The 144179-nt window shown below is 42.9% G+C and overlaps 2 protein-coding genes across 11 annotated transcripts in view; one reads left to right on the plus strand and one right to left on the minus strand.

Annotated features, from left to right (window-relative positions):
* CKB (creatine kinase B) overlaps positions 1-16403 on the plus strand; it is a 19044-nt gene extending 2641 nt beyond the window's left edge. For 2 of the 3 annotated variants that reach the window (XM_081193730.1, XM_081193731.1), the window contains exons 3-8: positions 1902-2056; positions 5388-5520; positions 6685-6856; positions 9290-9413; positions 10675-10864; positions 16002-16403. In XM_081193730.1, the coding sequence (XP_081049856.1) occupies positions 1902-2056; positions 5388-5520; positions 6685-6856; positions 9290-9413; positions 10675-10864; positions 16002-16180 (953 nt within the window). In that variant the 3' untranslated portion in view covers positions 16181-16403. Of the gene's footprint in view, positions 1-17; positions 206-1901; positions 2057-5387; positions 5521-6684; positions 6857-9289; positions 9414-10674; positions 10865-16001 lie in introns of all 3 variants that reach the window. The other variant, XM_081193732.1, reaches the window with a different exon arrangement.
* Positions 16404-37966: 21563 nt separating this feature from the next.
* On the minus strand, positions 37967-107570 carry MARK3 (microtubule affinity regulating kinase 3). Of its 8 annotated transcripts, XM_081192045.1 has the most exons (19): positions 106512-107569; positions 93812-93850; positions 89290-89481; positions 83426-83479; positions 80781-80829; positions 75132-75197; positions 69771-69841; positions 68194-68250; positions 66245-66481; positions 66001-66120; positions 63380-63479; positions 63047-63159; positions 61149-61302; positions 57766-57980; positions 55310-55413; positions 48754-49011; positions 45363-45389; positions 40397-40441; positions 37967-38570 (listed from the first exon to the last, which is right to left on the minus strand). In XM_081192045.1, exons 1-19 carry the CDS (start codon positions 106572-106574, stop codon positions 38225-38227), a joined length of 2310 nt encoding a protein of 769 aa, XP_081048171.1. In that variant the 5' UTR covers positions 106575-107569; the 3' UTR covers positions 37967-38224. The 8 variants fall into 8 exon arrangements, with proteins under 8 accessions (XP_081048171.1, XP_081048174.1, XP_081048173.1 ...); XM_081192048.1 differs by lacking the exon at positions 40397-40441 and having other exon boundaries at positions 106512-107570; XM_081192047.1 differs by lacking the exon at positions 93812-93850.
* Between the last annotated feature and the right edge of the window lie 36609 nt (positions 107571-144179).

Here is a 144179-nt window from a genome sequence, read left to right on the forward strand (position 1 = left end):
ACACATTCTCTCTCTAGCAAGGATAAAATGGCCCTCTTTAATAACCAGAAGCTGCCTGCCGATGAGGAATACCCAGACCTGAGCGTCCACAACAATCATATGGCCAAGGTCCTAACCCCGGAATTGTACCAGAAACTGAGAGAAAAAGTAACCTCTAGCGGCTGCACCGTGGATGATGTCATTCAGACTGGGGTTGATAATCCTGGTAAAAAGCCTTGATTGAGATTCTTCTCTGGACCGGTGGCTTTTTGCTTAGGCTGGCATTGACCCCTGTGTATGTGTTTGTGTCTGAAGCCGTAGCTGTGATTGTGGAAATGTTCCAGCAATTTTACGAGAAGTGTGGTTCCGATGAAGCAAGTTACGCAACTGAGCCGAACTCATAATTTGCGATGGAGTTTCTTAAGGCTTGCTTCCCCCCCACCCCCCACTTCCTAATTTGGAAAAAGGTGCCCTGTGCCATTAACCTTAATGGCTTTAAAAGGAGATTAGGAAAAGGCAGGAACATGGTTACTAGTCACGATATCTATATGTACAGGATCGGAGCTGGAGCTCCTCTGAATATTGGTTGCTGGGGAATGGCAGCAGGAGAGCAATGTTGCTTTTGGGTTTCCCCTAAAAACTCGCCCTCCCCCCCAAGGTACCAGACATTTGCCCGAGGGCTGTGTTAACAACTGGACAGGCTCCTGAACTGTGTGCACCTTTGTATAATGGTGATTGCATCATCTAAGCAGTGTGACATTTCCAAACAAGGTTTTTTTGGCCTTCATGGTCCTATATTGGTTCCAGGCAATGCACATCTTGGTTAGCTTCATTGGAAACTAGTTCCTTAAAGGACTGCACACCCCCAGACAGCATAAACACACACAGCATGAAGCTAGAATGTATGCCATGATTATGTGAATCACAGGATTTAGCACTGGGTGCAGAACTTGGTTTCCTGGGAAACTTGGCTGGCTGATGGAGAGAAAATGTTTGCAGTCCTTACTGCAGTTTCTGCCGAAACTTCAGAAGCCAAAGGATTCTCTTGATAAAATTCCAGAGGTTTGAATGTGAAGTTTCTTCCCTTCATAACTCCTTGTTCATGCAATATTAAATGGTGCAAAAAGGAAAGAAAAAATAACTAGAGTTATGCGGGAAGACAGTTCTCCCTCCCCCTCAAATTGCATCATGCGTACTAGCTTCAGAATCTTGATTAACTGGGTCAGAATTTTAATGTTGATGCTGAAAATACAAAGCCCTGTAGATGAGAAATGGTGGCCAGACTCTTTGAAGAGGCTAGTATGGGGCTTGCCAAGCTGTAACCTTCCACTGGGAGATTATATTCATACGGGGAATAGATGCAATTGAAATTAGTCCTTCAGTTTCAATGGGTCTACTCAGAATATGAATGACGATGGATAATTGCCCATTGTCAGTAATCTGCCAGGCTCTTTCTCAATACTAGGCAGTGCCCCAAAGCTAGAAACCCTTTGTAATATCAGTGAACAAAAACCAGTTAATTGTGACCGTCCAAGTCTAGTTTCGGGATTTCATAAGAGTCGTCCGCGACTGGACCTAACTGTCAGGGGTCCCTTTACCCTTTACCTTTAATGTTGAATGGGGACAGCTATCCAGGCACCTTTGCTAAAACTAGCTTTCTAAAAATATTGCATTTTTGTTGTTGTAAACTGGTGTTCCGGATGGTCATATGCATTTGTCTGCAAACTGCAAAATTGATTGAATTGGGCTTCGGCCTTTACACCACAGCGAAACATGCTTTACTTATACCTTATAAAGTGAATGGCATGCAAAATCTGTTTTTGTTCTTCCTGATGACTTGAGTGCATGAAGCTGTTGGTATCTTGGAACTAGACTCGAGCACCATCCAAACGTTGGCTTTTCTGGCTTCTTGACCTCTGTAGGGCATCCCTACATTATGACAGTAGGATGTGTAGCCGGTGATGAGGAATGCTACGACGTGTATAAGGAACTATTTGACCCCATTATTGAAGACCGACATGGAGGCTACAAGCCTACAGACCAGCACAAGACGGACCTGAATGCCGATAACTTGCAGGTAGGAAAAACCTCTTTAGGTTTGTTGGAATTGCATTTTAAATTGATCTTACAGGGCTGACAGGACTTCAGTACATCTGGAGGGGGGAGGCAAAAGCTCCCTTGCCCTGGAACAATATCATAGGTACTTGCCAAATGTTACACCCTGCCTAGCGGAACAGGCTTCCTTGAAGGCATCCTTAGTTTGACCTTGATATTTGCATGGGTTGACTAGGAGGACTGCTCCTGCTGGAAGAATAGTAGACTCAGACTTGTAGAGTTGGGGAAGGGACACCGGGGGCCAATCTCCTGCAATGGAGGGATTTTAACGAAAGCATCCACGACAGATGTCCATCCAACCTCTGCTTACAAACCTCCAAGGAAAGAGAGTCCATCACCTTCCAAGGGAGACTGTTCCAATGTCAAAGAGCTCTTGCCACCAGAAAATTCTTCCTGATGCTTAGTTGGAATCTCCTTGAAACTTGAAGCCACTGGTTCGAATCCTACCTTCTTAGAGCAGGAGGAAACAAGCTTGCTCCCTCTTCCACATGACAACCCTTGAGATATTTGAAGATGGCAATCATATCCCCTCTTTTCTAGGCTCAACATACTCAACTCCCTCAACCCTTCCTCATATGGCTGGTGGGAGAAAGTAATAAACTCCCCCAAAGAGCTGGTTAGCACAGCCACTGAGATGGATCCAAACCCATATTTCTTAAAAGAGGTGATTCTTTCCATTAAAAAGCCCCAATAATGGCTGTCTAGGCATATATGCAGACCTAGATAATGTGAATTTATTAGGCTTGGTTGCGTGTAGGGGGGCAAACGCCATCTGTAGATGGGTGCTTACTGTGATTGCCTGGTGGCTATTGCTTCTTGGAGCAATTCTGGTGGGACATGTTCCTCTTAAAGCAGGCATATGGTGCCTCTGAATGAGATTGGTGCAGGATTACTCTCTCCCCTTTGCTTCTCTGCTGCTTCTGCAAAGTTAACCCCTCCTCCCTCTGTGCCCCACTCACCCCAGTGGGAAGCTTTGAAGGAAGAACAATTCCTAAGAAAGGAATAGAGTAGCCAGCAATATTTTGATCGTCTGCATAAAACTGATAGTGCTATATGTGGCTGAGAAAACAGATCTTTCTAGACCTGTTGTTCTCAGACTTTTTTCTCTGGGCCATTCTTTCCGAAGAAAAATTTGTTCATGCCACACAATTATTTTTTTATTGGAAAACGAAAAAGAACAACTCTTAGCAGTGCTTGATTTACGGCACGGAACACAACTATTTTATAACATGGTTACAGGACATCCAGGAAGTATAAAACAATGCGGCTACGTATGATCAGGAATCATTCCCAAAATATAGTAGATTGTCCTTGGATCTTCCTCCCTGACACATGCTGAGAACCACTGATCTATCCATTCACACAGCCAGGGATACTGGGATTGAATGAGCCCTAGATCACGTTGATGGCTGTTGGTTTTAGTGGTGCCATTAGGTAATCTTGGACGGTTGGGTTGTAATGAGCTTATGGGGCCCCCCTCTGGTAAGGTGTGTTACTTCCGAATGCGGTAGGCTTGACTTGCTGTGCTGGGGGGTCTCATTCTGCTGTGTGGGGCCCGGGATCTCAGCCCCCAAGTCCTAACCTGAGTGAGCTACTGGCTGGAGTTGACCAGCAAGCAGTCTTTCTGTGTGTTTGGAAGGTAACTTCCTTCCTGTTTAATGTTCTGTGTGTGCACATAAACACCTGCACAATAAATCTATGGTCCCATCCACACCATATACTGTGGTACCTCGGGTTAAGTACTTAATTCGTTCCGGAGGTCTGTACTTAACCTGAAACTGTTCTTAACCTGAAGCACCACTTTAGCTAATGGGGCCTCCTGCTGCTGCCACGCCGCCGGAGCACAATTTCTGTTCTCATCCTGAAGCAAAGTTCTTAACCTGAAGCAATATTTCTGGGTTAACGGAATCTGTAACTTGAAGCATATGTAACCTGAGGTACCACTGTATATAAAAATAGAAATGTACCACTTCATATATAAATGTACCACTTCATATATATAAAAATACATTTATACCACTTCAACAGTCAGGGCTTTCCCCAACAAATCCAGGGAACTGGAGTTTGTTCAAGGTGCTGGGAATTGTTACTCTGTGAGTAATAAATGGCAATTCCAAGGGTTCTTGAGGTTGCAGCGGGGGAACTGTGGCTGTTGAAGTGGGATGAATTTGCTTGGAAGGGATGGTGTCGATGTGGCCAGAGCTTATTTAATTTAAATTGTAGCCGCTTCCCAGGATTGCTAGGTGGCCTGGTCTCATGGACAAACTGAATCTTGCCGCTTTCCCTCCTTGACCGCATCCAGCGATGGGGAGGGCTGTGGAGCAGGGGCAGGACACCTGCCTGGTATGCAGAAGGCCCCAGGTGGAATCCCCAGCTCCTCTAGGCAGGGCTGGGAGAGATCTGAAAACCTGGAATTTCTGTCAGTTGGTGTGTCAACAATACCAACGATGGAACTGAAACTTGTATTTTATCATGTGAACCAACCTGAGATCTTGTGTATAATCATAATAGTAATAATAATAATAATAATGGCAGCAAACTGCCTTATTAATATAGCAATCCCAAGAGCATTCTCTTTAGCAAGTCTGCCATTTACGGCCAAAGTCCTGTCTCTTAATATGGACACGAGTCATGTAACTATGACTTCTCCCCTTCAGGGATTACTTTGCACTTCTCTGCGTGTGGATGGCAAAATGCTGCTTTCTGCAGAACTCCAGGACCAGCGCTTTTAATTTGGATCAGGGTTTCCCAAACTTGGGTTTCTAGCTGTTGTGGGACTACAACTCCCATCATCCCTAGCTAGCAGGACCCAGTGGTCGGGGATGATGGGAATTGCAGTCCCCAAACAGCTGGAGACCCAAGTTTGGGAAACCCTGATCTAGATGCTGGCTGCGCTTGAAATGTTCTGGCTGCACCATCGTCTGGATAGCTCAGTTGGCTAGAGCATGGTGCTGATAACGCCAAGGTTGCAGGTTCGATCCCCACATGGGACAACTGCATCTTTATTCCTGCATTGCAGGGGGTTAGACTAGAATGATCATCAAGGTCCCTTCCAACTATATATATATAATCGTGGCAGCTGAGAACTTGTGATCTGCTTGCTGGGAAATGCACCTGCACCATCTATAATGCATGGCTGTGAGGCAGGCCATTAAAGTTTCAGCGCAGAAGCTTCTCCGAATGACTTGTGTTTTAATTCCCGGGTTGTTGCACTCATTAAATGCTGGGCAGGACAGCCTCGTCTGCGGTTGCGCCGGGGTTGGTTCTAAGATGTTCCTTCCTGTATCTTGCAGGGTGGCGACGACCTGGATCCCAACTACGTCCTGAGCTCACGTGTCCGAACTGGTAGGAGCATCCGTGGCTTCTGCCTGCCGCCTCATTGCAGCCGAGGAGAGAGGCGTGCTATCGAGAAGCTGTCCGTGGAAGGTAAAAGGTTCTGGCATTTGCATGCTGCAAAAAAAAGCAGCCAGCAGAGACTCTAGCCCCATAGCCCTGAACGTAACCTGATCACGTGGGCTGAGGAAGAATGCAAAATGCATGAATCATTCAAGCCTTGTATACGATGACATACGAGTTGCAGTTAAACAAGGCGCTTGGGACTGAATCCTCTCTGGGTGCGCCCCCAGTTTAGGTTCTTGGCAGCATTTAGGAAGCTGGCACCTCTGTTCCATAGCACCTCTTTAAAAGACAAAAAGGACAGCATTGTTGTCTCCAAAAGGTGAAATGTGGAAGAGGAAGTTTATTGTGCAATAAAGGCAAGCACACAGCCAGACAAGCCACACCTGTGGCAGGAAGCTGGAGGAGTTCTGTGTTCTTTCCCATGCTTGCATAATAAGCCTTGGCTCCTCCCTGGTATGCAAAAGCATACCTGGCTGCAGATAAGCATGCGTTGCTCCTTGGTATCCGACAACTTAATAGGGCAACAAAAGGGTCAAGAATAGTGGGCTTAGATTCCTTTTTTTTCTCTTCCCCCATCCCTGACTACCTGGGGAAATTGCCAGCTAAGCTGGTGGAGAATTAAGAAATTATATATAAGCACACCTGAGTTGCAATGCTAAGCTTGGATTTGCTGCCATCTTGGTATGCTGAGATCATGTCTGCGGCATATGCATTTGAAGCACATGACTTCACCCAAAGAATCCTCAGAATTGCAGTTTACCCTTAGCAGAGCTACAATGATCACCACCTTCAACAAACGGCAGTTTGCAGGATAGGGGAGGGGATGCCACACGAATCGAATCTTAGCTTTGGGACCCCAGGGTCATCTAGACCAACCCCCTGCAATGCAGGAATCTCGGCTAAAGCATCCATGACAGATGGCCGTCCAACCTCTGCTTAAAAACCTCCAAGGAAGGAGAGTCTGCAACCTCCCGACGGAGACCGTTCTGCTGTCAAACAGCTCTTACTATCAGAAAGTTCTTCCTGATGTTTAGTTGGGATCTCTTTTTTTGTAAATTGAAGCCATTGGTTTGAGTCCTAGCTTCCTTTATGATGCGCATGTGTATAATCGAAATAAGAACGTTGTTTGAATTCCCTTAAAGATTGGGAATTCTGCAGTAATTCTGCAAGCCTCTCTCTTGCTTTTTCCAGCTTTGGCTAGCCTGGAAGGGGACCTGAACGGGAGGTACTATGCTCTGAAAAACATGACGGATGCGGAACAGCAGCAGCTCATTGATGACCACTTCCTCTTTGACAAGCCGGTCTCTCCTCTGCTCTTAGCCTCCGGAATGGCACGTGACTGGCCTGATGGCCGGGGCATCTGGTGAGTAACGCCCAGTAGAGGCAACCCTTAGAAAAAATGACGGAAGGAAGGAAATGGGGGATGCCGATATTGTCTTGGCTGGCAGCACCTAATATGTGTAGGTAGATTCTGGTCTTGCATGTCTTCAACAGACAGGAGGAACAAGCCCTGGTCAGTAAACAGAATTAAGGCCTTTTGAGCCATGATTGAAAAGCAATTGCTTCCAGTGTAAAATGGCCTTAGGGGGCAGCCTTTGTCAACCTGGTGCCTTCCAGATGTTTTGGACAACAACTCTGACCACTGGGCATGCTGACCAGGGCTGATGGGAATTTTAGCAACTTCTAGAGGGCCACAGGTTAGCCACCATCCTGTAACTAAACTCACCTGGAGCCATGAGGCTGATTCCAAGGGAGGCGTTGATATCGACTGCTCTTCTGATAAAACAGTTTCACGACCTATTATCGAGCAGCTGTTCCCAGAGAAATGATATCCTCTTCCAGGATCTTAGCTTAGCCTCAAAGATCTTTTCCAGGATCTTAGCTTGGCCTCAAAGAATAAAGGCAACGTGAAGCGTTCCCTAGATTGCCCTGATATTCAGTTGTAGTGTGTGAATTTTGTATTGGGAGCAAGCCAAGTCATGCGCCAGGGAGTGCCGGTTCTGGGATAGGAATGAATCCTTGCTATGCAAATAAATCTAGCATTGCTCACTTCTCCATGTAGCCTGGATTATAGACGTGGACATCCCCCCGGTATGATTTAGGGTTGCTATACATAAGAGGATGAGAGCTTTAAATGGCACAGCCATGTCTTGGCAAGAATATATGGAAGTCTGAACTTGTCCCAAAGTGAAGATCAGAGCTAGGAATTGAGAATTTCAAAAGCAGAATGCCAGTGACTATTGCAGGCACTGAAAATCTTTCAGTAAGATTTTATTACAACCTTTCATAATACAATCCAGTAAAAAACCAACTGATCTAAACAAGAGACGGAGAAGTATGCAAAGTCCTCTCTCAAAGGTAGATCTTAACTTGTCCCACACCAAAAATGGTGAACCCTCCCAGCTCTCACCTGTGAGCTTCCCTTTCTTCTCCCATCCTGCCTCTCACACAGGGTCCTTCACCAAGCTTCCTTCACCTTCACCTGTATGCAAAACCTCTCATAAACACTGAGTAAAGGTAAAGGGACCCCTGACCATTAGGTCCAGTCGTGACCGACTCTGGGGTCGCGGCACTCATCTCGCTTTACTGGCCAAGGGAGCCAGCGTACAGCTTCTGGGTCATGTGGCCAGCATGACCAAGCCGCTTCTGGCGTACCAGAGCAGCACACGGAAACGCCGTTTACCTTCCTGCCAGAGTGGTACCTATTTATCTACTTGCACTTTGACGTGCTTTCGAACTGCTAGGTTGGCAGGAGTAGGGACTGAGCAACGGGAGCTCATCCCGTTGTGGGGATTCAAACCGCCGACCTTCTGATCTAGGCTCTGTGGTTTAACACTGAGTAGACAATAACAAAACAACAACACAAAGAAACAGAGTAAAGTAGCAGCAAAATCAAAGTGGGGGAAAAATTAGAGATAAAAATATTAAAGGAGTAAAAAAAAGAAATGAATTAAGAAAAAAGATAAAGAAAATTATCATTGAGGAGGAGTTTATTTGCAAGGCACCTTCAAACCCTAACACCCCATGGATTGGATCCTAACTAGGCTTCCATTCATGGATGGAACTAAGATCCAGTAGATGTTCCTACTGGCAGAATTTCCCAAAAGTTCCCTGTGCTGCATCTCATGCTGTGCCCCCAAATCTCTAGAGCAGGGGTTTTTTTGGGGGGGGGGACACACAATAAACTCTAGGGACAAGGGGAGATCTTGATAGTTGCTTCCGCCCACTGTCTTCTACTGGTGGGAATGATAAGTTAGCAGAATTCCAGTTGTGGGATCCGCCTGCCAATGGGATCAAACTCAGGATCTCGGTCCAATCCCATTTTATCCTTGCAACAAACCAAAGTAGAATAGGCTGAGAAATGGCGATTTGCCAGGGCTCCCTACTTGGGATCCGAATGCAGATCTCCGGGTTTTGAGTGCATTGTGTTACCCACTGCACAACCCTGAGTTGTTGCTGTTATAGAAACCCAAAAGTCTTTACCAGATGGATCCCTACATTTCCAAGGTTTTCTTGTTCAGCTGAAAGCTAAAACAGTCAATCTGTGGTGTGCGTAACATTTGGTTGAAGGCAGAAAGCTCAAAATGCCCTGGGGTAGTTTTGATGGCCATCTAAGAGGGGGGTGGGCTTCTGCAAAGTCACCGTGGGCACAGAAAGCGTCTGTGGAAGATATCTCGAAAGCTACAACTACAGACGGAGCCAGGTTTAAAAATGTGGCTAGCTTAACTTAGATCTATGGCTCGAGGAAAGGTTAAAAGAACAGCTCTCAACGCCGTCCCTGCCTTGTGTCCTTCAGGCACAACGACAACAAGACATTCCTTGTGTGGATCAATGAGGAAGATCACCTTAGAGTTATTTCTATGCAGAAAGGTGGAAATATGAAGGAAGTTTTCACCCGCTTCTGTACTGGGCTAACGCAGGTAAATATAACTGTGTGTCGAAGCAAGTGGAAGTCTCCTCCCTCCCTCCCTCCCTCCCTCCCTCCCTCCCTCCCTCCCTGTGTGTGTGTGTGTGTGTTTGTGCTTTGATGTGGTGCAACCTTCTCTGCAGAGCTCAAAAGTGCTGACCTAAGTGTCGGCTCTAAACTCAACGCAGCAGAGTGTGGCTTTGCGAATTCCCAGTTCAGGCAGAGGTGGTGGCGCAGTGAGAAGAGAATGCAGCTGCGTCCTGGCAACAGAGCCCCTGTGCCTGCGCTGGAGTGCTTCTTACCTTCGTATCCGGAGGAATGAGAAGTCTCGGGCAATTGACCTTGGCCATGTGCTCCCAGGGGGAAGGCCTGTCTCTGAAATTTCTGGAGAGCGCTGGAATGCAGGCAACCCTGCATGCTTAAAGCTGTCCTCTTCAGATGGAAACACGGTGCTCTTTGCGGTTGCCTGCATGTACGCAGCAACCTGGTAGGCTCGAATAGATGCTCTAAGGCACATCCGTAGTGGAAGGCTTTTGTAATCTGTTCCTAAGGTGTACCCCTCTGAAAGGGGTAAGAGGGCAGGCTTCTCTTCTGTGTTTCCAAAGCTTGCATTAATCTTCTGGGTATTTGGTCACTGCCTCTAAGAAAAGAGTTAGTTGAGTGTGAGGCAGTAGCTACATATTGAGTGGGGAACCTGTCTCAGCCTGAGGGCCACTTTCCTTCACAATCAACCTACCAGGGGCCACACGCTTGTGTTGAATGGAGCCGGCTGCAAAAGTTGGCAGGGGAACAGGTGCAGTTTGCAGTATCAAAGCCAGAAGTTTTCATGCTCTTCCATCTCTTCATCCTAGCAGGCAAGAGGCATTTTTTTGCCTTTTGAGGACATACTCCTGAAGGGCTGCATTAAGCCTCAAGGCTGTGAGGCCATGTGGTATAGTGGTTAGAGTGCTAGGAGACCAGGGTTCAAAGCCCCACTTAGCATGAAGCTCACTGGATGAGCTTGGGCCCAGCCACTGCCTAAGCTCCTGGTTTCATCTCCCTTTTATCATTGCAACTACACAGCTCATTCGGTCAGGTTGAGAGACTGTGGCTGGCTTCCTGGCTGAGTGAAGATTTGAACCCTGGTCTCTCAGGTCCCTAGCCCAACACTCTAACTGCTGCAGCTGACGGACTTCTACCACTCTGCAATTATAGCCATGAAGGGGCCTTGTAGCTCCTTAATCTTGAGAGAGGAAGCGATTTCTTCACAATGGCCTGTCTTTTCCCCCACCTAGATTGAAAACCTCTTCAAATCCAAAAACTACGAATTCATGTGGAACCCTCACCTGGGCTACATCTTGACCTGTCCATCCAACCTCGGGACAGGGCTCCGTGCCGGAGTGCACATTAAGCTACCCCACCTTGGCAAGCACGAGAAATTTGGCGACATCCTCAAGAAGCTGAGGCTGCAGAAACGAGGCACAGGTGAGGAACCCAAAGCCTGGACTTGGGGCTTTGTATCACATTTACTCCTTGCTCTTTTGGCAAGAGCAAGTGGTCCTCAGGCTGTCCCCCCCAGACCAAGCCATAAAAATATGCGAAATGATCACAGCAGGCATTTTAAAAAATGAACATTGAAAATTAGGGCTGCGTATGGCTGTTCTCTTGATTTGGTGGCCGGATCCAGCACTTTGGTTTTGTTTTGTTTTGTTTTCAAAAAAAATTATTAGTTTTCACAATATTATAAACAAACAAACAAACAAGACGAACAAACGTAAATCATAACCTTATTGAAAATTAGAGTTATTAACTTTGTTAAGTGACTTCCTCGCTTCCCCTTGGTTGAATTTCATTGCATGTCCTTTTAACGGTTTTCCAAATCCCAATTTTTGTGAAATTTAACTTAAACATTGACATCCTTAGATCTTCACCTTATGGAATTAAACATATTAATTCATCATTTAACATAAATAAAATCCTAAACCCATTAAGTATCTGCAAGCTATTTTCAGTTAGTTTAACTTAACAAATTTAACTAAATAATCATTAAATTTATTCCACGCTCCTCCTGAGGGCAGCCAGACACGGTCAAAGCAATGAACCCACTTCATGCAGTTGGAGCTGGGGAATTGTGCAGGGGTTTTTTTGAGAGCAGGGGAGAGCCCTGATTAAGCATACAGGGGGAAGATAAGGTGATGACAATAACTTTATTTATATGCCACCCATCTGACTGTGTTGCTTCAGCCACTCTGGGTGGCTTCCAACAAAATATTAAAACACAAAAAAGCCCTCAAACATTGCTAACCTCCCTGTACAGGTGTCTTCTGAAAATCAGATAGGTGTTTATTTCCTTGACATCTGATGGGAGGGCATTCCACAGGGTGGGTGCCACTACCAAGAAGGCCCTCAGCTCTTGCCTCTCAGAAGCAAGCAGGCACCCCACTGTTGGCGCCTGCCCCACCGACAGCCCTGGACTGGGTCACCTCCATTCAGTCTGTGATCCAGTGTTAACAACCATAAGGCAAACCAATCAGGGCAGGGCAGCGGACCCTTTTTCACCAGGTGCCCAAAAGGAGCGGTGTTCTTCAGCACAAACATTGGGAGAAGACAAAGCTTTCTATTAGTTTCCTCCCACAAATAAATTTTATTAGTTTCCCACTAATTCCCAATAATAGCCCAATTATAACACTCAGTACGAATCGGTAAAAACCAGGCAAAAGCTTTACCCTATAGCGAAAACCACAGGTGCAGCGAAACATTGGAAATGGCTCTATATCAAGTCAGAAAACTGATTCATTTGGCTTCATATTACATGCACTGGCTGGCAGCTGCTCTCTAGGATTTCAGGCAGCAATCTTTTCCTGAGATGCCTGGGATCAAACCTGAAACCTGCTTGCAAACCGAGTGCTCCATGTACTGCTGTTCCCTTGTATGTAGTCCCATATTTGGAAAAATATATATATAACGCAGCTTCTTGCTGCTTTAGGTTTATGCCCAGCCTGCAGGTCCAGCTGTTAGGCTCTAGGTCAGGCACAGGGAACCTTCAAGCAAATGATGCTTGCCAGGGTGCTGAATCAGCCTGCAAACCCTCAGCTGCAGCCGAGAACATATGGCAAAGCTGTGATTGCAAAGGGGCCTTGGAATGCATTCCTGATTACCATATTTTGCGCCCCATAGGACGCTCCGGCCCATAGGACGCACCTAGTTTTTTTTTGGGGGGGAAATAAAGAAAAAAAAATTTATTTCCCCCCCAGGTGCGGGGCTGGAAGAACCAGGTCGGGGAACAGCGGGAAGGCGCGCTCTGCCTCCCCGCTGTCCCCCGAGCTTGTGGGGCTGGCTATGGGGAGAAGTGCGCTGATCCCGGGACTGCAGGCAGCTCTGCGCGGCCATCCGGACTTCGCGCCCGGCTCCCGGTGGCCGCGCAGAGCTGCGCTGATCCCGGGACTGCAGGCAGCTCTGCGCGGCCATCCGGAGCGGGGCGGGACTTTGCGCCCGGCTCCCGGTGGCCGCGCAGAGCTGCGCTGAGCCGGGGACTGCAGGCAGCTCTGTGCAACCCTCGGAGCAGGTCTCCCGAGGGTTGCACAGAGCTTCCTGAAGCCTGGAGAGCAAGAGGGGCCGGTGCGCACCGACCCCTCTCGCTCTCCAGGCTTCAGCGAAAGCCTGCATTCGCCCCATAGGACGCACACACATTTCCCCTTCATTTTTGGAGGGGGAAAAGTGCGTCCTATAGGGCGAAAAATACGGTATTCCTTTGCAAGCAGTGCTTGCCTTCAGCACCAAAAGCAAGCCCTGCTGGGCTTGGTGTTACTCAGGTGCTCTTGAGTATAGCCAATTCCTGCTGTTCATCACCCTTCCTGCTTTCTGCAGGAATCTTTCCAGCCACGGTTTGATTTCTAATAATAATAATAATAATAATAATAATAATAATAATAATAATAATAATAATAATAATAATAATAATAATAATATATTATTTGTAGCCCGCCCGTCTGGTTGGGTTTCCCCAGCCACTCTGGGCAGCTTCCAACAAAGATTAAAAATACATTAAAATGTCACACATTAAAAACTTCCCTGAACAGGGCTGCCTTCAGATGTCTTCTAAATGTCAGGTAGTTGTTTATCTCTTTGACATCTGGTGGGAGGGTGTTCCACAGGGCAGGTGCCACTACCGAGAAGGCCCTCTGCCTGGTTCCCTGTAGCTCTGCAGGAACCGCCTGAAGGCCCTTGGCGCTGGACCTCAGCGTCTGGGCAGAACAATGGAAAGGAAGAATTCAGACATGCACCTTTGAAGTTGAAAGTGCCTGGTGCAATGCAACATTGGTTGACAGACAAGTCAGTGGAAGGGAGGCTGCATCTGGCCTTACCCACTTCTGCTCTTGATAGTGCTAAAAAAAAGTATATAGTCAGGCAGTGTTGCCTATTAGGCAGTGCAGCCAAGTTGGGGCACCCTTTGAAATTCATCAGGATAACACTAGGGTTGCCATATCTTGAAGGGCAAAAAATAGGAGACCTTGAGCTGCTGCCAGCCCAAGAAAGGGGCGCATGGGGTCGTAGCCACACCCATGCACCTCTTTCCCGGGCTCGGGTTGGCAGTGGCCACGGTGTGCAGAGCCTGAGCAGAGGCAGGATCCCAGCTCCTACCTGATATTTGCTATGATGGCCTCACTCTATGGTGGTGCTTCCACTTCCAGGGCACAGCGCCCTCCAAAGCATATGTGTGCCCTTCCAGCCTCCCCCCAATATTTAAGGAACCCCCCAAACCCAGACATTTACTTTAAAATGTAAAAATATCTGCCTGGATGAGCATGTTGGCTCCCAAAAAGAGGGCATGTCCTGGTTTTCCCAGACATATGGCAACCCTAGACAACACTTAGTTATTAAGTTGTTATTAGTTATTAAGTTATTAAGTTGAGATAAACATGTGATGTTAGATAGCCATTTGCAAATGGCATCCTGTAAACCTAAGAGGCTGATTCCTAAAGACCAATGTAGTGGAGAAAAATCTGTTTTAGGATTTGGTGCAGGGAAGCATAGATCAGGCATGGCCAAACTTGGGCCTCCAGATGTTTTTGGGACTACAACTCCCATCATCCCTAGTTAACAGGACCAGTGGTCAGGGATGATGGGAATTGTAGTCCCAAAAACATCTGGAGGGCTAGGTTTGGCCATGCCTGCCATAGATGGACTCTGTATTCCTAAATTTCTTAGAGCCGCAGCATGCCACTCGTGTTTCGGAATTTATATCTCCTTATTTGAAGGACCACCCCAAAGCCAGCCTCATAAGTCAAAATAATTAGAAATAACACAGCAATACAACCTCCGGTGCAATAAAATAAGTCATGAATTTGGATCCCATTGTTCGCTTTATTGTACTAGCCTGGCTGTGGGGAACGTCTTTCATCCCTTCAGGCTAACCTTTATGTGCTGCTAATATATAAAAATATCAAAGTGGGTTACAACAACACATAAAAACATATAACAAAAAGAATATTAAAAAGTTAAAAACAGACCCATTTCTGTCTGGCTTCAGGCCTGGTTATGGTACTAAAACAACCATTACTGAGGATCCTGACTTTTATTAGGAGAAAGAGGCTAGAGATCGTCTGTCGATTCTTGTTGGCGTCTCCCTTTCATTCATCACCATTAAAGATGGTTTCTTTCTGGAGAGACTGTTGGGAGAAGAGAGCGCCCTGCTTATTTAGGAATATATATATACAGTGGTACCTCGGGTTACATACGCTTCAGGTTACAGACTCCGCTAACCCAGAAATAGTACCTCGGGTTAAGAACTTTTCTTCAGGATGAGAACAGAAATCGTGCTCCGGCGTCGTGGCAGCGGCGGGAGGCCCCTTTAGCTAAAGTGATGCTTCAGGTTAAGAACAGTTTCAGGTTAAGAACGGACCTCCGGAACGAATTAAGTACTTAACCTGAGGTACCACTGTATAGGGAAGCTATTTAATGTTTTATTATCTTTTTATATACTGTATTTTCCCATGTATAAGACCAGGGCTCAGCAAACTTACTGTGCCTCGGGCCGGTGTCTCCAGGGGAGCGTGCGCCCACGCTATTTCCAGCGCACCTCTGGTTGGATGAGCAACGGAAATAGCTTGTGCGCATGTGCACGGGCCTCCTCCAACCCGAATGTGCACCGGAAATAATGTATGCGCATGCGCACAAGCTTTTTCTGGTGCAGCTCTTACCCAGAAGTGGGCAGCTGCGCCGGTAAGAGCGGGCGGCAGGGGTTGCTGTGGGCCGGATAAATGAGTCCCTCAGGCCTTATCCGGCCCACGGGTCTTAGTTTGGGGGTGCCTGTATAAGACTATATTTCCCCCCATTTTTTAAAGTTTAAAATTGGGGGTTGTCTTATGCAAGGAATGTTGCTATTATTTATTTATTAATTTTGTGCTCAAAAAAATAGGGGTCGTCTTATACATGGAAAGATACGGTATGTTGGAAGCCACCCAGAGTGGCTGGGACAAGCCGGTCAGATGGGCGCGGGGTACAAATAATAAATTATTATTATTATCTGCAGGGCCAACTTGGGTTTTATGCAGAGTTCTTGGCTCCCTATGGAGTAGATGATCCTCAATTTGATCCCCTTTTCCTGTTTGGTTTTCCTCAGGTGGAGTGGACACGGCTGCGGTGGGAGGCGTGTTTGATGTCTCCAACGCCGACCGTCTTGGGTTCTCTGAGGTGGAGCTGGTACAGATGGTGGTTGATGGGGTGAAGCTGCTGATCGAAATGGAGAAGCGCCTTGAGAAAGGCCAGTGTATTGACGACCTCATCCCAGCTCAGAAATGAAAAGCACTTTAACACCCCAGCTCTCCCCCATGCTTCTTCCTAACTTATTGGATAATTAATTAAAAAAAATGATGCTCCAATCAAAATCCTGGAGTCGAAAGAGAAATTCCCACTTAGTAACACTTGTAGAAAGTCTTCCATCCATATGTGTTAGAGTTTATTTTTTTGATGGCTGAAATGTCACGGAGAAAATGAAATAAAAACCATTGTTTGGCCTGACAAATGATTGATTTGTTGCCTTCTGTTTTTCAAGGGCATTTAGTGGCTAAGCAAGGCTTCTGGCTCCTCAGGGGGTACTGGGATTTGGGGATGAACTAAAATTATAAGATAATTTATCCTTTGACTCTAGCTTGCTTCAACATCATTCTAGGGCCATTATGCAAATCCTGAATTGATATATACCCAGAACACTCTCCCTCCCCCCCCCCAATATTTATGTATCTTCCTATATAAAGAAACATGTAAGATTTACATGCCTCCCAGTTGAACACCCTCCCATCAGATGTCAAGGGAAGGGGTGCCAACTTGAATAAAATATTGTGGGGCCCCAGCCTGCATAATCGATCACATGACGAAGTGCACACACACCATTTGAATGGGAATGCCCATCAACTTTGTAGGGGCCCAGCCCCCTCAAATATTTTATTGTGGGGGGTCAAAGCCCCCACAGCCCCTAGGAGTTGGGTCCCTATGGTCAAGGAGACGGACTGCAGCATGAGGAATGGCTGGCAACCCCAGATGAGCTATACGGTGGTACCTCGGGTTAGACGCTTCAGGTTACAGACGCTTCAGGTTACAGACTCCGCTAACCCAAAAATAGTACCTCGGGTTAAGAACTTTGCTTCAGGATGAGAACAGAAATTGCGTGGTGGCGGTGTGGCAGCAGCAGGAGGCCCATTATCTAAAGTGGTACCTCAGATTAAGAATGGTTTCAGGTTAAGAAGGGACCTCCGGAACGAATTAAATTCTTAACCTGAGTTACCACTGTATATTGAAGAACGAGGGGAGCCCTGCCCCCACCCCTCCTTTTCACTAGAGCTCAGGGACAGTGTACTTTAGGGTTTTCTCCACCTCATTCTCGAAGCAGCTGTAAGATGGTTTAAGACTTAAGATGGTGACCATCTTCAATGTCTCCTAATGGGGAGTGGCTGGCTGGAACGGGCAATGCTATGCAACATTGGCACCAACTCCAGGGGGCCGTGGGTGCTTGGGTACCCACAATAATATAATTGTGGGGGCTTGGCACCCACAAAGTCCATGAAAAAAGCCAGCAGGGGGGCTGGCTCAGAGAGAGCAGTTCAGCTCTATCCTCTGCACAGCCAGCAAGCGAGGTATCCTTTTCTGGGGGGTGGGGCTTGGATGTGGAGGCAGGGGCTGAACCCCTCCCCACGGAAAAGGGTACCTCACTGGCTGCAGATTGGAGGAGGAAGAGTCGTCACTCCTGCCACCACCCACCAAAAGGTGCACGTGTGCCGTCACACACACTGCATGCAGGTGTGTGTGTGATGTTGCATGTCTGTGTTGTGGCGGTGGGCACCCACAAACCTGAGGGTGTGACGGCGCCCCTGCTATGCAACTGGTCTGCCGGCTGGGGCATCACGGCTGCTTACTATGCCCGGGGTAGGGACACGGTACAGCGACTTGGGCCTGGGCATGAGCACCAACAAAGCCAATCGAGAACTCTTGCCAGGGCACATGCAGAGTTGTGACCATACAATACAATAATCTTTATTGTCATTGTCCCATACAGAACAATGAAATTGGAAAAAAATCTACACCACACATTCAAAAACCAACAAGCCTGCTATCCCAGCCTGGTTAACCCCCTAAAAACTCTGAAAATTAAATGCAATATACTCCCATAGAGACTACCTTACACTGCGTTTAAAACCTAAATCGCATTTGGATAGAAACTGTTTCTCAGGCGGCTAGTCCTAGTCTTTATAACCCTGTACCTTCTTCCAGAGGGGACGCAGGTGGCGCTGTGGGTTAAAACACAGAGCCTAGGACTTGCCGATCAGAAGGTCAGCGGTTCGAGTTTCTGTGACGGGGTGAGCTCACGTTGTTCGGTCCCTGCTCCTGCCAACCTAGCAGTTCGAAAGCACCTCAAAGTGCAAGTAGATAAATAGGTACCGCTCCAGAGGGAAGGAAAACGGCGTTTCCATGCGCTGCTCTGGTTCGCCAGAAGCGGCTTAGTCATGCTGGCCACATGACCCAGAAGCTGTAGCTGGCTCCCTCAGCCAATAAAGTGAGATGAGCGCCGCAACCCCAAAGTCAGTTACGACTGGACCTAATGGTCAGGGGTCCCTTTACCTTTACCTACCTTCTTCCAGAAGGCAGAAGCTGAAAGAGATCATTTCAGGGGGGCGCACTATCTCTGCAGCTTTCTTATGACACCTGGAAGCATAGATTTCATCCAAGGTGGGAAGAGTGCACCCAATTATTCTCTCCGCAGTCTTTACAGCCCTGGACCTTTGCCCTGTCCCTGCATTGAACAGGTGTGCAACAGTGGTGCCAGATGTGTGGCGGCACCTTTCTTCGCTGCTGCTCCTGCTTTGTAGGAGTTCCAAGTCACACCTCTGGGCATCCCTCCTCCTGATCAAAACAGCCGCTGAATTTCATGGTTGGGAAGTCCAGTGCCCTTTCTTTGTTACGGACCACAAAGGCAGTGTGGTATGGCTGAGAAATGCAGGCAGAGACCAAAAGCCCAGGGTTTTCATTGTCTCTTCTTCTGCCTTCATGTTGGGCCTTCATCATGCCATTTTATTCATACAGCAGCCCTTTGAGGGAGATTGAATTGAGGGGTAGCAACAGGCCGCAAACCACCCAAATCTATGGCTACATAGAGATTTCAACATTGTGTTTCTACCGTGTTGGTCCCAATGCTGTAAGGAGTGGACTACAGTGGCTTTGAGGGTTCATGTGTCTTGAAATACCTGAAGGGCCTGTCAGGCTTGTTCTCCTGTGGTTTCAGAGGTCTCAAATTAATGGGTGGAAATTGCAAGGACATTGGAGCAGCTTTTTAAACAGTGGAACATATTGCCTTGGGCAGTGCTCTCCTACCTAAACAGGCATTTAGGTAGAAGTTGGGCATATGCTAAAGTTGCATCCTACATTCAGTAGGAGGGTTAGACTATAAGATCTCCTTTTAACTCTATAATCCTGCAAGTGACCTTCAGGTATACAAAACAAGACTGAGTGTCAAATGAACATACAGATTAAAAAATATATATGAGAGTGTAACAGTTACAACAAATTCTCCAAGCACTTCAAATTGTTATAGCAAGATCTCCTGGGCTGCATCCCAACTGATGCTTCATCAGAATGAAAGGGAGAATTTTTCACAGATGTAGACTCCATTTATAACTTCTCTTTCGACTTTCCAAAATTGTGCTAGGTCATCTTCTTCTGCAACAACTCAGTGCGGTAACAAAGGGTTTGTTGTTCCCAAAGACTATAATATGAAGGAAAAGGGGTGACCTTACTGTTGCATAGAATAATAATAATAATAATAATAATAATAATAATAATAATAATAATATTTATATCCCGCCCATCTGGCTGGGTTTCCCCAGCCACTCTGGGCGGCTTCCAACCGTATATTAAAAACAATACAGCATCAGACATAAAAAACTTCCCTAAACAGGGCCGCCTTCAGTTGTCTTTTAAAAGTAAAATAGTTGTTTATTGCCATGACATCTGCTGGGAGGGCATTCCACAGGGCAGGTGCCACTACTGAGAAGGCCGAAATGCTTTTGCTCTAACCACTGACCCTCTTGCCCACTTGTCAGGAGGATGGCACAGATGGCTAGCCTACCCTGAGCACTCAAACAACCGCCTTGCTAAGTGATTGCACAACCACCATGCTGTTTTCACTCGGACTACACCTGCATCATACATTTCATGACTGTCATGGCTTCCCTGCAAAGAATTCTGGGAACTGTAGTTTGTCAAGGGTGCTGAGAGTTTCCAGGAGACCTCCTCAGCACCATGAATGAACTGCACTGCTCAGGATTCTTTGTGAGAAGCCATGACTCTTAAAGTAGGACAAAAGTGCTCTAAATGTATGTTGCAGGTATGGCCTCAGTAAGTAAGTTATTCACCCATAACTATACTTGCGCCTGAGAGAGAGCTGAATGTTCTTTCATTTACAAACACTGCAACACCTTGAGAATTATATTCAGAAGTCTAATGGGGGTCCGGGGACTGATTCTCACACGGCTCATTGAGACTGCAAACATACTGTTGATACTTATCTCTATCAATTTGCAAGCAGAGAATATTTTTCTTCCCCTCAGTGTGATATGTGCTTTGCAGGTAAACCAGGAGAATCGAGAACTGTTCAACATTTCAAAAGGAGATTTGGGGCCATAGGTGCCAACTTCCTGGGGAACTGGGTGCCTGACCACCCACAAAATTCCCCACAAATTTCAGTGTCACGCTGCATGGCACCCCCGGTACCCACAGTTGCAGGGCCAAGTTGGCACTCCTGCTGTTGACATGCCGTTTGTTAAGTTGTGGGCGAACATATCAGACGACACAGCGATTCTTCAAACAGCTCTTCTTTATTCAGATGCCAGAACAGAACTGAACTGAAGGGCTCAGTCAGCCTGCTGATATAGAGCTCCAGAACAACGTAACTGTTGCAACTTTCTAAAACTATCCAATCACTGAACGTCACTTTCGATCCTTCATTTGCATAACTATCTACAGTATCCCCCTGCTGGCCCAGGGTGAGAACTTCAGTACATAACACTGTTGACACCCAGCTCTATTTCTCAGTTACGTCTGAATCAGGAGAGACTGTGAGACTGGCTTAAGCCTTTTCCTGGACACAGTGGTGGAGGCAAGCAATGCTTCTGGACACCGTGTGCTGGAAACTACAGGAGTGGATCATGCTCATGTGCTTCGATCCTGCTTGTGAGTTTGCCACAGGCATCTGGTTGGCCACCGTGAGAAGAGGAGGCCAAACTAGGTGGGTCATTGGGGCCTGATGCAGCAGACTCTTCTTGTGTTCTTATGGATGAAGGCCAACAAACTGAATCCAGGTAAGATGGAGATTCTGTAGGTGAGTGGTTCCCAGGCCTGGAAGTTAGGGAATTCAAGTCGGGTTCTGGGCAGCATCACACTCCCTCTGCAGGAACAAGCTTGTAGAGTGGTACCTCGGGTTACATACACTTTCAGGTTACATACGCTTCAGGTTACAGACTCCGCTAACCCAGAAATATTACCTCAGGTTAAGAACTTTGCTTTAGGATGAGAACAGAAATCGTGCTCCGGCGGCGCGGCGACAGCGGGAGGCCCCATTAGCTAAAGTGGTGCTTCAGGTTAAGAACAGTTTCGGGTTAAGAACAGACCTCCAGAACGAATTAAGTACTTAACCCGAGGTACCACTATAGTTTGGGGGATGCTCTCAGAGCCACCTTTGTCACCAGAGGCTCAGGTGACCTCTGTGGAAAGGAACACCTATTATCAGCTTGGGTTGATAACGGGACAAACTGTGCCCTTTCCTGGACATGGATGCTTCACGGGCTGGTGACCTCATAACAGGACCACTCTAATACTCTCTACCTGAGGCTTTCCTTGTGACGCTGAAGTTAGTGAAGCATTCTGAACAACTCAGGACCACCTAAGGGGACTAATGATGTGCCTGATGCCCCCCAAATTCCTGCTGCATTTTCTTTCATATGTTTTTATATTCCTGCCTTATCAGTTTTAGGATGTGCATTTTGTAAGGACCCCACAGATGCAACAATTGCCCAGAGAATGAAGTCTAGGCAGCTTGTTCAGACAAGAAATCCTCTTGCTTCGGTGAGTGGCTTGGCAAACGTGATTCAACCTTTCCTTGCTTCCATGAAGGAGAAATATCAAACGGGTATATACTAAATAGGAGGGATGAGTGTTCCCTACTACAAATTAGATACATACGCTAAATTGATTTAGATCGTTCATATATATATATATATATATATATATATATATATATATATATATGAATGAGGAATTATGAAAGTGCAGAACAGAACAGAACACGGTGGCTGCTATGAATAAATCGAGGTGTTCTGACACGAGCAATTATTCTTACTGTGTATTATTGTGATGCTAGCAAAATCTTTGTCCCTGTGTGTGTCTGGAGGAAGGTCTTATAAATGACGTACATAGATGTCAGGGAGTGCAATTTGTTGCTGAATGCATTAATCCAGGGGTCGGCAAACTTCAGGCTTATGAGAGCTGTGCTTTAAATTAGAAAGCTGATGTGCACTAGCCAAAGCCAGATGTAACCATATAATTATTGGGGGTGTGCGCACACACACACTCATTTAAGGAAAAGGCTCTGGATATGGCAATCATGTGGGGTTTTTTTAGTGGAATAAATAATGTGCACTGACTGCCTGCTAGGGTTGGGGAGAGGGATTCAATTCAGTTGCCATTTCAAGGGGAATTTGTTTAATTCACTCCTTTTAGGAACAATACGAGAACTGAAATACACCAGTCTTCAAAATTTGCACTTCTCAAAATGCAGTTAATGTGCACAAAAATGAATATATTAGTGAAAATAACATACCTTGTGCATTATGTTATATATTATAACAACATACACAATGCATTCAATTAGGAGAAGTTTCACCGAAATGTGTATATCTGGCAAAATAGAAAATTGTGTGCATTAGGAGAATTTTGCAATAAAATACTTATTAATTAAGTAAAGGATGCGTGTTGACTACATGAAACAAACGATGACTTGGAATGGATAAGGCACGCTCCACTCTGGAATGAAAGTACTATTTTTGCCCAGCTTTTCTAGCTTTCAAAACATACTCAGAAATCTTTATTGCCTCTTAGTTCCCAGCTATAGGACATTTGGCACAACGGAGAGCTTTCCTTGCTAGGTAGCTGCAGCTGTGCTTTGATCTTGGCTCATAATCCCTCCTTTGCTAATTCTCAACATGTTCCTTCTTGTCTTCCTACCCCACTGAGGGAAAAATAATAATGCTTGAGTTCACATATGAAATTAATCAGGACTAAATTAAAACTAATGGGGGCACTAATACTGCAGGAGGCCCCTTGGGCGCAGTGACTTTCCCCCACTTGCGATGAGCATCGAAACCCACAGTGATTCACAGCATTGGAAAACACAGAGGAAAACCAACCACATTCCTCTGCGATCTCTGCAGCTTCGCACGTGCCTGTTTACATAAACAGAGAGCATTTGACAGTAGTTTCCCCCTTTACTGCCAGCAGGGGGAGATGTTGCTTTACCTAGCTCTGCTTTAAGGGTTTCCCCTTCATTGGAGGCTTTTAAACAGAGATTGGATGGCCATCTGTCGGGAATTATTTAGCTGTGTTCTCTGAATTGCAAGGAGTTGGACTAGATGATCCTTGGAGTCTGTTTCAGCTGTACAAGCCGTGGCGAAGGGGCTTGAATAACTCAGAGAAGCTATGAACTATGCCGAGCAGGGCACCCAAGATGGACAAGTCATAGTGGAGAGTTTTGACCAAACGTGATCCACCTGGAGGAGGAACCGGCAACCCACTCCAGTATCCATGTATGCCAAGAAAACTCCATGGACAAAGACAACAAGGTCTGTATAGTTAAAGCTATGGTTTTCCCAGTAGTGGTGTATGGAAGTGAGAGCTGGACCATAAAGAAGGCTGATCGCCGAAGAATTGATGCTTTTGAATTATGGTGCTGGAGGAGACTCTTGAGAGTCCCATGGACTGCAAGAAGATCAAACCTATCCATTCTTAAGGAAATCAGCCCTGAGTGCTCATTGGAAGGACAGATCGTGAAGCTGAGACTCCAATATTTTGGCCACCTCATGAGAAGAGAAGACTCCATGGAAAAGACTCTGATGTTGGGAAAGATGGAGGGCACAAGGAGAAGGGGACGGCAGAGGACGAGATGGTTGGACAGTGTTCTCAAAGCTACCAGCATGAGTTTGACTAAACTGTGGGAGGCAGTGGAAGACAGAAGTGCCGGGCGTGCTCTGGTCCATGGGGTCACGAAGAGTTGGACACGACTAAACGACTAAACAACAACACAACAGGTGTCCCCTGCCCCTAACAGTCTGCGGTAGCCAACCTGGTGCTCTCCAAGTATGGCTGGACTCCAACTCCCATCCTCTTCAGGCAGCATGACCAACGGTCAGGCACAATGGGAGTTGAAGCTGAGTGATATTTGAAGGGCACCACATGGCTACCATGGCTAGGCGATATCTGGTTTTCAGCACTGTAATAATAAAATTTAAGGTCTTATATATATATATATAATAAATGTTCATAAATGTACCAACCAAGCATGTACATAGATCAGCACAGGAAGACCGACCTGAAACCATTTTGACTCCCAAACTGACCAAATGTTTTCTCTGCAAAGGGTCAGGGAGCTTTCCCATTGTCTCGGGAATTGAGAAATCACCATCTAAAAGGAATGGCCAGATTACCAGGAAAGGCAATCAGATAAGGCATTATCTGATAACCTGGAAGACAGGAAAAACAACAACATTCATATTTCTGTTTTAGACCACCTTTTCTGTGGTGTAGGTATGATGTTTGTGGGGGGTGGTCTTGGGTTACACCCCTTCTGTGATGTATGTATGATGTATGGAGGGGTGGTCTTGAGCTCCAGGGCAGGGAATTTAAAATGTCTATATAAGGCCTTGCGCACCATTGTTTGAGGTCCTCCTCCTTTCCTGCGTGTAAGGGGAGCACCCTGTTGCAGCAGATCAATAAAGATCAGGCTTACTAGCTGCTTTGCTTCTCAATATTATCTGGTTGGCTTCTGTTATTTTCTCCTACCAATAGGGAACCCACGTAAGGACTCTATATGGGCTCTTGGATACTCCATAAGGGAAAAAGGGCAGATTTTGTTTACAACAACATCGCAATAAATAAATAAGACATCGAAAAGCCCACCACCAAATTAAATAATTTCCACGTAAATCAGAGGGAGATCTTACACAAAAATACAAAGAATTAATATCAAAAACCAGCAACGACCCCTTAAACAATACCCCAGCCCCAAAATCTGCTCAGAACCCTCAGCTTTTGTAGCTGGAGTCAGTCCAGGCCCCGCCCTCCTAACCAGGTGGAAAAAGGCCCACAAGGCAGGGAGCAGGTCTTCCAGGACTCACAGCCAAAGTAGCCTACTCTTGAAGTCACTACAACAACAACAACAACAACAACAACAACAACAACACTCCTCCCCCATCTGACTGGGTTTCCCCAGCCACTCTGGGTGGCTTCCAGCAAAACATAAAAATAAAATAAAATGTCAATGCTAAAAGCTTCCTGATTCAGGGCTGCCTCCAACTCCCTTATTTATGGCTCCTTTTGCAGTGTGCTGCTGGCCTAGACTTTCTTTTGCTTCCATGTACGGCTTTCTGTTCTGCTTTCTGATATATGCAAAATATAGAGCCAGCTTTTGGAGCAATGAGCACCCCGTTGTGCTTTTGCACTTCCTCCTCAGCCCAGCAGCAGGAGGGGCATTGATCTGACACATGGGCACTGCCAGGGCGACTCTCATTTGACTGGCTCGTTGCTGCCAGTCGTAAACAGCAGCTCGACTTAAAAATAAAATTTAAAAAAGTCAGCTGCAAGGAACAGCAAAGGGCACAGCTTTTGTTTCCATGGGAACGAGGCAAATAAGTGCCGTGTCAAGCAAGGCTTTGTTTGTGCAGGAACAATGCTTGCCCCTCTTAGTGTTACCTAGCCCCAAACTAGCCCCATATCTCCATGACTTCACAAAAGAGCTGCTATAGGGACATAGGAACCCGCCTTATACCGAGCCAGTCCATTGGTCCATCTAGCCCAGTATTGTCTGCACTGATTGGCACAGCTCTCTTCTAGGAGTCTCTCAGCACTACCTTGAGTAGCTGGAGGTTTAGGCTGGGACCACCTGCATGCAAGGCCGATCGTCTCCTACTCCCCTACAGTCCTCCTCCAGCCTTGTGGCTGGGGAGATGGTGACTTTTTAACATTTTACATTATAATAAACTTCCTACGCTTTCAGATTTGTTTTCAGGCACAATCCAAAATGCTGGCCTTTGCCTATACCAGTGGTTCTCTTGAGGATGTCAAGAGGATGACAAGCACATCAAGAAGATTCAAGGACAAAGAAACAGTTAAACGTTTCAGCGCAGTATAGTATAGGATCAAGATCAGAAAAAAGATAAAGGCTTCTTTGTGTTGATGAGATGAGAGTTAGTTTGTCTCCAACCAGACCCAATACAGTCATACCTTGGATTGAATGAGCTTTGCGTTGAGCGCGTTCGAGTTGCACTCCGCGGCGACCCAGAAGGAACAGAGCGTGTTCCTTCCGGGTTTCGCCACTTGTGCATGCGCAGACGCTCAAAATGATGCCACGTGCATGTGCAGAAGCGGCGACCTGCGACCCGTGCACACGCAGACGTGCAGTTGCATGTTATGTTCTACTCAGGATGCGAACAGGGCTCCGGAAAGGATCCCGTTCACATCCAGAGGTACCACTGTATAAATGGGATTACCTGGCCACAGCAAGCTCACACCTCTCACTGAGTTTGTATAAGGCATGTAAGAGTCTCATTTATAATTATATTTTGGGAATGATCCATGCTCCTATGTAGCTGCATTGTTTAATAACTTCTGCATGCCCCTTGATCATATTTGAAAGCAGTTGTGTTCTGAGTTATAAATCAAATGCTGCCAGGAGTACAGTAGTTTCTTTTTGTTTTCCAACATGTTTCTTAGCAAAATCAATCAATCAATCAGTGCGGCACATGAGCAAATTTTTATTTCGAAAGTGCGGCCCAGAGAAAAAAATGTCCGAGAACCACTGACCTACACAGACCTGAAGGGACACTTCCTGGAATAGTACAGAGTTTTAGAGCTGGAAGTTGCAAAAAGAGATACTGTCTTAGCTCTGTGAAAATACTTCAGGCGAAAGAAAGCCCACCATCTCTCACGGCAGTCTGTTCCCTTGGTGACCAGGTCTTAACTCTTGTCAGGCATGTCCAAAGTCCATTTTGGGGGCCTAATCCGGTCCGCCAGTTGGTTTAATCTGGCCCCTGTGGCAGTTTATTTTCTGAGGTAAAATCCTAAAAAACCTCAACAACTCCAATCGTAAAAAACCCCAATACCTTCCATCCTAAAAAAAGCTCACGGCCCTTCACTTCATCAAATCCGGCCCTCTTTGAAAAAAGTTTGGACACCACATCGGCACGAACGCAATCAGGCACCTTTGGCCAGGAAGCGAGAAATTTTAGAGGCATGAAATTAAAAACACTCATGTGCGGATGAAGGCAAAGAAACACCCACATCGAACCAGCAACCCATGAATGCATTAACACTGTAGTACGGACGCAGCCATAGTCCGAAACCTCTGGAGAGCCCCAGGCAAAGGCTGGCTAAAGCACTAGTTTGGGGGCTGGCTGGCTGGCTTCAGCCATTCTTGTCTCTCCACCAGCACTGTTCTTCCCCAGCTATCTGAAGCCACCGATGCCAACAGCAGTGCCATTTATTGTTGCTGCTTTCATTCTCACGATTGTTTTGATTTCACAGATCATTTAATATTTACTTGACTGCTAATTTGCATTTTGCTGTGTTTAAAACATAGCAGAATGCTGTTCTGGGGCTTTGCCAGGAAAAAGGAAAGGCTAAAAATATTTTTAAAAAACAAAAAAACCTAAACCAACCAACACTTTCATCAGCAAACCAAATTAAATCCTGGCATTCCCTCCCTTGTTACTAAATTGCTGTGGCTTTTTGAGGAGCTGTCTATGGCAAGACAAAAAAAGCAGCATCTTTCTTTGCGTCTTTGCATCTGAGCGCCACCTTGTGGCCACTGCAGTCATTACCAGTTCCTAGCCTTCACTTTGTGCTAGTTTTTAGCCCTGCTATAAATTCCAAAGTGGTAGTGCTGTTAACTATAGGGATGTGGGTGACGCTGTGGGTTAAACCACAGAGCCTAGGACTTGCCGATCAGAAGGTCTGCGGTTCGAATCCCTGTGACGGGGTGAGCTCCCGTTGCTCGGTCCCTGCTCCTGCCAACCTAGCAGTTCGAAAGCACGTCAAAGTGCAAGTAGATAAATAGGTACCACTCCGGCGGGAAGTTAAACGGTGTTTCCGTGAGCTGCTCTGGTTCACCAGAAGCAGCTTAGTCATGCTGGCCACATGACCCGGAAGCTGTACGCCGGCTCCCTCGGTCAGTAAAGCAAGATGAGCGCCACAACCCCAGAGTCGGTCACGACTGGACCTAATGGTCAGGGGTCCCTTTACCTTTATCTTTAGTCCTGTTAACTGGTGGGGGGGGGAGGCTCCAGTTTGGGGTTCTCTTGCAAAGCGTCCTTCTCCATTGCTGCCACATGAATGCTGTGTAGAGGAGCTACAGAGCAGCATCGAAACAATCAATCCCTGGAATCCTGTGTCCAATTCTGGGCACCACAGTTTAAGAAGGATGTTGACAAGCTGTAACATTTGCAGAGAGGGCCACCAAGATGATCAAGGGTCCGGAAACCAAGCCTGAGTGGCAGTAAAACTCCGATGTTTCAGACTCAGAACACTCCCTGCCTGAAGATACCGAGGATAGAATCTGGGACCTTATGCATGCCAAACGGATGCTCTACCACCCAGCTGCAGCCCAAGGTTCGCAAAAATACCAAAAGCCCTTAACAAAAGAACACAGGAACAGCCCACGCTGCAGCATTTTGTTGCAGAACCCACGTGTTAGTCCTATTTCTACGCATGGTCTTGGAGGAGGCGGGATCCAACCGGTGATATATGGCCCCCACAATCACTTGGTCAAAGGCCTGGAAACGATGCCTTATGAGGAACGGCTAAGGGAGCTGGGCATGTTTAGCCTGGAGAAGAGGAGGTTAAGGGGTGATATGATAGCCATGTTCAAATATATAAAAGGATGTCACATAGAGGAGGGAGAAAGGTTGTTTTCTGCTGCTCCAGAGAAGCGGACACGGAGCAATGGATCCAAACTACAAGAAAGAAGATTCCACCTAAACATTAGGAAGAACTTCCTGACAGTAAGAGCTGTTCGACAGTGGAATTTGCTGCCAAGGAGTGTGGTGGAGTCTCCTACTTTGGAGGTCTTTAAGCAGAGGCTTGACAACCATATGTCAGGAGTGCTCTGATAGTGTTTCCTGCTTGGCAGGGGGTTGGACTCGATGACCCTTGTGGTCTCTTCCAACTCTATGATTCTATGATTCTACGATTCTATGACTTACGGGCTCATTGTTAAAACCATATTTATGGAAGACAATCTTACTCGGCTACAAGAGATCGCCAAGGAAGAAGATAGGGATAAATTAAAAGGGTGTTTGCATGTTTCCTATCTTTTCAAATGCGGGCAGATGAAGACAATTTGTAAAATTAAAATGGCAATTTAACTGCAGTAAATTCTCTTCCCCCTCCCACCCAAAACGGGCAGAGGGAAGAGATGGCCTCACTCTTCCTAGCAGCTTGCTATGAATAAGACCCTGTGTGTTCCGTCACGAGGGGGGGGGGGGACAGGCGACACTGGGTCCCAATGGTTTCAAAGAAACGTGTGACCAAATGCGGCAAAATGCTAAAGGCCGCACTTCTTACTGTGTGATTGCTTGGTGGCATTCAGCAGTGAACAAACTGCTCTGTGGTTGTGACATTAAGCTGCTGGACTCAGAACGGCCAGTGCTTTGGTTTCCAGAGCAACTGTCAACACAGCCACTTTGTATTGCAGAGAATCCATGTGTGTCCTAAGGGCAAGCAATGTTTCCCAGAGCTTCCTGCCCTCGGGAAAACCCTTCTGCGCCAATTTTTCTGCCCATAGCCCTGCATGCTGCAGAAGGCACTTCACGAAGCTGCTGCCCTCCAGGTGATCTAGATAACAACCTCCGTCAGCCACCAACCAGCAATGGAGGGCATTAGATTGCTGAAGGTTGAACTGCTTGCTCCACCTTGAGGTTGAGGAAGCCAGTGTGGTGTAGTGGTTAAGAGCGGTGCGGTGGACTCGTATTCTGGTGAACCGGGTTCGATTCCCCGCTCCTCCACATGCAGCTGCTGGGTGACCTTGGGCCAGTCACACTTCTCTGAAGTCTCTCAGCCCCACTCACCTCACAGAGTGTTTGTTGTGGGGGAGGAAGGGAAAGGAGAATGTTAGCCGCTTTGAGACTCCTTCGGGTAGTGATAAAGTGGGATATCAAATCCAAACTCTTCTTCTTCCTCTGCATGCATAGGGCAGGAGTAGGGTTGGAAAGCCCTTGCCCCCCAAATGAAAACACACACCACATTTACAGAATCCCTTCAGGGGAAGTTACTTGCCATTGTGATATACATGCAGGTAAATTTGAGGATTCTGGGGCGTCATGGTCACACAGCTTGGAAATTCAGAGTTTCAGATGAAATTTTTAGGCAGCAATCCCGTAAACACTTCCCTGGGAGCAAGTCTTACTGAGCTCTAAGAGGTTTATCTCGAGTGTGAAACAGAAACTTTAGTAGAACAGGTTGTTCAATTTGCCCTTGCCCGAGTTTGTCTCAGCTATGCTGTTGGAAACAACATTAAAGCTATATGTAAGGCACAGCAGGAGAATTGGCTCCTTCAAGTCACGGAATTGTAGAGTTGGAAGGGACCCTGAGGATGATGATGATGATGATTATTATTATTATTAATTTATTTATACCCCACCCATCTGGCTGAGTTTCCCCAGTCACCCTGGGCAGCTTCCAACAAAAGATTAAAAATACATTAAAACATCAGTCATTAAAAACTTCCCTAAACCTTCAGATGTCTTCTAAACATCAGATAGTTGTTTACTTCCTTGAAATCTGATGGGAGGGCGTTCCACAGGGCGGGTGCCACTACCGAGAAGCCCCTCTGCCTGGTTCCCTGTAACCTCACTTCTCGCTATGAAGGAACTGCCAGAAGGCCCACAGCGCTGGATCTCAGTGTCTGGGCAGAACGATGGGGGTGGAGACGCTCCTTCAGGTATACAGAGCACGTTGCAGTAGTCCAAGCGGGAGATAACCAGAGCATGCATCACTCTGGCAAGACAGTCTACGAGCAGGTAGTTGTCTCAGCCTGCATTCCAGATGGAGCTGGTAGACAGCTGCCCTGGACACAGAACTGACCTGCGCCTCCATGGACAGCTGTGAGTCCAAAATGACTCCCAAGCTGCACACCTGCTCCTTCAGGGGCACAGTTGTCCCATTCAGGACCAGGGAGTCCCCCACACCCACCCACCCTCTGATATCAATCCCCTGCAACGCAGGAACATGCAGCTGTCCCATACGGGGATCAAACCTGCAACCTTCGTGTTATCAGCGCCATGCTTTACCCAACTGAGCTAGCTATACAGTTGAGATCTTTGTGAGCGCCAACAGGGAACCGGCGAGCTTAGGGAGTGGAGAACCTCTGCAAATGGAAGAGCGGAGGCAGCAATATTTGAAAGCTTTCCGTTTCCCCTAAAGTCCTCCACACTAGCTTCCAGCCTGTTTGCGAGGTTCCCCCAATTCTCTGGAGCCTTGGAGGGGGGCACTGGGGTGCAGAAGGGAGGGGGGAACAGCAAAAAGTCACTCAAGAGTGTACTGAACATTAGCACATCCTCATAATCAGGAAAAAGGTTCAGTGGTGTAAGATCATCAGCTAAATACAGTAGAGTTAGGAGTCAAAATTTGAAACTGAGAGCCCTGAAAGTGAAACTATGGCAGGGGCCCAGGCAAGTTTTTGTGCAACGCGTGGGTTTGGGCGCTGGTAGCAGAAAGCAGTAAAAAAAACCAACAGCCTGTATCTCTAATAGTAAAAGTTATTTTATTGTATAAACATTCTTGTGGGTAAACTGTTTTGGCTTTCTATGATATAGCGGCGTTTTATAAAACAAATATGAGGGTATCACTGGATGTGTCCGGGCACTGAGCCTTTGCACAAATAGCGGTGGGCTGCATGCATGGGACTGTGGGAAGAGTTCTCCATGTAACCACCAATGGAAGAAATGGATTTTTAGTGTTGCAGCTCCAGCCCTCTGGAATCAGTCACCAGATGAAATTAACAGGTGCCAAGCGTTGTTATGTTGTAGATTGTAGATTTTTTAGGTTAAGAAGTCTTTCCCTGAAGTGGGACCCAGTCAACTTCGGGAATAAAAACCATAAAAGGGTTTTTATTGCTTTAGGAATTGTTAGAAATAGTTTTATTATTTTTAGAGTGCATTCTTTTTGTATTTTATCTTAGTGTTTGCTACTTTGGCAATTTCTGGTTTATAAATCTGAAAAATAAATAAATTGGGGTGGGGGAGCAGGTGGTGAGGTACTTTCACAAAGGAGGTCAGGAAGTCCCATCTTATTTCAAATAGTTGATTTAAAATCAGGCCAGCACACAGATCCAAAGTAACAACAAAGAGGCAAAATTTCTAGATACCCTAATGTCTGTATCCTAGAACAGTCGGTCATGGAATTGACCAGAGAAGACATTACCCTGGACTTTGTCTTTAGTGTAATGCAAAATGTTGTGTTGGAACTGACTGGAATCGATTGGTTGGGATCATGACCAAACAGATTTGACACAATATGTAAGTGGGTGAGTTCCAACACATTTGACTTCAAGAGAGAAAAATTTCCCAAAATGAGGGAACTGGCAAAAAGGAAATCGGAAAGGTCAAGTCAAGAGGGTGAAAGCTCTCCAGAATGCTGCAGGTGGTATTCAAAACCACAATGGCAGGTCAGCTAGAAAGGTTATGACATTTGTGACATTTTAGTGGGGGGGGGAGGGAGACATGCTAGAAACGTAGAAAACTACACATGGTGAGGAGGAAGCAGAGAGCAAGATGTTTTTCAGCCTCTCTCATAATAATACTCTGGGCTGACCAATGAAACTGAATGCTATTTTTTTATTGTTTATTAAACGTGCATACGGCCATTTCATGTGTAGATTTCAGGGCGGTTCACAACATGAATGTAGGGAAGTTTCAGGAGGGGAAAGAAAGCACTTCTTCACACAGTGACCACCAACTTGGATCACCTTAAAAATATGCAGGACAAATTCAACTGGGAACAAGGCTATTGGTAGCCATGAAGGTTACATAACACCTGCAGTATCGCAAGCAAAAAGCCTCTGGATACCAGTTGCCGAGAATCACAAGTGGGAAGAGGGCAGTTGCTCTCACGTCATGCTTGCAAGTTTCCACAGTGAGGAACAGGATGGACCTTTGGTTGGATCCAGCCGGGCTCTTCTCCTGTACTTACGATAATGTCATGTTTTGAAGGAATTGGCAAACAGAAGCAGAGTGCAACTTTACTAAGAAGCTTTCATCAAATGTCTTATAGAAAGTGTGTTTTAGAATAACCGTACCAGCGACCATAAATATGGAAAAATACCATTCAGCAAACTTATTGTACATTCTAAATAAATGGTGCTCTTGTCATCACAAAGTATTTTCTAGAACTTGTATTCTGAGTCTATCTTTCTGTGTTTTTGTGTGTGTGTGTGTGTGTGTGTGAGAGAGAGAGAGAGAGAGAGAGAGAGAGAGAGAGAGAGAGAGCGCGCACGCAAGCGAGACCCAAAACACAATAGAAAATAATTTGTGATGAAAAAGCACCTTTGGTTTGGTCACACTTTATGTGCTTCTACAAGGAATTCTCATAACCTATTGTAGCTGCACAAAAAAGGCCTAAATAGTTTTTAAAAAATTCTAAACTAGAGATCTAGATACTCACCTAAGCGTTTGTGCCTTGAAATGTTTACTGCTTTAACAAAATGGGAGAAGCAATGCCCATTACAGCTGTTGTTCAACAATCAAATATCTATACATACCAAGCAGTTTCAAAAACCAGACATTTTATACTTTCTTCTACAGTCATGATAACCTTTATCTCAGCCACCAGCAACTGGAGTTGATTATAGAAAACACTAAGGCTGGCTTAGGATGTTTTTAACCAATAGGTAAAGAGTCCAGTCAAAGGTGACTATGGGATGTGGCGCTCATCTTGCTTTCAGGCTGAGGGAGCTGGCGTTTGTCAACAGACAGCTTTCCGGGTCATGTGGCCAGCATGACTAAACTGCTTCTGGCACAATGGAACACTGTGACGGAAAACAGAGTGCATGGAAATGCTATTTACCTTCCCACCGCAGCAGTACCTATTTATCTACTTGCACTGGTGAGCTTTTGAACTGCTAGGTTGGCAGGAGCTGGGACAGAGCAATGGGAGCTCACCCCACTGTGGGGATTCGAACCGCCAACCTTCTGATCCACAAGCCCAAGAGGCTCAGTGGTTTAGACCACAGCGCCGCCCGCATCCCTTTTAACTAGTATAGAATGTTTGCAAGGAAGTTTTACACTGATGTAAAATTGGATGTGAAACATTCAGTATTGGCCTGCTAGGCTGAACTCAAGATGGGTGCATCAAGTATGTTTTAAAAGTAATGTAAAATAAAGCTCTTTCCACGCTTCTGCTTTGCTTGACTGGGAGCCACAAGCACTAAATCACACAAGAGGACCCACATGAAAATTATGTTAGGTAATTAAGCCCATATCAAATCTAGGTATTGAAGGACATTTCATATAACCAGAAGAGCGAACAAGATGATGCTGTTCTGTGCTTTGATGCAAAGAAGACATATCCATTTTGGTAGCTGTCGCTAGAAGTGTTGTCTCATAGAAAAGGTTGGTCACTTATGGGTTCTTAAGACCACCAGATATGGAGAATCTATACAATGCAAATCATAAAATATACTCTGCAATGCAGTGATCCCAACAGGTTTTTTATTTTTAGTGATGACGATTTCACAGATGGTGTGCAATTCTTTGGTAATGACTAAGAAAAGAGAGGTATGGATAAAGGCCCAGGAACCAGACTTAGCTACTCAGCGTGACAGTTCATACTGACAACCTTGCAACCGCTGTCTCACGTTGTCCCTTTTCCTGATTCAATGGAACGGAAAAAGTTTCAGATACGAAGCCTGCAAACCCCGATTCTGTGAGCACACAGGTTTGTTCCAATTGCTTCCATGTCTCAGAATATGCTTGGTGTTTGTGTCTGTGTCTGCATGTGCAGAATCTTTTTAGTAGTTTAGATATGTATCAAGAAGAGGGCCTCAACTGCCTTTACACTTGCAGGCAAAATGGCAGCCCTCTTTTAATCACTGTTTTTTTTTTTTGCTTTAAGGACAAAATCTCCTGTATACAAGTTAACAGTTTGCAAAGGAAGAGTGGCCATTGGCTTTTGCTCTGGCCACTATTAGGTAGATTTAGAACAAACTGGTATCCTTCCAGTTGTTTTGCAATAAATGATAATGATAATTTCTGTACCTTACCCACTTGACTGGGTTGCCCCAGCCACTCTGGGTAGCTTCCAGCAAAAACAAAACAAACACAAAACTACATCTACCATCTTCCTTTATCATTAAATATTCTAGCTGGAGCTGATGGGACTCCAAATTACCTGGAGGGTTGTGGAAGGCTAATTTAGAATAGAAAAATTGACAGGGAAAGAAAGTACAGTGGTACCTCGAGTTAAGAACTTAATTCGTTCTGGAGGTCTGTTCTTAACCTGAAACTGTTCTTGACCTGAGGTACCACTTCAGCTAATAGGGTCTCCCGCTGCCGCCGCGCCGCTGGAGCACGATTTCTGTTCTCATCCTGAAGCAAAGTTCTTAACCCAAGGTACTATTTCTGGGTTAGCGGAGTCTGTAACATGAAGCATATGTAAACTGAAGCATCTGTAACCACTGTACTTTCCTCACTTATTTTTGCAACCACTGGTAATCCTCCTCCTCCCCCATGGCCAGCATTAATGGTCAAGACAGTCAGCATTTTAGTCATGGGACAATTCTCCCATTAACTGGAATTCAAGACTTCTCCGGCTCTTGTCCTTTCTTGGCTGGCTTCTGTCCTATAGAAAATGGGTTCCATCCCATGGTGACTTTCTGCTAGCAGAGATGCTTCAGCTTGTGCAAGGAAGGGTAGCTGATTTTTTTCTGGTCCCTCCTACCCTCTGTCCCCCAAAAGCTCCTCCTGAGGGCTGGGGTAGCCAGTGTTCGAAACTCCCATTGCTTTAGGCTCATTTTGCGACAGGGAACTTCATTAGTGTGAGCCTTTTCTCAGCTCTGGGCGCAGTACTGCACCTAAGATTTCAGAATAAAACTACAGACGGGAAGGAAAGGAGGACCCTTTTCTGTCTCTTCACTTCCAGCTACTCTCTGAAGGCTAGAGAAGAGACCCTCTTAAGAATATTAGGGTGGGCGGGCAGGGGAAGGACTAGAGCATGTGAAAAATGAACATAATGTTTTAGCTGCAGTTCATTCATTTTCAGCTTTGTATTCTTGTTGTAACTTGGCTTCGCTGGGGGGAAGCCAAGTTACAGGGAACTAGGCAGAGGGCCTTCTCAGTAGTGGCACCCACCCTGTGGAACGCCCTCCCACCAGATGTCAAAGAGAAAAATAACTACCAAACTTTTAGAAGACATCTGAAGGCAGCCCTGTTTAGGGAAGCTTTTAATGTTTAATAGGTTATTGTATTTTAGTGTTTTGTTGGAAGCCGCCCAGAGTGGCTGGGGAAACCCAGCCAGATGGGCGGGGTATGTATGTATGTATGTATGTATAAATAAATAATAATTATCGTGCCATTCCGTTATTGTGCCCATAACCTAGGTTTAAGGTGCCATTTAGCTCCTAGCTTTCATATCTCAGTTTCTAACACTGGAGGAAACCCCTGAATAGTACGGGTTATGGTATAGAGGACTGCAATTGGTAGGGAGGTTGATGAAATCGGGGTGCTTCGCCTTGTGCTAATGAAAGAGCTTCTATAACACAAAGCCACCACAGGATAACACCCAACGAAAGACATGTTCCAGTAAGTCTGCTGATAAACACATTTCTACCTCAACATAAAGGGTTGCATCCAAAACAGTGCCAGTGGAATTCCTCTGGAACAGTGGCTATTCCATTTCCTCTCCTATCCCTGCGCATACCCCCCCCCCAGATCTTTTTGAAGGGTTTCCCAACTTTCCAGAGCTGATTTCGAGGGTGCGTGGGGGACTGAGCAGGAGAGGTGGGGAAAGTTCTGTTCTGCTAGCACAACTGTCTTGCGGTAGCAGAAGGGGAGTACTGGATACAGCCCATCTGCGTTAAAGAGGAGACGTTAAGTGCACAATTCCCCAGGAAAGTTCCCTGAACTGGCCCCACTGGAGTGAACAGGAGCAATGCAAGAGCAAAGTGGCCCAAAATAAAACGACAAAAAATTGCAATTTGTTCTAGTAAAAACCTTGAGGAGAAAGGATCAAGAAGATAAAATGCTCAACTTTTGCTTGGCAAGGAAAAAATAAAAACTTGAAGCATTTCCCCACAGTTTTAATTATCACAAATGTGTAGTTTTAATTTTGATTCCAGACTTAAATAATAATAAATAGGTGGGAGAAAGATTGCAAGACTTGAAGGAAAAAAAACACGAGTTTTAAGTTACCTCATGAGAGCAAATAAGAAACCACAGGAATACTGTTCACAGCCATAAACCCAAACCCTTCATACTATTCTTAAACACAGCAGTGAATTGCAAAGCCTGAATTTACTGGTGAGCTTTGTTTAACGTATTCTTAAGTGCCTCCATCTTGGCCATTTCAATTTTAGCACCAAAAGTAACCCAAAAAAGAGGTACCAGTACAGCTCTAATGCTTTAAATGGTTTACATATAATACTTTTTATATTATAATTATACACACATACGGTACATTCACACATCCACACAAACAAGAGGAATATTCAAAGGTATATATTTGTGTGTTTCAGATTGTTCGCCAAGACTCGGAGCAATGGAAATAAAGCAGAAGGGAATAATATTTTACATAGTAGGCAACTTTAATGCTGTAGTGCATATATATATATATATATATATGTATATATATAAAAAGTCCAATTCTCCCTCCCAGCTCAGCAGCTTGTCTCAACAGTTTTAATATCATGATTCAGAAGATGCAGAAATTATTGCCCTAAATATTATTCTATACATTTCCATTGGTGTTCTCAAAAAAACAAAACGGAAAAAAACCACTTGAAATTTGCTACTTTTAAATTTACAAACTTGATTGCTCTTCCCATTACAGCTTTAATTCATTGGCAATTTTGGAAGCAATGTTTTTAAAAGCTATGGATGTTCCCGATATCCTTTTGAAGCGAACTCCGTTCAGCGACAGTCTTGGCAGCTTACACACCTCCATCTCCCATTGCACGAGGTTCTCTGCGTGGCCGTCTCCATGGACACAGAAAAGCAAGAAACGCTCTCTCTGTTCATAGTCACAGTTATTGGCGTCCAGGACCTTGCGGATTTCCCTCATCATATCGTTAGGGTCCATGGAGCTGGTGGTCTTCATGCTCCAGGTGAATCGTAGAGAACGGGGCTTGGCTTCTTTGTTGTCATCCTTCTGGTCAACGGACACGTTGCGGCTGAAAGGAAACAAAGCCTTAGTATTCATACCAGATGAGCCCATTTCCTTTCCGAGTCGTTATGTCAGTGAAAGCCATTATGTTAGTAAAAGGCTTTGCAGCATGCATTATTAAGCATGCTCTCTCGGCAACTGCTTACCAAGCCCCGCTGCGATTAAAAGCTCCCGTTAGTGCCTAGCAACATCTGAATTAGGGGGAAAGCCCAACAGAGCTCAAGCCAGCGGGGTGTTATTTGAAAATACGTGTCGCTCACCTCCAATGTTTCCTTCCCCTCCCCTTACAAAAACAGGAGGGGGAGATGTGAAAAAGAGAAGTCACACATGTGTGGGTGTGATGCAACCTTTTCCCAGGACACAGATTCTCTCTGCTGCAAATCAGCTTCCACTTCCCATCATCAGGGAATGCCAAACATGCATAATACACTAAATGTAGAATTTGGTGCTGGGGACTTTTAATGCAGAACTCTGCATGTCACGATTCAAGTCTTCCCAACATGGGACACTATCATACATGTGAAAGATCCCTTAGGTCCCCTTTCCCCCCTAACTTTGCTGGAAGCAGGTGGGGACTTTCAGACTGACTTCCCACTTTCCTACAAGTTGAGAGCAGTTTTTTTTAAACTATCACATTCAAGTAGTAGTAACGATGGTTTAAAAACTGCCCTTTAAGTTTAGTTCCAGGAAGGATCATAGAATTAACCTCTACTTTTATTTTAAAATGAATAAACCCTGCAGACAAAACTGGAAGGGATTGTAAGTGACGGGAAAATGTTCAACTACGGTGATTAGAATTGAAGCATACTATCAAACCTGGTGATCTAGTGAAAGCAGCAAGCATGACTCTACCAGCAGCCATTGAATGAATGCTGCCAGCAGTTCCCTGGGCTGCACACTTCTGGGTGAAAACACGCTTGTATCAAATATACAAAAAAGACAAATTCCCCATATTGATGCCTTCCCGTCCCAATTTCCCCTATCCTTTTTGGAAGGGCTATGAAAAAAATTAGACGTCACAGGCATTTCTAGAATTTCATATCTACTTCAACCTGTGAATTAGCAGCCCTGCCGCCTTGAAGGCAGGAAGATATCAAGTTTTAGGGGGGAAAGGCGTCTGGTAGTGTTAAGCTTTGTGTATGGAATCAGAACCAGACACAATAAAGACACTTCCAGAGGTAATTGTTCCAAGTGGTGTCCAAAGACAGGAGCAGCACTTTATTCCGTAATCCAGTATTTGAGTCTTTCTAACAGGATCTCAGCATAATTCAATCCAGGTTTTCATATCTGTTAATGAAATCCCAGAACTTCTGTAGGAAAACGAGCCCACCATTCAAAACCAAGGCTCTCTTATAGACATTTCTGTGATTAATTCTTAGTCACATGAATCTGGCCTTTGTGCTAAAAAGTAATAAAAAAAAGAAAAGCCTTCTACTGTAGGCAAAAAACATTTCTTCTTATATTTTCCCATTCTCTACTTGACAATGGCAGAGAGTTTTCAATGACAATTTCAGGCTAATTGGGGAAGTCTCCTTTTTGAACTATCCCGTAATCTGCTGGCTCTCTCAGCTACAATCTAATAGTCACTGCATAGCTCCGAGAGGCTAGATTTTGGTCAGGGTGTATGCATGAAAAGTCAGAATCATGTAATATAAGTGATTTAATCACAGCTTTGAGTATAGGAGGCAATCTTAGTTTTACATATTCGTTAAGTTGGACAGATACCACCACCACCAGTGTCCTACTGCTTACATCCCTCGAAGGAGTGGAGGGGGGAAAAGAGTGTAAAACATCTAAGGTTAACATTTTAAGCAAAAAAATAGTTGCCCTCACCTTGAGCCCTCAAATCTCCCGTTCCTCTCATATTCAGTTGGGAGCCTCAATGAAAACAATGCCGAAGCACAAAGAAAGCAGGAAAGAGAAGACAAATCTTACACTAGTATGGGTAAAAGTTGGCAGAACACTGCATAGCAACATCTCACTTAACAATTTACATTTGCTATTAGATGCTTGGCTTTAAACATTCAAATGATTAGTAGACTCAGAATATCAAACATGCCTTTGTCCAAATAAAATATATTTGGAAGCCTCAAACGTTTGCTATTAGGGCTGTACATTGATCTACAAGAAGACAGCTATGTGTGATCCTCAAAAGAAAGGACTTGCAACAATGGTGCTCAATTAAGCATTGGGCTGCTCACATAACTGTTAGGCAGGCAGAAAGAATAAATTACAAACACTAGAAATTCAGTTCAGGTATACCAGACAAGGCCCATCATAATATATTTTCAGGACTCTCCAGCCTGTCATCTCTCAGTTTATATATAAATGGACAAATTTCATGATCAGCTGGTAACTGTTTCCCCTATATTAAGAAAATTTCCAGCTAGAAATTTCACCACTGTATAATTCCATTCACTTAGCATTCCTCTGCCTTACCTGTCAAGAATAAACCTTTAGAAAGAAACAGAAATAGTGCAAGGCACTTTTGAACTGCTGCAGAGAAGGGTGGGAAGAAAATGTGAAGACCTTTAAAACCAACTTCTGTCGATACATATGATTTTCAGCAGTTGGGTAGGTAAGCAACAGAAGAATGGGAAATCCTTCCTATACACTGTTCTGCTCCATTTAACACCTTAGCTTTGATCACAAATGCTGAACTGAAAGCACTTAGAAGGAATGGAAATGCTTCACACAGACCTTACCCCAACCCTCAATTTCAGCACCACCCTTGTTGCCCTCTACAGAGTTGTGTTAATTTGATACAGACTTTTGATTAGCTGGGAATGCAGAAGTTCTGAGAAAACTTCTGCCCAGGGATATTCATAATAAGCCGTCTATAAATCCAGCAAATTGCAGTATATCCACACCTCTGCAAAAAGTTTACTGCTCATCTCTGCAATTTGTAGTTTCATCTGTTCAGCAGAACATGCTGAACGGAGGAAAGAATCTGCAAGGGATTCTATTTTATTCCTTTTTCTCCACCACTGCACAGAAAGCAACTGGAACAAACTCGGATTCAAGGGATTTAAACGACTATGTGGTATGTTGAATTTGGCTGCAATCTCCAAATGAGCTTCACTGACTACTTCAGATTGGAGCAATAGAGCTACTGAACTCTAATGGAGGGGAAGAACACAGACTGAACTTTCTGAATGGCAATACGAATGCATGGAGAAAGTCGAGGTATACCGGAAATAGTCAGAATCCAGTAAGAAAATCTGAATTGTCATCTTATCCCACAATCCATTGATTTGTCAAACCAGTTATATAAAGGGAATTTGTACCAGTAAATGCACCAACTGTTCAAAATCTTTTCATAACAGCAAGAACTGACCATGCTTCAAGATAAAAATTAAGCACCCAATCACAGAAATGTAGGAGGCTGCTTTTTACTGAGTCAGAACGCTGGTCCATTCAGCTCAGTATTATCTATACCAACTGGCAGCAGCACCTCTCCAGGATTTTAGACGGGTGTCAGGAGATGCCAGTGATTGAACATGCGCCCTTCCACATGCAAAGCAGATTATCCGTCACTGAGCTAAGGCCCTTCCCTGTCCACTTGATTAAGAGTGACCGAGACGTACTTAAAACGGCAGAATTCATGGCACATAAATATTTGCAATGAGTCCCCAGAAGAACATATGGCTTTCATGAGACACTTCCTAGTTGCACAAACAGGATGGCTTCAAGAAAGAGAGGGCTACAGAATGAAATTCATCTGATAATTCAGTTGTGTTTCACTTATACAGTACAATTATTCCCCTGCATGCATGAAAGTGTGAGTGTGTCATATGCATGTTAACATTCTGAAATAAAAAGGATTCTTGAAGAATTCAAAAAGTGAACGTCACATTTGGGCCATACAGGGTGAAAGCCAAGCTAGTGAGAGTGGGCATCTACTTGTGCTTCCTTTTCTCTTGTCCCTGCAGCACCCCTCCCCCCGATGTCCTCTGGAAGGTTAGGGATCCTGCTGAGCAGTAAAGAAAAATCAAAATCCATGCAAGTGGGTTTCCATTGCACAAGCAGGTGGACATTCTTAGGATGGTGGTGGAAGGGGTTTTAGTGAACTTTGTTTTTTTACAGATCTTGTTATCCTATCCTGATGGTTTTGGTGCCCTGTTATAACAATACCTTTGGTGCCCTGTTATGATGATACCTTTGTGTTTCACTGTAATTTGACTGGCAGATTGTATTTTTTTTATTTACATGTTGCATTCTTCTTTGTTAGCCATCTGGCACTCTTTGGGAAGGCACAATATAAATATTTCAAAATTAAAAAGAGCAATGCAGTAGGCCTACAAGTGATGAGCATTTAACTTGTGTGCATTCAGCATTATGGACTTGGCAAAACTATTCTTCAAAAAATTAAAAAGGGAGTGGAAAGGGGGTGGTCATCTGGGGGGGGGGGGAACTTTGGCACCCTACCTGCCATTAGCACCCAATGTGTTTTGACGATACACTATTTTGGCTTTATGTACTATCCTCAGAACATAACCCCCACATATGTTGCAGGTCTACTGTACTGTAAACAAACCGCTGGTTTCATAATCTGCTAGCTATTGGGATGGGGACATGTGCTTGCTTGAGAAAATTTGACAAAGTGCACTAATATCAGATTTGCACTGCAAAATTAAATTAAGGATGTCGAGTAGTCCAGCTAAGGTTGTGCTTTCAGGGGATTCAAAATATTTAACAGAACAGGTTAAATACACATAAATAAGTGAAGTGATAAAACATTCAATGCAGCCATATCGCAAACCAGGGTACCACAAATGTTATGTATCCATTACAGAAAAAGCAGATATCGCAGGGGGGAAAGGCCTAAAAGCATGGGAGCAACCACAGGTGGTCATTGGAGATTGTCCAACTTTAAAAAGTTCCATAAGTGACCATACATCTGAAAATGCATTGACATTGTAGAGATGTCTTACCTAGCCTTAGAGGACAAAATAGGATTTTATCTATTTAGAGACATCACACGACACTTCTGTACTTTCAAAGCTCTGAATAATAATCAACACACTTTAGGAACTGCTGATGAAACACGCAACCAGACACTTAAAATCAACGATACAACAACAGGTTTTACGGAAACTGCCTGGACTCTAGCTAATTTTTTGCCATTGGGTAACCTATTAATGTGTCCCAAAGATCGTACACTTTAACTCTAGCTTAATCTGGAAAACTACTGTGCCCTGGTTAAAGGCTCCACTCCAGATGTGGGCAAACACATTTTTGTGTTCTTTAGATTCATGGACCAGTGGAGTTGGAAGGGACCCCAAGGGTCATCTCGCCCAACCCCCTGCAATACAGGAATCTCAACTAAAGCATCCAAGACAGATGAGCATCCAACCTCTGCTTAAAAACCTCCAAAGAAGGAGAGTCCACAACCTTTCAAGGAGTCTGTTCTACTGTCAAACAGCTCTTACTGTCAGAAAGTTCTTCTGACAGATTCCAGCTGGAATCTCCCTTCTTGTAACTGTTTGAGTCCTACCTCCCCAAAGCAGGAGAAAACAAGCTTGTTTCATCCTTCATGTGACAGCCCTTAAGCTCTTTGAAGATGGCTATCATATCTCCTCTCAGTCTCCTCTTTTCCAGGCTCAACACTCCCAACTCCTTCAACTGTTCCTCATAAGGCTCGCTTTACAGACCCTTCATCATCTGCACACTTTTCAGTTTGTCAATATCTTTGTTAAATTGTGCTGCCAAAGCTTACAGTGCAGAACCTTAGCTTTGCCCCTACTGAAATTCCTTTTGTTACTTTGGGCCCATTCTCTACCACTGAGCTGTGCCATTTCTCTAATGCCAGCAGCGCTGTGAATAGCAGAGACACTCTGAACTGACCAACACTCGTAAGCATAGTGGGGTTAATCTTTTAGAAACCAAAAGCTATGTGAAAGGGGGGGGGGGCAGGACCAATTTTTCCCTCCTTGCCACAAGCTATGAATTCACATGCCAAAAGCCATGTGTGACAAGCGCAATGCTATCTCTGCAGGATGGCTTGAAACTTACCCATTTCTTGCACTTCAATTTCTTTCAAAGTGCCTGGTCTACTGTTATCTTAACATACAAACGTCTTTCTCTTGTTTAGCTGGTTCTCAAATGTGGCATGCCAAATTTAACTACTTTTACTTTTTCTATGAATACCAAGCAAACAGTGGAGATCCTTACCTCCAGTGCTGCCTAACAATGCTCTTTTCATCAAACAGCTGAGAAGCGTATTTCCATTCCAGAACCGTGAATGCAAACTCAACCAAGCATGTTGCTAACAAGAGAGGCGTTTATAGTTCTGACTATGTCTCAATAGATCTTCAGGGTATTATTTGTATTTTTTAAAAAGTAAAAACCCAGGACTAGGTTCCAAATATATTATCACCAGTGAGTGGCAAATAAACTAAAATGGCTCTTAAACTGAAATTAAGATTGATAAAGCAAGTAGAGAATTACTTACCTTTGTATTACACTTTTAATCAATATTACTGTGCATATCATTTTTCAACCATAAGCATGCTAAGTGTATTAGTATAAAGAACAAAATTATTTTTTGGTACTATCAAAGTAAGTAGAGCGCATAAGACATGCTTTGCATTTCATTATTATTCAGGTGCCAGAGATCCATAGGGATTATTCATTGGTTAATGAATTTCTTTACTTATCTTGGGTATGTGAAGAGTATTTAGTTCTCAGCGGAAAGTTTAGTTTTGTTTCAATTTGTTTTAAAGAAAAACCAAGGCTAGAAAGCCAAATTCAATGTTAATTGCGAGAGCTGGTTCTGAAAATAGAAGTAAAATCCTACCTTTTGATAAACCTGAATGACATGTTTCTAAAAGAAATTAAGCCAAAATAATAATTAAAATGTGTTGGTATGAAATTTGAAAATCCATTCAACAAGCGAGACACATAAGACTAACTCAATGAAATACGGAAACAGTTTCAAATTCACTCTGGAAATACATGATGGTTATTGGAATGGATGGATGGATCTTCAGTGTTAAGGAGAATTCAACACTTTCTTCCTCAGTCACTCCCCTGCACATATGATAAATCCTTCACATCATTTCTGCTTTCTGAATTTGATAGCCAAGTAAAGGCAAATTATATTACAGTTGTCTATGTACAGTAGACACATGGTTTAGTACTACAGTCATACCTCATGTCGCGTCCGCTTCAGGTTATGTATTTTCGTGTTGTGTCCTGCGGCAACCCGGAAGTACAGGAACAGGTTACTTCCGGGTTTCACCGCGTGCATGTGCAGACGCGGCACTTCGGCTTGCGTCAGTTTCATGTTACGGATGGGTCTCCAGAACGGATCCCGTCCATAACACGAGGTTCCACTGTATGTTCACAAGTAAGTAACAGTTGTGTTGGGCATGCATGCTCTCCTCTTCCCCTCCTGGGCAGTGGGGAGAACTTCAGTAAAGTTTAGCTTTGCTTTCCATAAAACTTGATATTATGTACAAACCAGGGGTAATGGTTTAAAGCAAACTGTAGTTAAGCAAGCCTACTTCATAACCTATGGCTTTAAGTTGGCTTTAGGTTTTTAAAAGGAAACTGACTAGTGCAGCAAACTAGGTTTCGTGGGAAGTTAAATTAAATTCTGACTAAGTTCCTTTTTCCCAGCTGCATAGGAGGAAATGGAGTACCCAAGCCTGAGGCTTGCAGCAAATCTCTACTGTTCAGCAAGTTACACTAAACCATTGTTTAGCATTGTGTGCAAAGGGTGACTTTTAAAGACCTTGGGGATTACCAAAAAACAAAAACAGAACAGAAATAGAGTATCTTCTAGGAACAGGACTCAGAACTTAAGCTGAATGTGACTTTATAACCCTTTCCAATTAATGCACACAGGAAAAATAGGACTGCAAGACCTTGTTTCTACAGCAGCCAGAAGCCCCTAAAACAGAACTATTAGTGACAACAAAATTTCCAGTGGAACTAGAATGGAAGTTTGAAAACTTCAGTCTATAATCACATTGTGAAAGGACACAAATACTGCGAACTGCTGATGCAACAAAACAGCTTATTCAAGGTGTGAAAAGCAAATAATTACAGCGCCAATTATCACTTACGTGTCTTAAGTGCAAAAAGAAATAATGACAAACCAAGGCAAGGCACTGTAACACTTGAAGTCCCTTACAAAAAGCATTTTAAGTTGAAACAGCTAAGTTGCTTCTAAAGTGAAGTCTCTGAATGTTTTGGAAAGCCTGTGAAGTTGGGTAGTGAGGCTTAAGAGTTCATCGAAATCCACCCCCCCCCCAAAATGCATGACAGATGACACACAGACACCAGACCTGCAAAGGCTGCAAGATCTGTGAAGCGTGGACAAGGATGAAATATATATGTCTGTATTAAATGGTAAAAGGACATTAACTGAAATAAGTTGTGCAAAATATATATTTCAGTCGTCCAACAACAGTGGCTTACAGAAAGACAGCTCAGTGTTTATCTCCTTTCCCTGAATGAGTGCTGTGTCACAACAAAGCACACACACACAAGTTATCGACATTGTCACATCATCTGGCCTGAGAGCCTGGAGAACTTCTCCAGTCAATCTCTTTCCCAGTCCTGCCACTTGAGACCCCTTTTAGCGAGAGATGCTGAGGACTGGGGCTCCCTACATAAAAACATCCTCTGAAACCAAACTATTACTACTACTACTACTACTACTACTACTACTACTACTACGATTAATTTATTAATACCTTCTAAACCACTGCCCCAATGGGATTTATACATAATTAAAAACAAGACTAAAACTCTTTAACAAGTGGACACACATTGTAAAAGATCAATTTATCCTACTGGTAAAGCCTACTGGAATGAAAATGCCTTCCACTCTTTCCGGATAGTGGGTGCCTGTCGTATTTTGACAGGAATGTTATTGCACAGGAGAGGGGCTGGCACGCAAAAAGCCCTGCTCCAAGTTACTGCAGAGTGGGCTTCTGAGATCTTCGGAACTTGCAGGAAAGGCTCTCCTGCAGACTGCAGTGATCTACTGGGTATTTAACGCTGTCACTCAAATAACTGGGTCCCAAGCTGTACAGGGGCTTATATGTGGGTACCAACACCATGAACTTGGCCTGGTAGCAAACTGGCAGCCAGTGCGAATCCCACAATCAAGGTGTTACATGCTGGCCGTAGTTTGCACTCACAAGCAACCTAGCTGCTAGGTTCTGCACCAGCTGCAGCCTCTGGGTCAACCACAAGGCTTTCTGCACCCTTCAGTTAATTAGCGGTATGCATAAATCTGTTCTAGGAAACTGCATCTAAGAGACCCATGTTAAGAACACTGTTCTGAGCACAGACAGATTTCTATGAGGCCATTCCTGCTTCCGGAGTATGTCCTGGAAAGAGCAAAATTGGAACTCTTAAGCAAGTGAAAGCTTACTTGCAAAATACAAATGTGATTAAGTTTGCAACTATATTTTACATTTCTCAGTTTCCCGTTTTGGGACTAGCAGTCGCAACCCTGCACACCAGCACCTAGGCTATCCATTTGCTTCTATTTTCTTTAGGAAGCTTTGCATCACTAAATCCTGAGGTGTCTAAAGCTAGGGTTTTAGGGTTTTTTCCTATGGAATACTGACTAATCATTCTCCTGGGTATACTTCAGCGGTTAACCAACAGTACGTGAAGCTACAGAGTAGCTAAGCTTTCAAAGTGTCAGGATTCCTGAAAAGTTCAGCTAGCTTATACTAGCAAGTGGGCGAGACAGAAAATTTCACTTCTTGCAAAGGGCTGAAGTGAGCTTCTGTTGATTAGATTTCCCAAGGGAAAACTTCAGTTATTAGCCAATTACATTGTTCATCATTACTGCAGGCTACTATTCTTGACATGTCTAGCCTTCTAAAGACGGGCTGATTTAAGCTAGCTTTCCCGCCCCTCACAATTTAAGTAAACAGTCTTGGAGATTACCAATGCAAACTATAATCCTCTCTGCAGCACCAGAGCAACCACATTGCTTTTTGGAGAAGTGTGTATATAGGTTTGATAAAAGAAAAGGCAAATACTAAAAGCTAAGTTCTATGTATGTCACTTGAAACTCCCACTACTTGGAAGGTGAATATTAAACTTGTAAAAGCTGAACTGCAGCGCATGGTTAGATTAAGTTCTTGGATATGGAGAATAACTGTGCCAAGCAAATTTCTGCTAAAATTATGTTTTTTTAAAAAATAAAAAATACATACCTCCTCGTCAGCTTTGAAGTCAATTTACTGAACAGGTTAGTGGAGCCCCTGCTTCGTGTCTGTGAAAGTGGGGTTGCTTCATGAGACAGGCTGGGTGATGCAGGGGGCCCATTGTAAGTGGCAGTGCGCCGTTCTCTGAGCTGGCCATGGAAAGTGCTGCGACTGGCAGTTCCTCTCGGGAAACGGATACGGTCAGGTGTTGTTGCGCTGCTAATGCTGTGAGTTGAAGCAACTGGAGTTCTCTGATCAGGAATAGCGCTGGAATAAGATCACGGGTTAAGTTAAAAATTCCACCACAGAAACTCAAATCTCTACAAGGCTAATACAGTACAGGTGACTCCCCATTTTCGTTCTGGGCCAGACTCCTAGGTGCATATGCAAAATCGCATAAAATGGGGAGCACCCTAGAGAGTCCTAATGGCTTGCGAGGAGACCCACCCCAGAGCCTGAAGAGATCTCATCATGAGCCAGAGGGGCAGCAGGACTTTGTTGAGCTGCTCAGCTTCACTGCCCAACAGCTGGCGTGCGGGGTAGCACAGCAGCAATCAATGCTTCCCAAGAGTCAGCTGAGACAGTCCCACTGCCCCTCCAGCTCACACAGAGAAGCCCTCCACCTCATGAGGAGACCCTGGGGTGAGTCTTGCACACAAATAGATCGCAAGTAAATGAAGAGTTGCCTGTACATGTTTACAAGGAGCATTAGGTACCTCTACAATACGGTATAGAGCAAGGTTTATAGAATACAATCTAGAGGTAACATTACTGTAGCACATAAATGATTCATTAAAAAACAACAACAACCCACAAACACTCTAGAAGCAAACAGGAGATCTAAAAACCTGGGTTTGAAAGGCAAAAAGAAAACCCCTACTGCAAGAAAGGAACTGAGCATTTTCTATGTTGATAATCTGAGAATAGATTTCCAGAATATCACTCTAATCGAAAATATTAATTCTTAATATTTTCCGAAGCTATACAAAATCACAACATATATTACATTATCTGAAGGAATTTGGACAGCAGTAAAGAACACTCAAGATGTTCATTAAGGGATCACAGCACAAACAACCTTGACCACCAAAAGATAAAGGGAGGGCAGGGAGAGAACACGCCTTCTAGGTAGCATCAATTTCTAGCACTATCTAGAACTAGAATTTCCTTAGCGCAGAGTTAAGCAACAACGGATGCCAGTTAGTTTCACAACAATGCCAGCATTTCTTACATAGACCTGAAGTTATCTGCACCATTGTTTACTGGAGGTAACATCATCTTCGCATGCACAGAAGCCGACATGGACATCGACTTCTGGTATCGCAGCCGAACACTGGTGGAGGATGTAGTATAAACTGTATCAGGGCTAGCTGCACAAGCGAACATTTCAGCCAGGCTGCGAGGGGGGTTTGGGTTCAGGCAGAGGCAGAAAGAATAGCATGATGGACCAATGACAAAGATGCAAACTCAAAAGCAAACACCTTTTCTGCCACAAACATCTTCCAACTTGGACTGAACGCTCATATGCACAATCAAGTCCACAATGGGTTAGGGAAACATTTCCTTGCTGGTCACAAACACACGAAGCTGCTTTCTATTGAGAGGCAGGCTATTCGTCTATCCAGCTTAGTACGGTCTACTCAGAATGTCAGGAATCTCTCTAAGGTCTCAAGCAGAACTCATGCCTAGCCCTACTACCCAAAACCTTTAACTAGAGATGGAAGGGCTTCAATCTGGGATCTTGTGCCTGCGAACATGTGCTCTACCTCTGAACTATTAGCCTCTTTCCTTCTCTAAGATACTTTCGACGATACAAATGGCTGGTCCCGTACTGTTCTTACTGTAATTATTTGCATGTTTTAAACAGGTTTCATATATGTATATAGTTTTAGTTTTACCAATGTTTAACTGTTTTTAGTTATTGCTTTTTTATGTTTTTAGCAGTTCTTGTTTTTAATCTGTCAGCAGCCTTGAGTAAACAGAGAAAAGGTGGGGTATAAATTATTAACAACAACAGCAACAACAATAAGGCCATTTCACTACTGCAGTAGTGAAACCTAAGCAAATACTTATCCTATGCCAATTAAAAATTATGCAATCTGCTATAGTTTTTCCAGTCAAAAGGGAACTCATTGACCACATTTGCATGCAATGCTGAAACTAAACCATTTAGAACAAGGAGTGGATTGGAAGCTTTTCCGGCTATGTTCAAGTAACAGAACTGGAACTGTGGTTAGTATTCACTTTGTTCCTTAATACACACACTGCTAAACGATGGCTTACTGTTACATGCAACTGTAGTCTCTACGCCGTCTTCTCCTGACGGTGCAAGACAAAGGAGACTACGACAAGACTGAAAATGCTGTTTATGAGTACCCTGATTGGGGAAAAAGTACTAGACCAAGTGTTTCTGGCCAAATCTTGACACCCCACAAGTTATGTATTTTATAACTGCACACATATCCCTCACTTCTTGCGTTACTCACAATCAATCAAGAACTGCTCACTTCAGTCCCATATTCTGCAATGCTCTTGCTCCCTTCCTCCTACCCTGCACCTGAAGGGAGGTTGGAATTCAGATGGCAGGGCTTGAGATAGTGGGGGGGGGGCACCCCATTGCTACCCAAAATAGCACATGGTCTTCAAAAAGATATGAAAGCTCAATTCTTCTTTAATTAGCTTGTCACAGAAAGGAGTTGTTTATGATCCTTAACAGCAGAGGACAAAATACATCCTGACTAAGGCATGTTAATCCAGGGCCATATTACAAGTGTAGAACTGCGGAGGAGGAGAATGGATGGCATGGGACTTCCTGCCAGGTTCATGGATGGCTAAGATTCCACCCAAGAACTTCCAGTTCATAGTTCATGTTCTAAATTAGCTACGGTGATTAATTAGCAGGACAGACTCTTCTTAAAGGTAAAGGGACCCCTGACCATTAGGTCCAGTCGTGGCCGACTCTGGGGTTGCGGCGCTCATCTTGCTTTATTGGCTGAGGGAGCCGGCGTACAGCTTCCGGGTCATGTGGCCAGCATGACTAAGCTGCTTCTGGTGAAGCAGAGCAGCACACGGAAACACAGTTTACATTCCCGCCAGAGCGGTACCTATTTATCTACTTGAACTTTGACGGGCTTTCAAACTGCTAGGTTGGCAGGAGCAGGGACCAAGCAACGGGAGCTCACCCCGTCGCGGGGATTTGAACCGCCGACCTTCTGATCGGCAAGTTCTAGGCTGTGGTTTAACCCACAGCGCCACCCGCGTCCCACAGCGCCACCCGCGTCCCACTAGACTCTTCTTAGGCGCAGTTAAATTTTGGAATTCACTACTGAAAGATGGCAACCAACTTGGGGATTGGACAAATTCATGCAGAAAAAGACTACTGATGGGTAGTAGTAATAGAGTCAGAGAATCACAGAATTGTAGAGTTGGAAGGCTTCCTGGGGGGTCATCTGGTCCCACCCCCTGCAATGCAGGAATCTCAGCTAAAGCATCCATGATGGATGGCCGTCCAACCTCTGCTTTAAAACCTCCAAGGAAGGAGTCCATTACCTCCTGAGGGAGTCTGTTCCACTGTCAAACAGCTCTTACTGTCATGATGGTTGTATTACCTCCAGTATCAAAGGTACTATGTTTCTGAATACCCATTCCTGGGAATCATGAGTAGGGCAGTGCTATTGCGTTTTTACTCCACTTATAGGCTTCCCTTAGGCATCTGGGTCTAATCCAGCAGGACTCGCCTAAGTTTTTTATGCCTTAGCAATATGCATCGTTCTTCATGTAAAACACCAGGTGTTTTAGGTAGCCAAGAACTACAGAAACAAAAAGGTTATGGGTGGCTAGAGACAAGAGCGAGTCTAAAAAGCAGGCTCTTCCAGTTGTGCCAGTAGAGGAAGTGGTCATTTGCAGATCTTTCAAATACTGACCAGTCTTCCTATCCTTATTCACTGGAATAAAACATTCTGTCTCTGGCATACACAACCAATGACAAGTGTGTCCAATTTGAAAAGACGACCTACTTTGCACAGCCTCAGAGACAAAAATATACCAGGCTTTTCTCCTCCAAATAACCTCCGTTACTGAACTACCTAGTGACCTGCCAAAGCCAGTTCAAACACAACCAGTTGTATTTCATCCACTTTGACTTTTTTTTTCCAATTTGAAAAATTACAGGGCAGATATCATTCTTTTGAGAGGTTCGAAGCTGCACGATTCGGAACTAGTAAAGTAAAATATCAAATTCCAGGGGTCTTATGTGACTACACAGGTCCTGCACAAATTATTACTCTGCAGGATTCTGTTAACCTTTGCCACAATGTAAGTAGTTTGAACTACTCTGCACACTGGATTTTATATGAACATTCACAACTGACACTCAAAGCGGTTGTGCCGTTAAACATGCACACATAAAATCCTCCACGGGTGTGGGTGAAACTACAGGCCTTCCCAGGAATCTTAAAATCTACTTCTCACTGTGCTGTCATAGTGAACTGCCCTTCTTGCTTCTTTTCTGCCACCGCCTCCTTTGTCTGAGCTGCATATTCTCCAGTGGATTACAGGCCCTGGTGGGAGACGACAAGCAATTTAGTCATCCACCAAGAATGAGCTAATTTGTTTCCTATAATGTTTCTTCATGTCATGCTGGTGTCTTACTGCACTGCAGAGCAACAACTCAGCCTTTTTAAAAAAATAAAAAATAAATGCTTGGTGGGGGAAAAGCAGTGAATCCCAAGCTGAGAAAACCGAGAGGCTGCCTGCAATCAGAGACTAATCAGAAATGCATTTTGTGCTGTTTCTGACAAAGTTGTCCTATTTGCGCAAGGACATCTGTTTGTGCTTGTTTAGTCGTTTAGTCGTGTCCGACTCTTCGAGACCCCATGGAACAGAGCACCCAGGCACTCCTGTCTTCATCTGTTTGTGCAGTGGAAACCAATCCCCCCCCTCCAAAGTGTTTTCAGCCCCCCCAACCCTTTAGATCAGATCTAATGCAGGATTTCTGTTGTGCAAATGGATATCTTTGTGTGAATGGGATGACTCCACTGGATACAACCCTTTGTTTCCAGGGCAGAAGTACTGTGAGTATTTACCAGACTTGCAGGTGAATATGGTTTAAACTGGAATTTATTGTGGGGTGTGAGATGCCAAAGAAACATGGATTTAAGAATGCAGCACATAGAGTGTGTGCGTGTGTGCATTCACACATGCACAATACACACAGATGTTTCTTTGGGTTCAATGCAAAAAAACCCCAAAATAGCTATTAAATAAATTAGTCCTTAAAAAAATTACTGCAATGTGGAAGATATCCCATGTGTTTCTTCTTTGGAGGCAAAAAACCCCCACCCCTTAGTCTTAATTCCCCTGTTTTATTGCAGCAATGCACTTAGCACATGTTGCAGACAACACACATGACATATTGTATGTCGCTGTTCTAGAAGACAAAAGCATTTCTTACTTGGGAGACAAATAGTGAATTATTGCCTCTCCCAATAGTGGATGCAGCTGAAATACACACCTGAGTGCTTTCAGAAATAAAACACGCCATTTTCTTCCAGCATCTTCCATGCTTTGACTCGTTTCCATAGAAGTAATTTTCGCTTTCATTGATACTGAATCTAGATCTCTACCGTACTTTAGGACTTGTAGGCCAGGAGAGAAATCTCTCAGCATGGACAAGTGCTGAAAACTAAAATTACAGTGGTACCTCGGATTAAGTACTTAATTTGTTGCGGAGGTCTGTTCTTAACCTGAAGCACCACTTTAGCTAATGGGGCCTCCTGCTGCTACTGCGCCGCCGCTGCACAATTTCTGTTCTCACCCTGAAGCAAAGTTCTTAACCTGAGGTAATATTTCTGGGTTAGCGGAGTGTGTAACCTGAAGCATACGTAACCCGAGGTACCACTGTATATATATTTGGTGCTGTCCTCCTTTCCTTCCGCTTCAGGAAAAGCCTCAACACTAAAAGAGAGCTCAAGTGGGAGCTTTGAACAGAAGCAAGCATACCAATATTACATATATATTCTGCAGACTTCACAAACAATCATCAGCATAATCCAGTCAAATTTAATCTTACCCAGGAATAAGTTCCATTCAGCTCAGCGGGACCTACTTCTGAATAGACATGAATAGGGCTGCGGTGTAAATCTCTATTGACATCTGCTGAATTTAAAGTGCTTCGCATTGGCTGGATCATGCATTTTGCATTTTATTTTCAGGGGCGTCAAGTTAGGATTTATCAAGGTTATTCTAAGGTCAAGCAGTGAGCTTATCTGGTGCATGCTCTAGCTGATGGGCACTGTAGTTCAGAAACATCTCAGGGTTCACCACATCTGTTTTAGCTTTCGTTCATGTTTACTATTTGCAGAAGAAAAACAGTTGCATACATGCTCCCAGTGTTAAATGGCACCCGAAAAAAATTCAACGCAGGTTAACATTTATGTAGCTGCCTTGCTTTTATTATCTCTGCAACTCTTTGATATCCTGCAGGATGAAGGTCTGTTGAAAAGTACCATAAAGAGAAAAACTGACTTTTGCAGTATGGAAAGCTTTCCCCCTAAAATACCCTTACCTGCTCTCTTTGCCATTTTGAATAACTGAATGTCTGTCTGCGGTTGTTCTTTCGCTACAAACATATGTATTTCGCCGCGTCATGGCCCCAGGTGCAGTGTTGTTCTAAAAAAGAAAGAACACATGTGTCCATTTCCAAAAAGAAAAGAAAGGGTCACCCGGGATCTTATTAGAAAAAAGAAGGTTTATTTGATTATGCTTTGGCTCCAAGTTATCTTACAGCTACTTGTGAATGTAAGATGTTCCAGTGTTCATATTTCAGCTGCTACGGATTATTACGAATTTGAACAGGGTCAGTTCAAATTTAGCTTTTTACTAGAATAAACTCTCAACTCATGTGGAAACTGGAACTCAAGGAAATACACATTATTTATATACATTGTATGGTTCTTCCGAAATAAAGGATTTTTCAACTAAACTATGTGCCAAATAAGAATACAATTCAGAGGCTAACAGACGCCGAGGCACAACTCTTAAATATTATTATTAGGTTCACTGGGAAGTAAAAAAACAACACAAAACAAAAACTTAACACAAAAAAGTAAGGCTGGAAGGAAAGGACAGTTAAAACAAAGAATAGAAAGGATATACAGCAGAAGAGTTGGACAAAACGTTTTCAAATATGTACACATACGCACAGAGGAAGAGAACCACAAGCCCACTCAAAAATGACATTTTGTTTGGGGGCAGGAGCACAAAGAAAGTTAAATAATTACTTTGCCTCTGTCTTTACAGAGAAAGAGTGTGGAGATATGCCCAAGCCGGTGGTCAATTTTCCAGGAATGATAGAAGAGCTAGTGGATAACAGAATGGTTTTAAAAAAGTGTTAAGAAGCACTGAAAACAGACAAAGCATATGATCAGGAGAAAGGCTTTAGAGGGAACAGGGAGAGCTTGAAAGGGTTGATCTCTCTCCCTCCTGAATAGTGCGGTGAATCAAGAGTGGGGTAAATCCCAATAAGGACTAGTAACGCAACAGGCAATTCCATTACCATCCCCCTCCCCCCACTCTAAGTTTCAAGGAATGCTGCAAGAAGAAAGGAGGTCACTGAGTCTAGCATTCACTGGCGAGGGAAATCTTGCAAAAGCTGTTGTCTCTGTCTAAGTCCTAGGGCTAAGCAAAACACCTTGATAAAAAGCTGGCTAATTAAAAGTGTAAAGAAAAACAGATGGGGCATGCTCAATTATCCTGTGCATGTTCTTTGAAGATTTAGTACTACAACAGAAAAGGAAAATATAACGGATATACACCATTAACTATAGTAGTGGACACACGTGTATGTACATACACACACACACACACACACACACACATAAAATGCAACTAGATAAAAACTGGTATGGGGCCTATGGTGGTAGAAAGTAATTTATTTGTTTTAGACCGGGGTGGGGGGTGGGGGTGGGAATTCAGGCATGATAGGATCTTCCACTGCCTGCAATATGGCACAAGCAAAGGCTTGTTAAACAACTTCCCCTGACTAAATTTATCAAGATCCCAGACATCTTGCAGAATTTACAATCCGCAAAACTATGCCAGATTCAAAAGGAAGAAAAATACTTTCGCTGTCGTATATCTTTATAGCGTTGACTGTTTGAGTCAGAAAAGACTCAGAGAAACATACTGTGCTTCTCTGGGTGTTACTTTCCAGATGCTTCTGCTGAGATCTCAACGATAAATCCAAGCAAGGAAAATAAGGTAAAAAACACAGGAAAAAACACAGAAAAAGAAAAGAAAGGGACATGTGTGTGCGCTGAGTATCCAGGACTCTCCTTTCCCAACGGAAGGCATGGCTAAACTGGAAATCGGAGGATGGCTCCTCCCCCAAGCAAGGATCTTTGAGCATGTGACCCTGCCTATCCAGTAAGAGAGAAGACTCATCCCACATGGAAGGCTGTCCTCAAGAGCCTCTGGGAGAACATACTGTGCTTCTCTGGGTGTTACTTTCCCTCCTGGACCTTTCCGAGGGACATACAAAGACCAGGAATCAGAATGGTTCACAAACTCGCCACTGCAGGGAGAAATGGGGGACCACAACTATCCGAATGAGAGACCTCCCATTACATTGCTCACTTCCCTCCACGGTGAGGTCAGAAGGCAAGGGAGTGTGCAAGCTAGAAGCTTGATTCCAGTCTCTCCCAAGATACCATTCTGAGGGCAAAATATCTCAGCTGCCAGACCTCTCCATTTCAAGCACGAGGCCAGTGCGGGCAAGGTGCATCCACTCGTTCTACACCTGATATCAGGTGTGAGGCAGGTAAGGGTGGGGCTAGGCCAAAAGGCACTTTGCAAAGCCCACTGTGCAGCGCTTCCAAAATGCTCAATGAACAGTTGGCGGTTGGACACCTTGTAAATTGCCATAAACTACTTGATACATTAAGCCTAAGAGATAGCTAAGAGAAAGATGTGCATACAAACAAGCTCTTTATGGTTTTGGTTTTTTTGAATCCCATGACTTACATTGGGTGCAGCAGAGCTTCTCTTACGCTCAGGAATATCAGCCTTATTTGGATTGCTGGCATTCCCAAGCATAGGGCTGGCAGGAGCGACTCCTCTTCCTCCAGCAGTGCTGCTGGACTTCCGAGACTGGATACCTTCTTCTTTGAGGTCACTGTCTGTAGTGCTAGTTTGACTTCTTTTTGGATATGCCACTACTGGAGGAACAGATGGACCAGCTGAAAAACACACAGAGAATGGATTAGACGTTTTGATTCCAAGATATCTTAAGGCAAAGTAGTAACAGTATGTGTCGTTGATCCACCCATGAAAAAGAACAATGAAGAAGCTCAGTGGTGATGATCAAAAGCGTTTAACAGATACGGTTTTATACAACGTTGACAGTATAAAGAGTAAAGAGAATGTGGGCTGCTCTTCAGGCCTTTGAACAAGTAGTGCAAAGTCTGAAGAGGGTTTTAAAGTATGTTTGACTGATTACACATAGAAACCCTCCTGCGAGGAGGAATTCTCATGTTTTCAGAAGAATGCCTGAATATGGCTGGAGACACTATTAGTAGGTGGTTCCGTAGTCCAGATGCATGAGATTCAAGCTGTAGTAAAGGTCATACTCCCTCTGAGTGATCTGGCATGTAGCTTTTGGTGCCCTTGAATCCATCATTTTTCATTAGAGGCTCAAGTGGCCTTGAGGGCTCAGAGTGTCTTTTACCAACTTATCTGGAGTTGGATAACCTAGCTGCAATGATCCATGATTGGCGTTTGGATTGCTGTAGTGAGCTGAACACAGGGCTGGAAGTCCAGAAATTTCAGCTGGTGCAAAGTAAGGCAGCAAGTTTTAAATGGAAAGCAGTTGTTATGAACACATCTCATTGGTCTGTTCTGACCTGCACTGGCTTCAAGTTAGCTCCCATGTCCAATACAAGATACTGGTATTGAGTATAAAGTTCTATATGGCTTATAGCAAATGAAACACCTCCTCTTGGGTGTACCTATCCATACCCAAAGGTGATCTATGGAGGCTCTTCATCATGTGGTCCCCTCTACCTGAAGCTCAGAGGGTGTCTACAAGAGAGAAATCCCTGTAGGTATGTAATGCTCTTTCTAGAGAAGTTCATGTGTCACCAACATTGTTGTGCTTCTGGTGCCAAGTTAAGATTTTTTTTTGTTCTCTCAGGCTTTTTAATATTTGATTTTGAGTCTCTGCGTATGATGTTTTAGTACATTTGATGGCTGTTTTAGTTCTGGTTCTCTTTGCTAGCCTTTAAAAAAGGTAAAGGACTTAAGTCCAGTCGCAAACAACTCTGGGGTTGCGGCGCTCATGTCGCTTCACTGGCCGAGGGAGCCGACGTTTGTCCGCAGACAGTTTTTCCAGGTCATGTGGCCAGCATGACTAAGCCGCTTCTGGCGAAACCAGAGCAGCACACGGAAACACTGTTTACCTTCCCGCTGGGAACTGCTAGGTTGGCAGGAGCTGGGACCGAGCAATGGGAGCTCACCCCGTCACGGGGATTTGAACCCATGACCTTCCGATCGGCAAGCCCTAGGCTCTGTGGATTAGACCACAGCGCCACCCGGGTCAACATTGCTAGCCTTTATCTTTGCACTAACATAAAAAGCTGAAACTTTAAACTTTTGCTTGCCTACTTCAAGCCAGACTCCATGAGAAAAAGCTGCCCCTTTTCAGGTTGCAGTTAAAACTTTGCAGTGCATTCAGCTCAGTAGAAGGTTGCTTTTACTAGGTCATACAAGGCAAACGCCTGTGTGTTGCTGCTCTGCATAACTAGTAGACTTTGTTGAAGAGATGACAGCCGCTCAGGAGAGAGGAAATTCAAAGAAATACTGTTGAACACCCAGTCCCCCAAGTTCTTTTAAATACAGGCTGACCTAATAGTGTCAAAAAGAAAACAAAGACAAACACACACAAACACAGTAGGATAGAAAGAAGGGGCTTTTGTGCTTTTTCTAAGAAATTTCACAAGATACTTAATTAAGTCTTCTCTAGAACAACTATGAATGCCAGGCGGTGTACTGGCAAAGCAAGCACATGTGATTAAACTGATAAGGAAAAGCAACCCATGAGCCAACCAAACCTGTAGTTGTGTGATATAAATATTTTTGCCAGAAAGCACTGAGCAATGTGGGAGAAATGAAAAGTCTAAAATGAGTATTTTAACACTACATACTTAGGAGTAATTTAACATGTTTATTTGTGACATTCCACATTCTGATTTTTTTTTTTTTGGAAGATTTACAAAATATCCCTTAAGTAGGTTTGTAGTTTGTAGATTACCACAAATTTTGGGTGTCATCTTTGCCACCAATGTACAATACAAAGCTAAGCATTCCAGAAAAACCTCCTGCAGCTGGCTAAAAGTAACTTATTAATGATAGGCTGCTATCAAGGTGAGGGAGCCTTCTATGTAAAAAAAAACCACACATACTGAAACCACCTAGTTAAAGGTCTCAATGAAACTGATCCACATGGCAGAACAAAATAATTTCTTCTGGAATAAATTATTGCCTGCCAAAGAAGTTTCTTGGTCAGTATCGCCAACAGAAACCAAACCTATGAGAAGTAATAGGGTCTCCCTTTTACCAGGACACTCAAAAAGTTAGTGAGAATTGGAGATGCTAGGCAGTCTTTAGGGATCTTCAATTTGCGGGAGGGTGAGGGGAGAAAGGGTTTAAGTATTTCTGGGTGGGTCAAATCCCATACAAATACATCTGGATAAGTCCCACATATGAAGTTGCTGAAGTATCTGAAGATAGCTCCTAGATATTTGAAATATATATCTAGCATCTCTTTACATTTCTGTGAAATATCTCTGTAAATACAATGTAGACATTTTCATTGATAGCCATTACTGGCAGAGGAAAACTCTGAAGTGAAACTAGAGATGACATGGGCAATTGGGAGAGGACTGATAGCTTAACTTCTGAAAGAACCATCACTCTCTGTAACAACTGTCCTTTCAATTTGCCATGAGTATTTGATCAAGTGGCGGTGGCATAACTAACATGCACTAGCCAAAATACTTATCACAGTAGAACAGGACCACACCAAGTATCTGGCTACCCTTTGTCTCACTTTAGAATTTACACGGCGAGAATGTTTGAAACTGGTTATCTCAAAGCATTACCAAGATCTGCAATAACAGCAGTTGGAGCATAGAATTGGTCTCTCAATCCCAAATTAAAACTTCTCATGGTTCAGCATATGCCGAACTCTTTATCCTCAACACAATCTTCTCTTTAGCTTTTCAAGAAGCCTTCCTCAATCATGGGTCATCCAAGCTTGGGAAGGGCTGTTTTAGAGAGACTCTCTGAAAAGGTAGCTTGCAATCGTCTTTCTGCAGCAAGAGTTCCCAAATAATGAGAAGGCCGCTCACCATGGTCACTGTACCGTCGCTGCTTCTGGCTGGAAGATATACTTCTCTGCACTTTGTGATGGGGAGATTGTCCAGTACTGTTGTTGAGATCACTACTTGGCCTGACTTTTGCAAGCGAAAGGTTGCTGCTGGAACTTGAGTCGCTGGCATCCAACTGAACAGAAGCAGACAGGGGAAAAGTTTGCATTATTAGTTCTGTGGCCCCAAACATAACAAAGGGAGCTTGAAATCCAACACTCCTTGTGTCTACAGGGCAAAGTACAACCAAGTTACCTGCTTTGAGGATTTGAATGGGAAGATGAATGAGCTGAGGAAATTAGTCAACACATGAGAGGGAAAAGCTAAAGGCATGAGCAAACAGATTCTTTTAAAACTTCTCGTAACAGGAGGCAACTGACCATTCCCTGCCCATGAAGCATAGGGGGCAGCATCATAGCAGCACTGATGAGAACTGTGTGCATCTCAGGTGCCTCAGGCTAACCTCCTAGCACCTCCCATTAAAGAATTTCAAGAGCATGGATAGGAAATTCCTTCCCTGGACACCCTGGAGAGATGCTGCACTTAGGGGTTGACAGCAGTGGGGCATTCAGAAGAAAGCAGCTCTCTATAGACCTAGTCAACCTGACATTCTTCAGAGTTTGCTAACTCACCAAGAGAAACAAAATAAAAAGGTTTAAAAAATAGGGTTGGTTTTCAGAACTTGGGGACCATGTTTTCACTGTACTGAAGAACAAGGCAAAGTATGTGGCAGTGCTTTAGCCTGAAAGCCTTTTGGCTAAGATCAAGTGTGATGTACTGCATTTTTCTCTAACTGGCTGAAACTTAATCAATAAAAGGATGCTTCTAAAGAACCATCTGTCAGAGTGCTTTGTCTTGCAGTCAAGTCACCACTAACAAAATATTGCAAGTCATGCACACTACTCACTTAAATGATGTGTAACTTTCAACTGGCCATAACAGGATGAACGCCAATAAGGAGCATGTGTCATTTATTGCCATCACTTATTCACAGGTCTACAAGTCACGTTAACTAAAATATTACTATAGTGGTTACCCTGTGGCAACAACTCTCTTCAAACCTAAGAATGCAAGAGCAGTAAGTTGAAGTAAATACAATTTGAGAAAGCATGTAAAGCACCTCACTGGAGTTATGCTAAAACATGGGGCAGAAATATTTTAAATATATTCACTGCCTCTGATCTAAGTTGACAATGCAGCTTGCTGAATCTGGACCCAGTCACTCCAGGCCCAAGACTGTACGTATTATCGGAAGTCTGAACATTTCCTTCCACAGACACTGCAATTATCTTCAGTTTGCCAGCAACATGCTTGATGGGAGTTCCATAAATTCGGAGGACCCACACTTATGGTGCAAGTCTAAGAGTTGCCCTAACCTTGCCAAACCTAGAGGCGAGAAGTTCTTGTTCAACTAGGTTCTAGGTCAGTCTTAAAATAGAACGGAAGCATTAAGAATGGTCCTGGGTCAAAAATAGAAGAATGGGAAAATATTAAGCACCTGGCAGCTTGATGAGAGAGGTAAGATGACTGCAAGAGTCAATAATAAGCTACCTCATGTATATCAAGATGCTTGAAGAACCAAACCAGGTTTCTTCTTTACATCTAGGTCTGTGGGCAAATGTGGACATAATAATAAACCATGGTTTACTATGATGGGAGTGGGCCACAATAAACCTCAGATGCTTGCTCCTCTCATCCTCCAGTGCAGCTGCAAGGAGATTAGAAGCTTCTACTTCTAACTTCCTCCTTGCATCTGTGATGAACGAAGAAAGGGGAAGGTGAGGCTCAATGCTTGCTATCAACTCATTCCCAACATGATAGAGCATTGGTTATCATAAGTACAAGCCAGTTCTCAGCCATGGTTTGAGTATTTTACTCACCTCTGATGATTTTCTCCCCAGTAGCAAGTATGTAGCAGTGATTTCATCATATTTCATTTTACTAAGAGATTCTTGTATTTCTTCTTGAGAATATCCCATTCCAACCATAATGTCTAGAATAAATTGAAAGTTTTCTTAAATGTTTTACTAGCTTGAGTAGTCATACAAAATTACTACTTAATAATGGAACAAATTTAACACCTTGCTATGGGAGACGTCGTTAACCAAGATCTAAATTTGAGCATTTAAGCAAGCAATAAGGTGTTGAGCCACAATCCACACCGTTTGTCATTATTAAGTATGTATGCTGGTGATCTTCCATCTTCTGCTTACCTATTCTCTTCTGGTCCGAGATGTCTAGCTCTGGTTCAACAAAAGGCTTAAGTTCATCGTCCTCATGCCCTGCATTGATCCATCTGTCCTTCATAATTTGCTGAAAAGATAGGTTTTGAATGAGTATTACCAGTAACAGAGATCTGTAGTCAAGGCCAAAGCTTAAGATTTTTGAGCTGCTTAAGTGAAGGCAAATAAACTACCTTGTATAAAAAAGACACCTACCTTTTACACCCCTTATTTACTCTGCCTCTACCAAAGGGGGGGTTTGTTTGTTAAAACCCCTCTAATTTCTCTCATATTATGGTTGTGCTGACTGAGTATGGTGATGCTCGATGCTGTTCAGGATAACTGTGTTGGACAGCTGGTAGAGAGGTTAATTCTGACTACTTCACGGGTAGGAGCTGGTGGCTGGAGAGAGCTTGATTGTGGATGAGTGTTTGGGTGAAAAGTGTGAGGTTTTATTGGGGTTGGTGGAGTCCTGGATTAAGTTTGGTTTTAGCCTCACAGTGTTAGGTTGCCAGTGGCCTAGTGTGGTTTCTTGTATATGTACTTGAGAGATTGTTAGGACTGGTACCCGTGAAGTCTGTGTGCTGTGCCTGGGTAACAGTGTGCATGTGCAGGTTGACTGAGGAACAGGTGTGCTAGCAGATGTGGAATTCATGTGGATATTGAGTGGAATCCCGTGTTACAGACTTTGATGTTTCATATACTGCATTTTGTTTTTATTGGGTTTGTACTCAAATGTAGTGCTACAGTGATCAATGCAAAGATTTCACCTTGTGCAACGGAAGGTTCTCCGCTCCCTCTGCACATGCCTAAATCTGTTCTGGGGGTTGCTCCACGCCCTCCCCCCTGGAGAAGAGTTGGGAACAACACAGGACGCATGTGTACGGTGGCAGGAGAGGCCACAGAAGTGCTCTTGCATTAGAGCAAGAATTTAGTTTAATACTAAATACAACATTTCACATTTCTTTTTTTCCTTTTTAAAAAATTCTTTTGAAAACTGATGTTTTTTTCTGATGAAGAGCAGTATGCAAAAAGATAATTTATGTTTGTTTGTTTTTTAAAAAGGAATAACTAAGCGAATAACAAGTGCTGTGTAAGTCGTCCTATTTGCTGTCAGCCTGGGCAAAAACAACTCTAGGGGACATATGAGGATGGAGGGGAGTGCTCCACTGGGACCAGGACTAGGAAAAGTGCTCAAAAAAATGAAAATGTAAAAATGTTTAACAAAAGAAGCCATAGATGAGAAAACACACACACTAAAAGGAGTAACATGTTTAAAGCGTTTCTATACCTAATACTGAATATTACTAACTTAATATTAACTATTATTCAGTCAACAGCCCATACTAAACTGTTCTTCATCTTAATAACCCAGCTTTAAAGGATATGGCTTTTATTCAACCACTTGATATGAGGCTTTGTATGGGAGTCACCATGGGTTGACTAGGCCCCCAAAGGGGGCATATAAATACTTTTAATTAATAAAATTTATTTTCTCAAATATAAATATATGTATGTGGGTTAAACCACAGAGCCTAGGGCGTGCTGATCAGAAGGTTGGCGGTTCTAATCCCCGCACAGGGTGAGCTCCTGTTGCTCGGTCCCTGCTCCTGCCAACCTAGCAGTTCAAAAGCACGTCAAAGTGCAAGTAGATAAATCGGTACCGCTCCGGCGGGAAGGTAAACGGCATTTCCGTGCGCTGCTCTGGTTCGCCAGAAGCAGCTTAGGTCATGCTGGCCACATGACCCGGAAGCTGTACGCCGGCTCCCTCGGCCAGTAAAGCGAGATGAGCGCCGCAACCCCAGAGTTGGTCACGACTGGACCTAATGGTCAGGGGTCCCTTTACCTTTATATATAATTTGGGTAACCAAAGGCAGCATCAGAAATCCCAGAATGTGGTTGGTAGCCAAAACGTCAGTTCATAAAGTGTGTACTGACACCGACGTACGTTTCATGATCTGCCAACGTTAGGTAGGTCTAATGAAAGAGAGCTAGTGGGACTTCCATGTTCTGCTTAATGTGAAGAACGCCCTCTAGGTGGAGCACCACACCTCCATAACAATCACAGCAGCCTCGAGCTGCCCCAAGAGAAGAGATCATGAGTCATTACAATATCCTGACTTCTATCCAACTGAAGAGTAGCATGACGTGCTTCTTCAGTACAATACAATGGGATGATGCTATGAACACTTCCATTTAGACCAATGGCAATGTCGAGGTAGCTTTTGTGTGTGGGTTTGAGCAAGTCACTGTCTGGCCACCACAGATGAGGCTTAATGCACTTGGAATGATGCACCATGCTTAATGCACCATTTCCCTGCAATTCCAAAATGTACCATTCTTTCAACTGGGGGAAACCATTAGAGAGGACCAAGAGGAAACAATTCATCTGTAAAAGGCATAACTATCCCTATTATGTCCCTCGCAAACCCCTAATTGTACACTGCTTAGAAATTACTGTATAAAGTGGCGTAGAATTTATTTAAAACAACAACAACAAGGCCAAAATTACCTGGATGCACAAGCAGTTTTAAAATTCAAAATGTGTAAATTCCTTTCAATGAAGCAGGAGGGGAGAAACGATATTATAATGGTGAGGAGGATAATACTACCTCAAGAGTGCCTCTTTTAGTTGGGTTTAGCACCAGGAAACGTTTCAGTAGGTTTTCACAGTCCGTTGACATGTAGAATGGAATCCTGTATTTCCCTCTCAGCACTCTTTCTCTCAGTTCCTTTAATCAAAACACACACCAAATAGGAAATTACAGGTGTGCTATTAAGTATTGCCATAAAAAAATGACAGTCCAGGAACTCCCCATCCTCCTCCCATCCTTTAAGCATAAATTAGGGGCGTACCTTTAGATTCTGCCCATCAAAAGGCAGAGAACCGCTCACAAGAGTGTAAAGAATGACGCCTAAGCTCCAAACATCTACTTCAGGTCCATCATACTTCTTGCCTTGGAAGAGTTCCGGAGCAGCATATGGAGGACTGCCACAAAATGTGTCCAGTTTATTTCCAACTGTAAACTCATTGCTAAAACCAAAATCGGCTATTTTAATGTTCATGTCTGCATCAAGCAACAGATTTTCAGCCTGGAGGGGAACAACAGAGTAAGACGTGAGATTTCCCTCCCTGGAAACGAAGTTTCTTCTAGTCTAAGTCCTTCAAGATCTAATTCATATAGTCGGGCATACTAGCATGTGTCTTAAAGAGTTTGCTGATTTGCTCACTTACATTAAGTACAGCCAGCTTTTCAGAAGAGACCCCCAAAAAATTGTTTGTTTATAACAGATCCTTCCCTTTAGTAAGGAACCCAGTTTATTGTAATATAGTAAGCAGAGCTCTTTTTCTTTTTTTAAGTAGAAAATTGACAGTGAGTTATACAAAATTGTTTTGGACAGTTCAACCTGCTCCAGTTGTGGAAATTGGGTTTACTGTTCATGATGGCAAAGGTGTTTGGCAGTGGGGAGGAAACTAAATGTGTAGGGCAGACAGAAGTGATGGAGGCATTCGGCAGGGAGAGATTAAGTGAAACAGCCAAGGCAACTTTTGAAAAGCAACCTTTGAAAAAGGGAAGGGGAGCCACAATAGGCTACGCTCACATATTTAATCAGTGCAGGTTCTGGTGGATTTGGGGTGCCTTTTAACAATTCTATTCTATTCAATCGGGAATTTGGTTAAATTGGTTGGAAGTAGCGCCTGTCCTCCCTCATTGTGATCAATCTGTGATAATTTTGATTAGTTTTTAGATTTGTATCATTGGGTGTGTTTTATGACTTTTCCTTGCAACCTGTTCTTGGGATTCATTTTAATGAAAAGTGGGTTCAAACTGTTTCAAATATACAAATAAACGGATTTTGTGATACACCAAGAACGGGTGCAAGCCCCAAAGAAGGTGGAGCTGTGAACCAAGGGAAGTAAGCAACTAACATAATCCCATGAAATGGGGGTTCATCTCAGGGCGGTTCACAATATAAAATATAAAATACAAAATTAAAATTAAAAAGACAACCAAATAATCCCCCCTTCCACAACACATTTTAAAAGGGCATTAGAAGTCAATCAGCCAAAGGCCAGGGAGAAGAAGAATGTTTTGGCCTGACACCTAAAGATATGTAATGAAGGTGCCAGGCAAGCTTCCCTGGGGAGAGCATTCCACAAGCAGGGAGCTACTGCAGAAAAGGCCTGTTCTCGTGCTGCCACTCTCCGGACCTCTCATTTAGGAGGCACACAAAGAAGGGACTCAGAGGATGATCTCAGGGTCTGGGTAGGTTCATATGGAGAGAGGCGGTCCTTGCAGTCCTGAGTCATTCTATGTCATTTTAAGTGTGTTTCTGGCAGGAGGGTTATTGATTTGATTTTTGTTTTTATTATGTATTTTGTGTTCTCATTTTGCATTTTTATGTTGTGAACTGCCCTGTGATCTTCAGAAGAAGGGCAGTGTACAAATTTAATAAATAATAATAATAATAATAATCCTCTCTTTCACCATGACCCATGCAAACCTGAAAGTGAGAATTGAGCTAGCAAAATCTGTACTTACAGCAGAGTCTATTTACAACCATAAATCATTTCTACTTCTCAAACTATTACCCTCAGCCTTAATAATATACTAGCCTGCAGTAACTAACATGGTAGGTATTTTACTCTTCACATGCCAACTAGTAGTCAAAATTCATCACAGAAATTCATCCTTTACTTTTCCAGTAAAGAACAAGGAAAATTGGTATTAATCTGGGAACAAAACAGAGTATAAAAATATTTAATAATGTTCAAATACAAAATCTTGTGTTTCTCTTCTTACCTTGAGATCTCTGTGAACAATATGCTTTTGGTGGCAATACTGCACTGCAGATACTATCTGGATAGAAAACAGGCTCAGTTATATAAAGTGACATATATCAGACAAACAGTATTGCAATAATAGGTTTTAGTAGGAGTTGCTAAAATTGGGAAGCAATTATAAAGTCAATATAATGCCCATTATGAGTAACAAAATTACCAAACGCTCCAAGCCTAAGCACACTTAATTGTGGGTAACTCTTACTGAAATCAATAAGAATTATTCAAAAAAGTGCATTTAGGATAAGAGTCAAAGTGACAATTGAAGGCAAGCCTATTACTTACTTAGGCTACTGTTACCCTTCAAGCAGATTGTTATGGTTTCTCTGTATGGTAAACAAGATTAACAGTCAGTCAGACAGTATGCGACAAGTTATAGACATCTTATAAGTGATGCTTATAAAAATCCCTAAGATTTTTCCAGCTCTTACTGTTGACTCAAAACATGGCATGCCCTATTGCTTACCCGCAGCACTCAATTATTGCCCATTTCCATGCATATGCCAAAACTCCGCTATGCAACTTGAAGATATTATAAGAGTGCCGCCAGACACAAACAGAATGAAAGGTAAATTTCACCAAGAAATTTCACCAAATCAGAAGCCTGTTCTCAACATCAGGGTTCAGAACACACATAATGACACAGACAGGCAAGTTAACATCCAGGCAGCCAATCTCACAAGAATCTCAAATCTCTTTAAGAAAAGGTTCATTTCTAACTTAAGAAAAGGTTCATTTCTAACTGTAACAGGTATCTCTTCTACTTCCAACTGTCTGAGTAATAGATCAAAAGTTAAGCTACTTTCCCTCTGCGCTTTCACAGCAGATTGGTTTGCAAGATGAACAGTGAGAATCACAACAGAGAATAGGAGCAGGGGGCGGATGAGAAAGAGGAACAGCAGACTTGCAGTTTGAAACAGGAGGAACTCAAATCAAGGACAAGCTGTTCTGCAGCCAATACTTGCTTTCTTTGAGCAGTTTCCAATTCATGACCCTTTATTCCACTGCAAACTTGTTATAAAAAATAATGGCTTCAGACATAACACCAAACCATGGCTTGGAACTATGTGAATTACCCTCGTTTTCATGTACCTACCTTACACAGTCTGATTAAATTCCTTCCTTCTTGTGCAAACCATAGTCTGTTGTTACATACTAGCCAGCAAACTATGGTTTGTGCTTGCCCTCGAAACCAAGATTGAGACTAAAGCTTAGCACCTCTATCTTAACACCTTTACTTGGAGTTTATCCTTATTGATTTCAATGCAACTTACTTCCCAGGAAGTGTGTGTCACAATAAAATTGTCAAGGGCTTCATTTTCATACACACACTGAATAATGTAGGTGCGACTTCCCTGTAGTGATAGATAATCCAATGTGGCTTCAGCATGAATGTGAAAGTATTTGCTGATTGGGCCAATTTTGCTAGTATTTCCCAACATCAACACTCCTTCCAGGAGGGAGAGCAATCAGTGACTGGGGAAAATGCTAATTAACTTAAAACATTTAAAAGTCTAGTACAGAATAGCCCATACATACCTGTCTAAATTTAGCTCTTGCTTCCTTTTCCTTCATTCTTCCATGTGCAACTAGATAGTCAAATACCTCCCCTGTAATTGAGATATATGAATGGTGAAATCTTTTGAGCATTTAAGTAATAACTAATTTATTTCTGACTGTGACAATTGGATTTTCACGTTCTGGAGAATTCAAAAGCTTGCCATATTTTTGTGACTTTTAGGCTGGCCCTAATGACAACATTACCCAACTGTGAACAACAGAACCTTAATAGCAGCAGCAGTTTATGAGAGGAAACAAAACATACAAGAATTTGGAAAAAAAGAATTTGGTGTGTGCATGAACACATGATATATGCAAATTACAAGATTAACATAGCTGCCAAGTTTTGAAATTTTAATCAAGTAGTCAACAGAGTAGCATGTGTTTTTCCAGGGAAGAAAAATATTATCTTATTAAAATCTTGTTTGACAGGGAGGGCTTCCTTACTGCTTGATGATTTGTAGGAACAAACATATGATAAATATTATTACTTTCAGAAAGAATTTTTAAAAAGCTTTTATCAGTGACACACAACCATCACACATTCTATTTCTAAGGCTTTTAATTAATGAAACCAGTCAGAGGAACCAATTAAAAATACATGCTAAAAGACTACAGTCACAGTACACAGTAAGTGATTCATTCCGAATCAGACAGTCAAGGCAGGAAATTCTCAGACAGTGATATTAGATGTAGCCCCTGACAACTCACCCTGCAGACTTGTCTTTCAGCATCTCTACAGAATGATTTTAGCTCTTTTGCAATAGTGACATGGCATGGGAATTAGATATAACACTACACTGGTTCCATCCACACACCTATAATGCTCATGGAATATATAACTCTGTGCCAGCATTTCAATCTCTTCATGTGATTTAAATGGGTATAATCAAAACAGGGTAAACTGGGGTGGTGGTAGAAATGGGAATTTGGTGTACTTTGGCATACAAACAACTTATAAGACCATTTGTGAATATGAGCCCTTACACAGATTCTATGCTCTACTGTTTACTTACTAAATAAATAATTGTATGCCGCCATTTATCCGAAAATCACAAGCAGTTCACAAACAAAAATCCAAAATGAGATACATAATACATGAATAAATGAGATACATAATAAAACAAAAACAAACTAATAACTCTGACTCCCACACACATTTAAAAGGATACAGAATGTTAATCAGCCCAAAGCCTAGTTGAATAGGCATGTTTCACCTGGTACCATGTTTCTCTCTCTCTCTCTCTCTCTCTCTCTCTCTCTCTCTCTGTGTGTGTGTGTGTGTAAGAGAGAGAGAGAGAGAGAAAGAGAGAGAGAGAGAGGGCACCAGGAGAGTATCCCACAAATATATAGCCACTGCAGAAAAGGCCCGTTCTCATTTTGCCACCCTCCAATCTCTCATGGGGTAGGCACACAAAGAGGAACCCTCCAATGATGATCACAAGATCTGGGTCAGTTCATTTGGGGAGAAGCGGACATTGCGGTATTGTGGTCCTGAACCATTTAAGGCTTTATAGGTCAAAACAGCACTTTGAATTGAGCCCAGAAATTAATTGGCAGCCAGGCCAGTATCGGTGTGATATGCTCAAACCTTTATTATACCATGATAAAGGACAAAAGTGGTAAGGACCTAACAGAAGCAGAAGATATCACGAAGAGGTGGCAAGAATACACAGAGGAATTATACCAGAAAGATATGGATGTCTCATACACCCCAGGCAGTGTGGTTGCTGACCCTGAGCCAGACATCCTGGAGAGTGAAGTCAAATGGGCCTTAAAAGCACTGCTAATAACAAGGCTAGTGGAAGTGATGATATTCCAGCTGAATTATTTAAAATTTTAAAAGATGATGCTGTTTAAGGTGCTACGCTCAACATGCCAGCAAGTTTGGAAAACTCAGCAGTGGCCAGAGGATTGGAGAAGATCAGTCTACATCCCAATCCCAAAGAAGGGCAGTGCCAAATAATGCTCTAACTACACTCATTGCACTCATTTCACACGCTAGCAAGGTTATGCTTAAAATTCTACAAGGCAGGCTTAAGCAGTATGTGGACCGAGAACTCCCTGAAGTGCAAGCTGGATTTCGAAGGGGCAGAGGAACCAGAAACCAAATTGCAAACATGTGCTGGATTATGGAGAAAGCTAGAGAGTTCCAGAAAAACATCTACTTCTGCTTCATTGACTATGCAAAAGCCTTTGACTGTGTTGACCACAGCAAACTATGGCAAGTTCTTAAAGAAATGGGAGTGCCTGATCACTTCATCTGTCTCCCTGCTTATTTAACTTATATGCAGAATTCATCATGAGAAAAGGCTGGGCTGGGTGAATCCCAAACTGGAATTAAGATTGCCGGAAGAAATATCAACAACCTCAGATATGCAGATGACAACCTTGATGGCAGAAAGTGAGGAGGAATTAAAGAACCTTTTAATGAGGGTGAAAGAGGAGAGTGCAAAATATGGTCTGAAGCTCAACATAAAAAAACACTAAGATCATGGCCACTGGTCCCATCACCTCCTGGCAAATAGAAGGGGAAGAAATGGAGGCAATGAGAGATTTTACTTTCTTGGGCTCCATGATCACTGCAGATGGTGACAGCAGTCATGAAATTAAAAGACGCTTGCTTCTTGGGAGAAAAGCAATGACAAACCTAGAAAGCATCTTAAAAAGCAGAGACATCACCTTGCCAACAAAGGTCCGTATAGTTAAAGCTATGGTTTTCCCAGGAGTGATGTATGGAAGTGAGAGCTGGACCAGAAAGAAGGCTGATCGCCGAAGAATTGATGCTTTTGAATTATGGTGTTGGAGGAAACTCTTGAGAGTCCCATGGACTGCAAGATCAAACCTATCCATTCTGAAGGAAATCAGCCCTGAGTGCTCACTGGAAGGACAGATCCTGAAGCTGAGGCTCCAATACTTTGGCCAACTCATGAGAAGAGAAGACTCCCTGGAAAAGACCCTGATGTTGGGAAAGATGGAGGGCACAAGGAGAAGGGGAAGACAGAGGACGAGATGGTTGGACAGTGTTCTCAAAGCTACCAACATGAGTTTGACCAAGCTGCGGGAGGCAGTGGAAGACAGGAGTGCCTGGCGTGCTCTGGTCCATGGGGTCATGAAGAGTCGGACATGACTAAACGACTAAACAACAAGCTCTAACCACCTTGCCCCTGTGAGCAACCTGGCCACCAAATTCTGCACCAGCTGAAGTTTCTGAACCGTCTTCAGAGGCAGCCCTATGTATACTGCATTGCAGTAATCTAACCTAGAGGTTACCAGAGCAGAGACAACAGAGATTAGGCTATCCCTTTCCAGGTAGGGGTGCAACTGGGCCACCAGCGGAAGCTGATGGAAAGCACTCTGCACCACTGAGGCTACCGGACCCGTAAGTGACAGCATAGGATCCTGAAGTACCCCCAAGCTGCGAACCCACTCCTTCAGAGGGAGTGTAACCTGATCGAGAGCAGGCAGCATATGATTATTATTATTAATTTGATATGATAAAAAATAATTGTACCATTTATACTCTGCTTATATCATCACATGATTTTATCATTTACACTCAGTTTTTGCATCATGTATCAAATAACTGTTTGTTCACAAATAATTCAGAACAAAATGTAAAACAACCAACATAGCAAATGTAAAAACAATCTAATTTTAAAAACTGTAATTTCAGCATGACTAAAACAAAACTTAAGCAGAGCATAAAGCACTGAACACCTTTTAAAATAGGTTTTCAAAACCCATCTTAGACACGAGAAGAGAAGGGGCCTGATAGATCTCCACCAGGCAGCAATAATATTCCTCAGTTTTGGCACCATAACAAAGAACACACTCTTTCTCTCTCTTGTCCATCCTTCCTCCTCTAAAGCTGACTTCATGACTTACACAGGTTCCTATAGAGGCCAACCTTGGGATAATTTGTTCCCAGGTCATTAAATACTTTAAAGGTCTGCAACAACACTTAAAGTTGAGTCCAGAAACAAGCACCAATGTAGCTGGTAAAAGATTGGAGGAATACGGTCTGATCTCGTCAGCACATTTTGGACCAAGTGCAGTTTCTCCAATGGTTTTTAAAAGGTCTTTGGATTGCTTCATGCAATAAGATCTCACTACCGGTAGTTCCATCAAACTGAGGGGGCAGAAGTTTGCACACCTATTCACTACACAATTCCTCTCCAGTGCCAAAGGTAAGTCAAAATTGCCTTTAAAAATTACAGAGATGGCATGAATCTGGCCTGGGAAAGGCTAACAGTTCCAGGTTTCCCTAGATGCCAAAAGGCCTGCTTTGATTCAACAGTGAAATGCTGCACAGAAGCTTCACTTGTTTTTTCCTCTCTTTTGGGGGGAGGAGAAAGAGAGAAACTCTATGTCAAGTTTCTTTAACTCACAATCCATTGAGCTAAATACAGCCCATCAGCCATAGCCCACCTCCCATTTTGCTGTGGCAAAAATAGTACAATTGTTAAGCACTTGGAATCATAGAATCATAGAATCATAGAATCATAGAGTTGGAAGAGACCACAAGGGCCATCGAGTCCAACCCCCTGCCAAGCAGGAAACACCAGGAAGGTCACAACATATGGCTGGAGGGCTGTGTTTGGCTCGGTAGGTTACATGTTGTGCAGCAGTGCTCTGCATTTTCTGTTCGCTTAAAACATTTGTATTTTTCACTTGGTTGTTTTAAAGTGCTAGTCTCTACTTTACACTGATACATGCATCCAGGGAATATAAAGGGATCTGGATTTGTTTTCCCTTTCATATTGTTTAATTATGCAACAGTGAAAGAAATGCTGAAAAAATATATATTGACATTAACATGTCTGCAGTTGGTAAAGTTAGCACTATGGTCCATGTAGTTTTGCATATGTAGATTATATTTTTGGAAAATGTATACCTTATGTTAAAAGAAAATTGATACATCTGGCTTCAATGTGGAACACTTTGTGTTGCTTTATTTTATACACCACTCTGAGGGCCTTCCAGATTATAAAACATGAATACAGACACACACACACACACACACACACACACACACACACACACACACACACTGAGAAAAGCAAATCAATAGTACAAGTGTCCACTGAAGGTACAAGGCAACTAACTGGAATTTTTGGAGTCTGACCATATGACTAACTTACTGCTTCAAGATAACAACAAGGGCAGTAAGCTCTTGCTGAAGTCTGCAAATATTTACATGCTCTTACATTTATTATGGGAGAGTATAAGTGGTGGTTTTGAAATGTTATTATTATTTTTTCCAAACATAAACATTATATATAGTTTATCACTTGATTTTTTAAAATCCTATTTGGTTTGAAATAGTTTTGTACTTACCTCCACTTGCATACTCCATGATTAAGTAGAGTGTTTTTTCGGTTTCAATTACCTCGAATAATTTAACTGGAAGAGACAAGAACTGATTTAGAGATTAACATCAGTCTTACCTATATAGACAATATTTGTTACTGGACTTCAGTTTTATTTACCATTTCAAATAGTGACCTTAAACACCATGGGGAGGCAGGGTCAATACATATTTTTAATCTATTTTTCCCTGCCAGGCACATGAACATTACACACTGGTGCCTTATAGACACTCAGGTCAAGTGTCTACCAAATATCCTTTTACTGGAACAGCTAAAGGCTGAATCTGCAAAACATGTCCTCTGCCACAATCTCTCCCCAAGCTGAAGCCCTGAGTCACAACCCAGAGAACTGTTTGCCTAGCGCTGCAATATACAACAAAGCTTTTGATTTCCCCCTTGAGCAACTCAGACCCCAAACCGCATGATAAGCCGCAACAGAAACATAGGGGGATTTTAAAGCAGCATATAGTAAGGAATAAGTATTAAAATAGAAATACCAGAAGCAGCAATGAACATCAACCTAAGGGGAGCTCCCTGGACTGCTGCTGTAAGTATTTGCTATGTATTTGTTGATGCAGGACTAATTTTGCAGTATTGAGACCACTTACAAAATCAATGAAGCAGGTCCTCTAAGTGCTTTCAGGAAGCATCAATTGATTGTGTTTTAGAAAAATTGATTGTGTTTTAGAAAACTGACAAATCACATTTTTCCTAGGCACACATCAAAGACTAATGCAGAAACATCCTGCTTTTTCATATGACTATCTACACTAGACATTAAAGTAATAGTATTTAAGAACTGAAGAATAAAAAAAAACAGCTCTTCAAATGTAACTGGATAAAGGCATAAAATAACCATATCTGATAAATAATTATTTAATAATAGAATCTGAAATAAGCCATTTACATCATCTATGAAACTACCAGACCTGCTCCCAAAGTATTATACTTATAAGGCATGTAATATATTTCTTCACAAGGAAATAGTTTGCTTCGTGTATGATAAGCATAGCTTGGTTGTTCCCAGGACATTGCTTCTGAAAAGTTTACCAGAAAGTGCCCCTTGTTTCAAAGGGCACAACGTTTAGGGAAAGGGCTGCAGCCTGGCAATCACACATCTGTTTTCCATTCAGAAAGTCAGTGCTGGGAGAGATATTCCAGTCTGGAGAGCCACTATCAGTCTGTGTACACAAATACTGGGCTAGATGAACCAATAGTTTGGCTCAGTATAAAGCAGATTCTCATGTTCCTATGGTTGTGATAATCCAGCACTCAATTATGTAATAATGTAATATAAGACAAGAGCTTGTTGTCGCTAATATTTTAAAAATTATTTCCAATTGCCAATCATTTTCTTACAGAACATGAAGAACTATGAAGAAGCTCTCAGCTTCATAATACATGCATACATCATTATTCAATTATTCATGCTAGGGTATGATTTGTGCTTAAATCCTAAGTGGTGGGTATTTATAGATTGAGTTGGATGAAAAGTGCTCATCTAGCTGTTGGAAGAGATTTATGGGAATAAGCTACATTGACTTTCAGTGTTACAGTAGAGTCACTAATCACTTCCAAGTCCTATCTTGACATCTCCCTTTATAAGTTAGCACTGTTATCTCAGGATTGCATTTTTATATATATTAAAAATTCCCATGCTTATCAATCTGAAATTCCCTCTAAAAGGTAAAGGTACCCCTGCCCGTTCGGGCCAGTCTTGCCAGACTCTAGGGTTGTGCGTTCATCTCACTTTATACGCCGGGAGCCAGCGCTGTCCGCAGACACTTCCGGGTCACGTGGCCAGCATGACAAGCTGCATCTGGCGAGCCAGCGCAGCACACGGAACGCCGTTTACCTTCCCGCTGGTAAGCGGTCCCTATTTATCTACTTGCACCTGGAGGTGCTTTCGAACTGCTAGGTTGGCAGGCGCTGGGACCGAACGACGGGAGCTCACCCCGTTGCAGGGATTCGAACCGCCAACCATGCGATCGGCAAGTCCTAGGCGCTGAGGTTTTACCCACAGCGCACCCGCGTCCCTCTACAAACCTGATAATGCAGAAACTGATAGTAAATTACACTTCATATTGTAATTGTCAAACCACTGTGTGGCGACTCAAGAATTAGCTTCAATCTTCTGCATAGCCACGTCACAATATGCACAGCTTAATTACTTCCTGCTTTGATCAACCAGTTTGTCACTGGCAACATTCAGACGTAACACTAAAACATAGTTTAGCATGACATGAACAAGACTAGCCTTCTCCCCCAGTCTCGTGTGTTCCCTATAATACCTCAAGAACTGCAACTCCTCATATGAACCAACCCAGACCAGGCAATCATAGTCTGTGGCTCTTCTTTGTGTGCTTCCTCCATGAGGTTCAGAGGGCCTTTCTGTTGTGGCTCCCCACTTGTTTATTGCTCTGCTCAGGGAGGCTCAGTTGGCACCTTCATTAAATATCTTTAGATGCCAGGTGAAAATATTCCTCTTCCCCTAGATCAGGCATGTCCAACTCCCAAGAGACTGTGATCTACTCCCAGTATAAAAATACTGGAAGTGTTCTACCCATGGGGGGGGGGGGAGCCAAAGTTGTTGTGCTTTTCTTGGAGGGGGGAGTCTAAGTTGTTTACTGTTTTTTGGGGGGGAGCAAAGTTGTAGAGCTTTTTTTAGGGGGGGGAGAGCCACAGATGTTTAGCTTTTTTTAGGGGTGGGACTCGCTCACCTAAAACAACAACGCAGCGGAAACGACTACTTCCGTATCTAAACTCATCAGCAAAAACCAATTAAAGACCACCCATTTGACATGACGGAGGAACAGAGCAAGGGTGGTGGGGGACTGGGACTTTCACTCCATTGTTTTTCTCTTTCTCCGATCGACAGGGATTCCGCGATCAACCGCGATCGTATGGGGATTGACATGTTGATTGCGGTCGACCAGTTGGACATCCCTGTCCTAGACCTTTGGCAAATTAATCTATGGTCTTTTCAACTGTGGGAGGTGGTATTGTTCATTTGTTATTATGGTATGTATTTTTGTGTTTTTATATTGTAAACCGCTCTGTGATCCTCCAATGAAAGGCAGCATAGAAATTGAATTCATCATCATCCACTGGGAAGAGGATGACAGAAGCCTTTATTTTCCATTTCCCTTAAATGCCATTTGATATGCTATCTTGATAATGGTTTGTCACTAACTATAAGAAGTTTAATAAGAAAGGTCCATATCCCTTGTTCTGAAGAAGGAATATTTTGAAACTGAGCAGAATTACTCATAAACCATGACACAAAGAAATCCTGTTCAAGGGAAACCAAATGTAAAAGCATTCAAGCTCCTCTTACTTGCTATGCAAGGGGAGCAACTAGATAGAGAAAGCCTGCAAGAAGGCCAAGCTCATTCACTTTGCGCTAAACTACCGTTTCAATGCAACATCTGAATGCAGCCAATTGTGTCTGAAAGTGGCAAATTATTGCAAACCAAGATGATCTGAAGGCAGCTGTCTATTTTTGTTTTTAATTAGATTTTTAATTAGTTGTCCCCTCACATACATACACGTAAAGTAATAACAGGCATCTTGGAGAAATAGGCTAGCGTTATGTGAAGACACTCAAAAGCATTTAAAAAAACAGAACTCTTTCAAACTATTACAGTATAGTCCTAAAGGATTCCCGAAGTTTAATGTGATCAGTATTGACTGGACTTCAGATTTAATCTAAGAACAGTTATTTCCTGGCAGTTGAGGACTAGCTTTCTCTTTATTTTCTTCTCCCTGATGAATAGGTGTCAAAGCTACAACGCCTACCCAATGTACACAGCAGAATCTAAGCAATGTTAATTGGAAGAGATCTTGGCTACTTCTGAATGCTAGATGCAGGTAGCACAATTAAATCACTATTGCAAAAGATATGTTTGCTTCAATTTTAGATACAGCATGTGAATGTGTCACTGGGTTCTGCATGAACTATAAATGCTACCAAGTTCTGATACTAGTTTTCTATACTGTATATTAAGTCTGAGCTTTGTATCAAGAATATTGAACTGCATAGGAATGGAATTCCCTCAGAAACCACACTTATAAATGACAGTATCAATTACCACTTATTTTTACACTGAGCTTAATTTTAGGTTGACTTGAATTTTCATAGTAAATGTGATAGAGGTATTGGGGATTATGTAGAAGCTGTCAGAGAAACCTGAGTCGACTGGAGATTTAAAGTGCTGAGTCAGGGAATAGCTGAATCTCTTATTTAGGAGACATGGGATTTATTTTATAAGCTTAGAAACATGTTTGAGCAACAGCATGCATCTCTTTAAGCTCTGACTATCACCATTCTCTTCAGGAAAAGCAAAAGGGAACTTCAAAACTGGAATGTATCTTTAAACCAATATACCGCTTAATACTACAAAATTAAGTAAAATATTGTAATTTAATATTCCTCTTTAACATTCTCCAGAACAAGACATCTAGAACATCAACTGGACTGGGTTTGCTGCCCAAAAATGTCCTCTGAGAGGAAGCTGCTAGACTTATTGTACCCAAATATATAGCAATGGATAGGCAATGGATAGGCATTCATATAGGACAGGCTGGCTAGTAACCATGCAAACAACTGTCTCTCTTGCTTGAGTTATCAAGAACCAACTTGTTATTCAGGCTCTCTGCTTGTGGTACACTATATCCTGAGGGTTCATATGATGAATACATTATTTTGCCTAGCAGCAAGGGAGAGGCATTCAATGAAGGCAAGTTTAAGCAACAAGTGATGGGCTTTACTGTTGTACATCAATTTACGACTTCTGTAGAAAGCAACAAGCAAATAAACTAAATAAATACTACACAGATGTTGTTGCGATCAAGTCCATCTTGCCAGCAGGGTTTTTGATTTCCCCCCTCTTTTTAATTGGACCTGAGGAGTTTCTTGCACAACTTTGTGGAAAGGTGGGATTTGCAAAAGCAGTTTGAATGTGGCACAGGGGACAGCCACTGAAATCTTGTATTGTGTACAAAAGCCCCATAGGCTGAAGAGCCATAATGTATTTTTTAAATAATTTTTTAAAAGCCATTAATTTCAGTTGGAGGACACTCAAATATAAATTTAGAGCAACACCTCTTTGATTGACATGTACATGTATGGAATAATAGAAACAGAAGCCTTCACACATTTTATCACATGGGGGAATGTGTAAGTAATACACAAAGCTAGTTAAGTTCACCTAAAGCAAAAACATGAACCCCGTCAAAAATTACTGGGATAATGGAAAACCTTCATATTCTCTCTGACTCTGAGGGATGCATCAAAAGTAGCACTAGCAGAGTTGTACTGAGACAGGGGCACACCTACTTCCTCCATCCCCTGCCTACCCCCAAAATCTTCTTCAGCTGGTCCCCCATCCATCAGAGCTGAATTTTGAGGGTGAGCAGGGCACCGCATGAGAGAGGAGAGATTTCTGTTCCACTAGCACACATGCCTTATATTAGTGGAATGGGAGCATTGGATGCCACTCATGTATTATAAACACACACATACTTTTAGTCAATTAACTAATGAATATATATTTATAAATATAGTTATTCCCACTTCTCAGCCCTCAAAAGTAAAAGCCTTTAACACATGCCTTACCTATATTGGGATGGTTTAAAATCTTCATTATCCTCACTTCCCTGAACAGCTGGAACGGAGAGAAAAAAATACAACCGTTTATGATTTTTAAAAAATCAGCCGTTTCTTTTTATTTTAAAGGGTGTATAATCACATTTTAGGAACTTGGAAAAGGGTTCTTATATCTGAAAAAGGTTTAAGAAACACCCCACCCAGCAAAAAGGAAGCCACACATATTGGGACACAAAGCTGTAACAAGCTGATGCTAAAGAGATTTCAGAAGGACATTCAAGCTTCTTTGCATGTCTTCTTAATCTGAACTCTAGAAATACTTTTGTGCTCCAAGTGCCAAAGGATGAACATTCCAGGAATAATTATACAGTTTGATATGTATCTGGAATCTGTCCAGTTCTGGGTCAAAATAAAATGTTTACCTCAAAAGGTTTCACAATGATTTTTGTGACTGTGCCAACAAGCTAGCACAAGTATCTAATAAGAATAGTGGGCAGATGCGAAGGAGAAATTTCATTGCTATATGCTTTCCTAGTGGTGACATCCAAGGTATAGAAGAATGGCCCTGTTTGCAGTGTTCAAATGAGACTGTATGTCTGAATAAAACCCACAGGTCTTGCTAATTAAGACAACTCCCAAAAATTTAGTTGCTTATGCTCTAAACAAGGGCTGTGCAATTCCTTCCCACAAATACTGCTTTTTTAAAAAAAAGGTTGTAATAAAACCTCCCAGAACACTACAGATTTAACAGTGCAGCTCAAGACCTCTAACAGTAATCTGCTTTTTCATATTGCAAGATAAACAAAAAGCAATCATAAGAGTTGGCAGCGGATTAAGTCAAATGTCAGCTATATGGGGCACTTCCTGGGATACCTGGCAGATGTAAGGGATTTAAAATATATATACTATATTAAAACTTCTCTTTTTCAAAGTCTGAGATAACACTGAATAAAAATTCCCAAATTCCTCATGTATATATTTAGCAAATTGCTCCATCTATTCTTGAGACTGATGGTAGCCAATCACTCAGAGGGCAACATCACAAAAGGATTCCTTTGGGGTTTAAAATTATATCAAGGAGGAGGAGAAAACTCTGGTCCTCTTAAGTTTCCAGAGATGCCTACACAGAAGAAATAGTGGGACCTACAAGTTTATCCATCTGTCGTTCCTTTCCTTTCCTTTCCTTTCCTTTCTGTGTAAAAAGTCTATTATTGCATTATGCTGCTAGGCCATTTGCCTTATACTAAATGCACATTCATTAATTAGCAAATCTGAATCCATGTTTAAATATTTTTAGTTCTTGCCTCACAAACAATGCAACTTCCATTGAAGCATTGACAAATAAAGTACATGATAGACAGCACGTATAATTTGGAGGGTGTGGGTGTCCAGCTTTTGAAGGCTCCCCAAGAATGAAAAGTCTGCTTCCTGGGAAGTGCAGTAATCTTGCAATTCTCTGCAAAAGAGTGCTCTGCTCTCACATCCTTTCAAGAAACCCAGGATTCCAGATGGCTGGTACTCTCAAGCATTTTCTTGATTATTTTCTAAAAGCTGCCCTTAATGCTAAAGGAGGGAGAGCAATCAAGTGGTTTTGTATTAAACCAACGACTCTCCTTAGAGATATATTAGAGCATTGCTAGAATAGTATGGTTGAAAAGTATGGCGAGTCAGCATACAAACTACACAACTATAAAAAACTGTATGGAAAGCAGCATAATTTTATAGTCTGAAAGTCTAGCAACAATCCAGATTACCACAAACAGCTGAAAGGAAGCAGGGAAAAGTGCACAATCTCCAAGAGAGAAACCATGGGGAGGGTGGAATACTAAGTCCTCCCCACTTTTCACCTGAAAGCCACACCCAGGTTGCTTTCCCCAGTAGAGATTCCTGTCTTGGGCTTGCAGCATTTCAAGAAAAATCCAATTGGATTGAGAAGGGCTGCAGTGAGGGAAGGGGATAGGTTAAGCCCCAACTCCATCCGGCTGCTTTTCAGTTTTTCCACAGGAGTTGGGTTCCCAGACTTGAATCTGTCACTTCACTTTGTCTCTGTATCGGTACTATTTTTAACTGGTTTATATGTGGAACTGTTTTCAAAATGTTTGTATTGTTTTTATATGGAAATGTTTTAAATTGTTTTTAGACATGTTTTATGGTAACAACGGTTTTATAATTGCGTATTCCACAGTTGTAAACTGCCCTGAAACATGGTGCAGGGCAGGAAAGACGTCTAGTAAAATAAATAAACAAATGTGCAGCTCCAGTCTAAGAAAGTGCATCCCAGTAAATGCTTAATGTTTAATACATTTTGCCCATGAGACAAAACAGCAGAAGAAACAGAGGCTCTTGTTCAGTTTATGCAGCAGTTTGGAGTACTAGAATAAGGAAATAAGACGGATAGGTGTTATTTCAGACTTTTTTCGTATGTAAATTCCTAGTTCAAATGGGATCAAATTCATCAGATAAGACTGTGCACTTTCTCCCACCCCCTGCAAAATGCAGGAAAAAGTCAGCATTAAGTTGAAACCACCATGGACTATGGACTCCACCGAAAAATGCCAACACAAAGTTAAAACTAAGTCAGGGCTAACATGAAAAATACTACAAAGGGATATGAACTAAAATACCTGAATGGCTAAACAGCTAAGTGAACCTACCTTCTGTAGACTAGTTGGGTTCAACTGTGTTTTGTCGATTATTTTTATTGCAACCTAGACAGAAAATGGTTCACAGTTAATATTTGTTAAATGATTTCATGTTACAGTTCAGAGATATTGGTGATGGTAAGTGCACTACCCTTTGAGCACAGACTGCACAAAACAAAATGACAAACACATCTGACATGATCTGAAGATTCAAGCATTAGCACTTAAAACCTGTGGATCGGTGATGCTGTGAATCTATCATGAGCTTCCATAGGAGTATCACACAATCTTTGTCCAAAATCAATCACAAGCTGCATTCCATCACACGCAAATTATGTGGCACCTGTATTTGTGAGAACCTAACCTGAAGGCAGTCATCAGCATCCTATAAAATGGAGTTGGTGCTCAAAAAGCAAACATGCGACTTGGCCACCAAAACAAAACAGAAATACAGTGGTGCCCCGCAAGACGAACGCCTCGCAAGACGGAAAACCCGCTAGACGAAAGGGTTTTCCGTTTTGGAGGCGCTTCGCAAAACGAATTTCCCTATGGGCTTCCTTCGCAAGACGAAAGCCCATAGGGAAATCTCCGGGACAGCGGGGAAGCGCAGCGCGTCTTCCCCACTGTCCTCGGACCTCCTCCGAAGGCTGGCGGTGGGAGGAGGGCTCTCCGCCCCACCGCCAGGCTTCGGAAGGCTGCTCCAAAGGCTGGCGGCGGGAGGAGGGCTCTCCGCCCCACCGCCAGGCTTCGGAAGGCTGCTCCAAAGGCTGGCGGCGGGAGGAGGGCTCTCCGCCCCACCGCCAGGCTTCGGAAGGCTGCTCCAAAGGCTGGCGGCGGGAGGAGGGCTCTCCGCCCCACCGCCAGGCTTCGGAAGGCTGCTCCAAAGGCTGGCGGCGGGAGGAGGGCTCTCCGCCCCACCGCCAGGCTTCGGAAGGCTGCTCCAAAGGCTGGCGGCGGGAGGAGGGCTCTCCGCCCCACCGCCAGGCTTCGGAAGGCTGCTCCGAAGGCTGGCAGCGGGAGGAGGGCTCTCCGCCCCACCGCCAGGCTTCGGAAGGCTCCTCCGAAGGCTGGCGGTGGGGCAGAAAGACCTTCTCCCCGCGCCAGCCTTCAGATGGCTGTCCTGAAGACTTGCGGTGGGAGGAGGGTTTTCCTTCCCACCGCCAACATTCAGAATGCTGTTCTGAATGTTGGCGGTGGGGAGGAAAAACCCTCCTCCCACCGCAAGCCGCGGGAACAGAGGAGAAGTGCTGCGCCCCTTCCCCTCTGTTCCCGTATCTGTCCTGAAGGCTTGCGGTGGGGAGAAAAGCCCTTCTCCGCACCGCCAGCCTGGCAAGCGGTTTCCATAGGAACGCATTAATTGATTTTCAATGCATTCCTATGGGAAACCGTGCTTCGCAAGACGAAAAACTTGCAAGAAGAAAAAACTTGCGGAACGAATTAATTTCGTCTTGCGAGGCACCACTGTAGAAAATGGATAGAAAATAATTCAGGGCTCACATTAGTTTATCATTAATGAGATCTGAAAGAGGTTCTAAATATTGTTGCTTGGGACCTGCACAAAAATATGTTGCAGTGTTGTGTTCCTGTTCACTGCTCACATCTGTCCATCAAGCCCTCTATGACACGCCATTCCCTCCCTCTTTAACAGCCATTATTCCATTGTCACTAAACATGGTCAGACCCCACTGGGAATATCTTGTGTTTTATTCTGCTGCCCTTCATCTGAGCATCACAGGCCGGTTTACAATATAAAAACACAAAAATACATAACGTAGTAACAAGTGAAAACAATAATCTCCATGGTATTTTATTTTATATTTTATCTATTAAATATAATATCTCTCTAAACCCTAAAGATTTCTTGTATTTCTGCAAAACAGGGGTTTCCCTAAGCCTGCTCATACCTAAGCCACCCAGAATGCCTGGAGCAACCCAGTCTGAAGGGCAGGGTATAAGTAAATACCATTATTATTATTATTATTATTATTATTATTATTATTATTATTATTATTATTATTATTATTATTATTATTTCCCTCCTCTGTGTGCATAGGTCAATTGTGGCATCATAAGCAATAGCACTTACACCTGACATCTGATATAGACAGAATGATGATATAGTGCAATATGGTGATTTGCAAATAACAGGAAGAACAAATCCCTGTCTTTCAAGGACTGAGCCATGAATGGAACACTGGATCCAATCAAATGAAATTGCTACACATACTCAGAAAGACATAGTTACATTAGGAAAAGAGGGGCAAATAAGAAAAGCCATGTTTACAAAACTAATAAAAGATTAATTTTTTTCAGAAGACGTTTTGAGTTATATTTAATTCCTGGTGCCAGTTCACGCAACTTTCAGAAGCTCTGTTCAATATTTCAGCCTCAGTAGCAGCAAAAGAGAAAGAGCAATGGGTACAGCAGCAGCAGCAGCAGCAGCAGCTAGGGAGGTGACAAATCATATGACTATTCTATATACTAGAGGCAACAGCACTGGTAGAGCAGGTATAATTCTCAAACAGGGAAAAAAAAATATGAATCCAGCCTTTGAAAGAATGCCAAAGTCTCAAAGGTACCCTTAAGGCAATTTAAGGCAATTCAGTTTTGTCCCAAGGGCATGTCACCTCAGCAAATTTATGAGGTGTTCAGTTAACCATGTTTAGTGACTGCTACTCCTAATAGATAGAAATTCAGCCTGTTGTCCCGCATGTAAGAAGAAATCTGTGGATCAGCTCAGCATATGAGAGAGGAAGAAAAATTCTCTTTATTCACACATCTCAATCATTTAAAGCATTTTTACAGTGCTCTTCATCAAGAAGAGTTGTTAAACCCCTTGGCATACACCAAATATGAAAGTTTTAATACCAGGGAAGATTTAAAAGCTTCTCACAGTGTACACTGAACTTTCTATCTGCAGATGATGAAATTTCAATTTCCTTCCTTCCTTTCTAAGCAGCTGCTGCATCTCAGACAATCAACTTTAACAGAAGTTTCTACACAAGCGTTACACTGAGCTATAAGCCTCTTTGCCTTGATTCAACTTTCAACAATGTGTTCAACACAGATCATCCCTATACACAGCAGCGCCAGCCAATCCTGGTAAAGACGACACAATGCTGCAAGCCCCTTCTGCGACTCACCAGATGCACATTGATCCATAGCTTTATCACCTCCAGACCAGATTAACTGTAGCACCGTATACTAGGGGGATGCTGCAAAGCTACTCACAAACATCAGCTAGTATAAGACAGCTGTCTGTTGGCAGATTGGCCTTCCTTTTGTAACTAGTGTTATCACACTTGCCTGCGATCCACACTGAATTCCGCTGCACTTCTAGGTGCTCATTTCAAAAGGTAACTTTTCAAATGCTAGGAATCCTCAAAAGCGAAGACCAGCAGTTGAGCAGAAACAATAGGTCATGCCTATTATCCAACCCTATCTTTTCTTTAAAACAATACGTTCGCCTGGATTTGCAAACGTATTTTATATTATATTATCTCGAGTACCCTCTGGCAGACACTCCTTGAATTTATCAGATTAAGTCATCCATCTACTTCTGAAGTAGCTTTCTGAAAAGTATCTGGAGACGAAGGCAGCACCTTTCCACGAATATGAAAGCAAATACGTGACAGAATAGAATATTCACTGTTAAGTGCATGTGGAGAATGTAAAATTGTGGGACACAGCTGGATCAAGAGGATGTCTGCATATTTGAGTTCCTTTATTTTTGTCTATAGGAATTAGTATTTTATTCAGTACATAAATAAAATAAAAATAAATGAATTTCACAATGATGCCAAGTCAAAGTGGCAGCACCATAAGCAGCAAAAACTCCAGAAGTTATCAAAAAGTGAGCCACTAAACCACCCAGATTTGTAAATGCAAGAGAGATTAAGGAATGGCCATCTTTTAAGCAGTCTGCATCTTTTAATCAGGTACAAGTTCAAGGTGGCTTAGAGCAGTGTTTCCCAACCGGTGTTCCGCGGCACACTAGTGTGCCGTGAGACATCGGCTGGTGTGCCGTGGGAGGGAGGCGGGCGAGTCAGGCGGCGAGAGGCGGCGGCGGCGAGGATCCGCGTCGAGCCGGGGGCGGCTCCGCGGTGGTGGTGCCGAGCGGCGGGGCAGCGCGCGCAAAAGGGAGGAGCGCGAGACAGCGGAGGAGGAGGAGGCCGGCATGTCCGGGCAGCAGCAGCAACAGCAGCAACTCCCGCCGCCGCCCCCTCCTCCGCCCGCTATCGCCGCCACCACCACAACAGCCGCCGCCGCCTCAGCTGCCGCCGTCCCTCAGTCCCTCGCTCTGCTGCCTCCTCCCACCCCGGCAAGGGGGAGGGAAAAAACTTTCACTTTTGTGCGTCCCTCCCGGCGTGACGCTGCGCGCTGACGTCACGGGGCGGGGCTTTAATGGTGGTGTGCCGCGAGATTTTTTTCCGGTAAACAGGTGTGCCGTTGCCCAAAAACGTTTGGGAAACACTGGCTTAGAGACACATAATCACCAGTTCCCAGGGTGCTGGTGACTAGCACAAAGCAACAACCTGAGTAATTTTTTTGCTAAGCCTGCTCCCTGCTCCAAAAAAATGTCAGCATTCAGTCCAGACTTCAGTCCAGTCCATTTGCAAGGGAAACAGAGCCTTCATTTCTCCCAATTGTCCAAAATTGCTCCAAAAATTGCTCCAAAAAAATGTCAGCATTCAGTCCAGACTTCAGTCCAGTCCATTTGCAAGGGAAACAGAGCCTTCATTTCTCCCAATTGTCCAAAATTACATACTAGCTTTGAATGGTTTCTGTGCTCCCCCATTATTAAGGTCTGCCTCACACTTCAGTTCAAAAATATAACTACATTCCACACATGCCGGCTACTTCTTATTCTTGGAACGTGATCCTGAATGAATTTGGAAGCAAGTTTCTCTGAATTTAATGCAACTTACACCCAAGTAGGATTACAGTAACATTAGCATACTGCATAAATGAAGCCCCAGATCATGAGTTTATACAAAATGTAAAGTGATGCATTTTTTGTTTACGATGAAAGAATGTATGACACGAACCTACTCAAGCATGGCAGATCCAGGTTAACCAAAGGAACATAACCTCAATTTTAGATTAATTATCAAAACTGAAAATTAAGCTGGGCTACAATTGGTCCTAGACCTTTTAAAAAGGCACAACAACAGTCAATACATTTAAAACAAAACTAAAACAATACAAAATAGACACTCAGGGCAAAGACCCATTTACTCAGCTGGGAAAGCCTGTCAAAACAAAAATGTCTTCGATTAGAACTGGAAAGTACAGATAGTGAGCACCTGTTACATCTCAGCAGAAATACTATTCCACAGAACAGAGCCAGTTGAACCACTACTATATTTAGCTAGCTGGTTTTTCCAGGTGACACTAATCTACAAAACTGATGATTCAAAACTGATGATTCAATTCTATTCCTAAAAAAAGATTTTTTAAAGAGTGTTGGCAAAATATTGCTAGGAATACCTATGAAGCACAGAAATTCATTTGAGTCAGGAGGTGGGAAACCCATGGACTGCTATTTATTTCTTTTATTTTTGCAATAAATGTTATTCTCTCTATTCTGGTTTACACACATTTCAATCTGGAAAAGTATTCATGCACAGTTTTGAGGTAACACGATTATGTGCTAAGTTCACACTATTACTGCATTTGCTAGAAATTGCTGTGTTAGGGACTTCTTGATAAAGCCAAAATATTAGTAGTAGTAGCAGTATTAATTATGGTAATTAAATTTGTATATTGCTCTTCATCTGAAGATCACAGGGAGGTTTACACTATATTGGCAGCTCTTTTATGCTTAGGCATACTTAAAATAGCTTTTTGTTTTCGAAACATGAACAACACTGTACCTCTCTGCCAGTAAGAATGTGTCTGGCCAGTTTGACTTTTGCAAAATTCCCCTTTCCAATCGTTTTAAGAAGCCGGTAATTCCCAATATGGGGTTGTTCATCTGCACAGGAAGCTATAGAATTCCTACAGCGGGCACCAGACCGACTAGGTCGAGGGGGAGCTTCCTGCCGTCCTTCGCCATGAGAGGTATGCTGTAACAAAGAAACACACATATTTAAGACAATGTACTTTGGAAAACATTGTTCCAAATCAAAGAGAGAACAGACTCCAATGAACTAGAACTTGGCGATCACAATTAAATTAATGGGGCAGTAGATCAGGGCAGACAAACAGTGTTTCACACATCATAAAAGGGAAATGAACAAATTCATGAAGGGATACAAGCCATGATACATAATAATATGCTGTATGCCCATCAACAGTTCCTCAGTATTATCCAAGTACAGTGGTACCTCGGGTTACGAACTTAATTCGTTCCAGAGGTCCGTTCTTAACCCAAAACCGTTCTTAACCTGGGGTGTGCTTTTGCTAATGGGGCCTCCCGCTGCTGCCGGCATGCAATTTCCTTTCTCATCCTGGGGCAAACTTCTCAACCTGAGGTACTACCTTCCAGGTTAGCGGAGTTTGTAACCCAAAGTGTTTGTAACCCGAGGTACCACTGTATAAGATCTGTAGTGCTCTTGTGGCATCCAAGGAACTGATTATTAGCTTCACCCTCTAAAAAGTGCATTTCAGGATTTGGCAAATGTGTCTTAAGGAATCATCAAACAGGAAAGTTGGCATTAACATAGATCAAATGTGTGCAGATGCAGCCACGTACATATAGGCTACAGTCATACCCACTTACTTAGGAGTAAACCTCACTGAACTCCACCAAACTGTCTTCTGAGTAGATGTGTATATAACTGCATTGTTAGGCTTTGCTGTGGTCCACAAACTCCAATAGAAGCAGAGCCCAAGCATGTGTAAATCTATTTGCTCACACCTCCTTCACTTCTCCAGCTCTTCTAATACATTTTTCCTGTTTCCATTTGTTAAGCTATTCTGGCCTCTCCATCCACCCCACTCTCCACACTGTCCAAATGCAGGTGGTAACCTGATTGAGGCAGAGACCTGCTTTTCTTATATTTTCCTTGTATTTCACAGTGCACAATGATGAAGCTGTAGAACATAACAAAATGGAAGTGAATCATTGTTCCTCTTTCAACAAGGGCTGTAGCTCAGTAGCAGAGCACATCTCTCAAATGCAGGAAGTTCCAGGTTCAATTCCTGGTATCTCCTGATATGGCTGCAAAACATCTATTTGACAACCTAGAGAGCCTGTGTAGACCAGAGGTAGCCAACATCATGCTCTCCAGATGCTGTTGGACTACAACACCCATCATCCCTGACCACTGGCAGGGTGCTGGGAGTCAAACAACTGCTGGAGGACATTGACATGTTGGCTAAACCTGGAGAAGACAATTGCTAGGTGAATCAAGGGCCTGATGCAGTAGTGAGCAACTTCCTACATTTTTCACCAAATCTCTTTTCTAATCTTCTTTAAAATATGTTACTAATAATATCTACAAAAACATTGCTTAGGGTATAAAAAGAGTTCCCTAGAATTTTCTACATTGTTAACTGCAAGACAAGGACATGATGAACTGCAGGCAATAGTTTTAGACAAACTCAGTAACATCAATGATGCCAACTATAGTCTTCATCCAGAGGACCATAGCTGAATTATCTAATTCTATCACAATTTTTAAAGGTCTTGCCACTAAAATTGCTTAATCTGAAGTAGCAGAAGTGCTAACGTATAAGAAATGATAAAGAAATATAATAACGTAAGCCAACTGCTATAAAAAGCCAACTGAGTAACACGTAGAAATGCATAGAATAGCCACACCTACAGTGATAACAAAAGCTTCTTCATTCTGCCTTTTTCACTATTAAGTCCCAAAGAAAGGGAAATTAAGTACTGAAGAAGTGTGTGAAAATGTATGAAGTGACTGACGCACAAACAAAGTAGCAGAAGGTTTTGAATGGCAAGACAACTGAAATGGTGTGTCGTGTTCTATTTGTTTTTAAAGGGGAAGTGGCAAATGTACAGGATGATGTAGCGCTTGGCAAAGCCTAAACTGGCCTATTTGCTCTGACATTTATGGGATGTGCATCTGTGTACACACACACACACACACACACACACACACACACACAGGAAGGGAAAAAGAAGATGAGAAAAATGACCAGGTCATTGAGAAGACATTCTGGTCCAAGTAGCTAGACGAAATAAGCAAACTGTGATATGGTTACCTTACAAGCATGCACCAAAATTGTTTCTCTACACTCAAAGTGCACAGCACTTTCTACTAAGGGTGTGCACTAACCAAAAGCCCTTTGCTAAAGAGGTGTGATTAAAAAGCTTTGGTAAAATCACTGGCTTATATCTAGAGTAGAGAAGCCAGCCCATTCACACAAGAACTTATCTTGCACAGCACTGCTTGCCTCCCTCTCAACCTCCCCCCCACCAATCTGTTCTGGAGGTTCCGCCACTCAAAGCAGATCTGGAGGGCCATGAGGCACAGGGAGAGCAGAGAGGAAGTTTTTGTGTGTAAGTCCTTGGGCCAATGGGATGTTTTCATTGAATAAAACCTAACCCCCTTAAATTAGTCCTGTCATTGACAAAAGAGCTCTCCCTCCTACCACCCACCTGCTTTTCTTATAGGGCAAGCTTGGGTCAAAATGTTTAAAACTTTGCAGATACAATGCACGGCTTTTTTACACATCCGTATCTCTGAATTGCCCCAGATCACTTCAAGATCCATATTTTAGCTCAAGATGCTTCTGAAAGCTCTTGCTTTGTCCTGGACAAGCCACAAATCTGTCTGGGGTGCCCTATTTCAGTTACTGCTTTGGGATTCATTCAAATCTGATGCACTTCTAGTTTCTACTATGTTAAGGATCATCTCATTGGCAGTAAATATTGGCCACCAAGACAACTGTAGAGACTTCATTTTAGTTTAGTAGTTGTGGCATCTTGCCAAAAACACCTCAAAGACTATCAGCTGGCAAAACAAAGTGAAAAAGAACTTGCAGCCAATGTAAGATGAATTTAATCCCTCTCATTCTAAACATCAAGTATGTTGTGCATGAACAGTAGCATTCCTTCTGAATTCGAAATAATTATTTTACAAGGTTCTAAATAACCTAGACAAGCAGCTTTAGGTTGTGCACACACAACAGGTTCTCCTACACTGTTCATAAAGAGAAAATATGGTGTTGTTTTGAGACTTTTACAGCATTTTTTCTTTAGTCCTGTGCCTGAGAATGCCTCAACAAGGTGAAAGGCTCTGTGGAAAAATATGGTAAACTAGCACATAAAGGTGATAAAATGTAAAACCATGCGAAGAGTTCACTTCCCTTTAGAAACCACATTTTCTCATTTCCTCGCTTCAGTCTTCAGCCATTCTATTTTCATTTTTCTTCTATCTTTTCCAACATACTTCACAATTTATATCCAAATGCCACCCCATCTCATTTATCTTTTCTCCCCATTATCCTTACATCATTTTATCCATCACTTCCAACCTGATGGGCCCTGACCCAACCATCTTATCCTTCCATCAGATGCAGAGCTTTGGTTTTTAATTACTGATGGAAGCAGTGGGAGGGCCTCAAGAACTAATAAAAAAACCAACACAGAGTGTTACATAATGTGTGCAATATAATCAGCAGTCTTTGTTCAGAGGCTGAAACTTTGTGTTGAGTTCTCTGTATTTCAATGCCAAGTGAAGAAGCCAATGGATCAAAAGCTAGTGGAAAAGTAAACCCTAGAAACATCATTGCATGAAGACTATGTTGTGTTCCTGGGCAGCCCACTTCAGGGCTCCCTACCAATAGACACAATGAGGCAGCTTAGGATTTACTTCTCAAGTAACAGATTTTGGGGTACCATTAAATAGGCAAAAGCTGCCCACCACATAAGATAATGGTGGTGCCATTTGGATATCCCACCAAAACCTCTGCAGTGCTCAAAGTCAAAATACGGAACAGGGCACAGTACAGGTCAGAAAACAAGAAGAGGAAATCTTTTTATTTTTTAATAGAAATAGTCAAGCCTTCATTTATGTGTATTCAAATCCTTCATTGTGGAAAATTGATCCAGAATCTGATTTAAGAGCTGGCAGCCACTGAGAAGTCAGCAGTATACAGGAAGAAAGTAGCACAGATAAAAGCTGACAAGCCCTGCTTGAACGAAACTATCCTGACAAAGCAAGAAGGGGCGTAGATTTTGTCCTTGTGATGGGAGTCACTGCCTTCTCCAGTTTAAAAAACTTTTAAAAGTCTACAAAATGCTTATGGACAGGGTTTGTGATTTCACAAGCTACTTCCTTGTCAGCGACTGAGCAAGATCTTATCTTCTGGAAGGACAGGAATAAAGCAGCAAACTAAGGAGAGAGAAATAAATTGCGTCACATGCATACATAGAAAAAAGGCAGAAACAAGCCAGCTTTTTGAACAAAATTTATAACCCACCTTTTCAGAAAAGCTTTCCCCTACTGATGTTCCGGCATCCTTTCCCATTAAGAAATAAGCATGAAGGAAAGCAAGAAAAGAAAAGAAAAATGAACAAAAATAAAACCTGGGAAGTGTGGTGTTGGAATTTTAAGGAGATACTTGTGCCAACTTTCAATTTGTACATATTGCAAAAAAGTTAACACATTGCAAACATTAGCAGCAACTCAAAGAACAACCAGTTAAAAATTTCATTACTGACTATTCTAAAAAAGTAACCTGAAAATGAAAAACCTGTCATATGAAATTTTACACCCACTGAAGGGGAAAAAATCTTATAATATAAACCGTGTGCATGCTTAGAAGAATTAGTTTATTTAAAGAAACCTCTATTTATTGTATTCTGCAGGGAAGTTGTAAGTGCAAATGCTTACCTAAGCACGAAAGGCAACAGAAATAATTCCTATGTTCAAGTTGAATAATGCACAGCAGCCTAAACCTATCTATGAAATATTTCAGCTATAGTAAAAAGAATCATCATTAAGATATATCTCTGGATCCCAGATAGCAGATAGCAGTACATAATTAAATTATAAAGCAATAAACCTTAAGAGCAAGTGTGCAGGAGTAATTGAGGATACATCTTACATGCCTTCAGTTTTACCCTACCACATAATCTGTATTTGCACTCTACACAATTCCCTTCCCTAACTGCATGAACACACTTCTGTAGCATGGGCATAGCCGGGCGGGGGGGGGGGGGGGAGCGGGTAGGGGCAGCTGCTCCTCCCCTAAATCAATACAAATATAAGGTTCTGCCCCCCCAAGCATGCCCCCACAATAAAAAGCCTGGCTACACCCATGTTCTGTAGTCTAGACAGGGAGTTGTGTAGGCAGCAACCTGCTCCATCCAGAGAGATGCTGTCGTGAGTCAATAGGTGGGAAGTGATCTCTCTAGAAAAGGGAATTGTGCCCCCCCATCCAACCAACAACATCACTATTTCTTGGGAATTCTTTAAATGTGTTTGATTTGGAAATAGAATACAATAAAGGGAATATGTTAAATTTCAGATCAGAAACACCCAAGTATTTGTGCTCAACAGCATTCGAGTAGTCAAGCATCTCTATTACAGGAGCATCAAAAACAAGGTTCTGTCATTCCACAGCATACAGAAATGACATCTGTTGGGCTACTTAACTTGAAACTTTGCATACATTATTTTTCACATTTATCGCCAAAGCAGAATGTCTAGTTGCCATTTTGGGGCAAAGCCGCTCTAAGGTCCTATTTTTCAAAGGAATGCCTGCCTGTGATTGGTTAAACATCTGGTTAGTTCATATGGCAACCTTGAGTTAGGTTAAGAACTTTGAGAATTTAAATAAGGAAAGTCACTTTATCCAGGGACAGTCCACATATATATTGGCCTATTCCTACCTCTCTTTCTTAATGGTGACACAGGCCATTCATAAGATAGGAATATTCCTGGGCAGTGGGGTGGGTAAGTGAAGTCAAGCTACAACAATTAATTATAAAATTGTTCATAACTGTAACGACTGCACAAAAAAAGCATTTTGGTTCCTGAAATTCATTCTGATTGTGCAGATAAAATATAACTGATAGAACTCTACAGGATGTTGTATTAGTGTGTGAAAATAGTCAAGATCCAATGATCTCCAGACACGCACCTCCAGATGGGTTGAGATGTCATGTGCCATCTTGGCACCCAGGCATCTTCACTTGGTTGCAAGTGGCCAATAGGTGCAAAATACGCCTGGCTAATTTTAAACACTGCTACGTGCACTACAGAGCCCCATCCCATGCAGCAAGACCCACAAATACCCTGCCCATACTGACTCCTGCTCCACACTAAAACCTCCACACACACACACACACACACACACCCCGCAAATCCACATAATTTAACACATGAACACCCTGAGTGATATCTAACAAAGCAGTTCCGTTAGCAAAAAGATTTCCACTTATGCAATGGAATTTCTCCTCCATCTCCTATTTTCTCCCCATGCCCCCCCATCTGCTCCATTAAGCCAAATGGGAACCCGTTTCCCCCCACCATATATTTATTGTTGTCAATCTCATGTTGAGGGGGAGATAGGAACAAAGTAACATCTGAAGCAAGAGTAATTTTTGAGGCTTAAGGGAGTCTGCCTGCCAGAAGGTTATCATTGATCAAGGAGGATACGGAAGTTAAAGAATATAGTGCAATCCTGTGTCAGAATACTCAGAAGACTCTCTGAACAAAAGAGGGCCATATCTGTTCATCTGCACACATTTTAATTAATTAATAATAACAAAATGTATGCAGGTAACAGCTTGTTTGTAGTTTCCCCTCTTCCCAGAATAATTCCATAACTTTGAAATAATGCACAGCTACCGTACAAGTTTCATGCCAGACCAAGCACTGGTAAGGATTAAGTGCACTAACTAGTGGAATAAGAGCCTGGGTAAATACTTTGGGGGTGGGGAGAGAAAGACTGTGATTGTTTAACTGATCCTGAGAGAGAACATGCTATCTTGAAGGTTGTATACCTCCTTCAACTGCTGGCCGTGGCTATCATGGGTTTTGGAGGTGACTCAGATCAGTACGAGATTTTTCTAGGTCAGCCTAATGGCATTTTCAAATTTATAATTTAACTTTCAAAAAATGATATGGCATGGCAGGTCATTAGGAGAATAAAATAAACACTACTGTTAAGCTCTGGACCATGGTCTCCAGCTGTTTTTGGACTACAGTTCCCATCACCCCTGACTACTTGGTCCTACTAGCTAGCGATAATGGGAGTTGTAGTCCAAAAACGGTTGGAGACTCAAACTTGGGAGCCCTGTCCTAAACCAGCCTGAGCTCAACTTCTAACACTGTGAGCTGCATTTCAGTCTATGTATTATTCACAACACAGTGCTCCATAGTGTTTGGAGTGTGAATGGAAGTGTACACATACCGTATTTTTTGCACCATAACACTCACTTTTTTCCTCCTAGAAAGTAAGGGGAAATGTCTGTGCGTGTTATGGAGGAAATGCCTACGGGTGGCATGCCTACGGATTTTCCTCCTCTAAAAACTACATGTGTGTTATGGTCGGGTGCGTGTTATAGAGCGAAAAATACGGTAACTGAGAACTGTCAACTATATTCAACAATAGTTACAGAACTACTTTCTTATGTTCAACAAACCCTAATGTTTTAAATGCATTTTCTTCACTTAAAGAAAATAAAACCTACTTCAGAGTGCAAATTGTTCAACTCTTCCTAGTTTCAACAGTTGCTATTTAGAATTTGCTGGGCAACAAAGAATGCAAATAATCACTCTCGGGTGCACCAAATACAATTAGGTGTAATCTGTTACATTCTTGCCAAAACTATTGTTTAAAAACTAGCAAAATTACAAATGTATTTGAAATCCCAACCTTTTTTAGAATTCTGTTTCCTAATGTAGCTAGTTATAGAACAGCTAAAGGAAACCTATTTTCACTTCATATCATGAATACACAGTGATGCTGGGATAGTAGAACAAGTTCATAAAATGATACAAACTGTCCTTGAACAGGGTCTTTGCTATACTGTATAGAAAAATTCAATCTCAGTAGTACTGTTCCAGCTTTGATATTCTTTCAGGCTGCCTTTTGTCCTTAAGGCCTTGACACTCAGCCTCACCTTCTATCTTATTTCATCCACTTACCCTTGAAGTCCCCAACTCATCCTCTTGGCTTCTATGAATTTAGAGCAGCTCAGCCTATGGCTAGTGCAGACAGAAGCAAGATGTACTGAATTCAAGGGGACACACACACACACACACTCTCTCTCTCTATATATATATTAGATATATAATCTAATTGCCAAATGGTGCCTTAAACCTGGGTTACAGTCTCCACAATGGAATGTCTAGGCGCTGTTTTCATTTGTTTGTTTGTTTGTTGCAATGGACTACATTATTATTATTATTTTCTATACCACTTTATATTTTAAAGAACAAATCTCAAAGTGGATGGCAACACATTAAAACATCAAATACAACAATGCAGAACAAAATCTACAAGCCTGGTAGATGAAGGGAATGCAGTGGATGTAGCCTACCTTGATTTCAGCAAGGCATTTGACAAGGTGCCCCATGATATTCTTGTAAAGAAGCTGGTAAAATGCGGTCTTGACTATGCTACCACTCAGTGGATTTGTAACTGGCTGACTGACCGAACCCAAAGGGTGCTCATCAATGGTTCCTCTTCATCCTGGAGAAGAGTGACTAGTGGGGTGCCACAGGGTTCTGTCTTGGGCCCGGTCTTATTCAACATCTTTATCAACGACTTGAATGATGGACTCAAGGGCATCCTGATCAAATTTGCAGATGACACCAAACTGGGAGCTTTGTGGATGGTCAAAATGGTCAAAGGCCTGGAAACGATGCCTTATGAGGAACGGCTAAGGGAGCTGGGCATGTTTAGCCTGGAGAAGAGGAGGTTAAGGGGTGATATGATAGCCATGTTCAAATATATAAAAGGATGTCACATAGAGGAGGGAGAAAGGTTGTTTTCTGCTGCTCCAGAGAAGCGGACACGGAGCAATGGATCCAAACTACAAGAAAGAAGAATCCACCTAAACATTAGGAAGAACTTCCTGACAGTAAGAGCTGTTCGACAGTGGAATTTGCTGCCAAGGAGTGTGGTGGAGTCTCCTTCTTTGGAGGTCTTTAAGCAGAGGCTTGACAACCATATGTCAGGAGTGCTCTGATGGTGTTTCCTGCTTGGCAGGGGGTTGGACTCGATGGCCCTTGTGGTCTCTTCCAACTCTATGATTCTATGATAACAAATTCAAGCTTCAAGGAAAATATTTCAGATCCTTCTCTAAGTGACATCATGCTTTCCCCAGTCGCCAACCCAGCATCCATCTCCATATGGTTGCAATTGGACCTGTGCCAGTCGCAAAATGTGCCTGGCGCCTGGCTAATTTTGAACACTGATTTCAGTCTATGCAAGGTCCCTCCAAAAGGTTTGGGGAAGGCTGTGGATAGTTTTTAAGAGGTCAGCAAAAACTGATGGATAAAGCATTGGTAAGATTTTGTAAGTAAAGAACTTGTGGTCTTCTGTGGACTGTGGCTTTGCCCAAATTTATATTTCTGTTCCTATACTCATTTTCACATGCTCATTTTCTGCAAGGTTGTTTTAACCATGTGGGACTTCTGCAAGTGAATTAACACAGAAGCCACAAAGCACTTGGTTTGTTATGAATATATTAGACATCAAGTGCAACATGTCTACCATAATCATGTAATCACAGTGAAAACTTTTACTAATAGAGAATCTGTGCAGCCTTTGCTCTTTTACACACATTAAATGATTTTACAATTTCCATTATTTTATACAAAATCACTTTCATATGGTGTTAAATCCTGGGGATGGGGCAAGTGTTCTTTTGTAAACAATCCAGTCCCTAAAAATAGATTCAAGGGAACATATTTTGCAGTTAAACACCTTGAGCAACTGTGCTCTACTTCAATGGGAACTGAATGCAAGGTCGATTTTGTGTAAGAGCTAGACAACAGGACAGCCAGAAGATTGTAACCAAAAGTCACACTCCAATTTAAATGATAAAATATTTCATTGTGCAAAGGCAATCCTTTATGTTCTCTTGGCTACTAGCTTCTTCTCCTTCCCAATCATACAGTTCCTAAGACTGTTAAACTGATTGGCCAGGTATACCTGCCAAATAATAATCAGTTTTAAAAGTTGACAGCAGACAAAGTATAATCTTTACGAGAAATACCATGACCGCCTTAAAACATATCCCAATTTTTCCTCCACATTAAAAAGTACACCCTAACAAATCAAGCCTTCAAATGCAACTAGTGCGAAATTATTAAACCTACAAGAAGGGCATAATTCAAGGACAGTAGTGCATTAAGTAGCCAATAGAAAGCTAACAATATTGCTCTGTCAAGGCCTACATGACTCACTGGATCACCAGCATATGTGATCAACAGAGTTCTTCTTACTGTAACATTTTCATGTGTCAGTGTAACTGCATTTCACATACAGTTTAACCGTGTAGGTCAAAGGCAAGCACACATACTCTAAATATAGAATCCCATCTGCAGCCAACCTGCAGACTGGGGAAGACTGACAAAGCCGGGCATCATCATGCCAAGGAGCTAGAAATGGGAACAGCCTGGCAGCCAAAAGAGTTTAAGGCCTTTAAGGCCAAGGACTATTAAAATGCCAAAATTCAGCCTCTCACTTGCACTATTATTTTCTCAGCTCCTGCTTAGTTACGTAAGCAGAAGTAATCATTAGTTTGGGCCACAAGAATGCTGTATTAATGTGATCTTATTAATAATGAGTACAACCTAGCTGCTATTAGTTATGGAAGACACAAATTTAATGCTAGAGCCGTGCAACAGCATAACCCCAAATATCTGGGTGCCTATATGAAGGTGGCATTAGATTTAATCACAAAATAAAAAGATAAAGGTGCATAAAGTGTGTGTGGGGGGGGGGTGGACTAGAAAGAAGTGACACATCCAGAATAAGGAATTATCCAGTAATAGCACAACAGCTTTATTGTAGTGCAGGAACATTCAGAATGGATTCTGTTTTTAAGAAAAGGAAGAATCTGTAGCATGCACCTGAGATTTACTATATCATCCAAGTCACACTGACTTTGTTCACTGATCAAAAGAAGTTTTTACTGACCTCAGCACTGAAGTGTAAATATAGCAGCTGAAGAGCAAGATGTAGTCAAGCCTGAATCATCAATAAAACTGCATACTAAGTCCAATTCCCATATAGCTATTGTTAGTAATTATGTATGAAGCCAGAAGGACACCCAATGGTCAAAGATCTGAGATTGATGTTGGAAAGCCCCTGTTCAGATTTTTATCCTGTGATTCAGTGTCGTGCTATTTTTAAATAGTCAATTTTTGGCCAAAAAGTTCACTTACAGATTTGATCCCCAAGGCTAGCTATAATAGGAGCTTTGGGAGTTCAGTATCGTAAAGGTCAAACTCAAAATCTAAGAGGGATACATAATACCACCTCAATTATTCCGTTGCCTTGAAATAACCAAGGATATACATACCAAGTGATCTAAAATGTGCAGATCCATATTCAGATTATCAAAGTATGCATATTTTGTAAGATAAGAATGGCCACAATCTCTGATTCCACAGTGCAGTTCCAGGTATATGTCTCTGACTGATGGCACAATACTGTGCAAACTAACCAGGGAATAATGAACACAGTGGAATTTACCTCCACATAAAAATGTGTAAGACCATACTGTGAAAAGAGTAGCGATGCACAGCCCAGCAGCAGATATGTGGACCAGACTTCATAGCAATGCCCACTGCTGATGTAAAAAGTGTTACTACAGAACGGAACAGGCTATATAAACAGACCTATTAGCAAAGGCAATGCAGTATCTTTTCATTGATCAGCTATTATAGCAGAATTCACTATGACATCCTCAAGGCCACTGTACAGGCGGACCGTACAGAAAATGGGTTTCATTTCACACCATAAATATGCCTTCAAAATGACTGAACAAAACGTGTAATATCTTCCAGGAACCTTGATAGTACTTCCTATGGGATGATGGGTAGTCTAGAAATACAAACAAAGGATGGACTGTAGCTCTGGGTAAAGAATCTGCTTTGTGTGAAGAAGTTCCCAAGATCAATCCCTGGCATCTCTGAGTAATGCTGAGAGAGGACCCCACTTGAAATCCTAGAGAGACACTACCAGGAAGCAGAGATTCTTCTGAGCTACATGGAGGAGTGGTCTGACTTGCTACGGCTGTTTCCTGTGTTCCTGGATTTGGATTTTGGATTTGATATCCTGCTTTATCACTACCCGAAGGAGTCTCAAAGCGGCTAACAGTCTCCTTTCCCTTCCTCCCCCACAACAAACACTCTGTGAGGTGAGTGGGGCTGAGAGACTTCAGAGAAGTGTGACTAGCCCAAGGTCACCCAGCAGCTGCATGTGGAGGAGCGGAGACGCGAACCCGGTTCACCAGATTACGAATCTACTGCTCTTAACCACTACACCACACTGGCTCTCCTGTAAATAGCACCCAGAAAAATGCAATTCAAACAGAAAGCATTAGGAGTTCCTCCCCCTTAGAACAATGCTTTCCAAGTCAGCTTACAGAGCCACTCCTGAACTACCTCAATATTATTATTATTTTTTAAATTAAAGCAATCCAATTTTCTGCTGGAGAAGTAGTGTAAAGACAGCTTCAAATGCCACTGAGCGTTAATTTTCAGCATTAAATAAAGCCAGTCTTGCAAAAAGTGTCAGAAATTAGCTAGGTACCATGCACATTTTGCGACTGGTGCAGGTCCAATAGCGACCACATCTCTGGATGCCAGGTTGGTGACTGGGGAAAGCACCTAGAAAGGATCTGAAATATTTTCCTAGAAGCTTGAACTTGTTTTATTTGGATTGTTTTATTTTATGTTTGAATGTGTTGTAAACTGTTTTGAGATTTGTTCTTTAAAATATAGAGTGATAAAAATGAAATGAGGAACAACAACAACGAACTTCACAGGGGGGATGTACCTAGAGATTCCATTGTGGTGATGATTATAAACTAGGTTTAAGGTGCCATTTGGTGATTAGATTATATATCTGAGTTTCTAACACTCTAACATTATCTAACCTACAAAACTCAATAATCACTTCACACAAGTTACATACACCCATGCACTACATCATGTGTTAAAACCATGAAGATGCCCATTTCCTTGTCTCAAAGCTACTGTTTGTAGGAAGGCCTGGCTCAAAGATTACATTAAACCAAGAACAAATGTTGGGCTCTCAATCCTTCAACAGAAGCAAACTACAAGTGCTAGTTCACACATAACAAAGCTAGCCTCTGGGGTGTTGCCTCCCTAGCATGGTAGAAGAAGCAGGAGAAGGGCAACTCAGGGACTTCTGAGCAGCATGCATCAGCATGCAACTAGGGGATAATATGATGTGTGAACCAGCTCCAAGTGTGAACATTCCCAAGAGGCTACAGTCTCTGACAGGACGGGACATGTGGGACAGGCTGTTGCTGGTATGTGAAGAAGCGTTAACAGTGGAGCACACAACATCTCAGAGCTGCAACTGTATCAGATGTGGGGAACCTTTGGGCCTCCAGTTGTTGCTGAACCATAAGTCCCATCATCTCTGGCTACTGCTAATATTTGCTGGGGCTTATGGGAGTTATCATTCAGCAACATTTGGAGGGCCAAATGTTCCCAACATCTGAGCTAGATAAACTCTAAGCAGAAACTGAAGGCTTAAGTTCACATGAAGTAGCCATAAATGTCAGAATTCAAGAATCAAGATGAGATTCAGAATCAGCTATCTGAGTTCAGAGCACAAAGGCTGTCTTTGGACATTCATATATATTTGTAAAGCTTAAATTGATTTTGGAGCATGTCATTGTGCCTAATGGTTTTACAAAAGAAAAATAGGCTTCTGCACTGACTTGTAGGATATGTCTTCAAAATTAAATATAGTTCAACTTCAAGCACAGGCAAGAACAATGCTCATTCAGCATTTTTCTAGAAACTAATACGAAACTGTAGTAAACATTATCTGTCTTTGCCAATAAATGTTGTAGATTGCTACCTTGGAAAGTTCAGCATTGGCTCAATTACATCCCTCCCAGGTAACAGAAATAAGCTTTAAAAATTTAGTATAAAGAAATTCAGATGGCAGTTGCATGACTAAACCAAAGAGCAATTTCATAATTTATTTAGGTGGCTTATAATCTGTTCTTCATTAAAATCAATCCTAGAGTAAAGGACATACGAAAACAAAGCAATAGAAAAAAGTAAAGCACAAAAATAGATCAAATTCTGTTATAGCACTTTGGGAGCAACAAAAATCTCTTGCAGTCAACAAAACAAATGCCTGAGTAATTAAAAATGTATTTACATGGTGTCTAATACTTACGACCCAAATCTGCAAGAGGAGGGCTTTCCACCATCAGAGTGCTACTATAAAAGACACCTTCTCACATGTTGCTACATAACACACCATCAGCAAGTACAGCTCTGTTGTCCTACCTGACCTCAAAGATTGGTGGGGGGTAAACATATAGGAGAGCAGGCAGTCTAACCAATTCTTGGGTCCTAAGCCCCCGTTTTCATTCTTTCTTTCTTTAGGACACACTTTCAGAATGAAAATTTGCTCATGCCACACCTAATTTTTTATTGGTAAAAAATACATTGGAGATAAAGGAAGACACAACTATCAGTGCTTGATTCAGTGCTTGATTCATAACAAAGTGCACAACTACTTTATAATGCAGTGTTTCTCAAACCTGGGTCCTGGGACTGCAACTACCATCATCCCTTACTAGCAGGACCAGTGATCAGGGATGATGGGAGTGATAGCCCAACAACAGCTGAGGACTCAAGCTTGATAAACACTGTTATAATATGATGATGGAACATCCAGAATGTATAAAACAATGCAGCTACATTAGAACATGAATCACTCATGATTGTCACTGAATCTTCCTGCCACACTTCCTATTCTATCCTGCCACACCAGTGTGGTGAACCACATCCTTTGAGAACCAATGACCTACCTGTTCCCCCACTAAGCACTGTCACCACACTTGTAATGGAAGACTCTTTCAACCTGAAGAAATTACAGGTGTAAAATTTAAATTATCAAATTTAAAATGCAACCAGGAAGCACTGAGCTGTGTAATCTAACGCTAAGGATCCTCCTGCAATCTAGTACTTGCATGGTCAAGTGCAGGCCTCAATATAAATGATACTTTAAAACTCACTACTACCCACGTGCATCCTCCGAAACCAACCAACCCAATTCAGCTTAGTTTGCAAGCTGGGACATGATCAAAGAGGCAATGCAACTAAGCAAAAAATCTAACAGCATACTGCTTTAATTTTATATTTTTAACAAATGGGCTATCCACAATAAGTTTAAGAATTTATCTAATCTAGAACTTGAATATACACACTGGAAAATGCTATTAAGACAGTTTCCCACCAAATACTTCTAAGCCTGATGAACTTGCTGATACTAGAGTGATCCAGTTAGTAAAAGAGTTAAGGGATCAAACCTACTGAATAAACCTCAAGACTGACAATGAACTACAGAAGTGTCCAACACAGGACAATTTTCCCTAAAAGACAACTCTGGAGGCCTGGAATGAAGTCCACAAAGATTCTATAATTGAATTACTTAATTAACTCTGGCTGAATATAGTCTTTAGTTCTTTTTATAATCTGGAAATTAAAGTAAACAAAGAATAGAGAAGTTTTCTCTACTATGTCAATAAATCCAGAGACTTGACAATGCAACAATTGTTCCGCTAAGCATATTTTCCACCTCTGTATCTAAGCTTGTTGCAAGTATCCTCAGTCAATCACAATGAATAGGCCAGCTAACACACATACAACAAAAAATATGCATCTAAGTATATTTTTCTCAACAGTGGATGGAGCCTATTGAAGATCTTCCTTTTCCAACAAGCCTTTTAAATGGAGATTTTTATTCCCATCTAGATAGGTGTACTGAACTTGAAATTGTTTTTATATATTTTTAATTGTTTAACTGCTTTGGGATCTTTTGTGGGAGGCAATTCATAAATGAGACAAATAAAATGCCTTCTTTCTTGGAGCCTATCAGAGATTCTTAAGTTTACAGTAAAACTGGCTATCTGATAAGCAGCACACACAGATTTGTCACTTGTGTCTTCAGTCCTGTATCAATGGACATGCTGCCAATTGCTTTGACAGAAGGAATTTGCATTTGGAATCATATTGATAGCAAACCTGGTGTTCCAAAAGTTAAAGAAAATATTCAACTTTTTCTCTCCAAATTCCAGAGACACCAAACGTCCAAACCTTTATTGTAATACAGCATAAATACCTCTCAATTCACATATTTCATTTGAAAATTCAGTTTTCTTTAGCATTTATGCAACCAACCTCAAATGCTATATATGAAGGTAAATATAACATCTAGATCAAAAGGAGGGAGGTCTTTTAAAATCACCTAAGTGACTGCCAACACAAGGGCTTACTCGGTCACTTATGAGATATACAAATCAGATTTGAAATATATGTTATCTAGGTCACTCAATCCAATCTTTGTCAGAGGAAAAGAACCATTTTTTACCATTCTAAGTTTATACATGATCCACGTGTAATGATTAGCATATATTATGCCCAAGAACATCTGTTCTGATTATGTTACATTCTAAAAACATAAGACTAAAGTGTGAGGGGCTTAGAAAGAGAAGTAGAAGTGAGAGGGATCCCAAGTTTAAAGAGAAGGTTATTGCAGGCAGGCCTTGATAAGAGCTTCCCTACTGATAACATTCTTCACAACAACCTGTACAACATCTGTCACCAGATGTCCAGTGGCCAGACAATGAATGTCATAACAGTAGAGCAATGGATGCCCTAGGTGATGTCAAGATGTCCTCTGAAAGGATTTCAATTATCACAATTTGACCCCCTATTATCAATTTCATCCGAACCTCAAACATCCGTATTTTCATAGAAAACGGCCCATTTCCACCCACTATTTAATAACCCATGTCATGATACATCTTTTAAGATGGAGGCAAAATATACTGTGCTGCATACTGTGAAATTTAACACCAGGCATTAAAAAAAAAGGCATTCAGCTTACTATAAAATTCTCATTACAACAATGGACAATCCTGAAGTACACTCACGTTTTCATTCACGGTGGGCAGTTCATTCACTGTGGGCAGCGGAGTTCTAGTGGACATTTTCATCCACTTGCGCTGAAGCACCGTTTGCAATGGCAAAATCCAGCTAACGTATGGTGTATACAGATATAGAAAATCCTAACACCCTCCCCCCCTCCGAATAGCTATATATATATATGTATATGTATATATATATATATATTTACAAAAAAAATCGCATTTTTACTGCATGATAGTGGTTAAGAAGCACCACCATCAAGGGTGGGGGTGGGTGGGAAAAGAAGGGGAGTGTGGGGAGGGAAATCCGGCTTGCTTCCCCCTTCTCCACCACGACCCCCGTTTCTCATCTATATTCCAGTCTGAGAATGGAGCATTGTATCCTCCCGGGAGTCTTCAGGGATCATCCTACAGACCAGATTAGGATCCTTCGAAGGCGGCGGCGGCGGATTAAAGAAGACGGGGATTCTCACGGAGCACAAAAAAGAGGAGTGGGGGAGAAAGAGAAGTGTGTGCCTGGGTTAGGGGGGGCAGGGAGGGAGACAAGGAGAGACCAGAGCCGCTTCTGAGGAGGGAGGGGACGGGGCTGCGGGCGAGCAAGGGCGGGGGGTGTTTCGGGGCGCTGCAGAGACGGAGTCCAAGTGAGAGGGGGGGATAAACCGGAGTCGGGGAAGATGAACCCCCTCTCAGAGCTGCCCAGAGGAGGCTTCTGTCCGCCTCAAAGGACCCCAAGACCCGCTTCACCGGCCCTCGGCGCTCATGCCTTTCGCCCCCCGCCCCGACTCCTCCTCCTCCTCCAGAGAAAGTCCCGGTTCCTCCTGCCGCCGCTATGCTAACAAGAGCGGGCCCTCCTTCCTCAGCCTGAGGGGTCTGGCGCCGAGCCTTCCCTTCTCCGACAACACCGAGCGCGGAGGAGACCCGCCGCCGCCTCCACCGCCACCGAGCAGGCTTCCTCCTTCCTCCCCACCACCCAGCCCGCTTCAGCCACAAGCAACAGCAGCAGCAGCAGCGCCGCCGCTCCCGGATGATCCAAGATGGCCGCCCGGCTTCCTCTGCTCCGGCGTGAACCGGAAGAGACCACCCCCTGCACGGAGAGAGGCCGCGGCTCCTAATGCTGGGGCTGCGGGGAGAGAGGCAGGGAGACTGTGGAAGAGGGCGCAGGCGCAGGCGCGCGTGCTGCGTTTCCCAGCCCTCCCCTCCTCCCTTGTTGCTAAGGTCCCCTGGAAGGAAGGGAGGGGGATGAGCTTTGGGCGCGCGCTCTGGCTTTCTCGCGGGGGGGGGGGGCGTCGTGAGGTGGGGGGAGGGGTATTCTCGCCTCAGAAAATATTATTATTATTATTATTATTATTATTATTATTATTATTATTATTATTATTATTATTATTATTATTATTGTTATTTGTATACCACTTTTTATCCTGGAAGCTGGGTTATCGCCTCAGAAGATTGTTAATATAATTATTTATTAAAATTATATACCACTGTTTATCCAAAGATCACAGGGGTGGAAGCGGAGTTAGCGCCTCACAAGATTATTAATATTATTATGTATTAAAATTGTATACCACTGTTTATCCGAAGATTACAGGGGTGGAAGCAGAGTTAGCGCCTCAGAGGATTATTAATATTATTATTTATTAAAATTGTATACCACGCTTTATTCAAAGATCACAGGGCTGGAAGCTGGGTTAGTGCCTCAGAAGATTATTATTTATTAAATTTGTGTGCCACCCTCCATCCAAAGATCAGAAGGCTGGAAGCTGGGTTGGTGCCTCAGAAGATTGCTATTATATTATTATTAGATACACTCCCAACTTTTCTCTGTTGAAAATAGGGACATCCCATTCCATAAGCATAATTTGACTATTTATACCTCACACATCTGAGCAGCTTCCAACATATTAAAAACATACTAAAACATTAAGCATTAAAAAAACAAAAACTTCCCTATACAGGATTGCCTTCATACAGCTTGCGGGTCAGATAACTCCATACCCTCCAACATTTCTCCAACAGGGAGAAAATAGGGACATCCTAAGGAAAAGCAGGATATTCTGGGGTCAAATCAGAAACCAGGACGGCTTCTGTAAATTAGGGACATCCCTGGAAAATAGGGACACTTGGAGGATCTGTTCTTGCCTCAGAAGATTATTATTATTAATATTAATATTTATTAAATTTGTATACTGCCCTTCATCCAAAGATAGGACTGGAGGCTGGGTTATCACCTCACAAGATTATTAATAATCTTATTTATTAAACATGCATACCACCCTTCATCCGAAGATCAAAGGGATGGAAGCTGGGTAAGCACCTCAGAACATTATTATTATTATTTATTAAATTTGTATACCACCTTCCATCCGAAGACCACAGGACAGCTGACAGCATAAAAATACAAAATGAGAACACAAAATACATAAGAAAATAAAAACAAACCCATAACCCTCCTCTGACAAACACATTTAAAGGGCCACAGAATGATAATCAGCCAAAGGCCTGGTTATAGGGAAATGTTTCTGATAGGCTGCTAAGGAAGAGCATCTATTTTTGTATTTTCATATTTGAACCGCCCTGTGATCCTCAGTATGGAAATTTAATAGATGGCAATAATAGTGAAGAGTCTGCCCTCCTTTCACACACAGCTAATAATATATTATACCTCCCAGCAGTAGTCATACATACTGATGATAATAATAAAAGAAATCCATTTCCTCTCGGAGTAGGGCATGCTTAAAGTATGGGGTTGTCGCAGTCAAGAAAAAGAAAGGCTTGCTTGTGGCACCTCAAAACCAAAACCAAATTCCCTAAATCAGATTTATTCTGGCAAAAGCTTTTGTGGTCTGGAGCAGAGCTTCTGCCTGGCATGCAAAAGGTTCAGTCCCCAGTGGTATCTCCAGGTAGAGGCTGGGAGAAACCCCTGTGTGAAATCTTGGAGAGCTGCTGCCAGTCAGTGTAGGCAATACTGAGCTAGATAGACTAATGGTCTGATCTGGTGCAAGGCAGATTCTCTTATGTTCCAATGTGTAAGAAGCATAGCTGTCAACCTTCCCTTTTTTTTTTGCAGGAAATTCCCTTATTCCAGCGCTGTTTCCCGCTGCTTCCCGCTGCTATCCGGGATTGTTAGATATCCTGTAGACTGTCCCCGGAAAAGGTGAGGTTGCTGATCCCTTATTTTTGAGACTGCTGATCCCTTATTTTCAAATCTGAAAGTTGACAGCTATGGTAAGAAGCTGGCTGATGTTGAAGAAGCTGTGGCACCTCCGGAACCAGTGGTGTTCAATATTTATATAAATGACTTGGATGTCACATGAAATACAGAGCAAGATTGTTTTTCCGCTGCTCCAGAGAGTAGTACCTGAACCAATGGGTTCAAATTACAAGACAGGAGATTCCAACCAAACATAAGGAAGAAGTTTCTGACCACCTAGAAGCTGGTTGACTCTCCTTCACTGGAAGTTTTTAAACAGAGGTTGGATGACCACCTTCTAGTGATTTTTTTAGCTGTGGTTCCTGAATTGTAGGGGGTTGGGCTAAATGAGCCTTGGGGTCTCTTTCATCTCTACAATTCTATGAAGTCTACAGATATGTCCATGGGCAAGAAGGTCCTGCATGTATATATAAATGTGGTATATAAAGACACAAAGACACACACACACATGCCACTATGCAAATATGTGAGTGATTCTAGGAACTGAAATACCTGCTAAAAGTGGTGTTTGAATTAGCCCTTAGGGAACTTGAGTGTTCTTTCACTTCCCCCTTTCATTTAACCTTGACAGTTGCAAAGCTGATATTGGCATTTGTCTTAACACACCATGGAAGCATTTTTTGAAAGCATCCTGTCTGAATTTTCCAAAACACTATGTCATGGTTTTTGTACAGTTTGCTATGTGAGCATCTTCCTTAATGAAGAAAGCCTTTCAGGGCTATGAGCTATTGAGCCACCCCACCTGCTTGAGGTGGGCTTTAAAGGAGCAATTTATCAGCTGGAAGGTAGCTAGTGAATGAGAAATAATGCTGCATTTTTCAGTTACCTGGCAAGAAAGCAACAACGTGGGAGAACTGGGCTTCAGTAATATGTTCTTTTTGATAAACACTAGCACTATGTGTCTATCAGATGGGTGAGTGCTCCTCCACTATTTTTTTTTTTATCATAATGAAATTTACTTGGGGAAAGGCTGTCCTTGGAAGTTCCTACTGCTTGGGGAAGCGGGAACATGAAGGTTAGGATTTAAGGTCTGAGAGAGCCTCTTGTCTGAAATTCTGGAGAGTCACTGCAAGTCGGTGTGCACTACTCTTCCCCAACCTGGTGCCCTCCACTGGCTGTGGACTACATGTCCCATTAGCCTCAGCCAGCCATACCTGTGTAGCCTGATGGGATGTGTAGCCCAAAACACCTGAAGAATGCTAGGTTAGGGAAGACTGGTGAAGGCAATACTGATTTAGATGGTTTAATAATCATTAAAGCAGCTTACTGCCCCACCATGGCACTATTTTGCAGGATTTGATTTGATTTGCTTCATTGTATTTCTGTGCTGCTTTTCATTCAAATGAATCCCAAAGCGGCTTGCAAACAATAAATAACAATAACATGATAGAACATCACAAATACAGCGTAAATCATAATTAACAGATCATCAGTAAAACAACTACAATCCATAGAACACTGTTGACAAAGCAACAGCAAAAAATAAGCTAAGCATCACAACTAAAGCAAAAGTCATATTATATGATTAACAAATCAATAGTGGAGGTGGGCATGATAGAGATATTTAAATTTCTGCATGGTGTGGACGAAGTGAATAGAATATTCCTTCCTCTGACATAATACTAGACCTCAGGGATCATCTCAAAAAATCTGTTGGCAGTAGATTTAGAACAAAAAAGTAAGGATTTCACATCATGCACAATTCCTTTATAGAATTCACTGCCACAAGCTATGGTGATGTGTACCAGCCTAGGTGGCTTTAAGAGAGGATTAGACAAATTAACACACAATAAGGCTGTTTGACCATGGTGGGTTCAGCCACAAGTATGAGCTGCTGGAGGTCAGCAGTGGCAGTGGTCAGTTGCCTTTAGCTGCAGCGACTGGGCTTCCTGGAGGTATCTATAGGGCAATTATCAGAAATGCTGGACTAAATAGGGGACAATGCAGCTGGTCTCTTCTTAGAACGGCTGTAGCTCAGTGGTAGAGCATCTATATTGGGTACAGAAGGTCACAGGTTCGGTCTCAGGTAAGGCTAGGACCGGGAGAGATGCCCACCTGAAACCCTGGAAAGCCATTCCCAGCCAGTGTGGCCCATATTGGGCAAAATGAGCCAATGGTTTGACTTGGTATAAGGCTTCTGATGCCAGTTCAGATTTTACCCATACGAAGGAAAGTTCTAGTCATAGCAGACCTCTTGAAATTAATGGACCTATTTCAGTTACACCCATTAATTTCAACGGGTCTACTCTAAGTATGACTTACATTGGATACAACCCAAAGTTCATACCGGTTTTTCATGTGGCAGACTACCTGAAAGTTTGGGACCTGGGAAAACCTGGCAAGTGTAGATAACAAACAGGCAGGGCAAGTGATTTTGTTCCAGAAAAAAATCTGGAAAAACCTGCACGCTATGCATTTGTCATCTAGTTTTGCTGCATGTTCAAACTCTGGCAGTGTTCTTTGGCTTCTAGGCTCACATGGTGAGGGAAAGAAAGACAAATGAAAATGATCCGTAGGGAATAATTTCCATTTGACTTTCTTTCCTCACCATGAGACTCTAACATATAGCATATGAGCACTGCCCTGTCTAGATATATTGTTTTTCAACTCCACAAAACAGCCCTTTATTATGCAAATAATTTTGCAATTCTACTCTATCTTTATCCTCACAGTATCTGGTGCTTTCATGGGAAACTGAAAACACCTTTTCTTTGAACCTGTTGCTTGTATGAACACATGAATATTGTTAAAGGGTGCAAAACAGGCATCTGAAAATAGAATACACAATCTAATTTGTCTTCAGCTTTTTCAAAGCTAGTGTTCACTTTTAACCTCCACCAGCAGTATGGCACCCTTTGTTAATTGCTTTTGATATCTGCCGAGTTGCCTTGTGCCTGTAGATGCAAAGGGAAGGACATTGGGCCCTATTCAACAACCAGAGCTATATGTGTTACTGGGAGGTTTCATCTCCTTCATCTTATATCAGGAAGAATATATTACTTGCTTGCTTATCTTAAATACTTTAATCCCACCATTTATTTACTTATTTGGGGGTCTATGGGGTGTTTTGGGACAGGTAGTATTTCAGGTGGGGGACATGTCATGCTCCTTCCAGGGTAGGTTGTCCACCTTTGGTCTCCACTCTGCACTCAGCTCTTACCTGAAGCTCCTAGGAGCTGCCAACATGCAACAATGGCCATACCCCAGGAAATGGCTTCAACTGGCTGGCTAAACCAGGTGAGGGTAGTCGATGGGTCTCAAACCCTCGGTGAGTGAGGTACTTCCCCTGCATATAAAGATGGGCTCCGGCAGCTTGAGCTGACATGACCAATCATGGGTCCAAAGGTCAAGAAGACAGTTTCTGCTCCTACCATAGAGGGAAGTGAAAGGCAGATGGGGCTCATCGAACTGGGAAGGTATCCCATCTAGGAGAAGTAAAGTTCATTAGGATGGAGTATGATAATGTGTTTTTGGGTGGTATTCAACTCAGTTTTACTCATAATACACCTACTGAACATTGAACTCTTTGCAATGTTAATTTCAGTGGGTCTGCTATGAGTAAAACTTAGTTGACTATCATCCTTTGTGTTTCTCCTTCTCTTTTCTCCATTTCTCTCTTCTTCTGTTCTTAAAAAAGAAGCTTTAGCAACAGCTACAGGCAAAAACATTCCTGAACTAGGCTTTTGAGTTGTGGGAGTGGGTAGGGGAAGCGGTGTTATTGGTTTATTTTGTTCTTTTATTGTGCATTTTGTGTTTTTTCTTCTTGTATTTTTAACCAAATCTTATGCTGGGTTTGTACACTGAGGGTGTCTCCAGATTATGGCTATTAGTTCGAAAGCCCGTCAAAGTGCAAGTAGATAAATAGGTACCACTCCAGCGGGAAGGTAAACGGTGTTTCCATGCGCTGCTCTGGTTTTGCCAGAAGCGGCTTAGTCATGCTGGCCACATGAGCCAGAAAAACTGTCTGCGGACAAACGTCAGCTCCCTTGGCCAGTAAAGCGAGATGAGCACCACAACCCTAGAGTCGTTTGGGTCCTTTACCTTTACCTTTTACCATCACATCCTGGCAAATTCAGGATGTCCAATTAAAGTTGACTTGGAACTTTTGCACAACAAATCAGGGGGTTGGACTAGATGACCCCTAGTGGTACCTTCCAACTCTATCATTCTGATTCTACTTGAATTGACTTTTCCCCAAATAGGACTTCTTGTGATAAGGAAAGTGATGGGCAGATTCACTGGAAAGCTGGGATAACATTTGATTGAGGCAACATTGTCTAACTTCTATGAAAACAAATGGGATAAATTACATCATCTAGCCTCCAACAAGCCTTTCAAAACCTTTTAAGAACTTCCCCAGTGTACATCTGCATTGGAATTATTTGAACGGATCTGCTTTAGAGCAAACATGCGTAGAGGACTGTGCTGTGTTTTTTTGTTGCTAGCAGCCTCAGCTGACAGCCGTAAGCACATTTATGGTAGGAAAGGAAGGGGTCATATTTCCAGCTGAATGTGCTTAGGACTGGGCTATAAGTTTAACATACTTTACGTTTAGTGTACTATAAATCTGCAAACACTTGTAATTTGTGAAGCAAAAGCTGCTAAGGGCAGAAGTTCAAACTTCCCCCGGTATTCTTTCTTTGAAGCCGGTGCAGTGATGCTAATAATTAAATTTTGCCCAACATGTTTTAAAACCAACAAGCTTGTTTTATAGAAGCCTTCTATTCATATCTCAGCACGTCCCCCGTGGAGATTCATCTCCTTTAGGATGCTTTGCCTTCTGAGTCAGGCATGTAACTGTTCCACCTACACTGTATTTCCTGTGCGGTTAATATTGAATCAAAGACTCCATTCACAGGGATGGGAAAGGAAAATAGATGACTCCAGTCCATGTGATGTTTTCAAGTGCAAATTAATAATGGATGGACCTGAACATTAGCAGGAAGGAACCAATTCTGCGGCAGCAAGAGAGACAACCTGAGCTGTTCTGCATGTTGCTTTGTAGTAGCAGGTTTTGGCACCCATCTGTCTTGGGAGACAATGGAGGAGTGCGCCTTTAGAGGTGAAGTCAAAGCGTTGGAGAGTTACAGCACCTGCTGGGGCTGTAGAGACAGATGCGGGAGAGACATGTTTTGTTGCAGCTGGGGTAGATGAAGGCATCCTGTTGGGCTGCTTCAGATGCACCATGGCGTTTCTTCTCTCTGGGCTCCTCCCAGTGGTCATTCCTCCTCTGGTCACTGCTGCGGATGCACAACCTGACTGTCTGTCTCCAGGCACTGCAGTCGTTTGCAAGGGATTCCCACACAGCAGGATTGATATTGCCAGCCTTCATGTCATGCTTGCAGACTTATTTGTAGCACAGAGTTGGTCTGCTAACAGGCCTGGTGCCTGAAGCCAGCTCCCCATAGAGCACATCCTTGGGATCCTTCCATCTTCTGTTCTGTGGACATGACCAAGCCAGCATAGATGTTGCTGAGCCAGGAGTGCAGACATGTCGGCTTGGAAAAGCACATATTTGTCTGAAGCTCTGGTTGTAGTAACAGAACAGTGGTCTAATACTTAGAGGATAATCTCCAGTGTTAGTCATCATTGGGGTAGATGCACTTAAAGGAGTTGAGTAAGTACGCCTATCATTGGCTATCACCATAGTATTAACATTAAAAAAACATTAAAACATTGAAAACAAACAAACTATAAAATATCTCTTAGAGTCCCCATACAAGTTGAAATATACTTGGAACCCAGTGCATAACACAAGTAATAAACAAGACCATCAAAATCAACCATTTGCATGCTCTTCTGAATGAAATGAATCCCATCAAGCTCAACTGAGTTTACTCCCAAATAATGTGAGCACAGATTATAACTCATTTATCTATTAGCTGAGATTATTTTAGTTAGATGACAGCTCTGAAGTTCACTTATAGAACTTGGATCCTTTGTCTTTAGTGAGACAAGCAAAAGTCAGGGCAGTTGAGTATGTAAGAGATGGGCTAGAAGCAGGAAGAAGACAGCGTGTGAAAACCATACCTGATTTCTGCTTGATTATGTGACTATGGGACTTGATTATGTGACTATGGCTGTGACTGTGGGAGAATCAAGACCTCTTTGGGCTAAATGCTGTGAGGCCCTTTATCATAGACTCTGGTTGTATTTATGATTGTTGTTGTTTAGTTGTTTAGTCGTGTCCGACTCTTCGTGACCCCATGGACCAGAGCACGCCAGGCACTCCTGTCTTCCACTGTCTCCCGCAGTTTGGTCAAACTCATGCTGGTAGCTTCGAGAACACTGTCCAACCATCTTGTCCTCTGTCGCCCCCTTCTCCTTGTGCCCTCTATCTTTCCCAACAACTTTGTATTTATCCATCTTTGTATTTATGATAGCCATCTTCAAATATCTCAAGGGCTGTCAAATGGAAGATGGCGCAAGCTTGTTTTCTCCTGCTCCTGGAGGGTAGGACTTGAACCAATGGCTTCAAGTTCAGGAAAGGAGATTCCGACTAAACTTCAGGAAGAACTTTCTGACAGTAAAGGCTGTTCAACAGTGGAATGGTCTCCCTCAGGAGGTGGTGGACTCTACTTCCTTGGAGGTTTTTAAGCAGATGGCCATCTGTTGTGGATGCTTTAGCTGAGATTCCTGCATTGCAGGGAGTTGAACTAGATGACGCTGAGGCATCAGGCATAAGCCTGCATTTTATTAATGTTTGATCAGGACTTGTATATTAAAGAGGGCTTAGATTTTCAAAAGTAGATTTTCAAATGTTTCATGCCAGGCAGAGAAAACCTTGGCCATTCTCCTAAGACAAGGGCCCCCCCCCTTTGATTGATAGCAGAAAACAATTCTCAAAGTCGTAAAAGCTGAAAATACAGACTGAGTAATGACACTGACCCTACATGTTACAGAAGATAACAAAGGCAGAGATAAATATAATTAGGAATGGGCAAATAGTAAAATGATACCATGGGCCTCTCTTAAACCTTGAGCTGTATTTTCTAAGGCCAGAGGCAAATGGGGAAAAGCATCTAGCTGACAGAGAAAGAGAGGCTTTTTTTGGGAAGTCTTTTTAAAACTGTTTCTTTCTTAAACTGAGAGAGTTTGGGAAGAGCTAATGGAAACAAAGCAACTGGCTGGAGAAGGGGGGGGGATGTAAACTGAAGAGGTTTCTTCTGAAACTGTTTTAAACTGAGTTCTTTTTTTTTCTTTCTCTCTCTACTTTAAAAAAGGCCTTATTCCTTTTAGGAGGCTACCTGTGTTGTGTATTAAGTATATTGGCTTAAATGTAATTATGCAAAGGATTTAACAAATGCTAGAAGAGTTGTATTTATCCTGGAATTAAGTCAGCCAGCAGTTTAGCCCCCCTGCCAGACAGGAAGACGCCATCAAATGCTGTCCAGATATATTAGCTGTCAGACATTTGTTTAGAAACCTTCAAATGAAGGATATCTTTCAATGTTGATGTGAAACTCAAGATCCTTGAAGATAAAAATTTAAGATTAACCATTTGTTTTAGAAGGCAATAGGGCAGGGAGGGCAAGAGGTGAGCTGGTAATTAAGATTCCTTGTTGAGACACATGTAAGATATATTACTACTTATTTGTCATTTATAGATGTAACAATATATAGCTGTTTGTGTTCCATATAAGGACAGGAGGATGTGGGTGTATCTTTTAGGATTGGATATAGCAATCAGCCAATAGGAAATCCAACTAGGCTGATTGGACAGAGGCAGCCACAGGAGGAGCAAAGGGGGCTGGATTAAGGGAATATAAGGGCTGGCCATAATGGCAGGAGCCAGGCCAGAGCTTGGTAACCATATACCACTGTGCCTCTCATTTATTTGTCTGACAAATAAATAATTATTTTAATTTCTCTATTGCTGCGTTGAATATTTCATTCCAGCTAAGCGTTAACCACAAGCAGGGTGCTACATTTTATGGTGCTCCTGTGACTCGGATAAGTGGTCTGCTGGAACGCAGCCCCTTCGCTCTACTGAGCAGGGTACAAGAGAGAGGATCTCTAAACTGCTTACCCAAGCGCGCACTGGTAAATTTTTCCAGGGGGAACGCAGAAGTCTCGTCTGTCTGATACCCTGCTCACTGGCGGCGACGGACCGGGGGGGAAACGGAACCAACCAGGGGTAAGTGCACAAAGGGATTTTTGGCCCTCCAATTAATTGGGAGGAAGAGAAGTCTTGATCAAACTTCTGCGTCTCAGTAAGTGGGAACTGAGTACGCTAGGTGGTTGGATACATCAGATGGTGATCTGGTGGGGGAAAAGGGAAGAATGGGAGGTAGTGTGTGGTGAAGTATCTAACGCATTGTATGTGTGAGAAAGTACAGAGCAATCTGTAGCTGACCTGAGTGTGGAGTGGGCAGTACTTCGGTTCCCAGTGAGGCGACTCCATCTGGGCAAGGAAACCCACGAAGCGTGTGTGTGAGTGACTGAGTGGATACTTCACAGGGCCATACAATGGGAGTTGGGGGTTCAAAAGGGGAAAATACACCTCTTGAATGTATGTTAAATAATTTTAAGAAAGCCTTCTCAGGGGCGTATGGAGTCAAAATGACGCCAGAGCGCCTGAGAACGTTATGTGAATTAGAGTGGCCGAAGCAAAATACTGAATGGCCATCTCAAGGAACCTTTGATATAAATTTAGTAAGCAAACTTTGGTCTAACATCGCCAAAGAAATTGGAGGGTGCCCAGAACAATTTTCATATATAGATTCCTGGCTGAGCACATTAAATAAAAATCCTCCATGGATAAGGGAATGCAAAGTCAAACGATGCAAATTATTGGCTGTAAAAGCCGAAGCTAGGAAAGGAATCTTGCCAAATAAACTCAAACCCATTTTTGAGGGACCAGAGGAAGAGCTGCTTCCACCTCCACCCTATGCTCCACATCGAAGGGAGCCTAATCCAAACACTCCACCAGTTGTAACCCCAAGGCAAGAAAGTGGAATGAATAATGGGGCTGGAGTCACAGAACTTGATTCCTTGATAGATTATGATAAATATCTTCAGGAGGCATTGGAGGCCTATAATAAAGCCCAAGCAGAAGTGGTTATTCCATCTGTGAGTCCCAGTAGAACTCCATCTACAGTCTCTTTTAGTGAAACAACTGATTGCCTACCCCAAACCCCTGTACATCCAAGTCCTAGAGAATTATTACAGAAGTTACAGGGAGACCTTAATCGGTCAGCAAGCAATACAGCCAGGCGTATAAAGCTGCTAAAAGAACGCCTTGGGACAAATACCATCCCCTATGATTTGAGGCCCCTAGAGCAAGGCGAAGAGAAAGATCACGTAGTAGCCCCTCTCAGAAGAGTATTTGATGCACTTGAGGAGCCTGTGCTGGTTAACGGGCAACTCGGACCACGGCCACCTCGAACTTCGACCCTGCAATATATTCCATTCACGACTACAGATCTGATGAATTGGAAAACACACACCCCATCTTTTGCAGAAAAACCTCAGGCTATGATGGACTTGGTGACTTCAATAATAAATACTCATAGTCCTACTTGGACAGATTGCCGCCAGCTCCTGAATACTCTGTTCACCACTGAGGAAAGGAGAGACATAATTGAAAAGGCACAGATATATTTGCGTGAGCAGGCCAGAGTGGGAAATATTTATAATATTGACCGTCATCTCCAAGACAACTTTCCCTTGGAAGATCCTAATTGGGATCCAAACAATGTAATTCACCTGGCCAGACTTACCACCTACCGCCAGACGCTTGTGCAAGGTATCCGCAGGGCATGCCAGAAGCCCACTAATATGTCTAAAGTCTCAGAAGTAGAACAGAAACCAAATGAGAGTCCAGGAGACTTTTTAGAGAGGCTGCAAGAAGCCTATCGTATATGGACTCCTTTTGACCCTGAAGCCCCTGAAAACAGCAGAATGATTACTGCTACATTTGTGGCCCAGTGCGCTTCTGACATTCGTAAGAAAATTCAGAAATCCGAAGGATGGGAAGGGATGCTGATGAGCCAAATTATGGCCATTGCACGCCGAGTTTATCGGAATAGGGATGAGGCTGAGAAACAAGAGAAGAAGAAGTGGCAGAAGGAAAAGATGGTAATGCTAGCCACAGCAGTGAAGCAAGACTACCGCCCCTTAAATGGAGGAAGAGGGCGGGGAAGGAATCCACCACTGGGAAGGAATCAATGTGCAAATTGCAAGAAGGAGGGTCATTGGAAGCGGGAGTGTCCTGAACCCCTGAGGTTGGAAGAAGTACGCCCAGGCCCAGGCCCAGGCTCCGGCCCAAGAAACCAGGGACGGGGACGGGGAATGATCCGAGATGGAAGATATCAGAGACCTGGACAAGGACGGAGTAGGGACAATGTCATTGGACTGGCAGAGGAGGATTTTACCCAAGACTAGGAAAGACCGGACTCCATAAAGTTAGGCTTCCAGGAGCCCACGGTCACGATCCAATTAGGAAGCCATTTAATAGACTTTATGATTGATACTGGGGCTGAATACTCAGTACTCCCAGAACTATTGCAGAAAAAGGCATCCAAAAGTGTAGTCATTAAAAGTGCCACTGGTCAGTCAGCTAAGAGGTCTTTCCTCCAACCTTTGGAATGCCAGATTGGGGGACATCGTTTAACCCATCAGTTTTTGTATATACCTGAGTGTCCAATACCTCTCTTAGGTAGAGATATGCTGTCCAAATTGCAGGCCCAAATCACCTTCACTCCTCGAGGTCCAGAAATGAAACTGCCATCAAAGGCAGCAGGAATAATTTCCCTCTCAGTACCTAAGGAACAATCATGGCGCCTAATGTCAGCCCTGCAAGTCCAACCCACATTGGATACAGAGTTAAACAAGCTCCTCCGAACTCTACAGGTGCCACCAGGAGTATGGGCCGAAAATAGCCCACCAGGAATGGCCAAGAATATAGCTCCAATTGTAGTAACCTTAAAACCTATGGCTACCCCTGTATCTGTAAAGCAATATCCTTTACCCCGGCGAGCAGCAGAGGGCATCCAGAAACATTTGGACCGCCTATTAAAATATGGTCTGCTTAAGCCCTGCCAATCAGAATGGAACACACCCCTTTTGCCTGTTCGAAAACCTGGGACAGATGAATACAGGCCAGTGCAGGACTTGAGGCTCGTAAACCAGGCTATCGAGACCTTGCACCCAAATGTACCAAACCCATACACCCTGCTGAGTTTGATCCCACCAGAAGCAACATTTTTTACTGTATTGGACTTGAAAGATGCATTCTTCTGTTGCCGGCTGGCACCACAGAGCCAACCTATATTTGCCTTCCAGTGGGAAGACCCTTTGACAGGAACAAAAGGCCAGCTAACTTGGACGAGATTGCCCCAGGGATTCAAAAATTCCCCAACTTTATTTGGCACTGCCTTGGCGAAGGATCTAACAAGTTACCCCTCAATACCTGGAGAAAAGGTGGTTCTGCAATATGTAGATGACCTTATACTAGCAGCAAAGGATTTTGATACCTGTAAAGAAGGTACAGAGGAACTGCTCCACTTGCTCTGGGAAGCTGGCTACCGAGTTTCCCAGAAAAAGGCACAGTTATGTTTAGAAAAGGTCAAATATTTGGGCTTTGACATCTCACACCAACAACGAGCATTGAGGCCAGAGAGGAAAGAAGCTATTTGCCTTATCAAGGAACCTACCACAAGGAAACAACTCAGAGGATTCCTGGGAACAGCAGGGTTTTGTAGACTATGGATACCTGATTTCAGCAGTCTGGCCAAACCCTTACATGAAAGCACTCGAGGTGCAGAAAAGGACCCATTCGTATGGGGACCTGAGCAGCAACAAGCCTTTTTAGTTATCAAACAACGACTTATGGAGGCCCCAGCCCTTGGACTGCCTAATTCGGAAAAACCCTTTCAGCTGTATGTACATGAACAGAATGGGATTGCAGCGGCAGTCCTGACCCAGAGATTAGGAAGTTGGAACCGTCCAGTAGCTTATTTGTCAAAACAATTGGACTCAGTAGCAAAAGGATGGCCTCCATGCCTAAGGGCAGTAGCGGCCACTGCCAGCCTTGTCAAAGAAGCTGATAAATTTACCTTCGGCCAGACGATGTATGTGAATGTACCTCATGCTGTTCTGACACTCATGGAATATAAGGGTAGTTATTGGCTAACGAACCCAAGGATGGCTAGGTACCAAGGCCTATTGTGTGAAAATCCCAGGATTCATCTACGAGTAGTGAATATGCTCAATCCAGCGACTTTGCTGCCCCTACCAGAGGTAGATGATGAAGAATCACATGATTGTCTCCAAATAATGGATGAAGTTTATTCCAGTAGACCCGATCTGAAAGATGAACCATTGAAAAATCCAGATGTTGTATATTATACTGATGGTAGCAGTTACCTGCATGAAGGTGCCAGACGAGCAGGATATGCTGTGGTCACCAATGAGGAAGTTGTGGAAGCTGAAGCTTTGCCTGCTGGCACCTCGGCACAAAAAGCTGAACTTATAGGTTTAACTAGAGCTCTGCAATTGGCAGCCGGATGTAAGGCAAACATCTATACTGATTCTAAATATGCCTTCTTAACCCTGCATGCACATGGTGCTCTATGGAAAGAAAGAGGTCTAATAGGAGCCCACGGGAAAGCCTTGAAATATGGACCTGAAGTAGAAACCCTGTTAGAAGCAGTATGGGCTCCAGAACAGATTGCTGTAATGCACTGCAAAGGTCATGGACGAGGAAGGGATCCAATAACCAGAGGAAATCATGCTGCTGACAAAGCAGCTCGAGAGGCAGCCCAAAAGCCTGTGGGAGGATTTATAGCAGCCCTCATACCAGAGGTAGTTCCAGAAGAAGTTAAACCTCACTATACCCCAGAAGAGAGGAAGTGGGCTGAACAGGAAGGAGCAGTTGTGAAGGACGGTTGGATGATCCTGCCAGACAATAGGATTTATGTACCTCATCATCTAGCAGGCACAATTGTAAGAAATTATCATGAATCTACTCACCTTGGCGGTACTGCAACCAGAGAGAGTCTCAGTCGGAAGTTGTATATTATTAACCTATCACAATTAGCAACTTGCATTTCACAGAAATGTGTTCTTTGTGCTAAAAACAATCCCAGGCAGGGACCGGTACAACCTCCTGGAATCCAACATGTGGGATATGTCCCCATGGAAAGCCTAATTGTGGACTTCACAGAGCTGGTCCCTTCTAAGGGATTCAAGTATCTCCTTGTGTTTGTAGATACTCTTACCGGATGGGTTGAAGCTTTTCCCACCCGAACTGAAAAGGCACGAGAGGTAACTAAGAGACTCCTCACTGAATTGATCCCGAGGTTTGGATTACCTAGATGCATTGGAAGTGACAATGGGCCAGCGTTCATTGATCAAGTAGTACAAGAAGTATGTCGAGTCCTACAAGTGAAATGGAGACTGCATGCAGCCTATAGGCCTCAGAGTTCAGGGAAAACTGAAAGAATGAATCGGACTCTGAAAACCCAATTGGCAAAATTAACCCAGGAAACGGGATTGGGATGGGTAGATGTGTTACCCATAACACTGTTTCGTGTTCGGTGTGCACCCACAAAAAGACTTAAGTTGTCACCTTTTGAGCTCCTGTATGGGAGACCGCCCTCCTTTGTTCAGGATATTTCAGCTGATCTTAAACAAATAGGAGACCATGTGACACAGGGACAAGTGCAATCTCTGTCCCGTGTTTTTGTTTCTCTTAACAGGTGGGCCCTCGAGCGCACGCCGTGCAGCATTGCCGAGCCGATTCATCAGTTCCAGGCTGGCGATAGCGTATGGGTGAAAGAGTGGAAACGTGATCCACTTGCACCTAAGTGGCGTGGACCTTACACCGTCTTGCTCTCTACTCCAACAGCGGTGAAGGTAGCTGAGGTGACCCCCTGGATTCATCACTCCCGTTTGAAGAAGTCCGAAGGCAGTTGGACGTGCAAAGGTGACCCCTCTAATCCTCTTAAACTGACTCTCTCCAAAAACCCCTGTATCTAGCCCTACCGGGAACGGGCTAGGTCACGGGCAACATTTGACGACCGGCCTGCTGCAGCCACAACCTGGAAGCTGGCTGACCTGCGCACGCCTGAAGCTTGAGGAGCATCTGAACCAGCGATTGTGAAAGGAAAGATTCTCTTATACAATTGATTGACTGCCCCACAATTGATTGACTGCCACCCCCTTGTGGAACAATTATCAGAGATATTACTCATTGGGGATCCTCGGGATATATGTTTTGGTCTTGGTGGTTCCCCATTCCTGTCACTGGGGGAATTATATTGGGACTAATATTTATTTGCTATCACAATAAGGTAATCTTTTGTGGAAGGAATGCATATGCTAGACATCAACATGATTCTATTATTAATCCTGATCCCTTGGGAAGGGGAAGGGTCCTTGAATCTGGCCAAATTGACTAAATATGGATTCCACCATGACCACAATATGTGGGTAGGTTTAGCTGAAATGGTAGCCAATGTTGCAAATAGGACCAATTGCCTTGTTTGCTCTCTCGGGCCAGATGATTCAGAGGGAGGTATGCCCTTATTACCGATACCATTAGATGCCATTGGTATGGTAAGCGAAATACCACACCAAACAGAAGTACAGAATTTCCCCGGATGGAACTCAACTAAACCATTACGAGTTATACCTGTACAAGGGGAATTCTGTGTACATAGATCATCAGATGCAGCTGATTCTACCATGATAGGCTCTTCTCATTGTCACTATACTTGGGATAATATTAAGAATACCTGGGCACACGATACTACCTATCGAACTCGGGATGCCTTGCCCTGTGCACCTCCTTTTATTCATGCATGGAAAGTGGTATGGAACATAACTGTGACAGAAAAAGGCAATCTAACATACTGCACTGTGAACTCTCTACCTCTTTTGCTATTCCGCCTTCTGTACTCCACGTACCAAAGACCTCAGACACGATGGTTGTGGTGGATATGTGGAGAATGGGCATACAAGAAACTCCCCTCCAAATGGAGTGGGACTTGTTTTCTGGGATGGGTATTGCCACCAATGTGGATTATGCCCACTAATTTGGCCAAGCGTACACGAAGAAACGCTGATATTTCTCATATAGCAGGAGGAAGTACCCAAAGTTGGAGCGGTACTGATGATTGGCCACCAGAGCGCATTATAGCCTATTATGATCCTGCCTCCTGGAATCCTGGTGAGCTCATACAAGGGGCACGGGATCCTATTTATAATCTAAACAGAATAATTCGATTGCAAGCAGTAGTGGAACTTGTAACCAATGCAACGGCCAAGAGTTTGAGACTTATTGCACAACAGTTGGATGAAAGTAGAGCCGCCATTTTGCAGCTGAAAATGGGAATGGATTATGTACTTGCCAGGCAGGGAGGCCTATGTGGAGTCTTGAACTTGACAGGGAATGCCTGTTGCTTTAACATTTCAGATAATGGTGAGGCAATCCGTGTGTTGGCCACAAAGATGGAAAATATAGCACATGTCCCAGTACAAACATGGGAAGGATGGGATATGGGATGGCTCACCAATTGGTTACCTAATGTCACAGGACTCAAAGGGATACTATTGTCTTGCTTGTTTTTCTTGACAGTAGTGGTAATGGTTTTATGTATGATGCCATGTATCATTTCATGTTTTAGAAGTACAATTAGCAAGATGGTTTCAAATGAAACTCTACCTCGTATCATGGCCCTATACAGAGCTTTACCTCAGGAATATGATGAAGGTCAAGCTATCAAGGACACTTGGGATGAAGGTCCTTGAGCTTGAAAGGGGGGAATGAGGCATCAGGCATAAGCCTGCATTTTATTAATGTTTGATCAGGACTTGTATATTAAAGAGGGCTTAGATTTTCAAAAGTAGATTTTCAAATGTTTCATGCCAGGCAGAGAAAACCTTGGCCATTCTCCTAAGACAAGGGGCCCCCCCCTTTGATTGATAGCAGAAAACAATTCTCAAAGTCGTAAAAGCTGAAAATACAGACTGAGTAATGACACTGACCCTACATGTTACAGAAGATAACAAAGGCAGAGATAAATATAATTAGGAATGGGCAAATAGTAAAATGATACCATGGGCCTCTCTTAAACCTTGAGCTGTATTTTCTAAGGCCAGAGGCAAATGGGGAAAAGCATCTAGCTGACAGAGAAAGAGAGGCTTTTTTTGGGAAGTCTTTTTAAAACTGTTTCTTTCTTAAACTGAGAGAGTTTGGGAAGAGCTAATGGAAACAAAGCAACTGGCTGGAGAAGGGGGGGGGATGTAAACTGAAGAGGTTTCTTCTGAAACTGTTTTAAACTGAGTTCTTTTTTTTTCTTTCTCTCTCTACTTTAAAAAAGGCCTTATTCCTTTTAGGAGGCTACCTGTGTTGTGTATTAAGTATATTGGCTTAAATGTAATTATGCAAAGGATTTAACAAATGCTAGAAGAGTTGTATTTATCCTGGAATTAAGTCAGCCAGCAGTTTAGCCCCCCTGCCAGACAGGAAGACGCCATCAAATGCTGTCCAGATATATTAGCTGTCAGACATTTGTTTAGAAACCTTCAAATGAAGGATATCTTTCAATGTTGATGTGAAACTCAAGATCCTTGAAGATAAAAATTTAAGATTAACCATTTGTTTTAGAAGGCAATAGGGCAGGGAGGGCAAGAGGTGAGCTGGTAATTAAGATTCCTTGTTGAGACACATGTAAGATATATTACTACTTATTTGTCATTTATAGATGTAACAATATATAGCTGTTTGTGTTCCATATAAGGACAGGAGGATGTGGGTGTATCTTTTAGGATTGGATATAGCAATCAGCCAATAGGAAATCCAACTAGGCTGATTGGACAGAGGCAGCCACAGGAGGAGCAAAGGGGGCTGGATTAAGGGAATATAAGGGCTGGCCATAATGGCAGGAGCCAGGCCAGAGCTTGGTAACCATATACCACTGTGCCTCTCATTTATTTGTCTGACAAATAAATAATTATTTTAATTTCTCTATTGCTGCGTTGAATATTTCATTCCAGCTAAGCGTTAACCACAAGCAGGGTGCTACAACGCTTCCAACTCTACAATCCTATGATTCTATATGTGTAAATAAACCATATAAAGGCACCACAGTCCCTGCTGTGCCTCATTTCCAAAAGGAGACATGGAGCCTGCATAAGCTCCTGGAACCCCTGGAACCTCTCACTGCTCAGAGATTGGTGTGCAACAGTATTTTGCAGCACCCACAACCATGTTTTAGATTTCAAAATGTCTCCCCAGGCCCCCCCCCCAAAGCTGAGGAGCCCTGTTAGGGTTGCCATATTTCAAAAAGTAAAAACCAGGACACCCTGAAAGTTGATTATTATTTTTTTGGCAGCCCTACCTGTTATGGATGGACAAAGGAGAGTGAAAACATGAAAGCATTGTTCAATCAAACGAGCCTCCAGAAAACGAATGGTCAGGTCCCTGTCTTCCCTAAAAAGGAACAGGTAATGTTTTCTGGAAATGTTATAGTTTATTATGCTTCATCGACTGTCGTCTGACGTATTTATTCTTTAAATATTTTATGGCAGCAAGTTATAGCAGCAAAGGAAAAATGAGAAGAAAGACTTGTGCATCTGTCAAAACAAGGAAAATGGAAAATAATGCAGGGAAGAATAGCTGTGTTTTTCGAAGACAGAAAAAAGGAATAGAATATTAAGTACTATTTATACCAGACAGACCGGTGGAAGACATAATGTGCCCACATGCTAGAAGGTATGTGTGGTTAAAATGAGGGAATATTCATGCAGCTTTGGATCATTATGGTATTGACTTTCTAATTACTTAAGCATGTAGAAGACAGCTTTCCTGCTCTACCATAATATTCTATTGTCAGAACGCAATTAAAAGTTGACTTTTATTTGTTTGCATAGCATTTATATGTTTTTCTGTGCATCATACTTTTCAGTGAATTCCCCTGTAACTTTCCTAAGTGCAAAAGCCAATCTTCATTTTTTTTTTTAAAGGATGTTTGTTTCACTAGGGCAACTGAGCACTTTAATCTACAGCACAAACCCAAATTTCCAGTACTGTATGTGTTTGAATCTGTCCCTGGACAGCTGTGCTATGAAAAATTGAGAAAAATCTGAATAACAATATACCCTTCAATATTACTCTGATGAAAATAGGGACGTCCTGTTTAATGATGATGTGGATGATTCTATGCTGCCCATCTGCCTGGGTTGCCCCAAGAAAATATTAAAAACACAATAAAACCTCAAACATTAAAAGCATAATCAGTGGCGTAGCGTGGGGGGTGCAGGGGGGGCCGGCCGCACCGGGCGCAACATCTGGGGGTTAGGGTTAGGGGGTGCAAATCCACGGGTTAGGGGGCGCAAATCCATGGGTTAGGGGGCGCAAATTACTTGCCTTGCCCCGGGTGCTGACAACCCACGCTACGCCACTGAGCATAATTTTATAAACCTTGATTATGTCCTTCCTCAGTCCCCTTTCCTTTCTCTATATTAAAAAGCCGCAAATGTTGGAGGAGTGGTGTTCCACCCATCTGGTCATTTTGGTTTCCCTTTGCCAAATCCAAAATATACCACTGTCAGAGTGTCACCTGCCAGGGCCACAGCTCTTATGTGACCTTACTGAAGGCATAGCAGCTGAGGACCCGATTTAAACGTGAAGGCAGTCATGGGGAACACTACATGGGTGAGCAATTTTAGCTTCCCTGGCAAAATCTTTAAAACAGAAAGGCTTTGCAGAGCTCTGAGGAGTTTCTTTGCTGTTCACACCTCTCTGCCTGGTTCTTTCAAAAAAAACTCTGGCAATTGTCTGCCCACATCTCTTTACGGTTACATAAAACCCTGAGTTGTATGTGGCCCTCCTCACACTTCTCATGCTACCTCTTCTGTTCCATGGTCCGTGGTTCTAAAATAAAATCATTTTCTCCTTGGCTTGAAAATAGATGCCTCTGTGTCAATCGACCTATCTTTTCCCCACTTGGTTGCACAACTGCTGCAAGGAATGGCTTGCAGTAACAAGGTGTGTGACTCATAAAGGGAAAGTGTACTTATAGAATTAACATAATTATTTAGCATATATTTTGGCTGACAGATAACAGGAGTCCTAACAAGAAAAGGCAACCTTAGGAGAAAAAAAATAACAAGCTCAACAGCAGAGCGAGAGATGCCCTAATTTGGTTCATGTAACAGAGTCGGTTGACAAATTGTGCAGCAATGACAAACCTAGACAGCATCTTAAAAAGCAGAGACATCACCTTGCCAACAAAGGTCCGTATAGTTAAAGCTATGGTTTACCCAGTAGTGATGTATGGAAGTGAGAGCTGGACCAGAAAGAAGGCTGATCGCCGAAGAATTGATGCTTTTGAATTACGATGCTGGAGGAGACTCTTGAGAGTCCTATGGACTGCAAGAAGATCAAACCGATCCATTCTAAAGGAAATCAGCAGTGAATGCTCACTGGAAGGACAGATTGTGAAGCTGAGGCTCCAATACTTTGGCCACCTCATGAGAAGAGAAGACTCCCTGGAAAGGACCCTGATGTTGGGAAAGATTGAGGGCACAAGGAGAAGGGAACGACAGAGGACGAGATAGTTGGACAGTGTTCTCGAAGCTACCAGCATGGGTTTGACCAAACTGCGGGAGGCAGTGGAAGACTGGAGTGCCTGGCATGCTCTGGTCCATGGGGTCACAAAGAGTCAGACACGACTAAACGACTAAACAACAACAGAGTCGGTTCTGCATAGGTACCATTAAAAGAGAATTTGAGAGAAAGACGAAGCATCTTGAGACAGGAAAGGTTAAAGGAGAGATTGTTCTTATGGTTTCAGATCTGCTGAATGTCAATGCATACAAGTGGTGTTGTAGAACAAACAGGAAAAACGTGTAGGGAAATGCTTTCCCACCCCTTCAATATGCCGCCTTTATTTAATAACAATAAAACGTTCTTTCTGCTCTCCTTGTCCTGAGGTCCTAAAGCAACCCTGAGGTTACTGTTATCGTCATCCACCTGCAAAATAAATAAATAAATAAACAATCACAATTCCAGTGATAAGAATCATATAATCGTAGAGTTGGAAGGGACCTCAAGAGTCATCTAGTCCAACCTCTTGCAATGCAGGAATCTCAGCGAAAGCATCCAGGACAGAGGTCCATCTAACCTCTCCTTAACTTGGAACTTTTTTCAGTTTATTTTATTTGCACTCCAACTGGGCGTTCGTAAGGCAGTTTACGAATTATAAAATAAATCCTGTGCTTGTGACGCAAACTCAAAACAACCCAAACCATTAAAATAAGCAACAGTAAGATCAGTACAGTGGTACCTCGGGTTACATACGCTTCAGGTTACATACGCTTCAGGTTACACACTCCGCTAACCCAGAAATAGTACTTCAAGTTAAGAACTTTGTTTCAGGATGAGAACAGAAATTGTGCTCCGGCAGCACGGCGGCAGCAGGAGGCCCCATTAGCTAAAGTGGTGCTTCAGGTTAAGAACAGTTTCAAGTTAAGAACGGACTTCCGGAACGAACTAAGTACTTAACCCAAGGTACCACTGTATTGCAAATCATCTTAATAAAAACCAAATCTGCAATGGAGGGTGGGATGGAGGGGGAACCATGTTATGTACTGAAGTTCTCACCCTGGGCCAGCAGGGGGATACTGTAGATAGTTATGCAAATGAAGGCTCGAAAGTGACGTTCAGTGATTGGATAGTTTGTATGCAAATGAAGGATCGAAAGTGACGTTCAGTGATTTGATAGTTTTAGAAAATGGCAACAGTTACATTGTTCTGGAGCTCTATATAAGCAGGCTGACTGAGCTCCTCAGTTAGTTCTGTTCCAGCTTACAAATAAAGAGCTGTTTTGGAAGAATCGCCGTGTCGTCTGATATGTTCGCCCACAACTTAACAAACCATGTATGTGGCAGCCAGAACAAAGAAGTCTCATGGTTCCATACTCGGGTGGGGTGGGGGGTGGGATTCAGTGTGGCTGTTCCACTGCCGCAACACACTTCTGCTTGCACAGGGGTCAGCAACCTTTTTCAGCTGTGGGCCGGTCCACAGTCCCTCAGACCATGTGGGGGGCCGGACTAAATTTTGAAAAAAATTATGAATGAATTCCTATGTCCCACAAATAACCCAGAGATGCATTTTAAATAGAAGCACACATTCTACTCATGTAGAAACATCAGGTCCCACAAATAACCCAGAGATGCATTTTAAATAAAAGGACACATTCTACTCATGTAAAAACACGCTGATTCCTGGACGGTCCGTGGGCCGGATTTAGAAGGCGATTGGGCCAGATCCGGCCCCCGGGCCTTAGGTTGCCTACCCCTGTGCTTGCACAATGGAACTTCCCTTTCCTCTCCTCTGCCGCCTCAAAATCTGCCCCAGAGGGTTGGTAGAACCTTCTGAACCTTTTGGGTGTGTGGGAAAAGCGAGTCCCATTCCATGGCCCCCTGGTATGCCTGTCCTGTTTCTGATGCCACCCATATTTGGAATAATTTTCAAAGGGATGCATACATGTAAAATCCATGGGGCGTGGGTCCACACTGTGCAGTCAATATCCTGGGAATGGAGTATGTGATTTGGGCCTTTGGACTTGAGATGCATACACGTTTTCAAACATACATATGTGTCCAGTGACATCAGACATGAGGCATTTGCGCCCAGTCACACCCACCTCGCACATTTAAAAGGCACGACTTCCCCCAAAGAACTATGGGAACTGTAGTATACCCCCATAGAGCTATTTTCAGCACCCTTAACAAACTACAATTCTCAGGGTTACGGGGGGCGGGGGGAGCCATGGCTTTAAATATGTGCTGGTGTGCTTTAAATGTGCCGTGTGGATGCGAAAGGAGATAGGTGTACACTTGATGAAAATAGGAATGTCCCATTTAATAATAATAATAATCTTTTAAAAACTTCGCTATAAAGGCCTGCTTTCAGATGTCTTCTAAAGGTTGTATAGTTACTTATTTCCTTGGCTCAGGAGTCTCAGAATTCCATACCCTCCAACATTTATCTGATGAAAATAGGGACGTCCTTAGGAAAAGCGGGACGTTCCGGGATCAAATCAGAAACCGGGATGGCTTCTTTTTTTCCTTTTCTTTTTTTTGAAATTGCATTTTATTTATTTGTTAACATGCTTATATTACATCGATAAACGTTGTAATATTACATTACCCGACTTACTATAATTTCCAACATGTATACAAAAATTATATACAAATTTTATATACAGTGGTACCTCAGGTTACATATGCTTCAGGTTACAGACGCTTCAGGTTACAGACTCTGCTAACCCAGAAATATTACCTCGGGTTAAGAACTTTGCTTCAGGATGAGAACAGAAACCGTGCTCCAGCGGTGCAGCGGCAGCAGGAGGCCCCATTAGCTAAAGTGGTGCTTCAGGTTAAGAACAGTTTCAGGTTAAGAATAGACCTCTGGAACAAATTATGTACTTAACCCGAGGTACCACTGTACCTAGAAAGAAAATGAAAGAAAGAAAGAAAGAAAGAAGAGAGGGGAAAAAAAACAATTTCCCCCAAAAATCTTATACATACCAACACACTAGACTTCCTGTTTTTCCCGTTGTATATTCCTTTTTTACAAATGAATGTACTCTTATTATTATATATTTCTTTACATATTATCTAATACATTCCTATATCAATATGTGTTCTTAGTCTTATTTCTCAACTCAGTCTCACTCCAACGTCAATGAAATGCTAGCATAGATAGCAAACCTTAACTGTATTTTTGAACACATGTTTTTTATCTATCCCACTTTTCCATAATTTTTTGTTTTGAATTGCCTCTCAGGGTATTTGTTAACTGAGCCATTTCAGCAAATTCTTGTAGCTTGTAATGCCAGTCCATTATTGTCGGGGCTTCTTGTTCCTTCCACCCCTTTACCACCAAAGTCCGAGCTGCGGCCGTTGCACATAAGAATACCTGCCTAAAGGCCTTCGGGATGTCCCTGCCAACAATGCTTAATAGAAATGCCTCTGGTCTTTTTAAAAAAGTTACTCCAAACATTTTTTTCAACTCCTCGTAAAATAAGCCCCAGAACACTTTGATCTTTCTACATGTCTACCACATAGGATACATGGGAGTAGAAACCGGGAAAGCTTCTGTCCATCCAGAACTATCTCTGGAAAATAGGGACACTTGAATAATAATAAAATTATATTATTGTATTATTATTTATTAAAATTATTAATTAAAACCCCGCCCATCTGGCTGGGTTTCCCCAGCTACTCTGGGCGGCTTACAACATTTATAAAACATCAAACGTTTCAAACTTCCCTAAACAGGGCTGCCTTCAGATGTCTTCTAAAAGTCATGTAGTCCTTTATCTCCTTGACATCTGAAAGGAGGGCATTCCACAGGGAGGGTCTGTGACAAGCTGTTTCTTATATAAAAGCCTTGTCCCCCCCACCCTCACCCCCACGAGGAAAAATGTCAAATATATGACCTTCCCTCCACAGACTGAAATGGCACAGGTTTGAGTAGATCATGAGGAGTAGTTTAGGACTTTGCTTCAACTTGGGAGTTGCAATGCCAGAAGCTTGCATTTGCTGGAGCGCCGCAGTACCAAGCAGCTGATATGTGTAGCTTTTACATGATCTTCTGAAATGAGGCAGCCAAGTGTCTGTCTCAGCACAGATTGTCTTGCTGGCAGCTACAAGTGCCTGCAGATTCAGAGCCTCCCCTTCGCTGCTGTGGAGCTAATCTTAACTTAGGGCATTAGCGTCAACAGGTGCCTTCAAGGGAAGAGGGATGAGGGGATATTGGTACAGCTGGAGCAAGTATTTATCGTTGCTGTATTTTTATTTTTTTTAAAAAAAACAACAGCTTATAGATCATATCTCTGTTAATACAGTGGTACCTCGGGTTACATACGCTTCAGGTTACAGACTCCGCTAACCCAGAAATAGTGCTTCAGGTTAAGAACTTTGCTTCAGGATGAGAACAGAAATTGTCCCCCAGCAGCACGGCAGCAGCAGGAGGCCCCATTAGCTAAAGTGGTGCTTCAGGTTAAGAACAGTTTCAGGTTAAGAATGGACCTCCGAAACGAATTAAGTACTTAACCTGAGGTACCACTGTATATGTAACACAATCAGGAAACTCCCCCTTCACTTTTCTCGATTCTATATCGATGGAGGATTTCCCCTGGAATCTTCCTGCGACCACAAAACTGCGCTAAAAATAAACGTTTTCCTTTCAATGTGCGGCGAAATATGTGCAGATCTTTCTGCAAAATGCTCAGGCGACACTTGCACACTTGCAACAATGACTCCTAGCGTGGAGCTGCCCTTGGCTTTTCTCATGGGGATTAGCAGGCCTGTCCATTTTTCATTTAAACCTGCAGGTCTGCGCGAATGTTTTGGGTCGGAATCTGCTCTGTACCAAAACAGCTTAGTCTTACCGTTTAATCTTAAGCAACAAGCAACATCTAATTACACTTGGCTTTGGCTATTGTACGAATCCCTGGGGATTGTTTGGCATCCACACAGCTGTTCGCAGCACCAGAATAGGCTCATGGGTTGGTCGGCAGGTGTCTCGGGGTCCCATCAAGGACTCAGTCTGGATGCCCTGTAGGTTACGTTTTAAGATCAGGCCTCCCAGCTGCCTGTACTCAGGGAGCACTGAGTTTAAAGAGCTGTTCTTTCGCATGAAAGATGGCAACGTAGAAACAGGGCCAACTCCAGGTTAGAAAAGGCCTTCGGCAAAATGTCCTGTGCTTTTCCCTATTTAATTCACTCCCCAAACCCTGTTTATACCACCCTCCATCCTTTTTCTTGAATTTCAGGGCAGCGTACAAGCAATCATCGTAACAAAAAGACCATATACAATACAATCCCATACCGTAAAATGCTGTGCTTTAAACCATCCAGCCTCATAGACTTGCCGATTGCAAGGTCAGCAGTTCACATCTGCAAGATGGGGTGAGATCCTGTTGCTCTGTCCCAGCTCCCAAACCCTCCAAGTGTCTCTATTTTCCAAGGACATCCCTGATTTAGAGAAGCTGTCCTGGTTTCTGATTTGATCCCGGAATGTCCAAATTTTCCTTAAAGGTAAAGGGACCCCTGACCATTAGGTCTAGTCGCGGCCGGCTCTGGGGTTGCGGCGCTCATCTCGCTTTATTGGCCAAGGGAGCCGGCATACAGCTTCTGGGTCATGTGGCCAGCATGACTAAGCCGCTTCTGGCGAACCAGAGCAGCGCACGGAAACGCCTTTTACCTTCCCGCCGGAGTGGTACCTATTTATCTACTTGCACTTTGATGTGCTTTCGAACTGCTAGGTTGGCAGGAGCAGGGACCGAGCAATGGGAGCTCACCCCGTCGTGGGGATTCGAACCACTGACCTTCTGATCAGCAAGCCCTAGGCTCTGTGGTTTAACTCTGTGGCACCACCCGCGTCCCCAATTTTCCTTAGGATGTCCCTATCTTTATTGGATAAATGTTGGAGTGTATGGAGCTATCTGACCCCCAAGCTGTCTGAAAGCAATCCTGTATAGGAAGGGGTTTTTTTAATGTTTAATGTTTTATTATGTTTTTATATATGTTGGAAGCTGCCCAGAGTGGCTGGGGCAACCCAGTAAGGTGTCGGGTATAAACAGTCAAATTATCCTTATGGAATGGGATGTCCCTATTTTCATCGGAGAAATGATGGCGGGTATGAGCTTCTGCCAACCTAGCAGTTCGAAAGCATACCAGTGCAGGTAGATAAAGAAGTACCACTGCGGTGCGAAGGTAAATGCCACGCTCTGCTACTCGTCACAGTGTCCTGTTGCATCAGAAGCGGTTTAGTCATGCTGGTCACATGACCTGGAAAACTGTCTGTGGACAAACCCTGGCTCACTCAGCCTGAAAGCGGAGAGGAGTACTGCCCTCCAAAGTCGAATTTGACTGGACTTAACCTCCAGAGGTCCTTTACCTTTTACCTTTATAATACAATAAACTGCACAATACAATACCATATACAATGAAATACATTCTGTAAAGAATATCAGGATATGTGAAATATAATAACGGGATTTGATTTCACTTCTTAATCTTTGCTGCCTCACTAGGTATTTCCTAGGCAAAGCTGGGATTTTACTGCTGCTGGTTATTAAATTGTTTTCTGTTGCATGTTTTGCATGCATATTGTTTTACCCTGCTGATATTGTTTCAGTTACCGCGCCTCTAATTCTTTAAGGTATTATTCTTTCCAGCTGCATTTGTGTGTCTTTCATATTTATTTATTTTAATTTAGAGTTTGAACAGGGCACACCTGGTATCCCTGAATGTTGGTTTTTAAAATATTGAAAATGGACTTCCGGAGGCGGCGCGCTCAGCAATGGCGGTCCTCTTCAGTTGCTGAAGAGGGGCTCCGCGGAAAAGGGTCGACCCATCCAGACAAACCACGGGTAGAGTGAGCTCGTGGCCGTGGGGTTCGGCGGGCACCAGAAGCGACCTCGGATACGCAGAAGAGACCCCGTAAGGGGTATCGGAACGTGGAGGGGGTAGCGGTGCTGTGAATCCATCGCTCTTTCCGCGGAAGCGAAGCCGCGCGGCTGCTGCTGATTAGCGCTGACCTTTCTTCCTTCAACAACTGAATTGAAACAACTTACTCGTGAGTAAGAAATCTAAAGTTTTATTTGGAAGTAATTTGGTGAAATTCGGCTGAAAGCGGGAGACGCTAAAAAGGAAGTCAGTCTTCCGGCTCTGCTTAAAGTGTCAAGCAAAGACTTTTCTAAAGCAGAAGCATCGAAAGGAGCGTAAAAGAAGTTGGAATTTACTTTGCAAACTTGATCTAGACTGCTTAAATCTTAAAAAAAAGTTATAACAGCTTTGTAAGTGGATTAAACCTGTGGTCACTCTTCTTCCCCACCTGTGGATTACAAAGTTTCGAAACCCGGCTCCCGATCTGCTTGGATATAAGTTGTATCGGACTGCGGTAACTGTATATAAAACACAAAACTAGATCGGGCTATTTTGTATCTGGAAAAGAAAAGGGAACTGTTGCATGCACCTTCGTTAAGAACTATTATTCTCTGCAGTTAAAACTGAATGGAAGATCCCCCTGTTTTGGATGTTATTTAACTTTTATTTTTTCTTTCTCCTTCTTTGTGGGAATTTAATGGTGGAAACTCTTTATCCTTCTCTCCTAAATTTGTTTTTGGGAGCTCCCCCTACTGGATTATAGAACTAATAGTCTCTGAGAACTGCCGGTTTTTTTTTTTCTGGATGTTTACTCTCTCTGGATTGTTTCCCATGGGATTTACAATTTGACCTTGATCCTGGGACAGCTGTGGAATGAGTGGCGCACCAAAAACAAGGGCTGCAAAGAAAGCAAAACAATCTGAACTTGTGCAAACAACTTTGCCTGGACAGCTACGCAGATCGTCTGTTCCAATTGTGACAGGTCTGCAAGAAGGACAAATTATACAACCACCCTTAGGGGAGATGGCTGCTGGAGGGATAGATCCTGTTTCTAAAGAAATATTGGAACAACTGGCAGCATTGAATAAGAAAGCTGACGAACAGGCAGCTAGATTTGATGAACAATCTGCTAAATTTGATCAGGTGACAGCTTCCATTAATAAATTGACAGACCAGGTCACTAAAAATACACAGGCAATAAGCAATATTGAAAAGGCCACAACAGAAAACCGAAAATTAGTTGAAGAAGTAAATACAAAAACAGACGAAAACAAAAAGAGGATAGAGGAATTAAGAGGGGAGGGGAGGCCACTGAGTAGACAGGTAACTGAACAGCAAGCGTACCTGTCCCTGGCAGAATTGAAAAACAGGGAAAATAATCTCAGATTGAGAAATATTCCAGAATCCGAAAAAGAGGACTTGATTGGCTTTTTGACAACAGAAATCTCCAAATTTTGGGGATTGACAGAAGAGAAGGACTTTAAAATAGTCACCGCTTTTAGACTAGGAAGAGTGGTCAAGAAGGATAAACCAAGAGATTGCTTGATCATTTTGAGATCAAAGCAAGAAAAAGACAACATACTCGGCCTACATTTTAAAAATTCTTTGGTGATACAGGGAAAGACGGCAGAAATCTTCAGAGATATACCAAAACAGCTTTTGGATTTAAGAACCACGTATAAAGACCTAGCAAGCCTATTGAGAAACAATAAAATCCCTTATAGGTGGGAATTCCCTCAAGGATTATCTTTTACCTTGAAAGAGAGGAAGGTAAGAATTAGAACAGCGGAGGAGCAAGAAAAGTTTCTAAACGATCACGGGGAGGACCTTCGGAAAGGAGTAGCAGGAGCCTGGCCACCTCCTTCGTTTGGTGTCAACCCGGTTCCACCTCCAGGTGAAGAAGACAAAGGAGATACCCCTACTGACAAATAAATTGATCCAGGATGTCTCTGCAGTTACTTAGTTGGAACATAAATGGCGCAAATTCTCCCGAAAAAAGGAAGAAGATTTTTCACATTTTAAGAAAAGAGCAATTGGACGTTATTTGTCTTCAAGAAACGCATGTGACCAGGCTCCACAGGAGAGTGTTGATTAATAAGAAACTAGGCCAAGAGTTTATCTCATCAGACAAGGTTAAAAAAAGAGGAGTAGTGATTTATGCAAAGGAGAACCTGGCACCAAAATTGGTATTTAAAGATGAACAAGGAAGAATTTTGGCGATTGAAATACAATCACAAGGAGAAAAATTTCTGATAGTTGGAATATATGCACCAAATGATGGGAAATCGGAATTTTACAAGAGACTGCACGAGACAATGCTGGATCATATTGACTATACCAACATCATTTTGATGGGAGATATGAATGGGGTAGTCTCTACCTACATGGATAAGTCACAAAACCAAAACCTGAACAAGGATGGCAGACTTCCAAAGACCTTCTTTGAACTTACAGACAATATGGATCTGATTGACATTTGGAGGACAAAGAACCCTCTAGGCATGGAGGGAACTTTCTTCTCTGAGGCCCATCTATCATGGACAAGAATCGACCAAATCTGGATATCAAGAGGACTGGCACCTAAGACAAAAAAAATAGAGACCTGCCCTAAAACCTGCTCCGACCACAATGCTTTGAAAATGGACTTGAGACTTACACCAGCTGGATCCTTCAGATGGAGAATGAATGACTACTTGTTTAGAGATCAGGAGATTGTGAAGAAGGCCCAAAAAACGCTGAAAGACTATTTTGAAATAAACTTGAATACTTCGGTGGAAAAGAAGACAATCTGGGACGCGAGTAAAGCCGTTATGAGAGGGTTCCTGATACAACAGAACACTATCAAAAAGAAGCTCTGGAATGGTAAAAAGGACAAGATTTTGGAAAGAATAAGAGAGGGAGAAAGAAAATTGAGATTAAATCCAAAATCAAAAGAGGTCTTAAGAGAAATAAAATTTTACCAAGTACAATATACAAAATTGATAAACCAAGAAATCGAATGGAAAATTAAACAGATGAAACAAAGATCATTTGAGTCGGCGAATAAATGTGGGAAGCTGCTGGCATGGCAGCTGAAGAAGAGACAAAAATTGAACTTTGTCACCAATCTGGAGGTTGAAGGAGAATGTATTCAGAAACCAGAAGAAATTAGAAAGTGTTTCCAGAGATACTTTAAAAAGTTGTACACCCAAGGACCACAAGCAGAGATTGAAATAAATAATTTCTTAAAAAGTCATGGCCTGCAAAAGCTAACACAAGACAAACAAACAACCCTGAACTGTAGAATAACACAACAGGAAATTGAAAGAGCCATTCAGAATCTGCAAATAGGCAAATCCCCGGGCCCAGATGGGCTTACCTCCAAATACTACAAGACTTTGATGGAATATTTGACACAACCATTAATGGAGGTATGCAACCAGATCATGGAAGGGAAGGGGGCACCAGAATCGTGGAAAGAAGCATTCATCACTCTGATACCAAAATTGGAATCTGAAAAGACTCAACTCAGAAACTATCGTCCCATCTCACTCCTAAACGTGGATTACAAAATCTTTGCTGATATTTTAGCAAACAGACTGAAAAAAGTTTTGAATGAAGTAATTCATAAGGACCAAGCAGGCTTTCTCCCTGGTAGGCATTTGTCTGATAATACTAGGAATATTATTGATGTTTTGGAGCTACTTCAGACAAATATGAATACAAAAGCAGTTTTGATTTTTATAGATGCGGAGAAGGCCTTCGACAATATATCTTGGAAATTTATGAAGAAAAATTTGGAAGGGATGGGAGTGGGAAGGGCGTTTCAAAATAGTATTGAAGCAATCTATTCAGAACAAAAGGCTAAATTGATAGTAAACAGTGTGGTGTCGGAGGAGTTTAAAATTGAAAAAGGGACACGACAGGGGTGCCCCCTATCACCCTTGTTATTTATTTCTGTCCTGGAGGTTTTACTGAACTGGATTAGGAGGGATCAGCTGGTGGAGGGAATACAGGTCGGAGAAAAGCAATACAAACTTAAGGCCTTTGCAGACGATTTGGTTTTGACACTACAGGAGCCAGAAATCAGTACAAAAAGAGCTCTTGAACTAATTTCTGAGTTTGGTCGGGTGGCGGGATTCAAGTTGAACAAACAAAAAACTAAGGTTCTGGCAAAAAACTTGACATCTGCAGAAATAGATGGGTTTCAGAAGGAAACAGAATTAAATGTGGTTACAAAAGTGAAATACCTAGGGGTTAATTTGACTGGGAGAAATTTGAATTTATTTAAGGACAACTATGAAAAATGCTGGTCAGAAATTAAAAAGGACTTGGAAACTTGGTCAAGATTGAAACTTACCTTGTCGGGAAGAATTGCTGCGGTAAAGATGAATGTATTGCCAAGAATGTTGTTCTTGTTTCAAACCCTTCAGATCGTGGACAGAGTGGAATGTTTTGGAAAGTGGCAGAGAGATATTACGAAATTTGTCTGGCAGGGCAAAAAGCCCCGAATAAAATTTAAGATATTAACAGATGCAAAGGAAAGAGGGGGGTTTGCCCTGCCGGACTTAAGATTGTACTATGAAGCTGCATCTCTCTGCTGGATGAAAGACTGGTTTTTGTTGGAAAACACTGATGTCCTAGATCTAGAAGGGCACAGTAATGTGTATGGGTGGCATGCATATCTGTGGTACGACAAGGCAAAGTCTCATAAATTGTTTAAAAGCCATATTGTCAGGAAAGCCTTACTTATTGTCTGGACTAAATACAAGGACTTACTTGAAAGCAAGACCCCGAGGTGGTTATCACCGACGGAGGCCAAGGCCATAAAACTACGTAATATGGGGAGTGGCTGGTTGAGATATTGTGATATAATTGAGAGAGATGGTGATACTTGGAGGTTGCAGAGCTTTGAAAAATTGAAAGGAAAGGTGCGAGACTGGTTTCATTATGCCCAAATTCTAGAGATTTTTAAAAAGGACAAAAAAATTGGTTTCCAGGTGGAGAAATCAAAATTAGAGACAGAACTACTTGAACCTAAGACGAAAGTGCTTTCAAGAATGTATAACTTGTTGCTTGAATGGAATACCCAAGACGAGATAGTTAAATCAGCAATGATAAAATGGGCACAAGACATTGGGTACAACATTATGTCTGAAGACTGGGAAAGGTTGTGGACCACCGGTATGAAATTTACGGCATGTAGTGCCTTAAAGGAAAACATTATGAAAATGGTATACAGGTGGTACATGACCCCAGTTAAACTTGCAAAGATTTATCATTTGTCTGATAATAAATGTTGGAAATGCAAGGAGGCTGAAGGAACTTTTTTTCACCTCTGGTGGACATGCCCGAGGGTGAAGGCTTTTTGGGAAATGATTTATAATGAGTTGAAAAAGGTGTTTAAATACACCTTTTACAAGAAACCAGAGGCCTTCCTCCTGGGCATTGTGGGCCAGAGAGTGTTAAAAAAAGATAGAACCTTCTTCTTATATGCAACTACAGCAGCAAGGATTCTTATAGCTAAATACTGGAAAGCACAGGAACTACCCACGCTGGAAGAATGGCATTCGCAGCTGATCGACTATATGGAATTAGCCGAAATGACAGGCAGAATCCGAGACCTGGGAGATGATGCAGTAGAAGAGGACTGGAAAAAATTTAAGGACTATTTACAAAAACATTATAAGTTATATGAATGTTGAGAGTTTGCTAAGTGCTTTGGAAAAACACGCCTCAGTATTGAAATTGGTAAATGATAGAAATTAAGTTTTAAGATTTTGAAACGTATAAATTATGGATTATATAACTAAATGAAAACACAAAAACAACTGAAATAAGGTATTAATTTGCTGTTTATTTTTCATTGTAAAGAAAGCAGGGGATGGAGGACGTGGGGAAGTCTGGTTGATTATGAAAATTGATTTGAAAAAGTGAATTTCTTCTTTTTCTTTATAACTTCTTTTCTTTTCTGTAAAACCGCTTTTGTTGTGTTACTGATGTTGTATTTTTACCCTGGAAAAAAGCAAATAAAAAAACTATTATAAAAAAAAAATAAAATATTGAAAATGAACTTTTTTTATTGTTATCTGCCCACATGAACCAAACTGGACTCTGTAGGCATTATCTGACGTCCTTCTAAGCATGCCCTCTCCAAGAGAGGTGCAAAGGGTGACAACATGAGAAAGGGCCTTTTCAGTGGTGGCTCCTCATTTGTTCAACGTTCTCCCCAGGGAAGCAAACCTGGTGCCATTGCTGGTTGGTTTTAGGTTAAAACATTCTTCTTTATCCATTCTTCTTTTATCCATTCTTCTTTATCCATTCTTCTTTATACATTCTTCTTTATCCATTCTTCTTTAATTGGGCAGGTAACTAGACATGCTAGCGACCTTTGCTGTGGTATGGGCAGGGCTTGCTCCTTTTAAATACATTGCCAGAAGAGCATTTTTTAAAATTTAATCTTAATGCCTTTGGTATTTTATTTGACTGTGCAAGTCGCTTTGAGGCCCTTGAATGGCAAGGTGAGACTTATAAATGCAATAAATGTATCTGAAACCAACGTGCTTGCTGAGCCAAGGGATTTCTTGGGGCAGGCTGTTGGCCCCCACACTGCAAGTTGACACAAGGCTTCTGCCTCTTGCTATAAGGGGGGGGGGGGAGGTTTGCTATTAGCTGTGCAGCAGCAGCTGCTAACAGGGCAGGCTGTTAATTAGAAGCACATGAGGGCAACTCCAGCACTGTAAACAGTGTCCCTCAGAAAGGAGAAAATGCTATTTCTGGCAGGCAGGAGCTGAACCTTATAGTTAAAACCGTGCAATTATCCTAGGATACTGCAAATGTCACTATTTGGAGAACGAGAAGAAGAAAACCCGAGTTCAACAACCCGCAGCTGACAGGAGAATGAAGGGGGTGACTCTTAAACAAACTGCAGTAGCAATAATATCTGTGCAGATATCTGTGCAGATACTGCAGATATCTGTGCAGATATCTGTGCAGATACTGCAGTAGCAATAATATCTGGGACAGCTGCATTTTCCTGCATTGCTGGGGGTTGGACTAGATGACCCCCAGGGTCCCTTCCAGCTTTACAATTCTATGGGGCGATGAGGGAGCAAAGAGCAGGAAGTGCATAGAAGCGGCGTCCCCAAGCATTTAAGCCTTTTGCAGGAATCACCTCTATTTTTTTTGGGGGGGGGAGTCACATAAGAAGAGCCCTGTTGGATTAGGTAATGGGTAGGCAAACTAGTCCCATCACCTCCTGGCAAATAGAAGGGGAAGAAATGGAGGCAGTGAGAGATTTTACTTTCTTGGGCTTCATGATCACTGCAGATGGTGACAGCAGCCATGAAATTAAAACACGCCTGCTTCTTGGGAGAAAAGCAATGACAAACCTAGACAGCATCTTAAAAAGCAGAGATATCACCTTGCCAACAAAGGTCCGTATAGTAAAAGCTGTGGTTTTCCCAGTAGTGATGTATGGAAGTGAGAGCTGGACCATAAATAAGGCTGATCGTCGAAGAATTGATGCTTTTGAATTATGGTGCTGGAGGAGACTCTTGAGAGTCCTATGGACTGCAAGAAGATCAAACCTATCCATTCTGAAGGAAATCAGCCCTGAGTGCTCACTGGAAGGACAGATCCTGAAGCTGAGACTCCAATACTTGTGGGGCGCCGGACTATATTTTTTAAAAAAATATGAACGAATTCCTATGCCCCACAAATAACCCAGAGATGCATTTTAAATAAAAGCACACATTCTACTCATGTAAAAACATGCTGATTCCTGGACCGTCCAGATTTAGAAGGCGAATTGGCCAGATCCGGCCCCTGGGTCTTAGTTTGCCCGTTGTTGTTGTTGTTTAGTCATTTAGTCGTGTCCGACTCTTCGTGACCCCATGGACCAGAGCACGCCAAGCACTCCTGTCTTCCACTGCCTCCCGCAGTTTGGTCAAACTCATGCTGGTAGCTTCAAGAACACTATCCAACCATCTTGCCCTCTGTCGTCCCCTTCTCCTTGTGCCCTCCATCTTTCACAGCATCAGGGTCTTTTCCAGGAAGTCTTCTCTTCT

This window comes from Podarcis bocagei (assembly GCF_964188305.1).
Source record: "Podarcis bocagei genome assembly, chromosome: 1".
Lineage (NCBI taxonomy): Eukaryota > Metazoa > Chordata > Lepidosauria > Squamata > Lacertidae > Podarcis > Podarcis bocagei.

Coding starts and splice junctions, on each gene's coding strand:
- MARK3 (XM_081192045.1), bottom strand. CDS start 106,574: ATGAAAATGTCCACTAGAACTCCGCTGCCCACAGTGAATGAACTGCCC. Junction 61,303..63,046: donor TGGGGAGAAAATCATCAGAG/GTGAGTAAAATA, acceptor GCTTCTGTTCAG/TTGGATGCCAGCGACTCAAG. Junction 49,012..55,309: donor CAAAATGGCAAAGAGAGCAG/GTAAGGGTATTT, acceptor ATCTTATTCCAG/CGCTATTCCTGATCAGAGAA.